The 140722-nt window shown below is 38.9% G+C and overlaps 13 protein-coding genes and 1 long non-coding RNA gene across 25 annotated transcripts; 5 read left to right on the plus strand and 9 right to left on the minus strand.

Annotated features, from left to right (window-relative positions):
* Positions 1–3146: 3146 nt before the first annotated feature.
* On the minus strand, positions 3147–7608 carry LOC146316247 (uncharacterized). Of its 7 annotated transcripts, none has more exons than XM_084735087.1 (4): positions 7160–7608; positions 6961–7016; positions 4860–5488; positions 3147–3947 (listed from the first exon to the last, which is right to left on the minus strand). In XM_084735087.1, exons 3-4 carry the CDS (start codon positions 5388–5390, stop codon positions 3348–3350), a joined length of 1131 nt encoding a protein of 376 aa, XP_084591213.1. In that variant the 5' UTR covers positions 5391–5488; positions 6961–7016; positions 7160–7608; the 3' UTR covers positions 3147–3347. The 7 variants fall into 7 exon arrangements, with proteins under 7 accessions (XP_084591213.1, XP_084591207.1, XP_084591210.1 ...); XM_084735081.1 differs by having other exon boundaries at positions 3147–3950; XM_084735084.1 differs by having other exon boundaries at positions 3147–3950; positions 6914–7016.
* A 698-nt stretch (positions 7609–8306) lies between these two features.
* LOC146316248 (E3 ubiquitin/ISG15 ligase TRIM25-like) lies at positions 8307–14110 on the minus strand. Its single transcript, XM_084734212.1, has 6 exons — positions 13129–14110; positions 12939–13034; positions 10738–10983; positions 10463–10616; positions 9818–9883; positions 8307–9737 (listed from the first exon to the last, which is right to left on the minus strand). The coding sequence occupies exons 1-6, from the start codon at positions 13708–13710 to the stop codon at positions 9211–9213; spliced, it is 1671 nt and encodes a 556-aa protein (XP_084590338.1). The 5' UTR covers positions 13711–14110; the 3' UTR covers positions 8307–9210.
* Positions 14111–14699: 589 nt separating this feature from the next.
* LOC146316249 (E3 ubiquitin/ISG15 ligase TRIM25-like) lies at positions 14700–19090 on the minus strand. The gene is made up of 7 exons (XM_084734374.1): positions 18393–19090; positions 18074–18169; positions 17062–17295; positions 16825–16981; positions 16641–16720; positions 16515–16531; positions 14700–15957 (listed from the first exon to the last, which is right to left on the minus strand). Exons 1-7 carry the CDS (start codon positions 18984–18986, stop codon positions 15498–15500), a joined length of 1638 nt encoding a protein of 545 aa, XP_084590500.1. The 5' UTR covers positions 18987–19090; the 3' UTR covers positions 14700–15497.
* A 927-nt stretch (positions 19091–20017) lies between these two features.
* tmem17 (transmembrane protein 17) lies at positions 20018–22543 on the plus strand. 2 transcript variants are annotated; one of them, XM_084734414.1, is made up of 5 exons: positions 20018–20249; positions 20430–20533; positions 21673–21786; positions 21900–22055; positions 22234–22543. In XM_084734414.1, the coding sequence occupies exons 1-5, from the start codon at positions 20135–20137 to the stop codon at positions 22309–22311; spliced, it is 567 nt and encodes a 188-aa protein (XP_084590540.1). In that variant the 5' UTR covers positions 20018–20134; the 3' UTR covers positions 22312–22543. The 2 variants fall into 2 exon arrangements, with proteins under 2 accessions (XP_084590540.1, XP_084590541.1); XM_084734415.1 differs by having other exon boundaries at positions 20021–20249; positions 21912–22055.
* Positions 22544–22550: 7 nt separating this feature from the next.
* Positions 22551–22857, minus strand: LOC146316251 (uncharacterized). Its single transcript, XR_014771763.1, has 2 exons — positions 22633–22857; positions 22551–22581 (listed from the first exon to the last, which is right to left on the minus strand). It is a non-coding gene; the product is annotated as an uncharacterized LOC146316251 (long non-coding RNA).
* Positions 22858–22890: 33 nt separating this feature from the next.
* agbl2 (AGBL carboxypeptidase 2) lies at positions 22891–35543 on the minus strand. Its single transcript, XM_084734369.1, has 22 exons — positions 35445–35543; positions 34581–34698; positions 34052–34225; positions 33130–33237; positions 32744–32891; positions 32373–32628; positions 30795–31196; positions 30495–30637; positions 28974–29133; positions 28571–28697; positions 28121–28221; positions 27755–27867; positions 27359–27437; positions 27099–27194; positions 26928–27008; positions 26749–26847; positions 25673–25781; positions 24815–24955; positions 24113–24143; positions 23813–24021; positions 23502–23637; positions 22891–23310 (listed from the first exon to the last, which is right to left on the minus strand). Exons 1-22 carry the CDS (start codon positions 35478–35480, stop codon positions 23091–23093), a joined length of 3087 nt encoding a protein of 1028 aa, XP_084590495.1. The 5' UTR covers positions 35481–35543; the 3' UTR covers positions 22891–23090.
* Positions 35544–36088: 545 nt separating this feature from the next.
* Positions 36089–44142, minus strand: fnbp4 (formin binding protein 4). 2 transcript variants are annotated; one of them, XM_084733486.1, is made up of 17 exons: positions 43948–44142; positions 43333–43410; positions 43100–43230; positions 42684–42858; positions 42118–42265; positions 41896–41998; positions 41457–41801; positions 41135–41327; positions 40854–40993; positions 40667–40771; positions 40216–40349; positions 39051–39220; positions 38011–38282; positions 37775–37892; positions 37036–37229; positions 36728–36885; positions 36089–36611 (listed from the first exon to the last, which is right to left on the minus strand). In XM_084733486.1, exons 1-17 carry the CDS (start codon positions 44069–44071, stop codon positions 36521–36523), a joined length of 2679 nt encoding a protein of 892 aa, XP_084589612.1. In that variant the 5' UTR covers positions 44072–44142; the 3' UTR covers positions 36089–36520. The 2 variants fall into 2 exon arrangements, with proteins under 2 accessions (XP_084589612.1, XP_084589611.1); XM_084733485.1 differs by having other exon boundaries at positions 38011–38315; positions 43948–44141.
* Positions 44143–44419: 277 nt separating this feature from the next.
* LOC146316254 (seipin-like) lies at positions 44420–46166 on the plus strand. Its single transcript, XM_084733487.1, has one exon. It carries the CDS (start codon positions 44744–44746, stop codon positions 46007–46009), a length of 1266 nt encoding a protein of 421 aa, XP_084589613.1. The 5' UTR covers positions 44420–44743; the 3' UTR covers positions 46010–46166.
* A 4851-nt stretch (positions 46167–51017) lies between these two features.
* Positions 51018–52651, minus strand: lrrc10 (leucine rich repeat containing 10). The gene is made up of 2 exons (XM_084734700.1): positions 52520–52651; positions 51018–52295 (listed from the first exon to the last, which is right to left on the minus strand). The coding sequence occupies exon 2, from the start codon at positions 52208–52210 to the stop codon at positions 51347–51349; it is 864 nt and encodes a 287-aa protein (XP_084590826.1). The 5' UTR covers positions 52211–52295; positions 52520–52651; the 3' UTR covers positions 51018–51346.
* A 3456-nt stretch (positions 52652–56107) lies between these two features.
* On the plus strand, positions 56108–64316 carry cnot2 (CCR4-NOT transcription complex, subunit 2). Of its 3 annotated transcripts, none has more exons than XM_084733325.1 (15): positions 56108–56260; positions 57711–57839; positions 57942–58014; positions 58246–58393; positions 58498–58680; positions 58847–58926; positions 59366–59491; positions 59726–59856; positions 59972–60089; positions 60450–60606; positions 61713–61774; positions 63128–63177; positions 63280–63380; positions 63521–63665; positions 63767–64316. In XM_084733325.1, the coding sequence occupies exons 2-15, from the start codon at positions 57723–57725 to the stop codon at positions 63851–63853; spliced, it is 1578 nt and encodes a 525-aa protein (XP_084589451.1). In that variant the 5' UTR covers positions 56108–56260; positions 57711–57722; the 3' UTR covers positions 63854–64316. The 3 variants fall into 3 exon arrangements, with proteins under 3 accessions (XP_084589451.1, XP_084589454.1, XP_084589453.1); XM_084733328.1 differs by having other exon boundaries at positions 59726–59850; XM_084733327.1 differs by lacking the exon at positions 56108–56260 and adding an exon at positions 56387–56548.
* Positions 64317–65723: 1407 nt separating this feature from the next.
* Positions 65724–83980, minus strand: washc4 (WASH complex subunit 4). 2 transcript variants are annotated; one of them, XM_084733329.1, is made up of 33 exons: positions 83818–83980; positions 82366–82505; positions 82201–82254; positions 82049–82114; positions 79967–80012; positions 79788–79855; positions 79625–79707; positions 79227–79269; positions 79024–79127; positions 78381–78501; positions 76518–76641; positions 76300–76427; positions 76031–76191; positions 75812–75938; positions 75238–75363; positions 75041–75148; positions 74403–74549; positions 74216–74295; positions 72935–73040; positions 72498–72614; positions 72108–72276; positions 71383–71537; positions 70793–70867; positions 70609–70713; positions 70346–70480; positions 69881–69989; positions 69707–69773; positions 69476–69562; positions 68193–68340; positions 67969–68065; positions 67643–67839; positions 66968–67064; positions 65724–66764 (listed from the first exon to the last, which is right to left on the minus strand). In XM_084733329.1, the coding sequence occupies exons 1-33, from the start codon at positions 83978–83980 to the stop codon at positions 66700–66702; spliced, it is 3618 nt and encodes a 1205-aa protein (XP_084589455.1). In that variant the 3' UTR covers positions 65724–66699. The 2 variants fall into 2 exon arrangements, with proteins under 2 accessions (XP_084589455.1, XP_084589456.1); XM_084733330.1 differs by having other exon boundaries at positions 65724–66761; positions 83818–83963.
* Positions 83981–85860: 1880 nt separating this feature from the next.
* Positions 85861–96961, plus strand: slc41a2a (solute carrier family 41 member 2a). Its single transcript, XM_084733804.1, has 11 exons — positions 85861–85992; positions 87262–87691; positions 87919–88026; positions 89673–89744; positions 89894–90038; positions 91004–91150; positions 91381–91528; positions 93326–93405; positions 94898–95029; positions 96415–96563; positions 96641–96961. The coding sequence occupies exons 2-11, from the start codon at positions 87350–87352 to the stop codon at positions 96815–96817; spliced, it is 1500 nt and encodes a 499-aa protein (XP_084589930.1). The 5' UTR covers positions 85861–85992; positions 87262–87349; the 3' UTR covers positions 96818–96961.
* Positions 96962–110004: 13043 nt separating this feature from the next.
* On the plus strand, positions 110005–116031 carry amn1 (antagonist of mitotic exit network 1 homolog (S. cerevisiae)). The gene is made up of 3 exons (XM_084734591.1): positions 110005–114093; positions 115390–115452; positions 115556–116031. Exons 1-3 carry the CDS (start codon positions 110034–110036, stop codon positions 115681–115683), a joined length of 4251 nt encoding a protein of 1416 aa, XP_084590717.1. The 5' UTR covers positions 110005–110033; the 3' UTR covers positions 115684–116031.
* A 13606-nt stretch (positions 116032–129637) lies between these two features.
* Positions 129638–131236, minus strand: etfbkmt (electron transfer flavoprotein subunit beta lysine methyltransferase). The gene is made up of 3 exons (XM_084734394.1): positions 130907–131236; positions 130685–130815; positions 129638–130206 (listed from the first exon to the last, which is right to left on the minus strand). The coding sequence occupies exons 1-3, from the start codon at positions 131188–131190 to the stop codon at positions 129857–129859; spliced, it is 765 nt and encodes a 254-aa protein (XP_084590520.1). The 5' UTR covers positions 131191–131236; the 3' UTR covers positions 129638–129856.
* Between the last annotated feature and the right edge of the window lie 9486 nt (positions 131237–140722).

The following is a 140722-nucleotide window of genomic DNA, read 5'->3' on the forward strand; positions in this document are numbered from 1 at the left end:
CCAAGCGAGGCCATATTGCTGGTTCGCATTACACATGATCTCTGATTAATGAGCTGTTAGGGACGTAACGATGTTTATGACACTTGTCAGAACACTTTTTGGTTTCATGCATTGGAAAAAAAACTTCAGAGTAAATTCCATTGATTTAGTCACAGAGTTAACAAGTTTAACAAAGCAAATAAAACCTCAGAAACAATCCCCTGGTGCTTACTTAAAACAATATTCCATTGGACAAAACCTCAATCGTTTTATTATGTGACAAAGTGGCAACAGATCAGACATTACATCTGTCTAAATGTCAGAGCTTGTATGTGTTGTTATTTCTTAGAAAGCAGGAGTTAAGCTCTGGGATGGAAATTATTCATATTCCTCTGTGAAACTTCAAAGCTGATGCCTACACATACAGCAGGGACTAAGTTTGTCTAACGTATTGATGCTTGATACTTTTTCAACAGCACTTGTTTAAAACAATACAATATTCATCAATTATAGTATCAAAAGTGCTCATTTAAGATATAATTTCTTAATTGTCCTGCCTGTAATTTAGCTCACAAAAGTCAACAGTGTTCAGGGACTTTTTCTGTGCCAGCATTGTGTGCAGGTTTTTTATTTAAAAAAGGGGACTTGTCCTGTGTGTGACTTCTTCGACGTATCAAGTATCCCTTTATATACTAGTACTGCATCAATTTTTGGTATTGTGACAACTTAAGCAGGGACAAATTTACACAAAAGCTCACAAATGACAATAAAAACAGAGTACAATTCTTTATGAACAATCTTGTAAAATATTCTACACTCAGTTTCATCATATCATCCAAATCTCACACATACATTTGCATACATCACATAATCACACATCTGCTAGTCATACAACACATAAGCACATGTCCTGGAGTGAATGGTGTTAAACTAGCACATTTGTAAAGGCAAGTTTATGTAAGACCTTCAGAAGATGGCCAAAGCTTTGAGAAGAGGGACCTCTACTGACTAGGAGAACAACTACAAAAACACTGATATCATTCGTCCATTGTCAGAAGCAAGCAGTCAAGGCTCTTGGCAAAAAGGGATGAAAATCACATACATGTGAAATACACAGAATCCGTGATCCACTCTTTCCACACAGAAAGCTGGATTTGGTCACTCACTTGCTGCAGTGATTTGAGCAACAATAATCCTCCATGACAGCAAAGGAAATGTGCAAAATGTTTCCAGATATCTTAAGTTGAGAAATTCCTTCATTTTAAGACAAGCAGATTAAATGTTTTGAAACCTCATGAAATCGTACATTTGCTCTTTCTCTGTTTTAGGAGAAAAACAAATGCTGGAAGAAAAACTTGATACACAGCAACAATAAAAGTGCAGAAGCCCACTTCCACCACTGCGATGAAGAAAAGGTCCTGCAAGTCAACATGAATGAGAAATAATGGCTCAGTTATTAAATCATTCATTCGAGAAACTTCTTATTACTCATTATTTTTAGATACTTTTAATATTTTGAGAAACCAGTAATGACTTATAGTTTTTCCCCCATCACACTGGTGGAAATGGGCTTTCATATAAAATAAACAAACAAAAAAAACACTCAAGAAAACAAAATGTTTGATGTAATCTGGTCCAGCATTGGAATGAACCCTCCTTTAGCTGTGCTGCATTCCTGACTGTCTGTGATTAGAGTTACACAGCTTCATACTGGCAGTCTGAATGTGCAAAGTATCTAGCAGCCAAGTCAAAGTGGCTACACAGAACCAGTTCAGGTTTTCAGTTCAATTGAAATGAGACTATCTAAAGGTCTTGGTCCTACTGGTCCTACCAGGGTCAGTATCCATCATTTCTGAGAACCTTTTTGGTCCTGTTCTATGTCTTTACTTGCAACAGAATTACTGTGTTACTAAAATTTATTTGGTTCAAATGCTACTCAGAATATAACATATTCTACGAGCATATGATTGTAAATTCAGTTTGAAATTTTTACTGCATGTGCACAAATGCACAGTAAAAAGGTTGAGAAAACTCATTTTAAAGACAATTTGGAAATAGAAATAAACTAAAAAAGGTTTCCCAACCTATAATCTTAAAACAGTGTATTGCAAAAAATGCTTAAATTCATTAAATTGGAAATTAATTATGGTTAATAATTAGATATATTATTTATATTCTAACCATTTTTATTTTTAAGCACCCAAATGATGACAAATTGGGTTCACAATTCACTGTGAACAATTTTTGAAAAGCAGATTTTTTGATTTTCTAAACTCAAAGATTCAATTTTATCTAAAGAAGAAAAGAAAATTATCTCAAAAGATTACAGGTCAGTAAAACTGAGTCTGAATGTGACTTAAAAAAAAAAGGGTGAAAGAAGTTGCCTTGAAATTCTGAGTTTTCTCAGGTTTCAACAGTGTGATCTTATCAGCCATTTCTGAAATTCTTCAGTCAAGGGTTTAGTTTCTCTACAGTCTTTCATAAAATAGAAACAGTAGATGACTGTTTTGGCAGATAAATACAACAACCAAAATATAGCAATACTTAAATTAACACTAAAGTACATGTCAGTTACTCACAACTTGAAAATCTGATGTAAGGATAAAGGCTAAATAGTTTGAGGGTAAAACTAATATTCGAGGTAAATTAATATTTTGTGAAAAAAGTTTTCTAAATTTTAAAACTGACTGCGGTGACTCATAATATTATGACTTTTTCTTGAAATTACAACATGTCTCTCATTGAATGAGTTATAGCTACAATTTCCTAAAAATATCTTTAGACCTTTTTTTTCTTGACATAACAGAGATTCTTCTCATTATTCTTTCTTCCCAAATTATTTTTTTCTTACAGCACTGCAACTTTTTTCTCACAGTGTTGCACAACTATGCTTTCAACATGTCAGAACTTTTTCATGAAAACATGAAAACATGACTTTTGTCTCCTCAGCAGTGGCTCTTGTGCTCGTCATAGTTTTCTCTTTAACAGGCAAAGTTTAAAAGGCGTTCTCCACTCTCCTCTCTGAGTAGCCATTACACTTTGTCATCTGGTCTAGTCCACCAGCCATGCACATTTGGCTCAGGTACAGTTACAGTTAAAGTTCATTTTTTCAGCACAGAGCTCTCGTGGAAATGGATTCAGGCCAGCACAACACAGTACAATCAGTATAAAGCACGTTTGCTCTTTGGAGATATTTATTTTATATAAAGTCTCAGTTTTTATCTGCAAATATGTGCAACTCTGAGTCTCTTAGTACAATCATTAAAATGTGGACAAAAATGGTGTGTGTAAAACCAATATATTGCTTTCGACCCACCAATTTCTATGGAAGGTTATGGAATTCACTTCCTTTAAAGTTGCACAGTTGGCTACCACAGCCAGCTGTCTAAATGCTGAACACAGTAACAGGACTGTTCCAATATGGCAGACAGCTCCCCATAGCTCTCCTCTCTCCACGTGGGGAGAAGCCTCTCATTGTTGAGGGCCTGAAGCTTCGGCGTCCCCTCCCTGAGGACGTGGTACAGGCATGGCCACCGGCTCTGGATCCTCAGCCTGGTCCTCCTGTCCAGAGTAATGCTGCGTACAGTCTTCTTGGCTTGAAGCTCCCGCAGGGCAGGAAGGTTCAGAGAGGAGAACACCAAGCCTCGGCTGGGCGACACGTCCAGGAACTCCAGAGACTGAGACTCCAGAGTGTACGAAATGCCCAGGTGCCTCATTGGCACCAGGATGTGTAAAGTCAGAGACTTCAGGTTAGGCAGGGATTTGGTGAGGGTCTGCAGAGTTGAGGGTGTTACTGCTTTGAAGACCCAGAAATATTTGAGCTCGAGGACTCTGAGCTGCTGGAACTGGGTGAGCAGCGACACGGAGACATCCGACCAGTCGAAGTTTAACCGCATCTTGGAGATACGCGGGCAGTTGTGGGTGAGTTTGGTCAGCAGCTCCTGGAAACTGGTCAACTGTGACAAACTCTGCTAAAAAAATCAAAGTGAAAAAGGTATTAAATTGCATTCTATGTGGTCTTAAAGCCTTCAATTGAACTTGGTGAACATATATAGTATGGAATGAAACGAATTTAAGTTACATGTCTCTTTTCTTAGGAATATCATAGATTTCATATTTATATGGGCTACTATATATCTATTGTGACATATTCTGAATCAACATAAATGTTAAAAATAAGGAGATTACAGATTTTAATATATTATAACTAAATCCTATAATAACATTTATGCCACAGAAATATTTGTGTGTATAATATGTGTGTCTATTTTTGATAGATCTTAAAATATATGACATAAATGTGTAGAAGGTACATCACATCTATATGCATATATGTGTAAGACATACATGACAGTATACGTTATACATGTTCACATGTTTTATCATACACTATGTCATAAAAGAGGAAACACACGTGCACAGGACTATGTATTGCCCTCATCACTGATGTCCTTGAAAACACATTTACAACTTTATCAGGCATAATCATCATTACAGCTGCAAATATCTTCATTAAACCTCTAAAAATATGAAGAGCAGCTTTCATAAAAACAATATATCAGTAACAATAACTACCACCTGAGTAATTATAAAATAGTAATGGTCACAATGTTAACATAATAAAAAACTTAACTGAATACACCATTGGTATTTTAATGCGAGCTGATAAACTAAAGCAACAGACATGCATTAGAACATGGTATAACTGTCAAAATAAAAAAAAAACACACTGGTTTCTGATCAGAGTGACTGCTGACTGAACAGATAAGGAACCAGGATTAATAAAGCCTGGCTGTTAGTCTGGTCTGGAGCAGGCTAGCTGCACAGACTAAAACTCTACTGTAACTTATGCACCACTGCACATCAAAGAAACAAGTTACCCGGTCCATCTTGGTGATGCTGTCCTGGTGTGAACTGGAGCTGGAGTGGATCCTGAGGTCCAGCGGCTCAAGAAGAGTAGATGTCCAGTTCAGGTCCAGGTTGCTGAGGTCTCTGCAGTGGACATTGTCCAGCAGGTGACTCAGAAGCTCGGCCCACTTGTTGCAGCGATCTCCAAGGTCAAAGCTGGCCCTCAGCGTGAGCAGGCTGGCTCTGCGGGAGATGAGGTGGTGGGTGTAATGGTGGACCCAGGATTTCCACCTCTCAAACTCACGGTTGGAAACAAACACCATTTCCTGTCCAAGGTGGAAGACACCGCGACGAGAATAGTCTGCCACCCGCCACAGCTTCCAGGAGCGGATAATACAGCTCCAGCTCAAGCACACCAAAGCACAGCTGCATTTATCCACGTCGTTCAGGTACGAAAAGATATGCAGCTGGCACTCCACCGGCAGCAACTTGAAAGGAAAGTAGTCATCCACTGTTTTCCGCCGGCTGCTTACAGGGACCAGGGGTCTTTTTTGTGATGGCATGATGGTAGACAAGGGAATAATATTGGTGGTCACTGGTGGAGGTCAGAATCTGGTCTTGTAGTCTGGCTCTGCCATAAATACCTTTGGTCTGTTGATGGCTGAAAGATAAATAAAGGAAACAGACAGAAAATAATTTTAGGGGTTGTCTGTTTTTGTCTCTTTTTTTGAAGCTGGTCAGGGTATCTAGCAGAAGAAAGTAACACCCACCAGGTCATCCGTTTTACAGAAGGCAATGCAATGTGCCTTAGGGCACTGAAGAAAAGAGTATATCATCAGAATTCACATTGAGTTTGGTCCACTTCTGGTTGAAGTGATAACCTGGATTATTTAAAGTCGGGTTGTATGAGGTATTTATCCATAGTCAGTGTATTGGCTACAGTAGACGCCGGTCAACAAGTACCCAGTAAGGGGATGCAGAGAGGAGTGCCAGCATGAAAATTAGGTAATATACTGCTGTGCACAGGGTCATCAACAAAACACACTTTAGCCACTTTAAGTAAACACAGTTCATATGTACACTAAATATGGAATATTTTCACAGCTTTACTTTGCCATCAGACAGTCTTTTCTGACAGGAAACCACCATTATATAAGCCAAATATCTCCAAACGAACCAGACTCTGTAGAAGAAATGACAATTTCACCTTGCAAAACATGTCAGTTTCTGGTATTCTGCTGCCTTCTGTTGGTTTATTTGGGCTGTTTTGTTTTAAAAGGACAGTTCAGCTTCAGTAACAACAATAAGAAATAAAGGCAGCAGTAGACCACCAACACCCGTGTTCTGTGAGGTAAAATGACTGATTTCACAGAGTTTGGTTGGTTGGAGAGATTTTTGGCTTATATAATGGCAGTTTCAAAACAAAAAATACTGACAGCAAAGTAAAGCAATGAAAATGTTCAAAATGTAGCATACGCTTCAAATCGATAATGATTTTTTTAGGTGTATCTTTTTTAAGTAGAAAAATATGTTATTGCAGACCCCATTCACAGCAGTTCACTGCATATCTGTGCTGGGACTCCTCTCTAGGGGGTGTCAACCAGCATCCATTGTAGGTAGAACACTGTGGATAACCATCTCATACAACCCAACATCAAATAATCTGAACTACCCCTTTAACGTTTGAGACTTTGGATCACAAAAACTGGAAAACCAAACAGCTAAAACAACGAGTTACTTGGCTGTATTTACAGTTCTTACATCATACTGAGAATTGAACTGTGGTTCAGATCGACCTCACAACTTTACTTCCGGTGTACAAATTGAACTTTGTGTTAAATGGTTCCTGTTCAAAGGTCTTCATCTCGGGTGCAAGATAACATACACTGAGTCTGGTGCTGTAGATGTAATATACTGCATGTGATCTCTTTAATTAGATTTCCCATTTAAATTCATGCACACATGACAGGGTGAGCGTCTTATTTGCTCTCTTGTTATTGATTATTAACATGAGGTTGACCGCCGAGCCAATTTAAACAGCGACTATAACACTGGTATTTAAAACATGTTGGGGGAAAAAGCTTACATGTAATGTGATACTGCTTGCACAGCCAGGAGTGGTGTCACTGTTACCTTTTGGTCGAACAGGCTGCCTTCTTTCCTCACTTTCAAAGCTAACTTGCTACATGCTAGCACAGAGGAGACAAAGGAGTGTAAAATTAAACATCATTACTGCGCACTGTTGAGTATTTCATGGAATTAACTTATTATCCGAAAGTATTAGTAACTGTGAGGCAGTTTATACAAATACAAAATTTAGAAAATAACCTACAATTTTCAGAAACTAGCCCGGGTAGTTAGCTGTCGAACAGCTGAGCTTTGTTGTTGTTTTTGTTGTGGCTCACTGGTGATGGCGTCATCAACGTGCGTTGGGCTGCACGTTTTGTAACGCGGCGTTGCACCGTCGGGCGGAGGTTAGTCTTTGTCAGGAGATGGTTGCGAAAAATAATTCTTCTTATCTTAATGCCTACAGAGGGCATTTAGCGAATTACGAAAAACATTACACCAAAAAGACGAAGACAACAGACATCAGCTGTGTGGGTGTTGGAGGATCTACAGCGGATGTGACGGAGTAAGAACAAGCCTCCACAAGAACAATTAAAAAAAAAAAGTTTTCGCTTATAACAGGTACTTTTGTGAATGAGAAATTAACTAGATTTATATTATAATGTTCGGTTTTATTTCCTCTGTCGTATTCCGTATCCTTTGCGCTGTACTTTACTTACATTTCATTTTTATACGGCGTGTAAGGGATGATCAATGAATTTCGGACATTAAGAAAAAAACTGTCAAGTTTTATTTTTCTTGACATGGTGACATTAAAATTCAACTATACTGAATACTGAATAAGTTCTGAAATTTAAATACAGTATGTTGAAATACAGTTTAACAGTAAATCAATCTAAAAGCGCAATCAATCATATGTGAGTAAATACTTTTGCTGCCCAATCGTTGTTTTTTTTGTTTTTTTTAACAAAATCACAATATGGTTCACAAATTCAAGCAGCATAAATCAAAACACTAAAGCAAAACAAAGTAAAATAATAACAAAAAATAATTATAGTAATAAAAAGTAAACAAATTAACTCCAAGGGGGATTCAATTAAAATATAATTTCAGTAACACATTTATGTATATAAAAATACCTAGAATACAAACATTATTACATAAAAATTCACATAATTAAGTCTGGAACACCAAACTTAACAATATCATCTTCAAAAACAGGTATAACATTCTTTGTAACAAACCACTTGTGTATTCTTTCAATAAATAAATATTACAATATTGTTGACTGGGAATTCATTTATTTTTCATAAATCATTATATAGTATGTCATTGTGAATATTGTCCAATATAGAAGCAATGTAAGGGCAAAATTATTTTAAATTATTAAAATAATTATACATTTTGATAAATTTGTACATCACAACTGCAAGTGTGTGTTCTTGTCATCCTCATGCTGTACATCTCTAATCTGGGAAACTGTGGGCTGAATTTTGTCCATGAAATATATGTAATCTTATTTTTACAATCATAATGTATTAACAGAATTTGTGCATATAACATATCGCTTAATGTGTGACCAAAACTCTGGACCACTATCTTAGGTGCAGGGGTTAAAAAATAAAACTGGGCACCAGCTGCATGCAGTGGGGCCGTACTTGCAAACCTTGAGACCTCAAAAATAGGGATGATTCCAAAACCAAAGTCGGGGGTGTATGGGGTTCCTCCTTCAGAAAACGCTGAGTTCACTGACTTTGTTTGCTGTATTCTGGTGGCATTTTAAGAATGGAAATAACTAAACAGTAAATATGAAGTTTGAAATGAGTGAATTATTTTGAGGAAGATTTGCAAGTCAAATTTAGAAAATAAAAATGTAAATAGTAGCGCATTAAATCAAATAAACAATAGACATTTCATTATAAAAGCATGGTCTTTTATTTTAGTCTGTTCTAGTCTGTCTCTGTTACAGCAAAGTCAGTCTGCTCGACTGATGATTTTGATATTTTATTTTATTTTTGAAAAGCTGAAAAAAGGTTTAAAAAGCAACATCTGAGGGGTGTAAAAAACAAAACATAACAAAAGAATTGTATTTCCCACTCTCTGATTCATGATCACAATCAATCAGTACAAAATAAACTCATACACGTTGCCTGTTAATTGCTGAATTGATCTATGCATACATTTCCCATCATTCACTTATACACACAAATGTGTGAAACTTTGCATATGTCAGTATTATTACTTGTGTGCTTTTTTAAATCCACAAATCATAAATGTCCCACAGCTAATATGTTTTAATGGAGTGTTTAAAGTGGCTTAGATGTTGCATATTTTCAGTGTTGAACCTAAATCAACAGAAAAACCAGGATAGAGAGGTTCAGTGAAGGTGGTCTGGATTTGGTGCAGCAGCGTAAATGTACCAGAAACATTATAGAAGCCCAGTGTTCCTTCTTCATAATCCAGGTGTATGCCTACTCTGCAGGAGTGAGGTGGGGGAATTCGGCCTTTGTGAAGACCGTTGTGCCAAAATGTGCAGCCGGACGGAGAGCAGGTTAATTTCCAGGACAGATTATTGTGACCAAAAGAACAATCTTTCCCTGAACCCTTTCTTTTAATGCCTTTGTACGACAGCGCCACATCAACAATGCCACCATCCCACTCCACCTCCCAGTAGTGGCTCTCCTTCAGGCCTGTTCGGCACAGAGCCTGGTGATAGTAGGTGAACCTTTCCGGGTGATCAGGGTGAGCCTGGTCCCTGCTGCCCCAGGATATCTCTTTGTTTCCATCAGACAAGCAAAGACATGCAGCTATTGTGTTGGGGTCCACCTCAACCACGTTGGAGTCTGCAGGGAAAGATGAAAGAAGTGTTTAAAGCTTCATATTTGTGCTGATATTTATGAAAAGTAAAATAACATTAGCTTACTCTTATATTTGGTCAAAAGGTATGTCCTTGAATTTTTTTCCGTATGAAGGCTTGGCATTTTTGACACTGTGATGAAAAGAAAAAAAAAATACAGCTCATTCAATCTGTACAGTAACAATGACAGGAAATATACTGACCAGACCAGAATAAGTACTATATAATAATTAATAATACGGTTTAGTATGGAAGCACATTCTGCCAATGTGATGAAATAAAGTAATTATAATGAGAAATAATAGAAGTAGTATTTGAAAATAATGAGTTATTATCAGAAAATAATGAGAAACTTTCTAAAAATATTGACGTTATCTCAAAACAATAAACCACTGTAAAAATAATTTAATTTAAATAATAATTAATAAAGAAATACTGTCAAAATACTGTCATGATAGAATATGTTAATATCTTAAAATAATGGAAGACTGTCAAAATAGTGAGTTGGAATCTCAAAATAATGAGAAATCTTCTCAAAATAAGGATTTAGTGTCTAAAAATATTGACTGAGAAAGTTTCCCATGTTTTTGACATATTAACTCATTGTTTTGAATAAATTTCTCATTATAAAGATTTACAGAATTCTTTTTTCGCATCATATTGGCAGAGATGGACTTTCACAGTTTAGAAATCCAAACTTGTCATACTTACACAAATTTTTTTCAGAATGACTCAATAATTCATTCTTTTCCTTGCTGCACATATTTTTCAGTTTATCTCTCTGTGCGGTGGAAAACTCTGTCAGCTCGTCAAAACTTTCACGTGAGCCTGTGAACACAGGGAGGTCACCCAGGGCCCGGAAACCCTGCATAACACAAACCAAACACGTTGCAGGACTAAAAACAAGCAAACGACATTTTAAATTTAGAGACAAAAATTTGATACATGATGGCGTACACTTTGAAAGACTCTGAACATGTCATCACCTGAACAAAATCAACAGGGTCATCTGTCAGTGAAAGCTGGTTGAGTCGATCCTCTCTCCTCTTCAGCTCAAGCACTTCACGCTGCAGAGGGCCGAGGCGACTGTTGGTCCAGTCCACTCCAGCTTTCTCTGCTTCTCCAACTCTCTCTCTCATCTCAGCGCGCTTCCTCTCCACAGAGCGGATGTATAAACGGATGTGTTCTGCACACAGTCGCTCGATGTCATCACATGCCTCCCATGCAGCATCCTTGTAGGAAACATGCAGATTTTGAGTTATAACATTTTTACAATACTAGTGGGCTGATTTACTGTTCCTTAAATTATTCTGCAACAGAACACTGATTTTTTTTTTAGAGGTTTATGTTCTGGCAATCATTACAACACGTGGAAAACACATGAAATTAAACTTTTTTTTAATACTCTGTAAGATCAGTGGTTCCAAACCTGATAAATCTGAGGGGTTGCAAGTTGATGAACAGTCTCAGGAATCAGAAATAATAAATATATTACAAAATTGGACAAAATTATATTCATTTTTTGACAGTATAAAAAACTTTTTTTCACATTCATGTTGATGTTACAACTGGCCACTCTAAGACCCGCCCCTTTTGCATCCCCAGTCAACTTTCTCCTGTCTTGTTTCCTGTCGGCTACTTAGATGTGCTATGTGCTCGATAAGAAAGACAAATTCTGAAGATGGTAACAAGATGGGCCACGCTGTCTGTTGTGGAATTTGCCTCACTTGCTCTGAGAATGTTCCCTGAGTCTCTTTTTCCCAAGGTCATAGCTTATCTGATGGATATGGTGAGTTAGAGCAAAGAGGTGCATAGATTCATGTTTTTCACTTATGTCCAATAGAATTTGTGCATGCATGTAGATAGACACATTAGATCCATACAAGGTAATGAGTGAGATTCCAGGGCATGTCAAGAGATAATTAAATACCTTCACATGAGAAGTAACCTTGAGAATTGGGTTGGCAGTCACAATATTCTCTGTGTATTGTTAATCTGAATTCTCCTCGATCGAGCTTCATTAAATACTACTGTGTATCATCAGTCATCTAGGACTCCCGAACTCTTCTTCAGTGTCTGAGTGAACCATTCTGCAGAATTTTCACTACACTGTCTATATGGTAAATATTCAGATGCTAAGTGTAGCTTAGCATTGAGGCTTAAAGGCCTTTACACTACAACAGTGATATTAACAGTGACATGTATAAATGGCATGAAACTGTAAATATTTTCCATATGCCTGACTACTCACAACAAGCATTGACATAATTTTGTGAATTAAGTATTGGTTGGTCAGAGGTGTGGCACAATTGTCACTCAGCAAAATTCTGTTGTTGATGTAAAAGCTTGCACTGAATACATACACGTCCAAAAATATTTATTAATGTGCAAATATAAAAAAAAAACAACAACACAAAAATAACAACCAAAACATTTTGTGAAAAGGCCTTTACCCAGGTGTCTCCATTGGTTGCTTTGCAACTTCACAGTGACATCTAAGCTTCAGGAAGTCAGTATGACCAATCAAAATGTGCCATTTTTACTCTTGGGTTTAAGAAGTTAGCTTTTAGAGGTTCAGGTAGGTGGATTTGTCTACCTTTGAACAGAACCAGCCTATCTGTTTCCCTCTGATCCTAGTTTTCATGCTAAGCTAAGCTAATGGGTTGCTGGTTGTAGCTTCATATTTAACAGAGGGACATGAGAGTGATATTAATCTTATTATCTAATGTTTGATAAGTGCATGAATAAGCAAACTTTCCAAAATGTCAGGCTATTTCTTTAAGGTTTGTTTTGTGGTTTAAGAGTTCACAAGATCTAAACATCTACAATTGTCCTGCTGGTGTCTGTATTCAGTCCGTATGTGCAAGCCTCACAAATTGCCTTGGCTAAATGCATAATAAACATGAAGCAGTCATTTACATTGTCACAGGTTCAGTGTGTCTGAGGCGCAGTGTTTGTTCAGCATTGTGCTGTCTGACTGCTTATAATCACTTTGTGCTAGAGGTGAAATTCCTCTGCCGAAAACAAGTGTTGCTCAACAGTTTATAAATGCACCCATTTCCAGGACATTTTTCTGTTCCTGGTAACTGCAGTTAGCCTAAACTAGACAATTTGATTCTCATTTAAAAAAAAATAAGTAATTGATTTATAGAAGGAAATAATACGTATGTTTGTGGATGACACTCACTCTTATAGAGTCTGCTTCCTGCCTCAGCCTCGCCATCTTCCTCTCTGAATTCACCACTCTGTCTGCTATTTCCACTTTAGTCTGCTCCAGTTGTCTCTGTTGAAACACAAATCCAGGAGCTTTTCAGAACCTCAGTGACACTGAAAAGGCAAGCAACAAAAGACTCCAGTGTAGGGCTGGACTGAAATACCTGCACTTCACACTTTTCTACTGAAGCCGCCACAGTGTTGTGGCCTTTGTGTTCATCCATCAAACACATCAGGCATATGAACTGTTGGTCAGTGCGGCAGTAAATCTCCAGGAGTTTGTCGTGACGGCCACAGATGCTTTCTCTGATCTTCGCAGAGGCCTGAATCAGTTGGTGTTTTTTCAGCGGCGGCACTTCAAAGTGAGGCTTCAGGTGAGTCTCACAGTAAGAGGCCAAACACACGAGACAGAACATGGAAGCTTTTCTTTTCTTCCCTGTGCATGCGTCACACTGCACATCACCAGGTGCAGCGCAGGTGTCGCCATCAGCAGCAGCGCCTTGACTGGTTTTCCTCTTGTGTTCCTCCAACAGATCAGCCAGAAGTGTGTTCCTCTTCAGAACAGGCCTGGGGTAGACGGTCTGCCTGCACTGAGGGCAGCTGTACGCTCTTCTGCCGTTATTATTTCTATCCCAGAAGGTGTTAATGCATTTCATACAGTAACTGTGCCCACAGGCGATTGTCACTGGATCCTCCAGTAACTGTAAACAGATCGAGCAGTCGAACAGGTTCTGACTGTAAGCCATTTTCTCCCTCTCAGAGTGAGCGATGGAGTTACTTTCAGTTTTTCTGAAGGAGGAGTGGCTTGTTGGCAGTTTTTTTCTCAGTGGCACAGATATTTGCTGCACTGTCTGTGTGAGTGAGTGTCAGAGATAACCCATCAACAGTGTTAAACATTAACTGTCACTGAAAATTTCAGATTCTACTTGAGTCAAAGTAAGTTCATGTAATCACACATTGGAATGCTTGCTTTAAATACTTGCAGCTCATTGTTTGTTTCAAACAGCCTTGTTCACACATTTGTCACTCTCACTTTGACATACAAGTCCTCATTTTAATATATTTATACAGGACTAGTAATAGTATTAGCACAGTTTTGTATTTAATTGACCCAATTCCACTTTTAAATTTCTTTCTTGTCTTATTTTATTTCTATTTGATTAGTGCTAGTATTTCAAGTAGTACTCTGCTGCTGTGGTGACCTGTTTTCTCATCCTACACATTTCACTGAACTGTTGAACCTGTGTTACATGACTAATAAAACCCAACTTGAACACTCCTCGCTCTTGTGGACTTGACCAGTTCTGGAAACCAATAAAGTTAACAACTACCAGCTGCTAAGGAGCCAGAAATTTCCCTCAGGTATTGGTAGAGACCCATATGGTGCGAACAGGAAAATGAATTTGTCATGTGGCCAGAAACATGAATTCAAATTAATTCTAATTTTGCTTTTTATCTGCTGGATGTGTAAATGGGCAATTGCTGCAAACACATTGACAATGTTAGTTACATGAAACAAGCAAACTAAAAGCTATTCCAGCCCAGAATAGAAATTCAAAAGGAGGTCATGGCGGCTGCAGTGTTCATGTCACAGAGGCCAGAATTTCAACTCAACATGTTTCCTTGATCTCTGATGACATATCAGGGTCATTTTATGATTAATTACAATAAATATTTACAGGTTTCTCCTTGAATATTTTCAATGTGGGCAATATAAGAACAAGATGAAACACACTGATATTTGAAGATTTTATTAACATCAGTAAACACATGACTAAGCTTGCAGAGTCTGACTTCTATTCGTTAACTAAGTCTATTTGTAACTTTGACAGTCAATGAATGAAAATGCTGGGTGTTGTGGGATTTGCCTCACTTGCTCTGAGGATGTTCCTTGAGTGTCTCTTTTTCCCAAGGTCATAGCTTATCTAGCAAAAAAAAAACTTTCTTCACACTTTATAGCAGGGCACAATATGTGAGCAAGGCTGATGGATATGGTGAGTTAGAGCAAAGAGGTGCATGGCTTGTTTTTCACTTACGTCCAATAGAATTTGTGCACGCATATAGATAGACACATATTAGGTCCATACAAGGTAATGAGCGAGATTCCAGGGCATGTCAAGAGATAATTAAATACCTTCACACGAGAAGTAACCTTGAGAATTGGGTTGGCAGTCACAATATTCTCTGTGTATTGTTAATCTGAATTCTCCTCGATCGAGCTTCATTAAATACTCCTGTGTAAGTCATCTGGGACTCCTGAACTCTCTCTTCAGTGTCTGAGTGAACCATTCTGCAGAATTTCCACTACACTGGGTTTACAGTAGAATTGATTCATTACAGGAAAACCACATCTTTGCCATCATTATCAGCCTTTTACTTGTGTACAATGAACATGTCAAAGAATATTAGTAGTAAGTGTTATGTGAAATGGTCAATAGACCTTATTTTTGGAGCGACCCTTGTGTTTAAGGCATACTCAAGAAAGAGAATAATACAGGTGGTTAATTCACGCCACCTTAACAGTGGATGCCGCTTACTTTGGTGACAGTATCCTAACCGAGGCCCCTCTGGAGACCATGAACCCAGGGTACAGAGCCTGGGAGAATGTGGTCTGAACTCTGTGAAGAAGCATCATTTGACCAGAATCAGACACGCTGTAGAAGGACAGGCTCCCTGCCTTGTGGTTCAGATACACTCCTATGGTAGAGGAGCTGGGTGTGGGTATTTTGGTTTTGATTCCATCATGCCAAAAGGTGCAACCAGAATTGGAAAGGGAAATGCACCAGGACTGGGGTGTGTATCCAAAGCCACTTTCTCCCAGCTCTGCCCCTTTATAGCACACAGCGACCTCAACCCTTGGCCCCTGCCATTCAACCTCCCAGTAACAAACTCCGGATAAACCTTCGGTACACAACACCTGATCATACTCCGTAAATCTCTCTGGGCGGTATGGATACTTCTGGGCTTTTTTAATCCAGGTTACTCTGCTGTTTCTCAGTTAGTATTATTCAATATGACAAGTGAAGTATGTTCACCATATTCACAAGTTATTAAGTTATTGTCCTTTCATGCTACACTCAGGGTGAGAGGTTTCAATGCTGTTAACAAAAGGTTAGTATTGTACTGCTGTGTAAGGTTGCAAGTTCTGAGACTGAAAAGACAATAGATAGGCTAGTTAAAATCCCGAGGGACATATTTCATTGTAAAAAAAAAACCCCTGAGCTAGACAACTGCTAACATTAGCATTCAACCACTTCTTGGATGGTGTTACATGATACAACAGGAAAGATATAAATTAATTATTCTATTGATACTTAAGAATTACTTAACACTTTTCCTATTGTATCATGTATTTCTACTAAATGGTTATGTTAGGGAGGAAATGGTGAAATGCTAACATTAGCGATTGTCTGACACTAACTAAAGGGTTATCAAAATATGTTGTTTTAACTTGAAACCTGGTCCCATGTCCCCCCTCAGTTGCTGATCAATCAGGAAGCAGTGACATGATAAATGATTTCAGATTTTGTATGTTAATATGACTTACAACCTGGAACTCAGCAGCAGCTTATGATATTATCCTTTTGATAACATTTGAGCTTCCCATGCTGAGTGTGATGTCAGGGGAGAATGGCCTTTGTGTGAATATTGTGAACTGGAAGACATGCACTGTGACTGATTCAAAGATATTAAAGTTAAATAATGACTCACAGAAAGAGAACTCCTGTCTTGACTTAGGATCAGGATCAGCTTGAACTAAAAACAGCAAACATGACAGAGAAAAGTTTGGCCACTTATACAATATCACACAATTACAGTGCATGGATATACAATATTTTAATAAAAAGATATTTTCTTACGCTCTTCAGATAATTCTGCAATGGCTTTGGTCATGTTTTCCATTTTGTCTCTCAAATTAGAAATGGCCTTTGTCACAAAATCAAAAGGTACGTGCAGATGGATGCTGACATCAGACGACACTTCAGGTTCTGGACAGTCAAAAATGGACCGGCAGCACTAGAAACATAAAAAGAGAAACACAGCATGAACTACAGCCCTATTCACTAAATCATCTTCGTATTTGTCTGCCTGTGTACCTGCAGGAAATGAATGTGATCCTCAGTGAGTGACAGCTGCTTCAGTTCATCCTCCCCTTTTCTCAGCTCAGAGATCTCCTTCTCCAGCTGATCTGTGAGGGCCTCAGCTCGGCCCACCGCAGCCTTCTGCTGAACTCTGATCAGCTCATTCACAGCACAACGCCTTTTATCCGCTATCAGGACAACTTCAGCATAGGCTTTTTCATTCTCATCAACTGCTGCATCCCCAGAACACTGATGGCAGACAAAGGGAAGGACCAAGAAAGGGATACTGGACACATTAAATGCATTTAAGACAGCTAAGAAAAAGAAGGGAAGGTAGTAACACTTGTTTAAGCATCGCCAACTCACTGATTGTTAGTGCCACATCTTTCTATTTTAGTACACAGTATGCACACTTGACTAATACAAATAAAAATCATTTAGATTTTTTGTACATTCATTATCCTAATTATCCTAATTGGTTCCAGCAATTTTCAAACGAAGAGACATCTGTAATTTGTTCAAGGCAATGGTACCTTTCTTGCTAGTTGCATCCAGCTTCAGGAAAAACACAGGATATGTCGCATATGTCAGAGAGAGAGGAAGAAGGAAGCACACAAGACTAAATCTAACGTGAATAAAATCAGAATATTATCTCAAGATTTATGCCTGAATCGTGTCACATTGTTTTAATGTGAGAAAAACCTCTAGTGGCAGAATTTACACACTAAATGTCAAAAATGTTGTGTGTCATGTAAACCCATTCAACCTACAATACAATAAACGCTAGTCAAAAACTAATTTTGATGAAAAAAAAAATCTCACTTTAAATCTTGGAAAAAAATTGTTTTGGTTGTAAAATCCACATCTGTCACAGAGACATGCCATTTCCATGTAAGCTTAAAGAAGGAAATAGGAGTGTATGATGTTGATGAAATCACCTCAGCTCTTTTCAGATTGGTTAAACCAACAGTGATAAAACTAACCCAGTGTTATCACACTCCCCGGTCTCCCCTACAAGACAACTTACCTGCAGTTCTTTCACTTTCTGTCTCAGCTGCCGCAGCTGCTTCTCCTTCTCTTGTATTCCCTGCTGGTATCTTTGCTTCCTCTTTCCAAATTGTTTCTGAAAATAAATCATATTGTTCACCTCTTTGTTCACTGTTGAACTGGGTGAAGATTGTAAAAAATAAGTGTCACAATTCTCTATATATGTATATTTACAGACAGTATAATGTATCTTCCTAAAGCTTGCTGTTTTTGGTAGCCTAAAAAATATAATCTTGAACTAATTCAAAATTTAATCCACAATGATTTTTGTAACTGTGGCCAAAAGTTAACATTCTTACTTGTTTTTCTTTTCTCTCTGCTGCAGCTGAGACAGTGTCATGGCCTTTGTGCTCATCCATCACACAAAGCAGGCAAATGCACTGACCATCATTGCGACAGTAGACTTCGAGCAGCTTGTCATGCTTGGAGCAGATCTTCTCTTGTATGGAGGCACAGACATCCACCAGCTTGTGCCTTTTGAAAGCAGCAGACTGGTAGTGGGGCTGCAAGTGAGTAGCACAGTAGTTAGCCAGACACCCCAGGCAAAACTTGACAGCTTTCAGCTTCCTCACAGTGCAGAAATCACACTCCACATCTCCAGGGTCGACTGCATCCTTCTCAGGAGCTCGGATGGCTTGTCCTGCTGCCCCTGACATTTTCCCTGCCAGGTCAGCCAGCACTGTGTTCTTGTTCAACACAGGTCTGGGGGTGAAAGTGTGTCTGCACTGGGGACAGCTGTAAAGACCTCTGCGATCCTCCTGGTCCCAGTAGCCATTTACACAGTCCATACAGTAGCTGTGGCCACAGTTAAGAGTCACAGGGCTCTTCAGTATATCCAAGCATATTGAGCAGGACAAAGAATCTGTTTCTTTCCAGCTCTGTGCCATCTTCATCACAGCACTCTAACTTTCATTTTCTATTAAACCGAAACTGGCTGCTAAATGGGAGGTGCTTAATCTCTTTCTGAGCTTTCTGTAATATTTAACCCAGAAAACTCTCTAAATGCAAGGTTAATGTTATTTCACAAGTAAATCTGAAAGAACTGCTAACAGGCTAATAGACCTTTGTAAAAAATGTTTTACATATTCTGTCTCTGGGAGCGCAACTCTCCCTTCCCCCATTTACCACTGTGGTATGACCCAAAAATAAAAGAAAGAAGTAAATAAAAAACATTGTGCCATATTCAACCACTTTAAGATGAGGAGACAACTTAGGAAATGAAGGAACCAACAGAGGAACCGATATATGAAAGCTATTAGGTTCCAAATAAGTTTTAAAAAGTGACTTTTAAAACGATTAATTGCTTTTATCCCTGGAACATTGATGTGGACTGCTCATTTTGACAGCTGATTCCGCAAGATTTATATAATTTATACTGGTTTTGTCCCCATTCTTCTATTTTTTGGCAAGAGTGACATCTTTTAATGACTTCTCAAACCCCATTTTTATTCACTTGTTTTTATGTGATGTTGTTTTTTTTAAATATATTTTTATAGTTCTAATTATTCGTGTTGAATTTCTTCCTTAAAAAATATTTTATTGTTCTTCTTTCACCAGTCTGTCTTCTCTTTGCTACGTTCTTGTGTCTTTTGCTTTGTTTAATTTGACCGTAATTTTGTTGTTTGCCTCCTTGGTATCGTATTACTGTTTTGTCCGTCAAAGCACATAGTAAGCTGTTTTCAAACTATATAAGTGACGTTACTATTTCCCAATATATTGATTGTGAATTTCCCTCTCCTATCAAAATGTATTGTAAGTATTTTTTATTACTCTTCTTCCAAACGCAAATCAATACTATATTATTAATTTTATTCTATTTCTTGCGAAACACCATATTCATAAACGTTCCTATCGTAAATAATATTTTTTTAAGAGCCCAAGAAGAAGAAACGTTCCAAACGCGATTTCAGCTTAACGCGAGATTTCTTTAGTATCCAAGGAAACGACGGCAGTGTACGGTCGGTCCCTGTGCAGTGAGGAAGAAGAGGCGATGTGTTTCTCTTCTGGTGATGTTCGTGTTTAGCAGAGAGCATTTTACACGATGGAGCTGCCGGAGACGATCAGAAAACGTCTAGAAGACTTTTCTCGGAATGTTTTATTTGACCAGAGTCGGACCCAGCCTTTCATGAAAGAGAATGACACGTTTTTGCCACACGGTAAACTCTGAATGCAACTAACATTATGGGCGAATTAGCAATGTTGTTAACTGAGCTAACGAGCAAGAGGAACTGTTGGATGGAGACATGTTTGTCTCAAGCATAGTTAAACGATAGCCGTCGCTGAAAATATGTTGTTTACCCAGCCATGTATGTTATGACGTTGTTTTTTCTCTTCAGACAAGCGGGTTCTGTCCAGTCTCCACCTCCAGATGTCTCTGTACTTTAACATGTGGTTCTTCCCCTTGTGGTGGATTAGTGAAACTGTCATGCTGCAGCTCAAGGTGAGACAACAAAGAAAAAGTGTGATAGGAGATGAGCAAGCTGGGCTAATGTGAAATGCTATAAATCATACACACTTAAAATATCAGTGTAAAACAGTGTATACCGTGGATTCCAGAAAGGAAACCAAATTCCCAAACTAAATTTAAGACAGATTTGTCCTTCAACAGATATTCTACAAAATTACTGCCACAAAAAACAACTTAATATGTTTAGCACTGAACATCCATCAGTATATAGATTATACAATGAGGAAGAAGAAGTCCTGATGTATTTGGTTTTCTTTTGTCCATATGTTTCTGGACCAACACCCAGAAGTCCACTTGACATTTGCTTTATATTTACACCTCTTAACATTAAATTGGAGGTTCTGGATAAAGACTGCTCCCAGATAATAAATACTATTGTTCAATTTGGTCAAATATTTATATATCAAGCTTAATCAAGAACTAATGTGAACGCTCTCTTTAAAAATATGTTGAGAAGGCAGTTTCTTTTGGAAAAATATTACCTACAAACCATTAGAAACTATAACAGCATAATATGAAATGAGAAAAATGTGTTGTAGCTGTCACATTTATATTTCAGTTTCTAACTGTACTGGAACTATAAATCAATTATTTTAATTACTGAGGTGATCCTCTAATTTTTGTTTATCATTTTCCCCCTTTATTTGTTTCTTGTTTTATATAATTGTTGGCATTTTTTGGAGCTATATCATAATGTCCTAATTGTCGTGAGTGCTATGTGTATTATTTGCCTGTATTCATTAAGCTTTTGTGAATCTGCTCTTTTATTTGAAGAAGAGTCATTTCACCATATTTTAAAATATGTATGACTTGAGGAGTAATCTTCACATGCAAAACATAGTACTAGCAGGGAGAAAAGTATCTGTGATATTTCTAATGTTTAAGTAAGCAGCAAGATGTTCAAATGATCCTGAAAGGCTGATATGTGTGATAAATTAGTCTGAACTATAGTTGGTCAGGTATTTATTTCTTAATGGCATTCTTTTTAATTGTCAGATTTAGACCTAGGAACAAGTCACAATATTCCATGCCATAAAAGCCCATTTGAATGAATCACTTTAATTTAAATTCAGCTCATTAAACTACTTTGTTGTAATTGTCATTTCCACCAGTATCCTGCTCTGCCAGACTACTACAAGTTCATCCTCGTCACTGTTCTCATCCTAATGACTCTGATCGAGGCCATTAGACTCTTTCTTGGCTATGCTGGGAACCTGCAAGAAAAGGTGGTAGATCACTCACGCAAATGGTATCACTCATGTGTCATGTCATCACTCGCACAATTTGCGTACACAAAAACATGAAGGCAGAAATTGTAATTCCTGTAATGTAATGTAAGTGTTTGTGGAAGGTCCCGGAGTTGGCTGGATTTTGGCTCCTGAGCATCCTGCTGCAGCTTCCTCTCATCCTGTTTCAGCTGTTCAATGAAGCTATTCTCATACAGCCCCTGGAGAGAGGTGTTCACATAGTCCTCGCCATATTCATACTTACACAGGTACAATTACATTTCTTTTAAATACTGACTGTTAGTGTTAGTTTTATCATTCCCAATCTGAGCACAGTATACTTAAATATATGTTACAATGTATATGTTCTCTAGATTTCATCATTTGGTGATTGTCATTGATTTAATTTAAATGTTTTTATTTACTGATCTCTCCTGAATGATCCAGGCCCTCTCTGGTTTTGTGGCGCTCCGGGACATGGTCAGACACACAGAAAGCCAATTTCATCTCCGACAGTTTGACTAAATTCTGAAGCTCTGAAGTCCCTACCGCATCTTGATACACCAGGATATTTTCTTACTTCATACCTCACAGACTCAACAAAAATTGTGTCACTTTTTCTATTTTATAGTGCATGGGATATTTCCTCCCCAGTTATTAAAGAGAAAAATGTTTTAACATATATATTTTTTGTATTTTATTCACATTATATTCCATGGGGTTGCATTGTTGTTTATGTATTGTTTCAATAAATAAAAAAAAAATTGTAACACTCAGCCTGTATTTTATTGACAGCTTTCAGCTTCCTCGCAGTGCAGAATTCACACTCCACATCTCCAGGACCGCCTACTATTATTTTATTATGCAGCTGATGTAACACGTCATAGACATTGTCTGTCTACTGTCTGTGTCTACTCTGAGACCCAAGCATAAAGATTTCTCATCAGTAAATCTTGCTAATTTCAACACTCTGTGGTAAATAGATAAGAAACATCATAAACATTATGCAAGATTAACTTTTTTAGAGTTTATAATAATTTTATCAAAATTTAAAGAGTACATACTGTATAATCAGGCATCAATGTTGTCATTTGTCATATTTCGTTTCCATACAACATAAGTTTGACCCACGTCATAATATCAGTGTGTATGAGGCAATATAAAGTCATTTAATCCGGCGTATCTGTTGTTGAAGTTCTAGAAAAAATCATGTTCCTCTTCTTTCTTTAGAAGAGGTTCATATCACTGGTCAGAGAAAGATGAAATAAAATCAATCTTTAATCCCCAGATTATAATCTTGTACTCTACAGTAGAGCAGACTGTGATGATCTTTTGACCATTGTCTCTCCTGGAGCCGGCATAATCTGGCTTTCTCCTCTAGAGTGATCGTGCTTGATATCCTTTGACTTAAGCCTAGCGAGGGTGTCGCTCTGTGGACGTGACGTCTTCATGAGTCCTGAAGGCTTTGACACAGCAGGCAGAACATCTATTTGTCCTTTGTCCCCAAAGGTGTCTTTGCACAGTCTGAAGAAAATGTCAATGGATAGAGAGCACAGAAGACCATAAAAACAAGGTAAAGTGTTTGTCTTATCACTATTGCTGAAATGTCAGTGCTTATGCCCTGATTTCAGAAGTGCAATTGCAACCTGAGCATTGAACAAAGGAAGAGAAAATAACAAAGATGGAATGTTCAAGAAGATTAAAAGGGAATTTACCGTTTCCCCCGCAGGTTTCTGCCCTTTGGCACAGGCACAAATAAACTGTGTGATTCAGTTTCTCTCAGGGCGATGTCAGGGGTGAGATCTCCCTGGTTCTGCTGTCCAACTTGCACGCATCTCAGTGACAAACCCGCTGAATAAATGACAAGATAAGGAAAGAAAGAAGAAGCTGAGGTTAAGTAATGGAGATGAAGAAATTGTACTTTTTTTTTCTATTTTGTCCAAAAAATAAATGTAACTTCATCACCACAAAAATAATTTCAAAATAAGAAATGTATATATCAGTATACTATGTCTGCATATGAAACCTTCTGAGGAATCTTCTTCCTGTTCCACAGTCTGTGGTTTGGTCTTGGTTGTGTGTGCGTCTAAGGTGGAGGAATCCTCAGGCACAAAGTAACCTTCTGAGACCCGTAAAGTGTTTCTGTCTCGAAAACTGTGCTGGCTGTTTAGCTTATCAGTGGGAAAATCTGACAGCGTATCTAGAAGCATCTTGATGTACATGGGTGGGAGAGACCTGCAAAACAACAATAACTGAATCTGAAAGTACCTGTAACGTACTTATTTACTGTCTATTGATAAGTGTTCAACATCTCTGGGAGGTTTACCTGCGAGGCCCTGTGAGGGGGGGTGGCAGCCCTGCAAGACAGAGACAAGACGAGCTTTTAACTTTTAAAATGAATTAAATTCCAAATAAAATAAATATTGAAAGGGAGTTTGATAATGTATTGATGTGATAAATGTAACACCTTTAAATATATATTAAAAACTTGAATGTGTTTCTGAAACATTTATTTCTGCATGGTTTCTGTTACTTTCTATTTTTATGGTGTTTCAGGGTAAAACTACATATTTTTTCCTTATAGGACTGTTTAAGTCCTTACTGTGTCTTTGTTATAGACAGTGTGTGTTATGTTCCCTAGCGGATCACTAAAATACAAGTAGGAGTGAAAACATACTCAGTAGAAAAGGGGATTTTTTTGATACGGTCATTGTATCTCATATTGTACAGAAACCTGAAGTGTATCAGGATTATAGAATAAAATGATCATTTCTATAATAATTAAATCATCAAAATTTTGTTTTTCTTAAAATCACGAATTACAAAACATTTTCACTCAGTGCACTTTAATCAGGGATTGCCTTTTTTTTTTTTTTTATGTCACTTCTCAATGTTTTTGAATATAGTGCAATGGCTCACTTTGTGTGGTGTCTTCTGGTTTAAATGTGCACTGTATGCAGTTTTATCTAGGTAAATATTACATTAAAATTTAAACAATGAATTCAGTTTCATAAACCACAACACAAACCTCTGTTGACTTTATATGACACAAAGGACCGTTGGGGGCAGTGATGCAGCTGTTGGTTGAAACTAATTAAATTTGGAGAAGGAGGGAGGAAAGCACTCAGGTGCAGCATCTGAGAGGAGCATCTCCACTGTCCTGGGTCACCTGTGAAATCCAGCCAAGCAGAATGTTCACTGTTACACAAGACATTTCCTAATGCATTGGTGATTCATAATACTCCTTTACCTGCAGGAGACTTATTTATATATATATTGGACAATGAAATACTGACAACAGCCTTTTCAGAGTGCTGTCTAGTAGGGTTAGAAAGTTATTTTTATACCTACATGTGCTTAAGAATTCATAGACATAAATAAGTCAAATTGAAAAGCATAATTTCATTGATCAAATCCGTTTGAATATCACGCCAATCACGGCGTGAATTGGGTAAAATATGTTTTGCTGTTTTGTGACACAAAATAAATCAGTTTTTGAAACAGAAAACTGATGTGGGAGCTTGAACCAATAAACGCTATAATACTTGTGGTGAGGATATTTCCATAATTATATCACTTACTTTTGTATTTTCACCTTTCTATTGCTTATTTTTGTACTATGACTCTAATTGCTAAGGCATTTCTTTGTTTTTCTTATTGTCAATTCTATTTTTATACTGTATACTGCTTATTTTTGTACTTTGTGCAACTTCTATCGCTAAAATCTTTCATTCCTTTCTATTTATTCTTTGTAAACATGTGTGAGTCTTAGATATGTAAATACATGTGAGTGCAAGCATTATTTAAGGATGACACAACTGCAACTTCATTGTGCCTGCACACTGACAACAATGATAATGATAACGATAATTTTTAAAGACTGAGCCTCCAAAATGAACATTACCTGTGTGAGGTGTCACAGCTGTGTGTGTGCTGTGATGCGGACATGCCCTGCGATGCAGGTATGTGGCTTTCATGTTTTCTAGAGGGTCGTCCTAAAACACAGAAAATATCCCAAAACCATGTCAAAATTATAGATTCTATTATGTTACTTTAAGTATCACAAACAGTTTGCAAATTCTCATTCAGTTTCTGCAAGTTTTAACGACTTAAATTCAAGACTTTTAAAGACCATTATAAATGTGATTTCAAGAGCTATTTTGTGTGAATGCAGAACAATTTTGGGTGGCTGCAAGTATTTGCTGGTGTTTTTCTGACTTCCCATGCGTCTAGTTTCTAATTTGAGCATTTTGTTGCATAAGGTGCACCGGGCTTCAATTTTTTTTTTCCAACCAAGGACTAAATGCACTGTTCTAGAGCCAGATCTGAACTTGCACTTACTTATTTGTTTTTGAGATGCTATTTTTTGATGAGGAGACACCACTTTAGCCCACACACCACATTACAAAACAGTAGCTGGATGTGTTCCAATACATTCTGACCATGCTGCCCAGTTTGCAGTTTGTCTTCATTGGTTCCATGCTGGTTTCATTTTGTAGTTGTTACAGCGTGATCAAGAGTGAGAGTGAGACTGAAAAATGTAAAAGTAACATTAACCTAAATATTCCAATCAAATTTTAAGATCTGTCAAAACTGTGTTTAAGACATGTTAAAGGCCTAAAAAAATTCAGATTATTGTATTTTAGACCTTTTAAGACGCCATAGACAAGTGGCCTGTTAGGTCAATTGGTAGCACGCTGACCCCATGTACTGAGGCTGTCCTCTACAGCGGCCGTGGTCTTGAACCCTGCTTTTATGTCCCTCCACTGCATGTCAATCCAGTCTCTCTTCCACTTTCCTGTCACATCTTCAACTGTCCTATAAATTAAAGGCATAAAAGCCCCCAAAAATATATTTCAAAAAAGACCTCATGGACCCCCTGTGATTGATAAAACTTGAAGTGAAGTGAGAATGAATGTCTGTCTGTCTGTCTGACTGTCTGTCTGTCTGTCTGATCTTTACCTTGATGGGCTTGCAGCCCTGATACAGAGTCACCCGACTGACCTCTCCAGGGTGAGTGGTGGGAGGAGGAATCACAGCTTTTCTTATCAGGCCATTTATCTTCACAAAGAAAGAAATGATATAGGAACATCTCAGCAAATATTCTAACTGAACGTATTTACACCATCCCAGCTTCATACCTGACATTTTTTCCTGTGTCTTCCAACAGGCCTCTCCTGGATGCTCTCTTTAACTGTGTCCTCACTGGGCAGGCTGGACTCCTGTAAAGTCCAATCACTGATCAGTCTTGTTGGGAGTCAGTAATACATTAAGCAGACAAGACAATATTTTTTGATGCTGCTTTGCAGGACCTTTGGCTGTGTGTTATTCTTCACTCTCTCTGATCGCAGCCTGTTCCTCTCTTTATGACTCTTCAAGCGTTTCTTTTTTATCTTTACCGGAGTTTGCTGTGGAGGAGAACCGGAGCATGTGGTAAAAGAGAAGACGCAATTCAAAGGTGATTTCATAAAGAAGCTGTAGGATTATTTGATGTGATATTAACCACACAAAGAAAAAAAAGCACTCATGTAAAAACACCATTCTGTGATTGAGTGGATGCATGTCAGTATACCTCTGGATGGGCAGTTTGTGGCTGGTTCAGTAAATGAACTGGGAGTCCGTTAGAATCTGAACTGTCTGAACCACTGGTGCTGTGAGTGTAAACAAGAAATATTCATAACCAAGCTGAATGACAGCACATTTTATATCTACTCCATGGCTGCAACAATTAGTCGATTAATCGCTCAAAACAAAATTGCCAACTATTTTGATAGCCAATCATTTCCCGGTTCCCGTTTCTTGGACTGTTGGTTGGATAAAAGAAGCAATTTGAAGACTCCTCTTTGGTGCTTTTCACAATATTGTGATATTTTGTAGAGTATGCGATTAATGGAATAATTGCTAACACGATTTGCAGTTGAATCACTAATGACAATAAGCAGCCCTAAATGATAAAATATTATATCACCTGGTCTCCAGGTTAGACACAGAGATGTTACAATCCGTGCCCAAATCTTTTCCGAGCCTCTCTCTGACTTGCTTTCTCAACAGCGCTCTCAGCTCTGTTAGACAGTATGTGGTCTGAAATAAAAAGCGCAGAAGACATCCAGGAGAGATACATACTGATATTGCCTGCACTGCCATGCTTATGTTTTAGTAGCAGTGCACAACGAACAATAGGACTCCACCAAAAGACAGTGTGTCGTTTGAATTCTGCACACATTCACACAATGCTCATATTTAAATACCAAAGTTACAGAATTCAAGCTTTAAAACACAGCTCCAGGTACTTTTTGATATAAATTGTAGAAAGAGATGCTGCTTCTTCTCTCACCTTTGTTGGATCAGGGTCACAGTAGTCCAGCAGGGTGTCACAAAAGTAGAAGCCAAGGGACTTGAGGTCTTGAGTAGTAAAATGTGTTCCTCTCCTGTCACCTAATATTCAGATAGAAGATAGATCCTCACAGATGACACATCAAACTTTATTAGACAACATGAATAAACAAGAAAGCAAAATCAGCACAGATACACTCATGCATACACAGACATAAGCTCTCTCAAGCCCACCAACTCCCACACCAAAGTATTCCCCTAAATATGTCAAAATGCACAGAGAAAATATACATATACTCATAGAAAGTATAATTAGAAGCAAGATGAGTAAAAAGAGATGCCTTGAAGAAATGGAAGGTGGTAATAAATCTAAATGAACTGGGCAGGTTGTTCCAATCGGCATGCATACAGTACAAGCATACACTCGCAAACACACATGTCAAACACTCACCCAGAGTGGAGCCTCCGAAGGTGGCCTCCATAGTGTAGCTGTTTTTGACGCCGAGTCTCCACATGGCAATTCGTCCCGTTCCCTCTTTGCTCTTCTGCACACGGAACTTACAACTCTTGAAGGAGAACTAAGGAAGAGAACGGTGTAGGTGCTGTAGTTAAAATATTAACTATACTCAAGTGAATATCAATAGATATACCATGCCGCTGAAATGTATTGAACATTAAGTGTTCTCTATGTTGCAAAGAATAGTGTCTGTTAAATACACTTGTTGTCCAGTACACTAAGGGGCTTTAAGCTAATTAAAAAGACCATAAAGAGCCAAATAATAACAAAAGTAGAACTTTTAACTCTACTTTTAACACGTAAGGAATAATGTTGAGAATCCTATGTTGCTTTTTACCTTATCACTGGCATTCTTGCTCATCATTAGTGGAAAGACTCTCTCCTGAAGATTCGGTGAAGCATCACTGCGGTTGTTACAGCCATACATAAAGATATTGTTTTTACGGTTGTGGCCATGAAAGTCACAGTAAAGAACTACGTCCCTCTCAGCCACCAGCCTGGAGAAATTATAGCACAGCAGAACCAGAGAATTTTGTTTTAGGGGTTTTGTTCCCATTCCAAATAGAAAAAAGTGAAATAGTCATATATATATATATATGTGTGTGTGTGTGTGTGTGTGTGTGTGTGTGTGTGTGTGTGTGTGTGTGTGTGTGTGTGTGTGTATGTATGCAAATATATTATGAGCCATGATTGAGAAGCTATTTTGAAAGTGCAGTTTTTCAAGACACAATTCAGTGGAACAAGTTAAAATTACCATCAACGGAAGTTTGTATGCATCTTCAAAGACTCAGGTTTGATCAGCAGCCAGAGACATTTGTTGCCTCATCTTTTCTTTCCATTTCTACTGACAACTAAAGATGAAATTGTATAAAAATATCAATATCACTATTATATTGACCAAATTATCACAATTATCAGTATTTAAACAATATAAAATTCTCTGCAAGAAGTAATAAATTGTGTCTGATATGTTTTTTTCCTCCTCTTCATTTCCTCAAAACAGACAGTGACAGAACTGACCACACCACACCACATCACACCACCAAATGTGGAATAAGTTTGGATTTTATAAGAAAGATGAGGAACACTGCTGCAAATCATTTATGCAAAATATGTCACACAGCAGCGGACAGAGGCATGAGTGTCCCGACCCACAGTGACGTCATGTCACTGGGAGAGCAGGTAACATGTAGCATCACTGTTCCTCCACATCCCACTTCAATCAAAACCACAGCACTGGACAGAGAACTGCATGTCATCTTACTGCATAAATGAAGCTCAGCGTAAGTTCATTACCACCACCAGTGTCTAGACCCCGAGGGGTTCTCTTCACTACAGCTTCATCACCCCCATTTATATATATATACATATTGTTTCACCTCAATGGGGTCTAACCGCCAAAGACTGTTCATGTTTCATATCTCATGCACGTGCCAATAAACCATTTCTCTTTTACTCTTAGTCTCTCCTAAGAGCAAACCCATGTTGCTGCTGTACCTGAGTCTGGGAGACGAGAGATGCTGGACATATTTATTGTGGGTTTTACAAGTGTGGTAATCAAGTTATTATTACTTATTACAGTTATTACAATAATTAAAAGTTGAAGCTAAATACTAATCAATAAAAGTGGATATGGCAATCTGTGTTCACTGTAAGAGGGCGTGGAGTGAGAGTTAATTTTGTGTGTTGTTTTTTCATTTTGTTCTCACAGGTTCAAAACTGTCATAGACTGTAGTCCTAGTCTAAACCCACAAATTGTTAACACAAACACAAATTGCTGAATTTCCACTGAACTGCAAAAAGTACAGTATGCAATGTGGGTCTTAATGTGTTTGTTCATGCATGTATCCTGTTTTACCTTTCCACCATCTTTCGGGTGTGCCACACAGTGGGAAAGCAATCCCTGAGCAATGTTTTGTAATTTCTGTTGAGGTCCCTGCCTGCCAGAGAGCAGCGGTAATTTCCCACTACCACACCATCCGGATTCAGCATTGGCACTACCTGCAACACCACAAATACAGCTGTTTGATGGCAGCATGCAGCATTACAACATAAACTGCAACACAACCTACTTTCTAAATTACTATGCAGACATATAACAAATTGGAACATGTTGAAGAAATTATCGTGACAGTAAGCTGAGCTTGAGGTCCCTCACCTTAAAAATAAAAGTGTCCCTAAGTAGCTGAGCATCCTCTGAGTCCCCGAGCAGGAAGTCTAGGAGTCCCTCCATCATCCAGGACGCGTTGGTCTCTCCGGGGTGCACTCTGGCTGTCACCACCACAACTTTCTTAATCCTGCTGTTCACCCTGTCGCCGCTCCGGGACGTTATTGTCAACACATACACGGCATTCCCAGCCAGGCTGTGGCACAGCACTCGCAGTGCACAGTATGACTTAATTACTGGGTCAGAGGAAATGCGTTTGAGGTAGCGCTGCAGGTGTGAATAGGTGTAGGGGTAGCAGTGGGCCAGGTAGCAGGTGTCTGAGTCATGAGGGAACTGGAGCGTCCAGGTGAGTGAGTACAGGGCGATTGTATCGCCATTGTTGTCCTTTGTGTTCTAAATAGAGACATAAAGGTTATTTAGAGAGATCCTGCTGCTACAATCATAATTTTAGTTTTGTACAGTCATGACGTTCTGCTGTGTTTTGTAATTCTGGCTACATGGTCTGTTCTGAACATGGTGGCCTGGAGAGTAACTTTCCCATAATACAGCTAAACACTACACCAAACTATGTTTCTCAAAACATTTTAGGTCAGAAACAGGCGAGCAGTAACAGAATTTTCCAACCATTGCCTTGGTTGACGGTTTGATCTGAGTATTTATTGTATTACAGCTATAGACTACACAACGACATGTTTCTGATAACATTTTAGGTGAGAAATAGACAACAAAGTAACATAATCTTGATCCATATTTAACCAGCAATGTCTAGTTTGATAGTTTAATATGAGTTTTGCGAGTAGTGTGTGTTCAGATGACACTCCCCCCCCCCAACTTTATTGAGTAAACAAAGGGTGAATCTGTTTATGTCTGATATGCTGGTCTATTGTGAGGAAATAAATGTCACATACAGCACCTTTAATTTACTTCATGCAGATCTTTCACTTAATTTTGCTGCCAACAATCTTCCAGAGCACACAGAAAGTTTTTGATTTATTTCAGTCCATGACAGTTTTCCAGCAGCTGTCTTTCTCAGTTTGTGTGAGTATAGAATGAAACTGAGTTGGCTGAAATTTTAAACTTGTTTTTGGTAATCCACAGAACATTGAATCATCTTTATGTCTTATCAGAAAGTTGTGTTTTCACTGCATTTGTGAATGTCTGGATGGAAAGTGGCTGCCAAAGTAAAATTTTATTCCATTTCTATTCCTTTTTTTTTTTTTTTTAATGATGCAGGGGCAGCAATACCTGCCTTTGCTCCTTTGCTGTTCCTCCCTTCCAGTTTAAGTCTTCTTCTCTTCATCTGTACATTTACAAAACTTCACTGTGGCCAAAAGCATAACACATTTTTTTTTATTATTATTATTTCAATTCAGGGACTTTTTGGATAGCAACATATTTTTATTACTAGTGTGGGTTCTTCCCCTTTGTTCCCCTGCTCATGGCCAGGACTCACTTTGTAGACCACCATGCAGTGAAAACACAACTTTTTGATGACATAATGATGATTAAATATTCTCTCTGATGAACAAACTGAAAATGACAGCTGTTTTCCCACTAAAGTTCACCTACCTGACTGCAGTTGCGGTAGTATTTGATGTTGGAGCCAGTGCGTTGCCATCCAACACCTTTCTCTCTGGCAGCCTTCTCAGAGTAGAGCAGTGGTCTCATGCCATGAGAATACAGGCAGCCGCTCTTCATCAAGTTGATAATAGTGAAGCGGTAGGTCACTCCAGCCTTCATGTTTCTGACCCTGAAGTAAAACCACTGCGTATACTTTTTGGTGTACAAGTCTGTGCGCAGGGTGAGCTCATACTCATAGATGCCCCTGACCAGCAGACACACAGAGAGAGCAACTTAACCTCGAGCCACAGGAAAAACGAACAGGGATGAAAATATAATGGTTGAAAAGCTAAAACAAGAGAAAAATAGCTAATACTCACACTTGAACAGCCTTCTGGAGGTTCCCACTCTCAAAGCGTGACTCAAACTTAAGAGTGAAGTCTGTCTGATTGATATCATAAGTGGCACTCTTAATGGGCTCCCTGCTTCCTCCGACATGAGAGCAGGTGAAATAGGGACGCTCAGTGGCTTCAAAGAGTAAGAACAACAGAAAGAAACAGGAATATCAAAAGCTAAATGTGTAAAGGCACAGCCAATCTATTGTATATAATTTGAATGTTGTTTTCAGGGGTGACAAAAGACAACTCTGTTGTAAATAAAGCAATCCTATAAAATAATCAGGTTTTACATATTAAATAATGTAATGTATAACCATGCCATATAACAAAAACCGCCTTTGCAAAATGCCTTTGATGTCAGAAAGTACCATGGTCAATGCAGTACACCACTTTCCCCCTCTCTTCTCCAGCAGGCATGGGTGTCCTTTCATGTCCTGTGGGCTGGTAGAAAGACTCCGGCTCTGGTGGATCCCACTCTACAACACACAAACTTTGTGTCATTACATGTTAAAATTAACAACAAAAGAATATCGCAAGTTTTAAACAGTATTCTTTCTCTCTTCACTCCATATTTAAAGCTACTACAAGGGACTTTAATTTTTTTTATTGATTTATCCAAATAAAAATCTCCTCCTATTTCTTTTTAACTGGCATACATACTACATACTACTCACTGTAACTTTGCCTGAGAAAATGTAAACACAGGCTCATTTTATCTGATGTCAAGGAGAATCCGACCCGGTGGCAGACATTAAGGACTGCTACACAGAAATAGTTGATCTTCTCATGGATGCTTTAATTTGCTAATGTACGTCATATGGAGGCATCAGGATTAAATTGAGACGGTTTCACTACCAGTTAAAAAACTCCTTGTAGTAACTTTAAGACTTGTGTATTAGTGTGAATATATATATATGGGTAAATGTATAGATAAATGTATATAATTAAATACATACTTCACGTATGTATTTAATTAACATGAGTGTGTTCAGTATTCAGCCTGTCTTTCATGTCTCCCCCTTTTCTTTTCTTCCTTTATTTTGCTCTTGTTGTTGTTCATGTTTACTTGTTAAACTTCAAAATTTGATAATAAATTTTCATTATTAAGAACTGGAAATCTGATAATAGCTTAACAGTTTTGGAATAAAAAAATAAAAATATAGGAAATTGTTTGCCAGGAATAGCTAAATTTGACTCATTTCTTACTGTTGATCACTTCCATTTACAAGCTTTTGTGCATAACAGAAACATACCCAGTGACATATTGCTTTAAATAAAATTTTGAATTACCTATGTGATGGATAATATCACTGATGACCTCACACTCTATGGGCCACAGGGGGCGGGGGATCGATGGGATTGTAACCAGGTCCGGCGGTTCCCTTAGCCTCAAAACAGGTCGACCAGCGTCGAAGTCTATTAGCAGCTGCCTGGTCCGCAGAGTCTGATTTAAGTTTTCAGACACTGAGTGGAGACATAAATCACACCTTCAGTAACTGATCTGTCAAGCTCCTGTTCTTCCAGTGGTGCAGTAATGATATACATTTTTTATCAAGTCTACCCCTTTACCTTACCTAGACCAAACAAGCTTGTCCATTAAAAAGGGATTATGTTGCACCTGATTGTTTTAATTATCTCAGTCACAAAAGAGCTTTTGTTCAATATATAATGATCCAGTATTGGGGGAAAGAGATGCCATATACACAAGTCTCTGTCCCAACAGGAAAACTCAGCTGTACACGACAGTCAACAGTAGGATTCCCAGATATGGTACAAATGCATATCTTATACAAAAGCAGCCTATGTAAGAACAGCTTACACAGCCTCCTCCTTGTCAATTCCTCCTCGTCTATCTCCGTGTTGGACTCATTTCTGTCTGATTTGTCCAAGATGTGGGTTTTCCTCCAGTTCCTGAGAGCAGAGACCATTTTATCTGTCTGAATGGAAAAATATAAGTTATCATTATTCCATCAATATTAGGGCTGAAGCTAATGATTATTTTCATCATTGACCACAAGTGGCATACCACTAACTAACGATCAAACAAACATTCTTTGGACTAATATCTTTTTAAAGCTGATGATCCCTTTATCCTAGAGCTACAGTGGTAAATTGATTATAATCAATTATGAAATGAATTACCATTTTGATAATCAATTAATCAGTTTGAGCAAGAAAAAAAGTCTATATTCTCTGATTGCAGCTTCTTAAATCTATTTTTTTCTGGTTTCTTTACTCCTCTATGAATGTTTAGATTTATTTAGATATTTAACAACTATTAATAATGACAGATTGACAGATTGTTAGTTGCAGCCTTACTTTATCTTTTTAACACATTTCTGATACCTTGAGATAGGGCTGGGTTATATATTGATATTATATTGATATTGTGATAAGAGACTAGGTATCGTCTTTGGTTTTGGATATTGTTATACTGTGAAATGGCATAATTGTAGTCTTTTCCTGGTGATGTGAACTTGCCAGACTGCTCTAGCTCTAGCTATTCTATAATTTGCCTTTACCCACTTTTTTATGGCCACATTACTGATGATTACTGATCAAAAGTCTGAATGATTTTGTCCATATTGCCCAGCTCTATCTTGATTTTAAAAAAAAAATCACTGTATTGTTGCTGTGGAGTGAAATTACAGAAGACAAAAAAGTAATCTTTGACCAAACTTACATGTGCAGTGCTGAGGGTGGAGTCTCTCACAGGCATTTTCAGCTGTCTTTATGCTAAAAGGAAAATGCCACTGAAAAGTCTTCCTTCTGTTGTACAGTATACTGTCTGATCTCGTACATTGTTTTAACAATATTTATCAATGTCTGACAGCAACTTACCCCGCTTATATTTTAATTACAATACTTGACATAAAAACTATTTTTAATCATTAAAAGCAACAAGTAATCTTTGCGTCTACTACGAGTCGAAAACTCTCACAACATACGCGATGCTGCCACACAGCCGATGGCGACAACACTGTGGTTGCCATGGAGATGCCGTCCAAAGGCGGTTATGTCCCGCCCTACTCTGATTCCGATTGGCTAGTAGTCATTGCTTTCGTTGGTATGGTTGGTTAGGGTTCGGGCAAGAACGTCATGGTAAGCCAATCATAGGCAAAGTAGGGCGGGTCATGCCCAATACGAGGTGTGTCTATTTATGTTATTGCTTGAAAATTACATTACATTAGAATTATTGAAACCAAGCTAGTCTTATCTCAAAAAAAAAACAAAAAAAAAACGGAAAAAACAAGAGTTATCTATCAAAAACATTTGTTTTAATGCATGATAAAAACAGAGCATATAAAAACAAAACAAATAAAGAAATGGCTTTGGAAAAACAGTTTAATAACTTTTTACAAAATGTACAGGTTCAGTGACGTTCCCGCCCCTTCCAAAAACATACATTTTATGTACACAGTTGTAAAAATGCTCAATAAAATAGACAATCCCTCCAAACAAATTGTGGTGGTCATCTAAGTGGGGTCTATACAAAATGGTGGTCAAGTATTTCTGATGAACTCAAGACATTTGGCACATTTACAATAGTGGCTACAAAAACAAGAAAAAAGACATTCAAACCCCTCTGGTGAATGGCCTGCCATGTAAGGGCCTCTAAATGTCTCCATCAAGAACAAGGAACTGGTAAAGAGTCCATAGATTGTTAAACAAAACTTAAGCTGGGGAAAGATGACTTTATGGTAATGGTTGGAGTGGATTAAAAAAAACAAACAACAAAACTTAGACACAGGCTCGATGTTACGTGGTATTCGTGAGCTTCCGTTTCTTCAGTCGCTCCCGCCAGTCTTCAGGAAGTGCCTCAAAGTTGGCATTCTTTGAAGCTTTTCCTCTGTAGAATTAAGAAACAGTTCATGAATGGTTTACAATATGTAAAAAGACCACAAGAAACAGAGAAATTGATGGAAAAGTGCAGTTATATCCTTATATCATTCAATTCAAACATACGTCATTAACTGCTGTTGCTTCCACTCCTCGATACTCTTCTTGTTCAGCTGATCTCTGTCCTCGTCACTGGAGCTGCTCTTCTCTTCCTCGTCCAACTCCTTCTGGATGCTCTGCCACTTCTTCACCAGTGAAGGCATTTTGATCTTACTTTTCTTTGACTACAGAGACACAGCAACACAAAATTACACTGCAGCTTCTTTTTTATGTTATATTTAAGCATTGGATTGGCTTGACTATGTAGATTTTTTTTGTAATTTATCTACTGCCCCCGCTTTGACACTTCGTGTAAAATGTTAATTTGTACTAACCTTATCCTTTTTCACTTTTTTGGTCTTCTCTGTGGGCGGAGCCTTGGCTCCAGGGGGTTCATAGGGCGGCTGGGATGGTGGCAGTGGTGGCTGAGGAGGTAGGGCTGGGACAGGTGGGGGAGGAGGTTCACAAGGGACGAGAGGGGCAGCGACAGCCGGCACACCCCAGTAGGCAGTTGCTGCCATTAGAGGAGCTGCAGACAAAGAGAAACCTTTATTGGGTAAACCATTCAATGCTTCAGTGCTTAAAATTAGGGTCAGACTATTATTGGATTTTTGAGGCTGTAGCAAATAACAATGTTAGGGAGGGAGGAATATTGATATATCAGCAGATATTCTTTATACAGAATATATACATACACACATTTTTGAAAGCTTTTTCATCTCTCAAATGTGGTTAACACCTGTGACAAAGATATGTAATGGAGGCAGGATATTTTACGGTCAACAATAAATGTTACTGTTGAACTTGTCATTTTAATGATGATAAACAGGTGTTACACTGGTGTGCCTTCACTCAGCATAAACATACTTCTAAAAAGTTCTGTCTAGTCTTGTTTTTATGACTGGATGCACCTGCACCTTCCTGCAATGTAAGGGTTAAGTGCTTAGTATAGGACGACTGGGCTCTAGTTTTAGAGGATGTGTAATTATGCTGTTTGTATAATCAGCCATTTTTGTTGTCAGTACGATAAATATATACTGTAACTGATGACGTTGAAGAGAGTTATAGCTTTACCTGCAGTGGCAGCAGGCTGGGTGTAGAGAATGGGACTGCTGCCAATAGTAATGGTTTTATTCACCTGACCAGCTTTACGTTTCTGACCCTTTCCCAAGGGGCCCGACGACTCCACAATCTGTGTGCGTGACAAGAAATATAGTAAAAGTTAGTGGCTGCTGAATATATTCTGAATTATCAGGTACATCAAAAACAGACATACTCTAATTAAAGACAAAATTTGATTATTCCCATACCTTCATGCTGGCAGTGCCTGGAGGTAAAGGAGGCCTACCACTGCGGTCTTCCTCTGTTCCAGGGGCTGGAGGCTCCCCGTCATTATCATCATCCATCTCCATCTCCACCTCCATGATCTCTCCATCGCTGTCAGGAGGGGGAGGAGGCGGAGGTGGTGAGCCTGGGGGTAAAGGTGGAGGCGGAGGGTAGTTGGAAGGTGGAGGAGGTGGGCTATCAGGAAGAGGAGGTTGTGATGGGGACCAGAAGGATGGTGCACTGGGCTGAGGAGGTGCTGGTGGGGCAACACAGGGGAAAGTAGAAGATCCTGTTTGAAACAAACAAGTTTATAACACAGGGTATTAAGTGAGGATAGCATTTTGTCACACAGTATGCATTTAAATGGATAATTTCGATTACTTAATTTGGGGTTGTATAAGGTAAATATTGCTAATAGTTTAATTTGTGTTACTGTGCGACTTCTGCATTTTAAAAGGTTAGTTCCGATTCACAGAAGGGACACAATAACACAAACTAACACATAATGACAGCAATACAACAGCGACTCCCAGCACTTTACTGATTTTGCCTATGGAGTTTGGTTGGTTTAAAGAGAGCGATATTTGGTTACGCATTATAAAAGGTTGTCTGACAGCAAAGTATAGCAGTGAAAATATTACAAATTGGTCCACCTAAAATATCAATATCAGCTTAAGTGTATACTATTTTTTTTTAAGTGGCTAAAATTCTTTTTGTTCTTGACCCCATCCACACACGTTCATTGCTTAGCCGCTGTGCTGGTGTCGCTTTTGGCATCTCCAAACTGAAGCCAAGCCGACCGGCCTCTACTGTAGGTGATAAACTAATCATTAATAAGTACCTCCTACAACCCCTATTCAAATAATCCCAATAAACTCTTTGCAGCAAAGCAATATTTACTGAGCATTATCCATGCATGTGTTCAGTAAAACACATACAAGAACACTCATACACTTTTTTAAGTCATGAAACAACACACTTCACATCCTGGTCTAAAGAGCAGCAATAGTAACAGTAGACTGACCTGTGATCCCACCAGCAGACGCAGATATCGTTTTGGTATCCCCTTGGCTGGACGTCTGTGACTGTGTACCTTGGTTGCCCTTCAGGTCCTCGCCTTTGTCCTCCTCTGTTGGGAAATCCCACTGGGAGGCACTGGTCCGGTCGTTCACATAGAAGTACCGCCTGTACTCTCTAAAAAGTGGGACAACAGAGATAGAAGGCAAGAGTCTCAACGGCCGGCCTGGCAACTGGCTGAGTGGCATGATACCCTGGGACAGTGGGGCAAGGGAGTGGACATAATGGCCACAGTAGGGGGCAAGGAGTGTTGGTATGGACAGCGGCTTTAGCCGTCCAAAAGAAGGGCCCAATTAGAATGTGGTTATGGATGTGGAACCCACCTTGCTCTCAAAAACAAAGAAAGCAAAACAAATGATCTCTAGGTCCTGAAAGTAGCATTCAGCAGCTCACACCATGGTTGTCATATTTGTTCCGTTTTAGACAACCATTCCCTCCCAGACACAGGAAGACGCCAGGGAGGAAGCATCATTATCATCATTGTCATAATCAACAACCACAGGCCAGAAAATATCAAGCACACAGTCAATTCATTTTACATCAGAAAGAAGAAAATAAAAAACAGGAAGGCATATGAAATAGAGTAGGTCTGACCTGCTGGGTTCCCGTCATTGCTCCATCTTCACCTTTTAATTGATGCGTGACACTCGTCGCTTCCAGGGCATCACTCTGTCTGCATTGCATTCTGGGGGTTGTAGTCCTGTAAAGTGCAAAGCTCTCCCACGCAACCAACCTTTCTACCATACACCCCCCTCCCAATTTTTCCACTGACTGGGCCCATAATCAGTCTACAAATGCCCTGATAACAGAGGGCTTAAGAGTCTGTGTTACAGGGACAGGGAGTCCTCTCTGTGGCAGGTATATTTAACAGGAAGCAGGCTGGCCCAGAGTGGATGCTCCCTTACCAGTACGTGCAAGGCAGAGTGCCAGGATTGCATCACAGAAACCTGAAGAGTCTGTTTCTGTAAGTATTTTGATCCTCTCGGACTGGTTAAGCTTCTCCCCAAGTCATGTTACAAAGTCTGCAACCTCGGCACTGAGGGGGCTGTAGTCACACGGTAATATTTTTGGGGACGAGGGAGTTTAGAGATGTGAAAGTAAGGAGCGCGTACCTGTCCCAGTGGCAGGACCAGCCTTTAGGGGTGGCGTTAAGTTCGTAATATTTTATGTGTTCGGCGGCTTCCTGCAGCCTGCGGCGAAGATAGACCCCGTTCAGAGCACCCTCCCTCCAGTCAGCAATCCGAGTCTGGCGAGGAGAAAAGGACAAAAGAGAAATGAGCCAAGAGTGAGATAAAAGCCCAGAAAGCAGAGGCAAAGACACAGATAGCAAAGACAGAAGAGCCACAAGACCAATGAGTAACATGGAAGACTAATTACAGTCAGTTTCCAGAATGGCACCTTGTGATGGATGATTATGAGAATTTTAATTATTAAGTACTACCACATGGCTGTGTGCAAAATGATATGAAACAAAATTAAGTGTTAAATATTTTACAAGTCCTACTGGGATACAGCTACATCTTGAAGCTAGGTTAATATTGCTTCGGTGCATTGTTCTCTCACCTCAGTTTGTAGCAGAAGCAACTGAAAGTTTGAGATCGCCTTTTTGTTTATCCCCAGGAACTCCATCTTGTTGGTTAACGTGTTTGCTAGTTGTCCAATCTGAAACTGTATGTTTTTATCATCAATAACATCATCAACAAAAGATGGCTAAAATTATTATGATTAGTCAAAGTAAAACCAGTGTTACCTTGAGTTCAGGCGTTTCCACTTTAAGCTCAGGCGTTTCCACCTCTTCTTTAACTGAAGGTTTTGAAACGGTTTTGTCCTCAGAACTATCCGTTTCCTTGTCCTCTCCTTCTGCAACACTCTCTAGGACTTTAGAAGGTGCTGAGAGACACAAGAGAGCAATTTATGTATGAAGGGATTTCTGACTAAGATCATTAAACAAATTGGGATTTTTAATCTGTTTTCAACTACTCCTGCCATGCAAGCACCCCTCCAGTAGAGCATGTGATTACTTGCACTCACCTGTCTCTGTGTTGTCCTGCAGTTCTGAGCCTCTGCTGTTAGAGTCGGGGCTGGGAGCACAGGGGAAGACAGTCTTCCACCGGTTTTTCTTCAGCAGAAGCCCACGAGAACCAGAGGTTTCTTGGCTCGTCTCAGAGCAAGGACTGGATCCCCCTGCACTCCCATCACCCTCCTCCAGTGCCCGTAGCTCAGCCTAAGAATCAAACAACAGGTTGGAGTTAGTCACACTAACAATAATATTGTCAAATAGCACTGCTGTACACTAAAAACAGCTTCAAGGTAATTCCTGACAGTAATAAAAGTTGCACACTGAAAAAAATACCTTTTTCCTTTCCAGAGCCAGTTCCAGCTCCATTGTGTCCTCCTCTGTCTCCTCTTCAGCATCAGAGTTGTCTCGCGACTGTTTCTTGGTGCAAAGATCTTTCTGGGTATTGGGGGCCGAATCAGGGTCCTGCAGAAGAGTGGAAGGGGATCCTGCAGGGCGAGCACCTTCTCCATCTGAATCCAAACTGTTCTCAGGCTCATCTAAACCTTTAAGCAGTCTTTTTCTCCATTTTTCTTCTGCTTCTTTCACTTCAGAGGGGATCAGAGGACCAAGCAGAGAGGCAGCCACCCCGCGGCGCTCCTCCTCTTCGCTGGTGAGGCCTACGACGCTCTCAATGACATCCTTTTAGACACAACATGAGGATGATATATTAAAACAGAATATGAATCCACAGAATTGAGTTGATTCACACAAGCTGGTTTTAAATCAAACTTGCCTTCGGTTTGGTCTCTTTAACTGTTGTCAGTGCTGCAGCAGATGCAGCGTTTTCCTCAGTGGGGTAACTGGCGTGCGCTGTGCCGTTTCCATTGATGCTAGAGCTAAAAAGAAAAACACATCATAGAAAGCTGAATTTCTGTACTGGAGCCAAAACAAGCAAAAGTTAAAAGATAAAGATGCGCTACTCACAAAGTGATTCAATTTTGTCAGTTCCTCTTACCTGTTAGTATACTGCCCCAAACTTTGCACCTGATCAGCTAGGTAGTGTGGCAGCTCCCAGGACACCTCGTTGGTCAGAGTGTTCCAGTAGTAGTAGCAGCCAGAATTCTCATCCCATACCTCCTGCCAATCACCCATCTCTACACCCACTGCAAAAAAGACCACAAATGAGATGCTTCAAAACAAATGATTGTATATTTTAGGTGATATATTACACACAATTTCTATTGTTATTGGTTTATTGTTAGTCTGTTAGTCTGTCTGTTGAGGATGATGGTGGTTTTGGGTTTTGATGTGTTGGCTGTTCAGCTGATTGTACTGATCTTGGTTATTTCATGTATTGTCTGATAGGTTATTTTTCTTATTACCATGGTTGTTGAACTGTATAGTTAAATGTGTATTTGGATTGTAATATCAACCTGCCACTCCTTATTCTCCCAAGCCAATAACGTTCAGCCCCCCCCCCCCCCAAGTGCCCTTTGGGGACAAATAAAGTTGAAAGTTGAAGTCTCTATAGTCAGTCAGTCATCATACACACTTGATATTACATACAGAACAGGCAGTTACCTCCTGCTAGTGAGTACTGAGTATTGTACTCAAACTCTGTGCTTTGTTGATTCTGTTCAGCACCGGCAGCTGGTTGCTGAGTATTAACCTGAGGTCTGGGAGGGGCAGCAGTTGGGACTGAAGAATGAGATGCTGCATCATCTGAAGATGGCTGCGTGGTGATTGCATCAATTTCCTGTGGTGGTATAAATGACAGCAGAAATGTATGTTTTTGATCAAAACATTCTGTCAGTCCTGAGAATTAGACACATTGCATCAGGTGTTGTGAACCATGCGTAAATACACAGCCTATAGCCTCAATAGTATAATCAACTTACTTATCTTGAAAGCATACACACTACAGGACACCACTGAACAATGGTTTTAAAATCAATGGCCAAAACAAAGGATTAAGATATACAACAAATTATACTCACAGCCATGAAATTGGCCAGTGTACTATCGATGTCAGCAGACTGGTTGTGTTGAGAATTTGCAGCTGGACGCAGAGTCTCTCCAGCTTCCTCCTCATCACTATCCTCGTAGGCTCCAAGCAAGGACAACCCCTCTACAAAAGTGAAAAACACAACCTCGATCAATCCAGTGGCAATCCTTTATTGTTTCCCATGGTCGGAAAATACAAAAAACTTCCAAACACACAGTTATTTACCTGTGGCCTTTACTGCTGGAGCTTTCATGTTTGTGCGTGTGTCTCTCACAAATCTGTGACCATCGGCCTCCTGTTCATCTGCAAGAATGCGAGCCAAGTGGTTAACAAACGAGCTTTAACGTTAACAGTTGCTACAGTAAGCTAGCTGTTGCGTTAGTGTTAGCCACAAGCACTCACAAACAATAGCAAACATTTAGAAGCTAAAGCTATTCGCTCACATAAGCGCCGTCCTCACGCTCTTAACTTGATGAAACAGGACAAATGTTACGATTTTTGAGCTCAATGGCTAAGTCTCTGTCATAAGCGTATTTTGGCAGGTTCACAAGAACTGCTAGCCTGCTAACAGCTAGCTTAGCGTGCTAACAGTTAGCTTCTGGTCGATCTGTTAAATGAAAAACACTGCTGTCGTTTCACGAGACACGGCTCTCATTTATTTGAGGTCGTTTTTGTGATGGGGTACATTTTCATCAAATGTTATCTAAAATAATTATGCAGCTAAATTTCGTTAAGAGAATCGATTTTGTTTTACCAGACGGGCCCATTCTTCACACCTCGAGTATTTAGCATTCAGCTAGCCTGTAGCTAACAAGCCACAGGTAACAGCTTTAAAAGTACCATCAGATCCTGAGGGTGCCTCTTCCCTATCTCCGGCATTCCCAGCGCGGAGCCCGGGAGGTGAAAGCTGTAAAATTGTTCTTCGACCGACCGCTCCTCCGATGAGGCGACTTTTCTTCCCCATCGTTGTCTCTCAATCTGACGGCCTGCTTCTGCTGCTACCGTCACTGACGTCGTTCTTGCGTCTCAACTCTGCCTTCGTGTCTAGAAGGGAACCGTGTATTTGTAAACTCCCGCGAGATTTGTATGCGTTTTTTTCAGTGTATGCGATGTACGAGTTAATTATTTTCTAATGTGACAAATCTGTGGTTAAGGTCTCCCCAGGGACAAAAAATATCCGTTTAGGAACATACAAAATGGAAAGAGTCAAAGCTAGGGAAAGCTGACATGGTTTAAAGCTATCACTCTCACGAGATCTGTCACGGCTATGGGGTTACCATCTAGACACGACTTCTGCTGTTTGCAGAAGAAGGTGTTATCTTCCGGTTCATAAGGTCATGTTTTGTATGTAGCAGTCACTGCTGTCTATCGTCAAGTTGCTAAAGAGCTTAGTAGAGACCCTCCGAGCAAATATTGAGAAAACATAAACGTTCGACCTCAAAAAAATTAGGATATTTTGATTCTTGTCGAGTAGCTTACCTAGCGTGTGGACCAAACTAGCGGCCATTAGGTTAACAAGATAAAACTTGGGTCTTAGCTAATTGTGCGTATGGTTAGCTTAGCTGAAGAGACTATAGACATGGGAGGGCGAAGATAAGCAATTAGTTATACAGTTTGGGAGGGGAGCCACCCACTGATGTATGAACATAAAGAGGATCCACCAGAGAGGCAGCAGTCAGCAGGGCTCGAAGGAGGATCAAGAGCCCAAACCAGGACCAGAGGAAGTTCGGCCGGATCAGACACGATGGGGGGTGCGATGGCACCGATTCTGCACTGGCTGCACGATGTGGCGGCTGTGACTCTCCTTAAAGCCCGGAGGACTTTATTTCAGGCTGCCATCCTGTTCTGTGTCCTGGTGCTGCTCCTTTGGGTGGCCATCTTTCTTTATGGGAGCTTCTATTACTCCTACATGCCCACTGTGAGCTTCTCCACCCCTGTGCACTTCTACTACACCTCTGATTGTGATGCCTCAGAGTCAGCACTTTGCTCATTCCCCACAGCCAACATCTCTTTCATGAAGAATGAGAGGGACCAGGTGATGGCATATGGTCAGCCTTACCGCATATCTTTGGAGTTGGAGATGCCAGAGTCTCCAGTGAATGAACAGCTGGGTATGTTCATGGTCAAGATGTCTTCTTACAGCAAAGGTGGGAAGACTGTCTCATCAGTGGGACGATCTACAATGCTGCACTACCGCTCCAGCCTTCTGCAGAGCATGAGTACTTTACTGTTCTCCCCTTTCCTTCTGACTGGGATGGCTGAGCAGAAGCAGCTCATAGAAGTTGAGCTCTTTTCAGACTACAAGACAAATGCTTATCAACCTACCATTGGTGCTGTCATTGAGATCCAGTCCAAGCGGGTGCAGATCTACTCATCTCAGCTCCGTATCCACGCTTACTTCACTGGTATAAGATATGTTCTGTACAACTTCCCCTTGACGTCTGCAGTGATCGGTGTGGCCACCAACTTTGCCTTCCTCAGTGTCATTGTGCTGTTCAGCTACCTGCAGTTCATATGGGGTGGGCTCTGGCCTCCAGACCAACTGAGAGTAAGGGTGATGATGGGAGACAACACCCGCATCCAGCAGAGGAGAGAGGAGGTGCGTAAGCGCATGGAGAAGGAGAACTCACAGAAAGAACTAACTGCTCCTAAAGTGATTGGATCTGTGGATGAGCCATCTGATATGCAGGAGAATGACAAAGCAGTGGAGAATTTGTCAAAGAAGCCTTCACTGGTCCCAGATGCCTCTGCAGCTGATATGCCAGATATCAAGGAGGAAGGGCCTCATGAGTCTCTGGTGCCCGAGGAGACAAACAGCTCTGATGTGCTGGATGGTGGTCAGCTGCCTCAGCCGGGGGAGACAACACTCCGCCAGAGACCTGGGCCGTGGATGAGCCTGTGAGCCGTGGCACTGCACACTATTAAAGTCCTATAACGTCTGCTGTAATGCCGCACATTGTCCCATCGCTCTTTTGCAGATATTGAATGTGATGTGAGAGATACTGACTGACTCAAACAAACCACAAACAGTTTTTGAGTTGGCCTAAATACAAATGCATGATAATATAATACCTGTGTTGTTTTACTTAACTAACTACAGCTTGTTGTCTTGTCTTGAGAACAGTTTACCTCATTAACTTTTACCTCTGCTCATTTCTTTCTGCTTATTGTCTGTTCAGTGGGATTTCTACAGTCTTATGTTTGTGCCATCTGAGTTTTTAATGATGCCCATAGCAGGAGTTAATACATTCCAGAGTTGGCTTGTCTAACAGTATTGCCCTCAAGAATATTGCATTACCATTAACAAATGAACACCCACTTTTAAAGTCAGTTGAACCACATTTTGCTTCTCCGATGTGCTGGAAGGCACCTTTTTCTCACATCATGACTGGTCTGTGGTAGCTGATACACCCTTATATTAGAACTGAAACAATTTATCAATTAGTTGTCAACCGTTAAAGACCGTTTGAGTAATTTTTTAAAGTAAAAGTCCATTTTTTTGCCTCCAGCTTCCTAAATGTGACTATTTTCTGTTTTTTTCACTCCATGGTGGCAATAAACTGAATATTTTTGGGTTGTGGACAACAGGGATTTGAGGACAGCATCTTAGGCTTTGGAAAACTGTGATCGACATTTTTCACCATCTTCTGCCATTTTAAAGACCAAACTGCTAATTGATTAATCAAGAAAATAATTAGCAGATTAATCAACAATGAAAATAGTCATTAGTTGCAGCTCTATTGACAATCCTGCCATAATAATTTAAGTAGATATAGGCTCTTCTGATTACCAGTTCAAGCATCAGTAGACTTGATTCTGTTTGTGAATGTAGCTGATCTCTACATGAAACTAAATTTTGAGCTGGTTTTCGGCAGTTGGAATATCCAAAAGTGTTTCCCACCCCATTTAGAGGATACGCATAAACAAGCCTCGTGATGCATTATCTCAGAGGTTCTCTCAGTGCAATTAGATCTGGAAGATGTGTCTAAAAAGTGTCTTTGTTTTTAATAAGTTCTTAGAATAAATGTGTAAAGGGTCCAGCCTGAGGGACATAAGGAATTTGTTGCTTCTTCATCGTGCAAATAGAGACCTTCTGTCTCAGTCTGACGGGGGATGTAACTGCGGTGGCACATTTGGTTAAATTAAATGCTTTCACAATGTTCATGTTCATTCCATCTGATCGTTGTCTTCAGTATCTGTTACAGTGTGTTTTCCACTCTTTGTGAAAATGGTATTTATTGTGTTTTCCTTTACAAAGCACCAATATATTTTAGATGGGTCTTTTAAGTGATGTAAGTTTGTTAATAAGTCTGTAAATTAGTATGTTTGTATTTAACATACAGAAACCTACAGTATAAGAAGGATCAGTCAAGTTACTATTTTGAAATTGGTGCTGTTGTGAAAGCTAATTAAATGAAGGTGATATGGCTCCATGTATTTAACACTTTAGGCAACATTATGTAAGGATTTGTGTAAGTTAAGTTGCTATATAATTTTGTACCAAAGATATTGCTAAACTCATAATATGTCATCTTGGACTCTGTCATGCAGAATAAAATGCCTCTTAAGTTATATGTGTTATTATTAGTGCTTTGAATAAATGAAATAAACATACCACAGTGCACTTCTTTCTTTGTTTTCTCTCCTAAAAGTTTGGGTGGCATGTCAGTCAAATAATAAAGAAACTCGAACTATCAACAGAATTTTTTTGCCCTGGCTTTGTATCATTTGAGATCTACTGCTGTCAGTATGCACACATTTTCTGTTGCTCACTTTGTAAAAAGCTGATTTTTGAAAATATGTTTTTTTTTTTTAAATCAGTCTTGATTATTAGATTTTGAACCTTTTAATATACACCTAATATACACATTATTTCTCTCTCATATGTTAAATTGACAAAATATAGCTCGTTTCAAATCAGAAAGCATCAAAAAACACAGTTAACAATTATATGATTTCCATTATTACATCTGACTGTATTATATGAAATTGTACTTTAACAGTGACCAATACAAGCCTTTTATATTACCTCAAAATTTTAATGGAAAATACAAGATATCAAACATTTCTTTTTTTAAACACTTGAGACAAAGTCATGACTGTTTTTACATGCTTGAATGTGATGTACCTTTAGTATACAAATGTTTATATTATTCTGATAAAATCCTCAAAAAATAATTGGCTAAAACAAAAAGATTTTTTGGACAAATCTTGTCAAAAAAGAATTTTTTAAAAAATCACAAGAATTAAAAAAAAGGTTACATTGATAAGAACAAAAAATATAGTTTTTGCATGTATAGTCGGCACCCTTTGATTCAGCTTATTGTAACAGTGACATTTAACTTGAAACCAGAGTCAGAGGACCAAAGACACATGATGAAATATAAAGTGATGAGAAAAATGCTCACTCATATTTTTGTACAATATGAAAATAAAATGCACTGTTAGATAAGTTCATGAAATAAATAGTTTGAAAATATTTGCAATAAAAGGTCTTGACACAGTTAAAGTTTGTATTCCACTTATGATCGGCTTTTGTATTAGTATGAGAAGGGACTTTATATGTACATGGTGCTTTCATGTTGTGTTTATGCTCTCTTTCAAGACATATCCATGTAAAAAGATAGATATAATAAATTCAGAAGAGCCTGATTTTGTTATTATACTAAATATAACCAATTTTCTCACATCTTAATTTTTTGGATTCAGGTGTGATGGAGGGCAGTACGACAGAATCAAGACATTTATCTCCATCATGCACTGTACAGTATTTGAATGATTAAACAGAAAGATGCCTTTAATGTTCAGTGAATCTCTAGTGTTACTTATATATGTACAATGACAGTTGTTGTAGCTGGAAATACAGTAGCTCATTGTGTTCATACTGTGTGAAATAATCACATTTCCAGTAAAAGGGATGGTTTATGGTCCGTTTTCAATCGGTTTTCCTTTTTCTTAGAAAGGATTCAGAATGTGCAAAATGATTCATTGTGGAGTGACATTTAATGTTGTTTACAGAACATTTTCCTGGTACATGGAGGAATTGGAAAGCTGCACTCAGAATCTGTTTCATATTAGAACGTTATGGTGATGATATTAGGGCCCATTAGTAGTCTTCATTCAAAGCCACAGCCCCAATCTATCAGATGAATTATGCATTGGTCTGGATAAGGAATGCACTAATTGACTTAAACCATCCATCAGTGGTATTAAAAACTTCACTGTATTTAGCCTCTGCAGGTACAGATATTATCTCAGACTCTGCTGGGATGAGAATTTGTGTGATGAAATCTTTTTTCCTCACTTCCTGCACTATAAAGAAAGACGTCTCACATGACCTTTTAGTTGCGTATGTGCTGTCATCTCATGCCTTTTGCTGATTTAAAGGGACAGTTCATTCCCAAATCAAAAATATATACTTTTCTTCTTACATTTATCCATGTAGTTTGTTTTGTTGTGAGTTTCGGAGATATTAGCTGTAGTGTCTGCCTTCTCTTGTATATATGGCAGCTTGAGGTGCTCAAAATGGCAAGAAATGTGTTGAAAAACAATGTCTCTCTCCAAAAATAATGACCCACACTATCCATTACCTTTAAAGTATCAATTTATTGATTTTTGGTACCCAGATCTGGAAAAAAAGACTATTTATATGGTTTTACTTGCAGCCAATCACTGCAAGCACTCTTCGTAAAGAAGAACCTTCAAAAGAGTTACCAAATGAAGTTCTCCATTGGTATTGGTATCACTTTAAGGGCACTGGTACTGATACTGGTACTTTCCAAATGATATCCAGCTGTACTTACCACAGACCTTGTTATGAACAGTTTCATGTAGGAACTACTATACCATAGAAAGAAAGTAGTTCCTACATTAAAGTGCTCACAACAATGTCTGTGGCTTAACTTGACTAACCAGGTCATGATTCCTGCAAAGAAATATTGCTTTTGAGTTTTTTAAACCTATTTTATTTTGGCACTTTGAGGACCACAAGTCAAGTGTCGTCTCCTTCCATTATATTAGAGAAAAGGCAGGCATCTCCATGGATGATATCTCTAAAACTCAGCAACTCGCTCTAAAACAAACTAGATGGATAAATAGCACTACAGGAGCCTGGCCCAGGAAGCAGGTTTAAAAAAATGTGCAGCTTGTCTCAAGAGTTGATCATAAAAACACACAGAGTGTAGTCCTAGGATAAAAACTTACTACCACTTTCTGAAATAGGGCCCAGGTAAGGGTAAGGTAATTAACTGAATAGTCAATTTACTAGAAAAGTGTAAATACAGCATAGTCCATCAAACACACCACAGATATTTATTAGGAATGCTTGCCTGCTAGAACGGTTGTGATTAAATGGTTATGTAAAAATCCTGATATATGTCCTGTACCATAAAATAAGACAGTCCAAAACTTTTTGGCTGATAGAAAATCTGGTGGTTGGTTGGTGAAAATTAATAGAAATTTACAATGCTATTATTGTTGTGGCAACTAGAACCCAACAGATTTACATTGATTGGCTTATGACTGGCCCAATAAATATTGGCCTACTGGCACATATGTTGTCTGATATGCATCAATATTAGTAATATGATTTTGAACAGGCAACAATGCAGACTATTTTCATCTGTTAGCTTTATGGGCAGCATTCTGTGTATTTGACCTTTTTTCTCGAGTTTAATACATATATTTTACTCTCTTTGAGCATGTGTGCTTTTTTAAATGCTTATATATAATGATTAAAAATAGTTTAAAGTTTCTGTGCCCTGATGACATTTTGGGCAAAAAAGTTTTTTGTTAAACTCTAAAATATGTTTGGTAGCCACGTTTGTGAGATCACTGCAAAAAGATGTGTTTATGTATATATTCTATATATTCCCATATATCAATATCAGAATTCCTTTACTCTAATATTGGCCCCAAATACTCATTATTGGTCAAGCTCTAGTTGCAGCTACCTGTTTGAAGACATATGCAATAAGTTTTACAAATTCAAATAAGACACAAACATTTCTTTCAGTGTAAGTAACCAAACATCTTAAACAGGTTTTTTATTTCCCATTTTGTGCAGGCCATGTTTTTGGACTACTTTGTGTCTTTTAAAGCTCATAGGATTGTCTTTACCATACATGGACCAGCCATCAGCCTGATGCACAACACACCACTCTGCTTTAAGTGTTCCACTTCAATGTCATCCAGTTCGGCCAGGCCCCGCCACAGCTGAAGGTCGCTTTGTTCCTTAACCCTAAATGTTGTGCTCCTCTTCAGGGTGTGCTTCTGTGACCTCTTCTGTCGTCTCGCTCACTGCTTTTGACCCATCTTCTTCCTGTTCATCATCCGAGCTGTCCGCCCAGCGCCCGACTCTCCTGACTCCCTCAGCCACTGCCGGGGCGTTAACGCAGGGGTTGTGGTCATAGATGACGAGTTTCAACCCCTGCATATGAGACAGACCTGGGAAGCGGCGGATTCTGTTCCGATCCACATCGATGACGGCTAAAAAGTGCATTTCCAGCAGCACCGGTGGGAACTCTGCCAGCTGGTTCCCTGCAAGCCAGACACTTCTCAGCTCCTCCAGCCTGCTGAGCTCTCTTGGTAGACTCTGTATCTGATTATAACCAAGGTGCAGGGTCTTCAGGTTAGTGAGCTCACAAACCACTTTAGGGAACTGAGTGAAGCAATTAGTCTCAAGCCACAGAGTACTAAGTTCCTTGAGGTCTCTCAGCTCTTTGGGGAGGCGGTAAAGTCTGTTGTTGCCCAGGTAAAGGATGCTGAGCTGGGGCAACCTGCACACAGCTGCAGGGAGCTCCTCAAAGCAGTTAAAGTCCAGGGCCAGCAGCTGCAGCTTCTTCAGGCCCTGCAGCTCAGTTGGTAAACTGCTCAGGTTGTTGTCACTCAGGTAGAGTTTCACCAGCTCATTGAAGACGCAGGCAGTGACAGGTAGACGCCGCAGCTGCCGGCTGCTCAGGTCCAGGGTCCGATCAAGTGGCATCTCCTTCATGTCCCCTACTAAGAAGCGTTGGCAGCGCTCTGAGGGGATGAAGGCGATCACACCTCGCATGGCATTACCCATCTTCCTCACTGTCTGTGAAACACAACTGGTCCTCCACATCAATTTAGTGCCAGATGAGGGTTGGCGTCTTCACGTTAATGGCATCCCAGTAATGCTCTTCCACCGCCCCTCTGGAGTTATTGATCTTGATAAAATGTGAAAACAAAGCAAGCTTGTCACAGTGCATTGCATTGTACTCAGCATAAAGCTGCATGTAGCAGCAATTACATTTCTATGATGCTAAATTACACCCTTTCATGTTGTAAAAGCCATGCTAATTGTGAGATTAAGTATCACCAGTGATCAACAAGAAAACAGAAAACACAACAAGCATAAGGATGATCACAATGACAATTGAAAAACACCTACTTTCCAATGTTTGCCTGCTGATGTCCATGACTCTCAGCATCTCCTACAGTAAGCCATTTGTTTATCCAAGTTAATGAGCTGAAAAGGCATTGTATTCTCTGGGCAGATATTCCCCAGTGCAGTCCTCCCACTATCTCTCAGAGCCTCTGAGCTTTGCCCTGACTTTCATGGTGATAGCAACCACTAGCTACTCTCTCCTCCCCATTTGAGCCTAATGACTTTCCCCCTTCTTCTCCGAGATGACAGAGGTGGGAGAGAGAGAGACGGGAAGGGGCAGGGTGCCATGGATAAGCATAAGAAGTGCTTTGTGATGAAAGAGCAGCGAAGGTCATTTACATTCTACTTTAATCGGCCCGTACGCAGTTCTGGGTCTGTGCCACTGGACCAGACAAGTGGGCCAAACAGGGAGTTTTGCTCTGACTTAGACTGTCATAAATCATTGGCTGTTTTGAAATGTTTCAGCGGTGGAAGGGAAATAAAGTTAAATGTAGTCCCAAGAAAACGAGAGCTCATGTTTTAGTTTTAAATGTGGGCGTATAGTTTAGAATTTCCTATTAATCTCTTGTGGGGGAGTCATAGGCCTGAGATACAGTATATTTGTTTTATTTGCTTTTATATTTTTTTATATTTGCTTTTGTTTGCATACACATGTCCTGTGTCCATTTGGGGGCAATGGTTGTGTATGTCCTCAGAAAATAACACTATGTGTAAGTACATAACACAAGCATATGGTTCAAAAGCAGGTACATCTCTGGCATCATGGTGCAGACACACTAAGTCTATGCTATGATGCTAAGCTATGATGGATCTTCATGCAACTGAACACCCCATGCTCTGACCAGTGCTTGGCTTCGGCTGAAATCTTTTCATCATGGCAGCTGGGTCACAAAGTTGTTAATTTTTCAGGTAAATGGTACACTAAAATATGTTTCTGAAAACATTTTAGGGAAAAAATAGGCAATGCAGTAACAAAATCTCATTTCATATTTGAACAAAAATGCCTAGTTTCACAGTTTAATCAGACTTTTGTGAGTCTGCTGCATTGTATTAGACAAGACCTGAAAGTGGAGCTCTAGCAGCGAACTGTCTGTCAGTTCACTGTACCCATCATGCATGGTGCAGCCAGATTCACTCCTTCCCAAAGAAAATTAATTGGATTTGTCAGTTTGACATATATCAGTGGCCTTGGTGTGTCTGCATCATTAGTCCTGGGGCCATATTTTAGGAACTTACTGACTTTCAGCATTTATTGCAAGTGTTTGGTAACTATGGTATTTAGAGCTGATTTAGGAAAAAAGACATTAAAGATGAGTTCCTGAGTGAATGTTCCTATCTTGACTTAAAAAAGGAAAAGTGTGCTATTACACCAGCATCCTAACTTCCCAAAATGTTAAATAAACTTTAGGAAAGCGGTAAAATTGTCCTCAGATTCAGTTTTCCTCCTGTAATAGTAACTAACTGACTAACTAGGCAACAGTACCAGTCTAGACCACATTTCTCAACAGATGTTATCAAATACCTCTAAATCATGTCTTTAAGTCAAGTTCCTGTCACTGTTTTTGCTTCATTTCTTTATATGTTTCAGTTATAAAAGAAAACAGCAGTTACAAAGTTGTTCAGTTCAGAGAGAGGAGAAAAGTAGCATTGATTGCAAGGTAACAGACATAGAAGTTAATAAGTAATGTTGGATTGAGTATTCAGGATTTCTTAAGATTCTTAAGATTCCTAAAGTTAGTTAGGATTTGGTTCCATAATACCACACTGGGAAAAGACTCAGTTTCTGTATTACATCCCCTGAACTGTAAGTGGCATGTCATCCCTACCTGCCTGAGGTGTGATTTGCACATGCTATCTTGCATGCCTTCATTAGAACTATTTTCCAACTAGATAAAACTGAGAAGGAATTTCATTTTCCCTATCACGAGTTTTGGCCCTTGTCTGTTTTCACTCACTGACAGACTGTTTTTAGCACTTGTCCTTGTCCTTATCCACTCACTGCCCGGGGGCCTCAAACAGGCAACAGCAATGACCCAGGCCAAGCACACAGAGAGCACCATGTGACTGCCACATCAGACCCTGTTCACAGCAGACAGTTTGATATGTCATAGCAGAAAACACAGGCGTTATTAATTGTTGCTTTTTACTGACAAGTTAAAATGTCTGCTGTTAAAAAGGTATAGAAAAGCTTCAAAAACTTCTAAATACAAGCATGAGTAACCTGATGTTACAAAGCTTTCAACCATGTCTCATGGTCTTCCATGTTGAAAAGTTTATTTTGTTAAGATCCTGTTTCCAAACTTTAGAATGAGCCTTTAGGTTCAACTGTAATACCGATAAGTAGCCTACGATATTTGAACCTGCAATTACACTGGAGTGCTAACTGGATGAGATGCTGTGATCACTCCGGTAAAAATGTGGTGATTCAAATTAACCTGCCGGGGGACCCACTGGGTTCCAGTGAACCCCCACTTTCTATGCTCTGCGCAGTTTCTGAGACTATCTGGCTCCAGATTTGCTGCATGGTTGTTTTATTAAACACAGATTAGGAATCAGGAATATGCAACATGTAAGCACACAACTCAAATAATGAAGGTCATAAAACTACATTCTGATACAGGGCCCCTCTTCAATACAGGTCCTTATAAAGCAGGGCTGTCATAAGGCCCTTATTATAATAGGTTAGATTTTGTTTTTGTGGTGCATACTAATAAACTATTTTTTAATTAATTTAGCACAAAACAACTGGGAACTTTTGGGGCCCTGGATTTCTGGGGTCACAAGGCAGGTACCTGCTTTGCCTGAGTAGTACTCCAACTTTAAAGGGACAGGTCATGTCTCAATCAAAAATGCATATTTGCATTATATTGTAATTTTTTAGCTCTTTTGTTATGAAAAGTAAAGACATTTTAATTCCATACAAACCTTACAGTGTGCCTTGGAGTCTTTTTTGAAGGAGATTTGCATTTTTGATTTTTTTACTGAGACTGTTTCATCCATGAAATGAGCCTTTCACTTGAAGAATATACATATTTGTGTTGTATGTTTTCTCTCACATATAATGGGAGTAGATGGCACTTGGATTGTGGTGCTCAAACCACCAAAAAGTACATTTTAAAAAAGTAATTGGTAGCTCCTACATGAAACTGTTCATAATAAAGTCTATGGATAATCTTTAGTAACTGGGTCATGATTTCTGCAAAGGGACATTGGTTTTGAGGTTTTTTTTTTTCTTCTTCTTTTGGCCTGAGCACATGACGATGAAATCTCTGCAACTCACACCAAAACTAGATGGATACATAGCAGTATAAGAGGAAAATAAATATTTATATTTATTTATTCCTGTGACACAAATTTCTGCTTTAGTTTCATATCACACTTGTCTGAGAAAATTTAACAAAAACAAACAAGGTATCTGTATTTGAATATTCTGACACTGGCACTGAAAACTACAGGCAGCATTTTCTTAATGCAAGACACCTTGTGATCACAGGAGGGAGGCAGAGGCTTGACATTTACATTCACTTTAAAATATAGACCTAGATCATTTTTCGTGGGTTTTTGTTTCTTGGTCTGTCCCTGATGGCTGTTGAGCAGCCTTATTCCTGATGGAGCACACTTGTTCAGTTTTGTGTACGGAAGTGGTCAGCAGGTTGTAAGGTCAGAGGGTAAAGGCTATCCCTCTTTCGATTCAGAATACACACAGCCATCTTGGATCTAACGAAGAGAAGGGAAATTGATGCGGTGAGGATATTTCACTTATTTTTCGTCATATTAAACAGGCACGGTATGTATATTTAAGCCATTGACAGGGGCTATGTATATCCCCGTTTCCCTCCGTGTCTACATGGAGTGAGTCGTTAGCCTTTAGCTTCAGCAGATTGTCGCTGCTGCTGCTGCAGACGGAGGAGCGGACACTGAGCTGAGCAAACGGACAGCTGACTGTGGATACATGGAGGATACATGGAGGAAGAGAGGGCCCAGATAGTTACTGATGCTTGGCAGCTAAGTCAAGGTTTTTGGAGTTGAAAGGTGTCTGTCGGTTGTGGTCATTAGCTCCTTGTCGGGGTAGTCCGCTTGTAAATTGACGTTAAACTAGCTAAGCTAACAGATTGATTTCAAGCACTTAGCGTGCTAACGTTAGCTTCCTTAGCATGTTAGCATTGGTGCTATTCATTTTCTCCAGTGTCAACTTAAGCGACTATTCGGCTCTCAAAACATACTAATTACCTCTACAAGTTTACCAGAGAGAAAATTAAAGGTTAATTTCGGAGTCGATGATTTGTTTAATACATGTTAATGATCAGAGAACTAGTTAATTTTGTTATAAAAGTTCAATATCTTCATCCCAAATGCGTGTACATCAGTACAGAGTAGACACAGTTCAAAACTTTATTTTAACAACTCAAAGATGCAAAATATGTCACAATGAAGAACAAAGAAATTTCTAATGAATGCCTGAACTTAAAGGTGCTCTTATAGAAAATATTGCACTGTGTTTTAAAAGTTTAATGGCGTAGAGTAAATGCAGTCACAGTTGGAACAGTTCAATGCGTAATTGATGATTGAATTAATCGGCTGACATTTCTATAATCCATTAATCGGTTTGAGTATTTTCTTTTTTTAAGTCAAAATTCTGAACACTGCAACACTGTGCAGCACTGAAAGTGTTTAAAGCGAAACTTTAGTAGGTAACCTTTTGGTGATATTTGCAACCTTTAGTTTAAAAAAGGAATCAGTGTCTTTAGAACAGAAATGTGAGGCTCACTATCAGAGCTGCAATGATCAGTCAATAAATTGATAAGTTGATTGTAAGAAAATTAGTTGCCAACTTTGCTTGTTCCATCTTCTGACCTGTCAGGTTTTACTATGTTTTCTTTGTCATTTATGGGAAGAGGCACTTTGAGCTTTAGGAGATTGTGTGTATTAATTGTGAGCACCGCCTACAGATCAGTTGATAATGAAGATAATTATTAGTTGGAGCCTTAAATGGAGTGCTGTCATTTATAGTAACATGGTTGTACCTTAATGGCATGGCAATAGTGAAAGTACATAAGGGGAAACTTTGGTATTTTAACAGAGATATTGCATTATTGGGCTGTGTTTCAAAGAGGAATCAGTGTATTTAAACTTTATTTGTGTTTGTGGCTTTTTCCCCTGTACATCCTCAACAGCTGTTCTGCTTTCCCTCCAGGTGACGAAAGGCATGTTTGGTGCTAGAAAGAAATTTGTAGAGTTCGTTGAGGTAGTCGATAACGACTTTACTGATGAAAGCATGTACTACAACCAGCCGTCGATGTTCCCACATCGGTCGGACAAAGATGTGAGTTCATTGCCAATATTTGCATGTTTATTTTAACTTAACACCAGAGGAGTTACTTTCAAGGCATCTTACTCTGTTCTGTCCTAAAATGTTTTCCTTCAGATGCTTTCTTCACCCTCACCATCATCATCAGGCCAGCTGTCGCAGCTTGGTGCAAGTTTGTACGGTCCACAAAGTAAGCCTTTTTTTAATTTCTTACAATCATTTTCTCATATGTAGCAGTTTTGGGGTCTAATGAAATCTTGCATTTAAATATTGTGAGAATGAATGCAGTTGAGCTCCGCAGGCATTTATGAAGACCTTCTACCAATAAAAAATGAAAGTTTGATTGTGGGACATTTTGCAGAAGAATCTTCTCTGACATGATTTCTTTTTCTTCCTGTTTTTCTTCGATGTCCTTCTGCAGGTGCACTCGGATTTTCAGTAAGAGGCATGGGGAACAATACGCCTCAGTTAAACCGAAATCTAACACAAGGCACGCAGCTACCAAGTCATATCACTCCCACAACGGGGGTCCCCACCATGTCCCTCCATACCCCTCCATCACCAAGCAGGTGTGTATGAAGGTGTTCACTTGTTTGTGAGTGTGCACAGTTTGTACACACAGAAATGTGAAAAATCTGGATCCACTAAATCAGAGCTGATGATTTTAAAACAGGGGGACATTGCCGATGAACTCGAGAAACATGCTGAACCACTCTCAGGTCGGTCAAGGCATCGGAATGAGCGGCAGGACCAATAGTATGGGCAGTTCGGGGTTGGGCAGCCCCAACCGCAGCTCGCCTAGTATCATCTGTATGCCCAAACAGCAACCAGCACGCCAGCCTTTCACCATCAACAGGTAGACAGATCCTGTATAACTCATTCATTGTGATGTGTCCTTTTGCATATCTAATTTTGTGTCTCCTGCAGTTTCCTTATAGATGTAATATTTTGTTTATTTTTTGTCATTTTAAGGAATGTTAACATTTGGAAACTTTTCTTGTGGTTTTCTTGTATCATTACAGCATGTCAGGTTTTGGTATGAACCGCAATCAGGCTTTTGGGATGAACAACTCATTATCGAGCAACATCTTCAATGGCACAGGTTAGTGGGTTGGACCCTGGTCAGTATATCAAGGGATCATTAGTTCGGAGTTTTATTTAAACATACACTCTTTGAATTTATCTCTGTTTCTGTAGAGTATTAAAAAAAGGTGGCACTGATTTTGAGACATTGATCATACAAACATTTTAATACACCTTGCTGCACTTGACATTCTTCATAAAAAATATTGTGTTGATTGGTTCATTCATTATTCTTTACTTCACTTTCTATTATCAAAAGTATTGGATCAGTTTATTCAACTGCTGAAACAGACGCAGTAGTATTGTGTGGTGAACATTTATCACTAATGGGGGGGCTATTTTTTTCATTCAGTTATGGTGTAATAAAATTAGATTATCAAGTTAATAATTGCCACATTATTGTACTTAAATTGTGTTGACGGTGACATTTCAAGTTCCTAACCTGTCTGTTGCTGTAGATGGGAGTGAAAATGTAACAGGACTGGATCTGTCAGACTTCCCTGCGTTAGCAGACAGGAGTCGGAGAGAAGGGACTGGAAACCCAACACCGGTGCTCAACCCACTGGCTGGACGGGCCCCTTATGGTAGGCCATTAGGCTTGAGAAAATGTCTTATTTTTACATGGGCAAACATCAGTAGCTTCCCAGAAGAGAAGAGAAGAATATCTGCCTCTTGGTTGGGTTCATAATTCAAGCTGAGGCTTTGTTTTTATACACAAGATCATGAATTGCTTATAATGTTCCTTTGCTTGGATTTGATTGATTGCTTATTTCACTTTGGGGAATTATAATCTCTACTTCACTGCGTTCATCATCAAGTTGGCATGGTGACGAAGCCATCGACTGAACAGACACAGGATTTCTCCATCCATAACGAGGACTTCCCTGCACTGCCTGGCCCAAACTATAAGGACCCCACGTTGAACAATGATGACAGCAAAACTGTGAGTGTAAGAGCTGTTTGTTTTTGTTTGCGTGTCAAGGTTACACATCGAAGAGAATTCTTTATGATGAATTTCCATGTTTTCGTTTTCTGTGTTTAAAACTGCTTTTCTTTGTTTGTAGAACTTGAGCTCGACAAGCAAGAGCACATCCAATGCAGATGGGCCCAAGTTCCCCGGAGACAAGACAGCCTCAGCACAGAACAACAACCAGAAGAAAGGGATCCAGGTGTTGCCCGATGGTGAGACCTCTCAGCCAATCGTATCGCTCCAATTCCACTGAGACATCCCTTCTTAATCGCACAACTGGGGTGAGGCAGTTGGGCTCTCTACCCTGCATTTGGTGTTAGATGATAACTGAATAGGCTACCATGAGGAAACCAAAAGATAGTATGTTCAGCATGATACAGACCATCATCATATGTCTATTAGTATGTCTGTGGCCAGCAGTTGTTAATAAATAATTGGTTTGCTCTCCTATGCGTGCACAGAGTGTGGTTTAGAAATATGGAGGTAATGTATTGACAGTAAGTATTAGCTGTAGATCACAGTCCAGTTTGGGCGTTTTTGTTGAACTGTTAATTGTCCTGCTACTGCTGCAGGTCGGGTGACGAACATTCCCTCAGGAATGGTGACAGACCAATTCGGCATGATCGGCCTGCTGACATTTATCCGAGCAGCAGAGACTGATCCGGGGATGGTCCATCTGGCACTAGGAAGTGACCTCACAACACTGGGACTCAACTTAAACTCACCAGAGTAAGACACATCTTGTATTCTAAATATAGTTGCTATTAGGGTTTCATGGGTTTTTTATTTTACCTCTAATTAACCAGTCAAGTCATTAAGAACAAAGTCTTATTTGCAAAAGACAAGAGCCTCTTGAGGAAAAGTTGGTAGGAACTGAAGGGGATTAAGTCTAAAACGCAGGCATCAGGCAATACAGCAACAAAAATGAGTAGTGATAGTCAGTACATTTGTGCAGTCAGTAACAAATGAAAAATGGATTAATAACTCAAAAGTCCAGTAATGAAAATCAGTAGCAAAGTTAAATGTTATATGACCTATAATACATATTGCAGGCACAGATGGCTACCATGGTTACAATGGCATTTGTCCAACTTTCCTTCTCACTGAATAAACCTGAGTTAAACTCTTCCCTTGGTCCATACCAGAACCAGCTCACCATCCTTTTTACTGACATACCATTTTTACAGATTTTTAAAGATTTTTATGTAGCTGAGACAGATTTAGCTCTCTGTACCATTTTGCTGTCAGAAGGTAAAAAAACAAAACAAAAGCCATATTAACTTGAGTCATCTTCAGCAGTAAATAACAATAAGTATTTTGAAGCCAAACAATCATACTAATCCAAAAATCCCATTAAGCGTGATTGGATATTGTAATTACAATGGTACACACTTAAAAGACAGATTATGTGGAAAATATTTTAGATGCCAAATATGCAACAACTTTTTGCCCACAAACTAGAATATCAGTTACAATATCAATGATTAGGGATGGGAATTGATGAGATTCTATTGATACCTGTGGCATTATTGATTCCACGTATCAGTCCGATTCCCTTACAGATTCCTGATTAGTTAGGCCACTGAAATTTTCAGGGCTCGTGATTTTGAAAGTACGCACATATACAGTGAGGGTTCTTTGTCTTACTCAGAAGAAAATCCGCGAGTGAAGCTTCCCTTCTGTTCACTGCCTTTTCAGTATATCCGTGCACGAGTTTGAATTCTTCTTATTTTGTTAGTTTGAACTTTTATTTTCTGTTTGATCTAAAATGAGTCCAAACAAGTGTTCTGTTTTGATGTTCATAGTGATAAGAAATGACTTTTCTGTCCTGACAGAAACTTGTACCCCAAGTTCGCCTCCCCTTGGGCTTCATCACCATGTCGACCTCAAGATATCGGTAAGACATCAATGTGAAGTATGTGGGGTTGGATGGCTTTTCAATCTTTTTTGCATTACCTTGTTTTAGTGATCATTTGGCAGTCCGGATTAGCTCTCTAAATTTGGCAGTGAGAGGAGCCAGTCTGAAGACATTTTTATGATGACAGATGAAGCTTGTGATTGGATGGTGACTGAATATTGAAGTTTTTTTTTTTTTAAAGGAAACTTCACAATTAGGTTTGTCTGGTACTCAGTATCAGTATGCTTTGTTAGTACAAAATAGCTGGCAGTTGACTCCAACATGGATGCATTCATTCAGTACTGAAAAGCAAAACGTTCACATATGACAACTCAATGACTAATGCTAATTCAATTTTAGGCCTGCACGATATGGTAAAAAATTAATATTGCGATCATTTTGACCATTATTGAGATTATAATATGATTCATGACTAGTGAGCCAAACAAACATGTTTTCTTGCATCTGGAGAACAAGTTTTGTAAGCAAGGGCACCTCTGCAGCGCTACAGTGCTTCATTATTTTTCTGTTTCATCCCACATTTTTCCTTTATCAAAAAATCTATTACACTTCCATTTTCTAATTTTGAAAAATTTTAAATTAATTGTGCAGCTCTGTTCAATTCAGTTCAAATTTTGGTGTTGTGATGTACAGTAATTGGCATCGTAGTTAATGTAGCCCACCACCATGTGAGTTTGCTTTTGCTGCAACTGGACAAAAACGTTTGGCAGCTGGGTGCTGACAAAAGTGTAACCAGTGATCAGATTTATACTCTAACAAGAATCTTTTGTGTGGTTGGTGACTAACAGAGGCTTTATTGTATAACCAGCTTCTTTTTGGTAAAAACATTTTAAGTTGTGGTTGGGGGTCGGTCGATAGTTCCTTAATGCTTCAATACTCACAAGTTCCTCATTTGCTATAGATTTCTTTTTTAAAAATATCCACAATAACATATAAATACAAACTGTGGATGGCTGCATGACATGCAAACCTTTTTATTATATTTTTTAAATGTTTGTGCCAATAAACAGCCCTGACAGTTAGCTGCTCCGTGTCACATGACTGTGGAAACCAATGACACATGAGAACCGAGCACACAAAGATGCTCAGCTGTTGTTTTCTTTGCTCTGTGGCCCAACATGTAAATTGGGTCTCCAACCTAACATTTTCATGTATTTTAGGTGAATGACTTGTGTACCCTTTGAAATAACTTCATCGAAAAAGAAAACATTCAACATGCTGCTGTTAAATTATGTTAGTGATGCAGGAGTTTTCTATGCAGAGGTTCTTGGAAACAAAAGTTGTGACTGGTTCTGTAATATTCCTTTAACGTACTTGTGCTTTCCTTTTCAGACTTTCATGTTCCCTCTGAATACTTAACCAATATCCACATAAGGGACAAGGTAATAATGAGCTTCAGAACTGTGCCACAAGAAATGGTTGCAGTCTTCAGGTACATGTAGACACTTGACCAATTCTCTTGTTCTTTTCTGTCCTGCCTCCAGTTGGCTGCAATTAAACTGGCTCGATATGGTGAAGACCTGTTGTTCTACCTGTACTACATGAATGGTGGAGACCTGCTACAGCTTCTGGCAGCAGTAGAGCTGTGAGTACTTGTACTGGAGAAATATTGTCTTATCTTAAGTTCACCCTGTCTTGGAGTTGATATTTCAGTAGTTGTAGGTCAGTCGCTGTGTTCTTCCCTTTTTCTAGGAAGTAAGTATTTTCTGTAATTTTACTGTCCAGCTTTAACCGGGACTGGAGGTACCACAAAGAGGAGCGGGTTTGGATAACAAGGGCGCCTGGAATGGAGCCAACACTGAAGACCAATGCCTACGAGAGGGGAACCTACTACTTTTTTGATTGTCTTAACTGGAGGAAAGTAGCCAAGGTAAGAATTTGTCTTTGATTATCTACTGAAATGGCATCTGTGATGAGCTTTGCTGACTTTATGTTGGGGATTAGAACTAAAACTGTGTCTGCATCTCAAAGGAGTTTCATCTGGAGTATGACAAGCTGGAAGAGAGGCCACACGTGCCAACAACATTCAACTACAACCCAGCCCAGCAGGCCTTCTAAGGCCCGACCAGTCCAAAGGCCGCAGCTGTTCCTGCACATGACACTGTTGTCCAGGAGGGGCACTTGGTTTTTATTCCTGGAGGATTTGGCTATTTGACTGCGGGGGCCGTCGCCACCATCCAAACTGCCCTGCCTTTCCAAAATTACATGCTGCCCAAAACAGCAACACTTGTTCTGTTTTTATTCTTTATGTTCCTCCTGTTTTTTTGTCTTGTTTTGAGCAGGGTCTGTGTTATGTTTACGTCTCTGAATCTGAAGCCTGTTTCTTGCAAAAAGGAGGACTGACCTTGTGGCACAGAAAAGTGACAGAACAAGGGTTTACGCCTCGTATTCACAACAAGTGTTAAGAACAGAAAAAAGTCGTGGAAAGCAAAGTTAACATCCTCAGATGCGAGTGAAAGGGTGAAAGAAATGCAATGTTTATTGTTGCACTATATTTAGTAATAAAAGAACACAAAATTTGTTTGTGATTTTTTTTTTATGTGAACACTCCCTGATAAAAGTTTTCCCTTTCCATTTTTTGTTATGGGTCAGGGGGTTCATGCAACTTTTCCACATGCATCCCTTTTCATCTCACCCTTTTTTTCCCCTCTTACGTTTACATTGATTCCAACCTCTGTGTTTGACCACCCATCTGTTTTCTGTCTCATACTCTGTTTCTCCGTCTGTCTGTCTGTCTCTCTGTGAGTTCTGTGCCAGTTGAACATGGACACAAATCTGGGAGACTACTTTGGTTTCCACAAATGTGGACAAATCCTCGCAGAGGCTAAACAGCTACACGATGTTGCTCTAGAGCAAACAAAACACTTTCCAGTCTTTGTTACGATTTTGTAAGAAATGTGTACATTTTTTGTTTCTTTGCATCACATAAATTAGTATATGTATGTACGAATGTGTATATATGATTGCTATATATATATATGTATGTATATATATATATATATGACATCTATTTTGGAAGAAATTTTGCCCTGCCTTGTACCTCGTTTTTATGAGGTGAGCATGGATGCAATATGTGGACATAACAGGACATTTCTGGATCTGCTGGACAGGGTGTCACATGGCACTGCGGGCACTTAAAAATAATAATACAAATTAAAATGTCATTTAAGGAAAGGCCTGATTCTCAGCTCAAACACACAAAAAAATAAAAAATAAACAAGGAGTTCATCCCCTACGTTTCGAATCCAAAGCAAAAGAAGGGATGTATTTCAATTCGAGCTGTTTGAACAGCAGTGAACAGCAGCATTTCATAGGAAACGGAAAAATGACAATTTGAGGAGAAAAAAAATCCAGACCAATCTTGTATTTTCTGAAGTTAAAAGCTTCTTTTCTTTGTATTAAAGCAGAAAAGGCTTTCCTGAACCATTGTGTGTGTGTTGTTTGTTCCTTTAAAAAAAAAAAATCAGGATCCCTCTTTAAGTTAGTCCTCTCCTGATGTCAGTTTTATTTTTTATAGAGGAATAAAAAGGAAACAGGAACAAAAATTTGTATATCTGTATGTGTGTATATATATATATATATATATATATATATATATATATATATATATATATATATATATATATATATATATATAGTACACAGGTTTAGTGTTCACACCAGTAAGACATCCATAACATTTAAAATATGTCCTCTTAAGACTATGGTTGTCACCATCCATATAAAAAATGATACTGAACTGAGGTCTTGTTACTTATTTTTTATAGCTTCAGTATTTTTTCAGTATATTTTTTTCAAATGTTTGTATTGTATTGTTTTAAACGTATTGAAAAAGTACTTTATCAATATTTTTGACAACCTTATCAAAGACATTTCGCAGTATCTAGAGTTTGAAGGCTTTCAGTACATGCTCATGATCAAGACTCAATCCTGTTAAAAGTGCAGGTTTATTAGTCTTCAAAGACTTAACAGAAATTTCTCTTCAAGCAAATCAATTCATGGAATGTAGTTTTGACCAAATTATGGCCTCATCTTTACATGTACCACATGTTGATAGATACAAAATTAGGAAATAAAAATGTAATGATATATCTCCAGTGCTGCAGAGAAATAATGAAACTTTTGTACAACGCAACACTCAATCCTTGTGTTTGAATGCATTATTTCTAAATTATTTAGGCTATCAAAACAATTATACACAGTTTAGAAAGGCATGTACACACCTTAATTCCTACAATGTATAAAATGGACAAAATAATTAGCAACAGACAAATATGGCACACAAACTTATGATTGTACACTGAAAACATTCTCAAGAGTCCTCATTACTGTGCTATAATCTACAGAGCTGTCGTTAAAGGCCATCATCAATCACAATTAGTACATTTGACACCATCAAAGATGTAGTGAAACAGAGATGCAAATTAGTCATTGATTGAACACATACAGCTGAGGCTTCTACTGTAGAAAAATAATGCAGTCCATCCAGACTGAATGTACAAGAATCAAAAGGCAGTGTGGAAAAGGAACGATTCACTTGTACCTCATTCTTGACCTCGACCTTTTCAAATAGCAGTCGCTTGCATAAATGCTACAAATTCAAGCTGAATTTATTATATGCTGCAAACACTTGAAAGCAGTGGGATGTTACTTCGATGTTTCTGTAGAATGGAAACAAAAAACAGACCTGCAGCAGCACTGCCAGCTCACATTCTTGCTCTGATGAAGACGATCACTTTGTCGTGGGACATAAAAATAATGCAGTTTCCAGTCACTTATCCCTGAACTACACATACATTTCAGTGCAGTCTCCTGCAGGAGCTCTTTTCTACATACTTCTTCTGACCAGGTGCACACGCCTCTCACCCTCCACTTCTCTTCAAGTTATGATCTCACAATGAAGGTCACTTTGAGGCAGGTTCAGTGGGGGTTGAGCCATCTGAAGCACCTCCGGCTTTGGCAGCTTCTTCTGGTGAGAGAATGTCATTTAAGTTATTTATAAAATCTAAAGAAAGATGAAGACACACAGACCTCAGCCTGCATTCATCAGAGTCCTAACTCTCTTTCCATCTTTCTATGAGAAATCATCTACAAAAAGCCTGTAAAAGAGGGTGTGCGCCAGTGGTTTTGCATAATTAAAAGGCTCCATCGATCATTACAACACCTCCTGACCTTTATCTTTCTTCTCCTGAGTCTCCTCGGCTGCAGTCTTGTCTGCTCTGAAGAAGATCCGGGCGCTGCTTAATGAGAAGTAAAGCAGCTCAAACTCCTGAAGTGAAAAAAAGAAACAAATAGTTCAGAGTTGACAATAATTTTATATCAGAGGTTTTCTGGCACAAAGGGAGAGGTGTGAGGCAAAGTTACTGCATGAGGTGAAAGGGACAGGTGTACACTGGTGATCTAAAATCAATGGGAGGTTGGTTATCATAGTTCAAGTGCCACTCTGCTACATGTGCCGATTATTATTCTTAAAAGTCACTCAGTCATTCAGCTATATGCACAGCATGCAGCAAACTTCAATATTGAATAGAAAAGTAATGCACTTCATTTTTATTCTTATTTCTGATATTTTATATTTCATATTATCATCATCTCTGATGTCCACTACGAATAAAACTCCACAAATCCACTTAGAAGACACTTAAAACCTGCCTGACAATCATCAAGTTTTCTGAATTTTAAAAGTAATCTAGTTATAGCTGTCTGTATATCCATGGATACCTTACAAACATGCTATTAGCATTGAGGAACGTCTTATCACCAATTCAGCATACATTTATTGCAGCCTATTTGTGACTACAGATCTCTTCTCACATATCTTCTCAGACAGTCCAACAGAGTCTGTACCTGAAGGTAGACGTCCAGCCTCTTCTGAGTGAGGTTCATCGTTTGCAGCAACTTTTCATCTTGGCTGGCAGACTGGACGTTCTGCTCCTTCACCACGGCGTTCATCTCTTTCTTGTACTTATCTCTGACAGCCTGGAACCAGTGCAGAGAGTCAAACTCCAGGTACTGGTCCAGCAGCTTAAGAATGTATGCCACACCTGAGAGAGTGAGGAGAGATACAGTAGTGAGAGAGGAGGCAAAAAGCTGTTAGTGTAGATAACTGAGCTGATATTGTGTAATACACAGTGCATTCAATTAAGTGTAATTTATCACTTAAGCCCACTCACCCATAGCAAAGCCATCGTCTGTGAAAGCAGCTCCAGTTTTGTTCTTCTTGTTGAGTTTCTCTTTGCAGCTGATGGAGTGTTCCACAAAGTTCACCGTCTATGGGTCAGAATTGGTGTGTAACATTTAGTGGAAGTGTTGCACGGGCTGATGATCAAGAACAGTCAAGAAAAATTAAAACACTTCAGAGAGAGTGAGTAAACGCAAACAAAGTCTTGGCACTGACCAGCGGGGGTACGATCATGTAGAAGTTCCTCAGGTGCATATTCTTGGCACTGCGAAACTCAGGTGCAAACACAGCCACCAGCATCTTGAAGTACTCTGTCCCCTCAGCAGAGTTGCTGGTCAGATCTCCCAACACTGAATCAAGGACACTGGAAATGACACACCATATTTAAAAACTGTGCAACAGATGGGTGATGTTTCAAGTAGATTTTTCAAGCTGGGCTGCCCTCTGCAGGTATAAAAATGGAAATACACTGAAAATATCAACATTTTTACCACCGGCAACTAGTCATTTAGAACCGAAGAAGCCCCTTGGTTGAGACTGAACGATTTTTTTGTCAGGTTAGTACCTGGCTGGCACCCCAAAAAAGTAAACTAACTAACAACTAAGAATAAAAATAAAGAATAAATAAAAATAAACAAATATAAAATAACAGTTGCACACAAAAGCTGTTGCAAGGCGAAACGTTTTCAAGAACCCAACCAAGTCCAGTTGCCTATGATAATCCTTTCTACAGCTTACCATTTGACAGTAACAATGGAAATCTACACTTAACACCTACAGTAGACACTAGACTTAAAATAACCCCATCCCATATCCACATAATCAATTCTTATGATAATCTACAGAAAAAACAGAAATAAGGTTGTATTAGACAAAGACTAACATGCAGTTACAGGGTTCACACATTTTCTCAAATTTCTAAACATCTCTGTAGCTTTTCAGACCACATTTGACATCTGAATGCAACTAGATGTTGATAATGTAATAATAACAATTATAATGATAATGATAATAATAGTTTTTTTAAGCACTTTTCTGAACGCAATACAAAGTGCTTTTAACAAGGCAGATCATAAAAACAATTTGATCATAAAAACAGTTCCAAATAAATAAATAATTACAAAAGATAGAACCAGCAAAAAGTACCACCAGTAATAAATCAAATATAATAAAGCCAGCAAAGGACAGTCTGTAAAAAAAAAGTCAAAACAAGTAAAAGATATAAAACCAGTAAGAGCCAGTCAATGGAAATAATCAAGAAAGGCTCTCTGATAAAAATACCATTTTAGCTGCACTGACTGCTTCCTCCAAATGTCATGAAAAACTCAATGTAGTTTTAGAAATTCTGATTTTTGTTTTTGGAAACAGAATTTCCTTTTTCCATCCTTATCCAGACAGGGTAATACCTAAAATCGTATTCCTTGTTTTTCCAGACTGCACAACATCCCTGAAGTTATAATTTAGAGACATTACAAGTGCAGGGTTTTCAAATGCCCTACCTGGCAGCTCTCTGGGTCTCCTCTGACAGTCCCTCCTCCTTCACCAGCTCCTCAAAGTTGACTATGTCCTCCAGGTCAGGGACAAACCTGAATATGACAGGCACAAAAACATCCTAGTGAGATCTAACTACTTCAGTGGATATGCATTTTAATCAGATTTTACTTTGTATTTACAAAAAACAACATTAATGCATCCAGTGAAGCACAAATGGGAGTGCAACTCTTTTTTACCTGATAGCACTGCTGCAACAGTGGAGGCCTCCAGAACGGATCATACGCACGTAGCCCATGGCGTTACCTGAAACAAAATGGGGTAAATTTGGTGTTTGTTCATGGTTCTTTGTCTGCACCTGCAGCTGAATATATGCCAAGAGCAGATCAACAACATTTAGGTGTGTTTCTCACCAATTTGGCTGATGAGCTGTCTGAACTGGTCCAGGTAGCTCTGGCCATCAGGAGTGATGCCAAGCTTCCTGATGCCACGGTTAAACTTCTCAGCACGCTCAAAGGGATACTAAAACAAAAACATGGACGCCTACAGCTGAGCAAGAGCTGGCAGGGAGCTGTATTACTCTGCCTGGTGATATGATAACACAGTGTTTTTTAAAAGAGCAACTTCAGGGCGTTTATTACAGCAGGATTAGGTGGCTAAACTGGTTCCAAGAACAGAAAATCTAGAAAAGCCTCTCTTACCAAGACTGGATTTACTAAAAATCTGTGTTTGTTGAGATTGGCAGGTTAATTTTAGCTTAAATACTGTTTTTTGGGGCTCAACTGTTGTTATAACCATCTGACTAAACTAAAACACAACACTGATGCAAAGGTGCAATATTCACCATCTGTCTATTTTGTTCTGTCTTTGTTTCTTACTTTCTGATCAGACTGGTCCTTTGTCTCTCTGAAGAAACGGATGTCTTTGATGAGTCTCGACTTGATGTGCTCGTCGTACATAAACTGGCTGAAGATGTAAAACTTCTTCCGCAGGAACTGGTAGGTGAAATTCACCTGATGAAAGAAGAGAGGCGATATGCAAGAGGTGAGGCAGAAAAACCCTTGATACACCCAGATCTGAGAAGAAAAATACAAATGGAGATAGACTAAGACACACACCGCTGCCTGTCCTGTAAACTCACCGTGGTGTTCATGATGCCTGTGCCATGGGTGCGGATGGAGTTTGCGATGTGACGGATGTTGATGGTGTTCAAGTGCTTGTTGTTGCTTGCCTTTTCTATGAAGATCTAATGGAAAGAACAAGGCATATATAATTCACATACAACTGTTTGGTTCAAAATAGGAAAGGTGAATATGAAGTCTTACCTGGTTGTTGAGGTTATAAAGGTAGCGTGAGACAAACACATGAATGTTCCTCATGATCTCCAGAACGTCCAAACCCTGAAGAAGAGAACAAACGGGGAATCAGCCACATATCACATTCAGGCTGGGTTGCACCAACAAGGATTCATTTTTAAACCTGATGATGTAGCTTTATATTATGTGAAACTTTTAAACTACCTTTAAGAAAGATTAAACTCCTCTCTTTAAATGTCAGTTTAGTTTTTACTTTATGTTGCACCAAACCAATATAAGATGTGATTCAGCATTAACTTTAAACTTAGAGAGTTCCTCAAACTGTGTTAAGAGACTGACTCAAACCAATTGAGATTTATGATCCATCTCTCTCTCGATCCAGCTGATCTGTTAAAACAGTCTGCTAGTTGCCAGTTGCTGCCAGACAAACTTGGATTTACTGAACTGAGACATTTTACATCTGGAGTTACTCATTTTAAATTTGGTTTTGCTTAGCTGTGAACTAATCTTATACTAAAGTGATCTTTGTTTGCACAGCACTATCTTACTTTAATTAAGAACTCCACCTTTGTCATGATGTGTAAGCTGTAACTACAGACCTGCTCCAGGGTCTGGCTGGGAAGGTGTGCCTCTGTCATCGTTAGTCCGTAGCGCTGCGTGGCGAGGTTTCTCATCTCGCTGTAGGTGGCCCAGTCGTGCAGAGCAACAGTGGTTAGGTTGTAGAAAGTTTTATCCAGGTAGTGGGTCACATAGGCTGCAAGGACACAGAAAATGTGACAAATAATTATGTCAGTTACTACAGCTTCAATACCATTTTACAGTTTTACCAGCAGGTGTCAGAACTGCACCAGATTTCAATTAGTTCTACCATACAAAGTTTATGGGGAGATGACACACAGATTGAACTGCAGTTGCACTTGAAACAGTCACAGCACTCAGGGGACTAGTCAAGTTTAGTCTGATAATTTGGTCAAATTTGTTCATTGAGACTGGGATGGCTACATGACTGAGTCAACTACCTCCACAAATGATTGTGTTTGTTTGTATAAAACCTGTTCTGAACGGCTTAAATCTTAGCTCTGACAAATACCCATACCCCAATATTATATAAAAAATAAAATAAAAAAACTAATACTGAAACTAAACATTTTTAAATAATAAAATAAACTGAAACAAGCAAACACTCTGAAAACCAAGTGACACTAAACTTAACTGAAAGCAAAAATTACAAATGAAATAAGTCTAAAAAACTAATGGAAAATACTAAACTATTATAACTCTGGTTTGTACACATATGGGGACAAAAAGAAAAGTTTTTCAGCACCTTTGATATGAATGAAGCGGTTGAAGAATCGGATGGGTTTAAGGGAGAAGAAGTGGGCCAAGTCCTTCATGCCGACTTTGAAAGGGTTCCTGTCGTCCAACTTCAGGTGGGTGTGAACAGAGAGACGCAGGTCCTTCTCAATCTCCTTACACAGCTTGTCCAGCAGGTGCTGCAAGAGTTCAACGCCAGAAAGAGTCAAGACGGTTCACAAACATACACCAGAAACATGTAGGTTAAGGAGATGACTGCAATTAATTTGATTTGTACAAAATGATCAAACTCAAACTTCCAGACAGTTGTACGCCATACGATACATTTCCTCTTTCTGCTTCTCCATCTGTCCTCTAACATATGCATTTCATTTGTCTACTTGACTTCATCTGTTCTCACCTCATTGAACACATCCATGATCTCCTTGTCGTAGCTCTCCAGTAGCTGGTCACATGATTCCATATGTTTGGCATACAGCATGGAGGGCACACTGTCCCTCAGTGCACTGAACATGTACTGCTCCGGCCAATCAGACCATCATCCAGGAGGGCAGAACACCGGTAGAGTCAAGACAAGAAGAAGAAGAGAACAAGTACCAGTTAAAACCAAATCATAAACAAATACGTTACATTAAAAATTTAAAAATATTCAGTCTCCTATCTGTGGTAAATCAGTAAATCTCAAAAAATTAACTCAACAGTGTAGGTTCTAAATTGTAAGTGTAATTAAAGTAGGTCCCCAGTTTAAACAGAAGCATGTACTATGTTTTAAAATGTCAGCTAAATCTAAGAACACAAAAAGAAGCACTTTGTGAAGCCTGTGGACAATCTGCTTACGTGTATTCGTGCTGCATCCACGGCGTTGTCGTATACATCATCAAGGTAGATGGGAAACACAGCTCGGTGCCAGTAAAGGAAACTACAGTCACACTGCAGCTTGACCCTTAGAAATAAAGAAGTATGCATAAAGATTCTTAAAGCAGGCAAAAGAAAACATCAAACTGTTTACGTGAACATGAATACAAAGATTTGTGCCAAACATTTAAACATAGTTCTGACAAAGTCAAACATTAGCATCAAACACATGCCAGATGTTTCCACACGTTTGTTTTTTTACTAAATAACTGATGACAGCCAATTGCCAAGGTAAAGAAATTTTAATGATTCATGAAATAGTTTGTGTTGGCCTGTTCTCAAAGCTCTCTGGGTATAAGTAAATGGCATCACAGCACAACACTGGCTTTTTAGTGCACAAGATGTTGAAAGCTGTCTGTCACTCTGGCTCCACACACAGCAGTAACATCTTAACTTCTGAAAGTTTTCTTCACTGTCTGGTGGGTTGATCACTTTGCCAGCTCCTGGCAAATGAAGGTAAAACTGATGTAGTGGTATGACTTACAAGGCCTTAAACCATTATGGCAAATAACTTTATTTTACTAAGAGGAAGCAGAGAATTTACACTCACTTCAGATTATCAGAAATAGTCAGCATTTACAATATGTAGCAGAATTTAACTTGTGTTAAATTCACCTGAAAGCACCACTCTTCAAAAAGGTAAAGATAGATAACTAGTTAATTAATTTAGTCTCTATCTGATGGTTGCTACGAGGTTCTTGATTTGTGTACAGTTACTGAAACACTACATTTCTTCACATACAGAAACAGATCCTGTTAGTTCAGGAGTTTATTGTTTATTGTCATGTCAGGTCAAAACTTTATCATTTTCTTTTATATAGTAAATGAAAAACATATTAATTAAAGTGCATTTGGCTCAGCACTGCAAAGTGAGTTTCATTTCTCCTTTGTTTATGGGTTCAAAGTGCCGTGTGCTGAGACCTTCCAGATCACAGGCTTGGAATGTAGGAGCACTGGCTTTTTTTTTAGAGGCCCATGAAGCTTGATGGTATGCAAGGAAGTCATGAATTAGCCAGCTGAAAAATAATGTTCAGGCAGGGCATTTTTAATGACCCAGATAAGGTGGGCATAAGTTTATTTGAAGTTCATGAGCGTACTGTGAAAGATTTAAAAAATTTCACCATCACCATGTTTAGCATGCAACAGTGACGCTAGAGACTTTGTTCAACGTGATGCAAAAAACAAACACAAAAAAACTCCCACCTCTCACTGAGCTCACTGATCAGATCCAGCTTCTTCAGCACAAGCTGCAGTGGAAGTAACTCCTCATCTTTGAAAGTTTTCTACAAGACAGGAAGAGGTTTCAAGTCAAAGTTGAGAGTCATATTGAAAAGAAAAGGAAACATGTATGCTGATGTATCCCAACAACCACTGTCTTCTCCCAACACACCAGCTGAGTGCCGACACACAGAGCCAGAGACACGACAAGGCGTCGCTCCTTTGTGCTGGGTCCATTCAGAGCATTTTCTGCCAGCACCAAAGATGACAACACGTCCAGCCGCTGCTCGCTGTATTTCTTGTCCGAAATCACTCTTTTCTTCAGGGAGAAAAACACATACAAAATTAAGTAAGGCATCTAATTAGAAAAATATAAAGATGCAACAACTCCTATACAACTTCTGCCTGTATCTTGTGCAACCAAGTCTCGGTGCAATTACCCATTTTACAAGCAAATACAGTATTACTTCAACTTTTTTTTTTCTCAGTAAAATGCTACACATAATGTGAATTAAAACATGTACAATTATTATCCACAATCATCTATATACAGTATCTGAAAAAGTGAATGGTGTACATAGGTATATAGTTTGTGTATATAATATTCTATTTTTTAGTTTACTCAATTATTTTATTAGTATTTCTATTTATAATTATCACTCATTATTTTTCTACCTATACTTTCAATCCTTGAGCTGTTGTAATGCTTGAATTTCCCTGGTGCGAGATTAAAGTTTATCTTATCAAACTCCTCCATAAACTTCTATAAACACCAACAATGTGATTTCTTATTTGTACATTTTTATTTACCTTGGCAGTGCCGATGGCATGAAGGGCCTGTGACTGCAGCTGCTGAGTGATGTGAGAAACTGAGTCTGCTACAACCATTGACCGCCTGTGAAATGTGTGCTCCACCGCCTGTAGGGAGACCCACATCACATGACTTGATCTTGCACTGTTGAAAAGCATGGAAATTCTTCAAAAAGTGCAAAGACACACACACACACCTTGAGCAACTCAACCAGTCGACACAGAGCTTTGACCGAGGTCTTGGTCATGGGCCGCTGCATTGACATGTACATGTTCATGGTCGTTTTGATGATGGTGCTGATGCTGTATGCATACAGGATGCCCTGTGAGGAAAAGAAAACACAGAGGGAAGTGTAATCTTATATGTAAAAGGCACTGTTTACATAATTTTATATGGCCACTTTATCATGAAATTTGACTGTTTCTTAAGATAATCAAAGCATTTTTATATATATTTTTACAGTGTAAAAAAAAAAAATTACTAATAAAACTGGAATGACACAGATATATAATAAAATAATACCAAAAATTTAAATATACATTAATAGATAACAGTATGATAAATTAAAAAAATAAGCATTTTAAAATATTTTTATTATCTGTGTATAAAGTTCTTTTTTAAATTAAAGTATATTATCTAAAACAGACAAAACAACAAAAACTAGATAAATCCTTAATTTGCAACTTACACCTGGATTTAAAGAGCTGGTCTTTGTAGTTTCATGCTCTGACGTGTAGTCCTTGCTCAGGGCTAACACTGTCAGTCCTTACCTGTACAAACACATTACACCTGCTGTTCAGGTCTTCTGCCAACTTGTCACTTTTATGCTCCTTGGACAGGATGGACTCCATCTTCATCATCCAGGAGGTTACAAACACATAGTAGGACTGAACATCCCTGAAGAGAAGAGATAACAGGACCAATCAGATTCTGATACTAAACACCTGATTTAAACAAAATAAATGTGACAGATTTTTGGCCCTGCTGACTTTGTTAGTGTCTGAGCTCTTTGCTGCAGGTAGGTGTCTCTCTGCGCTCTGATAGCCTGCAGGCTCTTTTTATCCATCAATTTCGCTGCAGCTGGGACCTTAGCGATGAGGAAAGTGTCAGGAAACCAGATGATGTTTGCAGTCAGAGTGACAGCTGGAACCTAGAGGAAAGAGCAGACACAAACACACATGAGCAAGATGTTCACACTAAAGACAAAGCAGGGCTGTCATGGATAAAGAGGACAGACAGGCTGAGAACACAGAACTACCTTTTTACAAACATCGAGCAGTGCTTTGTAGAATTTTTTGTCGACACTCCTGAAGATGTGAAAGTGAAGCACAAAGAGACCACAGACGCCGGCGTATTTATCTCTCTGGTCGATCTCAGAAGGTTCACCTGAAAAAAAAAGAAGACATGAATCATTTTAAAGTTTCAGGAAAGAGTTGTCACAAGTGAAACCACTCTATCATGAGAAGAGCAACTGACCAATTTTGGACTCAATATTGGTGAAGATGGTGCGAATGTTGAAGGCGAACTCCTCCGCAAAGGCACTGTTTTTGGCAACAGCCACTCCTTCCCCAGGATCATCGAATCTCTGCTCCACACAAGCCTGTCACACAGTTGAGGTTAATGATGCTCAGAGGACAACTCTTGAAATGATGACCCATGCTTACAGTTGGTAACACTGATCCATTTGCATATTAGCTAAAAACTAAAAACACTGACTTTTCAGCAAATTAGAGAAACCATGAGAGGCAACTGAGAAAAAAAAATCCAGTGATCATTTCCAAGTTGAATTAAAACTCTCTCTCTTCTCTTATGACTTAAGAACAGGTGAAAAAAAGGTTTTGCCAGGATTATTTTTGTAAGTTAAGGTTAGTTAATTTTTTTTTAACAGGGTCTTTACTGAAATGTTTGTTGTTGTAATACTCATTTCGGCAACAAGAGGCTGAAGTGCACCACTGTCCCATGTTCTAAATGGAACTATTGTAGCGGTATATATTTTCACTACTCTGTCCACATTTCACTCCCTGGTCAAAAACATACAGGAGGCCAATTACCAAGGAGCATCTCCCTCTCTTGGATGAAGTTCAAGGCCAGAACACAGAGATAAAGAGAACACCTGGTGGATGGTCAAAGGCACACAAGAAGCCAAACGTCAAATGTACTTATCCCATATAAGTACTTAATGGACTGTTCTAAAGGGTATTATTAAAAAAAAACTGACTTGACTAAGCCACACAAATCTAAGGGTAGTAGTAGATAAGTTTGTACCATGGCTATGGAATAGAACTAAGGGATAAGGAAAGGCAATACACAGGTATGTCTGAGTGTGGATCAAAATGTTAAAGAAAGGAGGAGACTCCTCAGAAATAGTATAAAGAGGTGTATTAGGTTTTGTTCTTCAGTCTGATCCAGTGTCAAGTTATGCAACATTACTGTCATGTCTTGCTTTTGGTGAGAAATGTATTTTAATCTACACTCAATGTTTTTAGTCCTATTTAGAACATAGAATAGTGGTGCACTTCAGCCTGTTGTGGCAGAAATGAGTACTACAACAACAAGACTTTTCATTTTTTTCACCTGGCAAAACTCCTCCCCCCCACTTGTTTCCAGGGCTGGGTGCCGGACTTTGATACTTTTATGGTACCGATCAAACTGCTTCAATACCGATATCGATTATGGAAAAATGCCTTGTTAATCGATACCTAAGGAATTTTTACAGTTTTTTTTAAATATTATTTTTTATTTTTTATACAGTCCAATCCCACAGATATTCCATCATATTCATTTTAGTCCTAAGAGTAAAATAATTACTATAGCTACTCCCACGGCCTTTGAACAGCTTCTTCCTTTAAAGTAAGTAAGTGCACCATGTAATGTGTAATGTTATTCTTGTTGTTAAAATGGGTTTAGTGAAATTGCTATTGAATAAAGTATTGTTCAGGAGCCAATTAAGGTATTGGTACCGGCATCAAAATTTTTAAAACAATACCTAGTGTCGGTTTTGGAAAAATGTCCAGACTTGGACCAGGAAAAAGTTTGGATTTCTTCCAAACAGTCAAAAACACATCGAAAAGTTTTTGCTGGAGTCTCAAGGTACTTGGAGGAAAGTAGTCAAGTCAAGCAGAGTTAAAGCATTTACTGTACAAGCAGCAACAGATAAAGCCTGATTTAGCATCCAGACCAACTCATTTCAGCTCCCCAAAGCTCTTTCTTGTATACCCTGTGGTTTTGGCCATTTTTTTCGCTTCCTAATTTGCTTCTCAGGGCTTCTGTAGCTCCCACTTGAATGACAGAAAGTAAATTCTACAACATAGTAAAGGCCTAAAATAAAAATGAAGTTACCTGCAGTATCATACCATCCAGCAGCTGTCCTTCAAGCTTAAGCAGGAGTTTCTCGAATGGTTTCAGCTTCTCTTCAGGAATGGAAAATTTCCCAGGGTTATGGTGTACAGATTTCAACAACCTAGAACCAGAAGATGCAATTATAAAAGACTCTAGTATAGTCTAGTATTTAATATATACTCTAGTCCACATTAAAGCAATATTAAAATCATAAAAACAATATTAAAACAAGTAAAAACAAGTATGTAGAAATAGAGGATAAACTATTATATAGCTTGAAGAGATGAAATTAGCTATAAATGCAGAAAATTTAGGAAATATATCCTTCCCGATCAAATTAATGTACATGTATTTTAGTTAAGATGAAAAACACAATTTTGCAAGATATCACATCATACTCAATTAAAACATCTGCTAATAATTGGCATGCATATTGTATCTTATTATCAATGTCTTGGTTTGTCTGCTGTTGCTATCCATTTGACATTTTTGACTGTTTTTCCTTGGCTGGATGAGTGGTTTGAATTCATATTTATTAACAACTGAGAGCTGTCCTTCATGCTCATCCAGGTAGATTAAGTCTTCAACAGATTTGTGTTTTCTTTAGTACCTCTGAATTCAACTTTTCTGTGTTTCTGTTTACCTTTTATACATCTTCCAGTGATCTTTTAGCGTGCCATGATTTTCCATAATCTCATCAAGTGTGAGCAGAACCACCAACAATTCCCCGAGGTGTTCGTACACTATCTGCAGACAGAACGCAAAACAGAAAGAGTCAGAAATATTTTGAGTTTTGGAGAATGCAGACTGAAAACATGAAGAAAATAATCAAATCTTAAAACCCACCTGGAAATGGACACCAGACGACTCAATGATTTTTGTTGCAGCCCTGTGACATGAGAAGAGAGATGCTTTTGTACATTTGGTTTTATATTGTAACAGAGCAAAACATGCAATCAGCACTTAAATCAGAAATGCAGTCTGTAAGTTGTTGCTGCATGTTAACTGGGTGGCTGCTGACATGTAGTGTATAGCACTTTGAGTGGTTGGAAGATGTGGTACATCAGTACAGTTCACCACAGTTCAATTACAGTTGAACTTCAGTTCAACTTCCACAAAGACTAGAAAAGTGCTTATGAATGCAGCCAATTTACCATGAAGGCTGTTTTGACAATGTGGGTATTTAAGCCAATGCAACAAGAACAGTACTTTCATCGTGGCTTGCTTCAGTTGATGGACCTTACTTGTTGCTGTTGTAGAGAGCAGCCAGCTGATGAACAATGTTGACCACCACTTCATAACATCTTGACACAAAACAGGACAGTTCCTATCAAAGGAAAAAGACAGAAACTATCAGTGGTTTATGAATTTCATTTCATTTCATCATTAAAATTATTCAATACTTACCTGAAGGAATGAGATGAATCTGCCCATCTGAATCTGAGACTCTCCTTCAACAACACTGGTGTCAGACACTGTAACACAAATTCACACACTGATTTTATTTTTATCAATTGATTAAGAATTACTGTGTACCACTGAGGACAACCCTGTGATAAAAAAAATAGTAATAGCTGACAGATTACCTCCTTCTCCGTAGTACAACAAGCCATTGTAGAACTTGGTTTCTGCCTGCAAGAAAACATAAATTCATGGGGCAGAATTAGAATTTACAGCTTACAAAAAACACACACAGGAGATTTTAACAACTGTTTGGAGACATGCTGCTTTAAGGTTCCCTCTGGAATTTTAGACCTTTAGTAGGGCTGAGGAGATTTTTTTTTCGCGGGTCACTGTTCTGTTTTCTTGTACATGTGCGCACACAGTTATGCTAAGGGCAAATACAAACTAGAAATTTGACACTGGCCACAACAACCCTCACAGCATGTAAAAAAAATGTACTGACTGACAACAAGACTACCAATCTGCTTGTCACAGCAATGCCAGAATCCAGTCGTTGTTGGAGTTCTATCACTCCATGCTTTGACTGATGGATATAACACTGTATGTGCTTGTCCCTGCAATGTCACTGCTTCCATTCACAACACAGCGGTACTGACATTTTCCCTGACATGTTATGATGTCTTGAGGTGGTAAACTGGCAGTAAAGGCTTCCCTGAAGATCCCTGCTTCAATTCACACGTGATCCCGTGCGGGAAATGTTCATGAATAATTCAGGGGCTTCCACACCTTCACCCTAAACAAATGAACCTCACAGGCCTGTGTGCTAAGCCCAGTGCTGTTCAGTCCTCACTCATGACTGCACCCCTAACCACACCTCCAACTCCATAATAAAATTCATAGACGACTCGACTACAGACTGGATGATTTCAGACGATGAGGAGACGTCCAACAGGCTTGAGTGGATAACGATCTTGTACTTAACACTTCAAAGACAAAGGAAATGACTGATGACTTCGGGAGAACAATAGAGAGTGTCTACTTTCCCCTCTAAATACAAGGGAAAGTGTGAAAAAAAACTCTGTGTGAAGGTCCTTGGAGTCAGTGTATCAAAACAGCTTACATGTGCCTCATCTCATGTGACATCTCTCACCTGGTTAAAAAGGCTCAACAAATAACCCTTTAACACAGCCTGTTCAAAGCATGAATGCTGTACCATTATTCCACCCTACTGCTCTGTATAAAATGCATGAACAAATGCTGAACATGCACAACATCGTCTTAATGCCTCGGATACGTCTGGGGAGGTGACCTACAGAGCAGAATGAATGTGTTTGACAAAAGGGTGAAATGGCAGTACGGGACATGAGACTGTTGTGTTCACTGATGTTTGTTTTTCAGATTACACACTTTGAGGAGCAGAGTTGCTGGTTGACCACACACACACACTAGCCTCTCTTGCTTCTGTCATGCAGGACTAGTGCCTAATATTACACACTGGGGAAGCATTATGCCAGTGTTGTTTAGTTCAGAGCAAAAAAGCAAAGGTGGTAATGATGGGCATATGTTACTTAAGTACTGCACAATCTCTGTGTACAAAGGGCAAAAGACTACTTCCTACGAAACAGGCCCAGTTCCTACAGAAGCCGTTTTTCAATTTCTACAGGAGCAACACCAAGAACATCCTGACAAACTGTGCTACAGTGAGCTGCAGAGCTAACCAAAAGGACCTGCATGAGGGGCATGTCATATTGTATGGTTCACAATAAATCTTTGTAATTTTTTTCAGGATAAAAAAACAAACAAACAAAAAACACAAAAAAACAAATCATATGGTGATAACAGCAACATTATGGTGGAAAAGTTGGTCTCAAAAGAGGAAGTGACTTCAATATGGCAGAAATAGTTGGTTACTAAATATCAGATGTACATTAAAGAGACACAAAGAGACAGATTACAGGAGACTTTTTCCACACACAGTTACCAGTAAATTACTGGAATAACCTTTAAGGCACTGCCAGTGACCTTCATGACTCACACAGCCAGCTCCATTCAGGGACATTTCCGTCCTGAGCCTTCTTAGATATTCCATGACAATGTTGGAAAACGGTCAAAGGTCAAAGGACACCTTAAAATGCCATTTTGTGCGATGCAGAGCCTTCAGGCATAACCAGTGAAACGCTCTTTCATTATAAGGACATGATGAAAAACAAACTAAACCAACCTCACAGTGGTGCAATAAAGTTCACTGTTTTGACCATGCTTACCTCATACTTCAGCTTCTTTACTTCACTACAGAGAGCAGCATAAACTGTGATGACTTTATTCAGAACCTGCACAACACAAAATATTAGTCATAATCAAACAAAGAAAAACAAAAAATAAATAGATAAATAGCCAACTGTTTGTCTTTATTTACCTTGTTGTCTGTTTTAATTAACTCCAATAAGGATGATTGCTCATATGGGAGAAGCTGAAGAGAGAGTAGAAAGTATTAGGAAGGAAACTGTGCAAGTTCTAATAGTGTAAAAACAATATCAGCCTTTTCAGGTTGATGTTCAGTCACTAGTTTTTGGTGTTTCACCTTCAGGGCAATGGGGTCCAGAGTGAAGTCCCACACATCTCCGATGGAGTCATCCAGAGCCTCCTCAATACCCTTCAGCTGGGAGGTGTACTCCTCCAGAAACTTGCTGTAGTTCTTCAGTTGAACCTCTGTGTGTATTTCTGTAGGGTGGAGGGTTTGATAAAAAAAACACTTCAGCAAATCAGACTGATACTGATATAAGCATTAATGCTATTACAGATAGTTAGCAGTTAACAGTGAAAAACCTTCTCTCTCTCTTCGAAAAACATCAAAATAAATAGTTTCACTCCATATTAAATTAAATTAGTTTGTAATAGATTTGTTTTTTCTATTGACTTAAACTTCTAATGCTTTCCTCTTTAATAAAATTAAGGTAACCAGCCATGACTTAAGTATTTGCAAAAACTAACACTGTTTTTTAGCAATGAATACTTGAATTGTGTGTGTGTACAACTGCAAAACAACAACAATGCAGCAGTCAGTAGCAGTGATTTTATTAAAATAAATAAATAAATAAATAAATAAAAATAAATTACATTAAACAATTAACTATGTAATTTCACAGTGGATATGGTCACAGTCCGGTAATAAGTTTTTATTGTGATATATCAAAACTTGATATACTGTTACATCCCTGATTGATATTCATATTTAATAATAATTTTTCATTACATATTTTTCATTTAAAAAATTGAAAGAAACAGTTAAATTCAACAACTTTATTTTGTATTTAACCACCTTAATCTAAATTGAACCACTTTGTGTATCAAGGCACACAGGTAATACTTTAAAATGCATTTGACGCATTAAACATTTTATTGAACAACTTTCTTATTGCTATTGATGACAAATCACTACTGTTTTTATTTTCCAGGCCTAACCAAACCCATTACTGTTGCTAAAATGTTTTAAGTACAGAGAATATCATTTTAATCTATCCATTTTATGGCCCACATATGATCTATTTTTATCAGGAGCACTAAATAGAAACTACAGGACAAACATTTGACACACACTAAAAACGAGGGTAACATAATAGTGTCATTCTTTGTGTGCTTTATTCGAGATAAGTTGGTATTACAGTCCTACTTACATTGCTTTTACGCTGAACTACTGTCAAAACTGGACAAGTGTCGTTAAACTGTCAAACTGATCAGCTGTGTGTGGCGGTGATTAACGTTAGCTAACTTTGCTGTCACTTAGCTTCTCGTTAGCTACATTACAGCTGCACTGGGCACGCTGGACGTGCACAGTTCATATTGTAATGTAGATTTTATGCAGAATAATTGTAAAGGTGTGCATTTGACGAGCATTTGTTGATGTTCCACGCCAGCAAATAGACGGTTCCAAGTGGCAAAGCATCCTGCTAGCATTGGCAGCTAACACTGAAGGCTACGATAACGTTAGCGGTTAGATAAGTTTAGAAGGTCAGGACTGGACGCTGTCACTCACTCTGTGATCCGTCGTCAAAACGGTCAAACTCCCAGTCATGAGCGATGGTTTCTACCGCCATACTGCCAGCGCAAGAGACCAAAAACACCGCTGTTAAAAAGTGGGGGAACACAACAATCCCATGATGGGTCTCATGATTTTGTGAATGGTCGCTAGTGCTCATGGGAAATGGAGTCCAGAGGAGATGTCACTAGCAAAGACTGGACTGTAGATTTTCATTCCTAGTTCCTGGTCTGGAAACAGAGAGTAATAAATAATACTGATACTAATACTAATACTGATATTACTAATAATGATACTACTACTACTACTACTACTATTACTACTACTACCACTATAACAATAATAATAATAATAATGATGATAAGAAGAAGAAGAAGAAGAAGAATTTTAATAAAAGTAAGTGAGAGTAAGTTACACGTGCAAGTGACAAGTCTCAGAATCATGGAAGTCAAATCAAGTCATTGCTCAGGTCAAGCAAATTATAAGTCATATAAAATTCTTATGGTCCTCTACAGTCTCCACAGTTAGACAATAGTACAATACAATTAATACAATTATAATACAATTAATCCAGGAATCATTTATTAATTGACTATTAAATAAATTGGCAACTAGATCAATAAATCAGTCATTTTGTAATAAAAAAAGGTAAAAATTACTCTGAATTCCTTTGAGATGTGGGCAAAACAAGACATTGAGGCTTTGGGAAACACATTTCTCAACACTTTTCACAGTTTTCGGACATTTCATGGACCGAATAACTAATCAATTATTCTAGAAAATAAACAACAGAATGAAAATAGCCAACAGTTTCAACCCTAAAGGACTGTGGTCATGAAAAACTAAGTTTTAATTTCAACTATTGCAGTCTGCTTACACCATATAAATATTACCAATGTTTGACATTTGTGGCAGTTAATCTAAATGTTTGTAGTTTTGGACTAGACCCCTCCATGATAGCTGTCTTGAGCATTGGTCTCTGCTGGTCAGTTTAGAAAACAGAAAATATTTAATGAAAAAGTCCTTTAAAATCATCTGTCTGAAGTCTAAGTCAAATCTAAAATCGTGAATACCAAGTCAAAGTCAAGTCAAGTCTTTAATCAAGCTGTTGTTGTTTCTTGAGTAGTGATGATGTGAAGATGATGAAGAAAACATCCGCTGACACCGACTTGATTATATAATAAAAAGTTTATTACAGAAAAGTTCAGCATCGACCAGACACCATGGTTTGCCTGTGAGAGGACTCGAGGCCAATATGAATCTCTCTGCCCACAAGACATGTAACGTGACTTATATACATTTGGGTGTCCTTTGTTCCACAAACAACCTCACACATATGGTATCCCTCAGGGGAGCCTCCCGCATAAGTTATGACATAGAGAAGACTGCACTTTCTCAATACGTATAGAGGGCCTCACACAAAAGCCAAAAGATACGACACTCTTAACATTCCATTGGGAGTTGAATTAAAGGTCTCTTCCCCTTACCAAAACAAATCATATATAGTAGAACTTGAGACACCACACTGTCAAGCACATTTCAAGTTCTCAAATTTGGGACTTGAGTCTGAACTTAAATCAATTCATGTGATTCAATACATACTCACGAGAACAACATCAGCAACGACAATGACAAGATTTCACAACATTAAGACACCACAGCAACAACAAACAACAACAACAAAAACAGACAAGATTTAACATCAAAGATCAAGTGTTTGAGTTTATGCATGACGGATACATGATTGGGCTGATTTTAGCTGTGATTTCATCTTGAATTCAAAAACTGTAAAAGTGTGGCACTCTCTTACATACTTAGTGCAGTTACCTCTAAATTCATTCCTATATATGTGCCCCCATAAAAAAACACTTCATGTAAAGCTACATCAACAATAACAACAAGACTATAATACAGTCACAGGCCAGCATTGGACTGCTCTTAACACTGAACTGTCAAATATGTGTGTATCCTGCTGTCTGTCTGTGTTATACAGCCAACGTACATAGGCTGTCACTGTATTTGAATGCTCTGGTTGTGTGTTTAAGGGGACAGACTAGGGTTATGTCACAGTGGAGACTAAGCACACCATTCAGAGGACGACAGAAGCCATGAGGAAGAGTCACGGTTAGCAGTGGAGTATGCCTTGTCTTGTCTTATGGTTTCATATTGAGGGTAAGGCACTTTTTTCTAACTGTAGAACAAATGCTGCTTAGATGGTCAAATTATATACATAGCCCACACATATATACAGAAAATGACACATTGATTGTATCTGTATTTGTGTGAGCAGAGACGTTAGAGAGACCTAGACACTCCAAGAGGAACTAAACATTGCAAATTAATTTGATACGAGAATTAAAAGTTGCTCTAGATGTCTTATTTCATCTTTCAATCATGGTTTGAAGTGCCTAAATGTAGAAGTTCTCTCTTTATACAGTGTTTGTTTGACATACCATGCTTTCCTTTTGATACGCATCTATTGATCTATTTCTTTTAGGATTACTTATAGATAACACTAAACACGTAGCCTAGAATGATTGAACAAATTTTTGAGTCACAACCGTGTGGTGTTTGTAATTTTTCTGACCATTTTCAAGGTTAACTGATTAAATGCTTTGTAGGTATTTAAAATAATAAAATTATATCTGTGAAGATTCTCAGTCATCCAGGTCATGGTATTCTCTAGGAGCTGTATGAAGGCAACCTCAACTGCAAGCAAGTTCAGTTACCTTCATACAGCTACTAGATAATAAATGGTGTACATTTCCACCAGAGTTTAAGTTTTTTAACTGTCAAAGTGTAGTTGAAACTACAGTTTGTATGAACGTTAAAATTAATATTTTTAAAGCTTTTTCATCAGGATAAAACAGATAATTGAGACTTTCTTTAGGGATTCGTTTTTATAGACCGTTGGACAAGTATATTTGTTGACAGTCAGTGACCTCAGCTGTTTATTAGGCTACTAGTCATCTCTGAGGAATTTCAAATGAAGTGCATTGTCTCTGTTAGACAACGCAGCCTCAGTGCTGCTGATGAGAATCAGGCATGAAGAATGATAATGCAGGGTAGCATCAGATGACTCTGAAACAGCTAAGCTGTCCACATGCCTAAGATGCACACTTGATTTTTCATGGGAGTGGAAGAAGTATAAATACCACAGTATTTATCTGCATGATACAAGACTTCAAAACTAAGTGCTGAGGTTGCTGAGCTTTTGACTTTACTTTTACAGATATTAGTATAGTTATACTGCTGTCCATCCACCAATTCTTTTCTTTTATTTTATTTCCTCCATTGTGAAGTTGATGCTGTCTTTGCTGTCACATGAAGACAGAAAACAGAATCCAGATGGGGAAATTGTTTATGTTCATTTATAACCACTCAATTATGTCTCATTATCAAACTTGGGAATACATTTTAAGTGTGTCATTTTCTTATTAGGCTGTTTGTGACCAGTGTGGGTGCCACTGCATCTTAGGAGCTGGAGCGCCAGGGATAATAACATCCTGCCGGAACCAAACTTTACACCATGTTTGTCCCAGAGTCACAAGATGAGGAACTGTCCCCAACTGGCTCTGTGGGCAGAGGGACCAGCCAACAGAACAGATCCGATCCGTCCTCATCTCAGTGCCCTGGAAGTGGGAAAATTTCACCAGTCAACACCAGTATCCACTATGAGCCACAGGAATACACTGAAACAGACTATTTGCTCCCGAATAAACTTTACGGTACGTCAAGGAGAGAGAAGGATGTAGATGGCCCTGATGTGCCTGCTGAGACAATCTGCTCCATGGTGCTTCAGATCCTGGTGCCATTTCTACTGGCCGGGCTTGGGACAGTCTCTGCGGGAATGCTGCTCGATGTGGTTCAGGTGAGGAAACAAAAGAAAAACAGGAGGGCAAAGAAGTGGTTTAGAGTTTAGGTGCGCTCCCAGAAGCAAAGGAGCGAAGAAACATGGGAATTGTAAAACAAACCAAAACTAATCTACTAAAAAATTTACTGGAAAAAAAACAATTCACTGTGTGTTTCTGGTGTCGACTGCAGTTTACCTTCTATATTAAGTTTATGACTACTGTGCACTGTGTGTTTTCATGGCAGAACTGGGACGTGTTCCAGGAAATCACAGAGATCTTCATCCTGGTCCCTGCAGTGTTAGGCATGAAGGGGAACCTGGAAATGACTCTGGCCTCTAGACTTTCGACTGCCGTGAGTGTGTGCATGTCAACACACATGCAGACGTGCACACAAGCCAACAGTTTAATCCAGTCAGACACCTGCCATGTTGCACACAAAAAGTGGCCTCCTACAACAAACTACTGCAAGGCTTAAATGAGCTGCGGTTAGCTGGGGCGGAGGGTGGTTGAACATATTTATATATATATGTATATATATATATATATATATATATATACATAAATAAATGAAGCTATCACTTGCCTCCCTTACCCCCCACCCTGACTGCACTGGGCCCTAGTGCAACCGCAATTCCTGCACTGTCTATAATTACATCCCTGCCACCACCTCAACAGTTTCACTATCAATGCAGATGCAGTTGCGAGTGAAAATGTGGGCTACGCTGTGTGCTGGAAGTGTTAATGAACAGTTCATTTGTTTTAGTTACATTCAGTTGCAGTTATCTGTTTATGCACCATTGTGTGAAAATGGAGATGGAGTCCTGATGGCCTTAAACAGACTTATTGTCATTAAGAAGTGCAAGTATGGTAGAGTCATTGGGGTGTTTGTATGTGATGGTATGTGGTGATAAGGTAACTACAACATCTTTCTCAGAATTATATTTTTGCCTTCTTACATCATGAGTTTTCTGTCTTCGTGTGAAACTCCTCACAGACCTGTGAGGACTGTAGCAGCACATCAACTTGCAGCACAATATCCTGCAGGACAAATGAACAGCAATAACAATGGTACAACAATAGTGCAACAATTCATATAATCTGAAATAGTGTTTTCCTTTGACAGAATATAATAATCATATATGATCAGAATTACTGTTCATTAACGTGCCGAAGCCTGATATAGCTTCATTCACAACTATTAAAAACACATCAGTGAGTCACACTGTTGCACTGGGTATTACACCCTCCAATGAGAATGGGCACTGTAGTTTATTTTCAGTTAATATTGTTCTGCTGTTAATAGTCCTAGGGCTTAAAGTTTGGATAAATCTGCGGCTGAAAATAGTCCAAACAAATGCACTATTTACTCTTATTTAAATTACACTTGCTGAAAACTACAGTTGTTTTAGAAAATTGTTTAGCCTTTTCTCAAAATTAACTGTGTATTCATGATCAGTTTGTAAAGATTTACATCATTCATGATTTTGGAAACATCAGCTGACAGAACACTCACCTCAAGATCCGTTTAGTAATGTTTTTTTTTCCTTTCTTTTTTTTTTTTTTTTTTTAAAAAATTGCTGATGAGGCACAAACTTAAGTGTGGCAAATATTGCCAACTATGACACATTTGGGAAATTCCTAAAGTACCAGAAAATCATACATGGGTATATTTGGATGTGGATTGAAATGCTAAATGAAGGAGGAGATTCTTCAGTCTGATCCCAGGATCGACTCAAGTTTGTTGGTGTTGCTGCGCTTAAGAACACTTTTTGTCTTTATTGTGATAGTGACAGCTGAAGTTATGAGAGGAAAGGGGGTATAGAGAGAGAGAGAGAGAGAGAGAGAGAGGATTTTCAAGGTTTTCTTAATCACAACACAACCTCAACCAGATGTCTACAATCATACAAAGGAATCGAACCCCTGACCACATTCTCAAAACTCTGAACCATGCATGCAAAAATAATTTTCCACCTTTTTATATATATTTGGTGTTATCAGGTGAATGGAGGAAAAATGGAACCTGCCAGAGAAAAGTGGATGTTGATCGCTGGGAACCTGGCACTCAAGCAGGTACACTATTTTCATTTGAGAAAAGATACTTTGTGACAAATTACGTGGATTTTATCGTCCAATTAACCAATTCTGTAACCTGTAAAACATAATTGTTTTGCAATCAACGCAGAACTGAGATATTTCTTACTACCACCCTCATTTTACAGCTACAAGCCACAGTGCTTGGCCTGTTAGCCTCTTTGATGGCAACTGTGTTGGGCTGGATGGCAGAAGGAAAGATGCCCTTTAATCATGTCGTGCTCCTGTGTTCAACCAGTGTGTCTACTGCCTTTGTGGCGTCACTGCTGCAAGGTAACAACACAACCTGCTGTCACCTTGAACCACTGTCCTTGACTCTCCATTGAGTGTAAGACGATCAGACAGGTTCATCACACACCTACACACATCACCATTACATCTGTTGAGACCTTTTTGATGTCTTAATTTCTCCTTCTCTGTTTCACTCATGGCCCCAGGAATCCTAATTAACTTTAATTGCATGCACTATACACATGCATTATACATTTACAGGTGCTGACCCGTGTTTCTGTTATGAGACAATGTCATACATCCTATCATTCTTCACTGCTGTTTCTGCATAAGGATACTAACAATAAATTCTTTAATAAATTAAAGTTTTTTAAGCCCCCTAAAAATATATATTTTTTTTACTTTTTCTGGCCTGACTTTTGAATACGTGGAAAGAATTTACTTTCTCAGAAATGTTTCTCATTAAGTTAGCTGCTCTAAATGATAGAACTTATTAAGTATGAACAGAGGGACCATGGTAAGGTGCAATGAGGACATTTAAATCAATTGCGCATGGGGTTCAGTCATGGAATTTCATAATTTTAGGGGCAAGGCAGGGTGCAGAATATGTAATGATTTAGTATATTAAAAGAATGAGAAACTTTCTCAAAATAGTTATTAGATAATATTGGCAAAATTTCTCATTATTATGAACTAATTCATTATTGACTGATTCAGCAGCACAATGAAAAGGAGACAAGTGTAAGTAACACAGATCTGGCTGTTTTTCACTGTTAACAGAGACATCAGTCTGCAGTGTATACCATTATATTGTAGAGTAACATCAGGGTTCATAGTCAAATTAAACTGATTTATTTTCTGCATAAACAAAACTGAGGGTCAACTATTCTTAAATGAAAAGTTATGTGCCATTCTAGGTTGAAGAAGTACACTTAAGTTTTAAGTTCTTTCCAACAGAATGCCCTCAGGATTGAAGCCCATGTCACCTTCTGCTTAACCCTCTCTAGGTGTTATTATGGTGGGAGTGATCATTGGCTCCAAGCGGTTGGGAATCAACCCTGACAATGTGGCCACACCCATGGCAGCCAGCTTTGGGGATCTCATCACGCTTGCCTTCCTGGCCTGCTTTAGTCAGTGGTTCTACTCCTTCATAGGTAAGGAGAGATAAAGACTACAAGACTGTGTGGTAGGCTAATTTGAATTTGCACACCAGAACAGTGAAGAATAATACCTGTACATTGGTTGTTCTAAGACTCAGCAGTCATGCAATTCTCACTTTTCACCAAAACAGGATACTGACACATCCATATAGATCATAAACCTAACATACTGTAGCTTCCTGGTTAAACATAAAAGAATAAATAATTATTTTTTCTCTTCACAGATTTGTATCCCTATGTGTTGTACCTGGTGGATCTGTTATTTTTGTGCCTGATCCCTCTTTGGGTGGTTATCGCCTCCAAACATCCAGCCAGTCACATACTGCTCCGCACAGGCTGGGAACCAATCATTACAGCAATGGTCATCAGCAGGTATTCACCTTAGTCTTGAAACGGACTTTTTCAAAAGCTTGCACATACATTCAGGTTGTTTAAATTTCATAGATGATAATAAAAATATGTTTGATCCCAAAAGAAGAATACTTATACCACTGGTTTTGAATTTTTTTTCCAGGACAGAAAAGTATAAGCGATCCAGGATTATTATTGTGCCACATTGTGCAATTGGGCTCTAAATATTTTGGTTTGAGGAGGTTAGATTAAAGTGATTTAAACTGTCCCAAACCTGAAGAGCAGGGAGCCGCTCCCCTATATTCCTCCCCCAGAGTTCGACTGTGTAGGTGGGATGGTCGTTGTGGCAGGGACGTTGAGGAGGAGAAGGTAATGGAATCACTGAACTGGTGGAGAAAGGGACAGGTGGAATGATGAGTGGATCAGAGCTGAGTTGGCTGCATGGCTTAATTGCCCAAGTAACAGCCTGTTAAAACAGCCAGAAAACAGAGCTTGTTAATCATTGAGACGCTTAGCTGACTGAATGTGCACCAGGTTCTTATGGTCAGTTCAGACCAAAAAGGGTAGCTCAAATCTTTCCAGCCAATGCCTCAACTCCTCCAACATGTCCTGCAAGATGCCATTTACTAATCACAGGGTTCTGCAAACCCTTCAATCAAAAAAAAACACCTACTTATAAAATGGACCTTCTATAACCTAAAATATGAGACACCACATAAAAACAGAGCAGTTGTCTCAGACATATGACTGTACTGAATCAAGGTGTGTAAAGTAATTCCAAACTTCTGAACAATAGTGTGTTGTGACAGAAAGCTTTGAAAATGGGCCAAAATAGTCTGGGCGTGATGCCACAGCACTTACCAAAAACCTCTGAAACAAGTCTGTCAAGAACGATGACAAACGAAATCTTACTGAAGAACAGATTCTGCTGCAATGGAGTTTATTAGATTTTCCAAGTCAGCAAACCAACAAACTTGAGACTGAAGAAAGAGACTCAGTACACCTTCTTTTATACTGCTTTTATACCTCCTTCTTTTAACATTTCACTTCACATTCAAACATACCTGTGTATAATGTTCTGGTGTTCCAGGTACTTTCCACACTCATCATATTTGGCAATTTCTGTCTCCCTTAAGTTTTTTACAAAAACCTCTCATATGCACATGCTTCTACCTGCATTTCGGTACCTGACCGTATTTGGCCAATGTCCGGCTGTGTCAGCATTCCCCTTTGCATAACTGTGTCCAGGCTTCCTGCCGCCCACATGTGCAGCTGAGCTACTTGGCAGTAGTTCAAAGTAAATTGATAGTTTAATATCCTGGATACAGAAGATCCAATACATTAGGTCATACTGAGCCGCTGGAAGATGTTTTAACAAACACACAGAGATGGCAGGGAGCATGCTAGCACTTATAGAAAATAAAGTAGGCATAAAAAACATTTCTCATCAAGTGTATTTCATGCAGTTAACCCTATATTTTAAAAGTGCAATAAATGCCATCAAGCTAAGACATAATAGAGAAGGTAAGATGTTCAGCAAACAAAAGCTAGTACAGCAAGAGCACAAACAAAGCAAACGGGCTGAATAGTTATCCAAACTGTGGTGCATTCATTCTAATAAAAGATTTTAACTAAAACAGGAAGTAAAAAAAATTCTGACTTTGATCTCTAGGTGTCTCTTTTCATTTAGACTTTCTGTCATACTTCTTTCAAAATGTTCTCCTGCACAGACTGTTTTGTTGAGCCTGTCTATGTATTATAGTACCATCAGAATAAGTAGAGCTTCTGAAAACATGTTCTTGGTTGTCTTTCATTTAGTCTTGGAGGACTTATTCTGGATAAGACCGTATCAGATCCGAACCTGGCAGGAATCATAATTTATGCCCCAGTCATAAATGGTGAGTTGTCCCCTTTTGAAAATACATCTAAGGCACATGCTTTGTGAAGTTACATGTGAGTATTTTGTCCATTCTCTAGCATGTATTGACAGACAAAGCGCCATCCTTTCAACTCCCACTTGACATTCCTATTGACATCATAACAACCCCACACATTTGAACAGTTCAAGAAGGGGAAATATATGAGGAAATTGTGCCACAATCTCAGTTGTTAATGAAAATGCTGTTTACACTTCGTGACCTCACTGCCTGTTAACAGAAATGCCAGCACGCGACTTCAAGATACTTGCCAACCTAAAACACTAAAACCACTTTCAAAAAGTTAGTGTTGACAAAGGGAAACCAATGTTGCTTGTTCCTTTAACAGATCCTCTTGAAAACACAGCAAACACTGCAGTTTTTGATTGCAAACATGCATATTCATTCTGCATCTGCATGACATCTGCTCAGCTCGCGTACTAAGGTACAAAAGATTTAAGTCTCACAATACAAGACGATTGGAGATCTTGCCACCTATTGTCTGGGATTCTTACATGCAAAATAATTCCTTGAACAGTGAAGAGAAAGGCTGCTAACAGACCTAAGTCCTTTACAGTTTTGTTCTCCCCCCTCAGTGGTAGATAGACGACATGCATTTCACCATTCCAAAATTTGGGGTTGGTTCTGCTGTGCAGTTTTTTTTTCAAAATATTCTGATTGTTTCCACCCAGTTTTCACAATGAAAGCTGGGTGATTGTCAAGTCTCTACTGAGCAATGGGATGATGACATTTTATATCCAAAAGGTCAAAAGTCTAGTACACTGTGACATCTTAATATTCAGCTCTCTATCAGTCCCCTCTCTCTGTGAAGGCAGCATGTTTCTATGAGTCTGGACAGACATGGTTGTAATCTGTAGTTTGACTAATTGGTGGAGTCATCCAACTGTGAGGTAGTAATTCTATTATTTGACAGCACTGTTTTATACAACTATTGACAGCTGACTTCTGACTCTTCTTAACTGGTCACAAGTGATCAACAACTGCTTCAGTTTGAAATCTTGTTTCAGCTAGGGACAACGTGTATAAAATCTCCGCTGGTTGCGTCTGGTAGCTGTGGTGGCGTTACAGTAGATGTTTCACCGTCTGTTGCCTTGCAGGGATCTGCAGTTTAACAGGTGCACTCTTGTAGTTTGGACTGTGTTTACTTTCTCACCCTAGAAGTTATAGTCATAGTGACATGTTATGTTTAGCTTGTATTTCTGGGAAATCCAATTGGTGCAATTAACCCAACTGATGGCGACTGATGGCGACTGGCAACTGGAGGTGAGGTCACAACGCCACATATAATATGTTTTATCCAAACCAAGGTTGTCAGTATTTAATTATAATAGTTTTCTTTTAATTTATATGCTACCTTCTTTGTTTATGCCACATGTCAAACAGAGGGCTAAATCACACATGACAAACAAATATGACCTCACTCTTGACTCTGAATCCTTTCTTTCCTTTTCAGGTATTGGGGGAAACCTTGTCTCCATACAGTCGAGTCGTATTTCTACCAATTTGCATTTGAATTACCCACCTGGAGAGATTCCTGAAGAGCGTAGAAGCTGCTACAACCCTTGTCGCACTTTCATTGGTTCAGGTAAATATGAAAGAGCCTGTTCAGATCTGGTATTAACATGTGACATGGGTGATCAGATGACAAGTGTTTAGCTCTGAGTACATGAATTCACACCTGGTGTTACAATGAATCTCTAGGTGTGTCTTGAGTGGCCACTTGTGGTTGGATCTCACCTTCCCCCTCTATATGCAAATAAATACTAGGGCTGTCTGCCCATTTGGCAATTTATTCATCCACACTAAACTACTATATCAGCCCATGATGAGTGCTGTATCCTCGTATTTTACCTGTGCTGTCAGTAACCCGGCAGGGGAGCTCTGTGGTGTGTGATGATAAGGATGATGCACACTTTTACTTTTTCTGACTGTCTAAATCTGATTTTCACATCACAGATTCTGAGGAAAAGCATTAATAACAGAATCTCCCTGCTGTTCTCAGCAACAAAATGTTTTTTACAGGGAAAGAAATAACTTAATGTATTGCATTTGATCTTTTAATGCCAGAGGCACGGATGATTAAGAATTTGTCATGGTGGTTGTGCTCCTTCTGCCTTGTATGCAAATAGACAAAACACAGCTCACTGGGACAAAGGGACACATTTGGCTTCATGCATGGATGTTGAAGGACAGCAAAAAAAAAAAAAAAAAAAAAGAAGTGAAAAAAAGAAACTGTTCTAAAAGACATAGAGGACCAGACTGGAGTGTCATTGAGGGTTTCTCTGTTGGCGTGTAACAAGTGCTGTAAGGTCATGCATGTACTTTCTAATAACATTCTGTGTTTCCATAAAGTAAATTATATTTTCTTCATCATAAATTATATGTTACAGCACACTGCGTGAGTTGGCTTTCGTATGTATTGGATTATGAGTGATCTGGGACATTTAAATTTTGGTTTTAACTAAGAAAAACATGAAACATGAAATTATTGATGAATGTCTGTTTGTAGGGAACAATCCATGCATGTGGCCCAATTATTTATCCATAAAGAAGGAAATGACTTGATGTATAACATTTATAAGAAGCCTAAATAATTAAGAATTTGTTGTAGACAGACAAAGTTTAGAAAGTTTCATCTCACTCGACAGCTCACAAAATACTGATTTTTAAAGGAGTCTGGGGGTTCTAGTGTTCATAAACATGTAAGAAAGGGAAGACAGTCCCTTTGTCATTTACATTACTATTTAACAAATAATATCCTTACAGAATCTCGCCTAGCAGTGAGCCTGCTGATTACAAACACCTTGTCTCACCCTTCCAAGTGTATAGAACCTATGGTGCTCATTCTAAATTAACAAAATCTTATGCATAAATACACACACACACACACACACACACACACACACACACACACACACACACACACACACACACACACACACAATCTAATGTTTAGCTTTGTCATGGCAGGTGCAAACCATCGATCTGCACAGATTCTTCTTCTTTTGGTCATCCCTGGCCAGCTCGTCTTCTTACACACTATTCACCTGATGAAAGGTGGCCACACTCTGCCCAGTCCTCTCTTGATTGTTGTCTTCTTGTCTGCTTCCCTGATTCAGGTGAGTCGAACATGTGGTCATTGTTCCTCTGCATACTTCATCACTACTTTACACTATCCGCTCTGTGTGTCTCTTAGGTCTTCTCCCTGCTTTGTATCGCTGACTGTATGGTCCACTGTTTATGGCGGAGGGGTAAAGATCCTGACAGCTATTCAATACCCTACCTGACAGCCCTCGGGGACCTACTTGGGACTGCTCTCCTCTCTCTGGCCTTTCTCATGCTGTGGTACATTGGTGACTCAGGCAGTGTATAGTTTAAAACCAAGATAAGATTTGAGGAAGAAAAAATGCAACAAAACATCACTTATTATAGTAAAATTATAGAAACAAGGACAAAGAAATTGAATATTTTTCATCAAAAGCAGTCATCCAATTATTCTTCACATTCTGTTTCACCTTTGACAACTGCAAAACCTAAGGCTCATACAGTTAAGTGTCCTTAATTGAAGCACTCTTCTTGTGTGCAGGACCAAAGCTTTGTCACTTTTTGCTGATTACATTCGTCATTTTTAGAACTTTTTGGACGCTAAACAGATGGAAATGAAAGTAGCATTATATGTCCCTAACTTAAAATGTAATCTGGGGTTATTAATATTGTGAATTTGTTTTGTCATGGACATACAGAAAATCCTACTATAGGTATGTGCTGGTGCATCTAGCATATATAACTCAGTATGCCAATTGATGCTTCCTAAGTCCCACCCCCTATCACTCTGTGCTCCAATGACACTTGAGCAAACTTAGTTCCTTACTTACCTCAGTGAACTTTCTCCCTTCCTGTTTTGTGTACTTAGATATCCTATGTGCTAGGCTTGTCTATGTTTAAAACAAACAAACAAACAAACAAACAATCAGATTTTGTGGAGGGTTAAGAGACATTGCAGGGGGACCTGTTAAAATGACCCATCTTAAGTTAGCAAAACTCTTTATAACTAGTTAGCTCCTCTACATCAATCATTAGCTAGCTAATTAATTAGTGTTTAGAAAACTTATGATGTGGCCCTACATGTTGAGGTAACATGTTTGCTCAACTGTTATTGGAGTGGAGAGCCAAAAGGGGTGGAACTTAGAAAGGGTTGATTGCCAATTCATAGAGCACTTGTTGTTAATTATTAATTGGTGAGATCTTGACATAAGAGAAAAATTGTATTTCTTGTAGTTTATTCTTTGCAAAGAGATCAAACAGTCAAACAGAGTGCAAACAGAAGTGTGACAAGGACAGGATGCAATACAGTTTCTTTTATAGAAGAAGAAGCGAGACCACTGTTGTAAGTTCCTGTTGTAAGAAACTAAGGCTGCGTCAAGCTGGGTCAAACCAGCCTTGCAGTTAAGTATAGCTAGACAGTCAAAAGGTTATATATGGGTTAGAGTACCAGACTGCACACTGCGTGAACCTATACAGCCAAAGGTTAGACTAACAGATTTTCCATTACACCGGTCAACCCTTACGTTTTTCAGGGGATTATCACGTACTTTACCATATGTATGTATATATATATATATATATATATATATATATATATATATATATATATATATATATATATATATATATATATATATATATAAAATAATTTGTAAGATGTCTGATCTTGTGTGTAATGTGATTATAATGTAGCTTTACAAGACAATAATTTATGTGGCGCTTACATGAAAAGTGTTCCATGTACCATCAATTAAAACAAATGCAAAATGTGTTGTTCATTCTTCCTCTTGTAAAAAATATTTAGTAGTTCTAAGCTGGGGTCTTTTCTTGTTTTTTTTTAATATATGGTGTGTCCATTATTAATTTTTATTTTTTATACATTGACTTTGGTCAGTGAACAGATCATTTCACAGGACCAAGAGTTGAACACAATCAGACCAACAAGTCGACTCCGAGGAGTCTCCTCCTTTCTTTATCATTTTGATCCACACTCAAACATATCTGCGTATTGCCTTTCTCTGTCCCTTAGCTCTATTCCATAGCCATGATACAAACCTGTCTACTACCACTGTGGCTCAGTCAACTGTTTTTTTTTTAAATGATGTAAATTAGAACAATCCAGTAAGTAGTTTCATGGAATAAATACATTTGGCAGTTGGCTTAAATCATCCAATACATGTTTTTCATAAAATTGATATTTTTTCTGGCAGTTGGTTTCCTGTGTGCTTCTGTCTTCCAGTGTGTCCTTGACCGAAAACCACCCAATAAATGTTTTCTTGGCATTAGCTCTTTGCTTGTCTTTGACCATATCCCAGATGTTCTCTTAGCTCTATGTTCTGGCCTTGAACTTCATCTAAGAAGGGAAAATGATCCTCGGTACTTGATCTCCTGTGTGTCTTTAACCAGGGAATGAAATGTGGACAGAGTAGTGAAAAATATACCACTACATAAGATTGAATAGTGTTAAAATAGAGTTTTTTCATATCCATATTTGATCTCAGGTCAAACAAACATGGCTGTCCGGTGTACAGAGCTAATGTACTGTCTCCTGACAAGCAATGATTTACATATGACAGGCCAGACATATCCAGTGTTTTCCTGCTTGACTGAATTTCAGACTGAGATGACCAGTTCAGTAGTTTGTCTTGATATCTTAGCTGGGCAGGATAACTTGTCCACAACTTTACCCATGACAGCTTCCCGTACACCCCATTCCTTATAAGTTTCTCCCTCTGCGGCTGCACTCATCCCACAGTGGTCATTTTACATTTTACATGTCTGGTTTTATGAAAGGGTACAAGTTGATTGAAATATTGCATGCTTATGTGAGAAACTGCACTTCAGCCACCAGACACGTGCATTCGATTATTCTTACATTCCCTCCTACCAGACCTGCATGTATTACATTATTAGTCCAAACAGTATAGTGACAGATTGATATTCAGTTCAACCTCCAATACATTTCATTTCAACTTCCACATAATCTTTTGAATCCTTCTTTAACAGCTCCATTCCTGATTATTGTTAATGATTGATAAAAATTGTGCACACACACTCCAGTTAAAAGATTGCCTTCAGTAGTAGTGGTGCTGATAAAACTTACTTAAAGCAACAAAGTTGATTAAACTAAAACAGTGGGTTAAAATGAAGAGAAAACGTGAAAACAACTCAGATGATTTTCAGTAGGCAGACGTGGAGACCATCTTGTGTAAGCATGCTCAAGATTGTGGAAAAGTTTTGAAAAAAATTTTGAACTAAACCATATTACATCAAGTGCTTCGGATGTGGGAGGTGACGTATGCTAATTTACTACATTTCCATTTGACATATGAATAAATTATGATAATTAGACGTCACACAAGTATCCATAACTCTTAGTTACCCCACAATCAGATTTCACATTGGAGGATGGTGCCAGGATGAATGACACTAGGGTCCTCCACAGATATGAAGATCAAGAAGAAGAGGAAGAATGAACAACACATTTTGCATTTGTTTTAACTGATGATATACGGAACACTTTTCATGTAAGCTCCATATAAAATTATTCTCTTGTAAAGCTCCATTATAATCACATTACACACAAGATCAGACATCTTATAAATTTCAAAATATATGTATTCATATCCAAAAGCCTAATTGAATACAAATTCAGGACACCAAGTAGGGAGGCTATATACCTGTAAACATTGGGATTTGAAAATAAGAAAAACATTCCTCCCATCCTGTGCTGTCCCACCTCCCTTTCTGCTGTCCACATACCCATTTTTACAGGTTTGAAGGACTATGCTCGACTGTTAAGACCACTCACACATCTCACAGACAAATATCTCAAAGTTTGGACTTTTTAACTTATAATTCCAACTTTTTTTAATCACATAATTGCTTTACCAGTTTTTGTTTTACCACTGTTTCAAAAATATGTTAATATAGGGGGTGATTTACTACGGTCCCATGGAAGGGTGACATATGCATAAATTATGATAGAATGACCTCTTGACCTGTCAAACTTAGTTTTAACAAAAGGGTGTCACATATTCTCTCTTACAAGCATACGAAGGAACCATTGACTGTATATAAACAAGAAGAATATTTTAAAAAGGGAATGTGAACAATAGGAAATATTAACAAATAGCAGTAATTGTTGGAAACCAGAAATCCAGGCTGGGACAGATTGTTGTGTAAAAAACAACAACTCTGATCTTGTGCCAAAATGATAGGCACAAGGCCAAATACACTCCAACAGACTTTGCTGAAAACTCTTATGTCAACATAATCCAAAAATCAGCCAGCAACAAAGGAAATTTAGATCACTGGAGAAGAAGCAAGCTCTGATATGTTGTCTCTGCGACTGGTGAAGAATGAAATAGAGACTTCTGCCGGCCAACAAGGTTTTTTATTTTCTTTGCACACGAGCAGTCAGAATGAAGAAAGATAACGAACATGGGGAGACCTAAACTTTTATACTTGAGGAATGCCCCCTAAGGCCCCCTTTTGTCTGTTTTGTATTCATGTGGGTGGTTAAGAGGTTTAGACATCACAATTTAAAACACAAAAGGACCTGGTATCTTGGTGAAGAAGCGGGAGGTGGGGAATCTCAAGCAGTTCAACACCAAGAAATAAGAAACTGAAATTACAATTACATGTACAAGGAGTTTTATTGATCTCTCTGGTGCAGGAGAAATCAACCAAACTCGAGCCTATCTAGGATTAGACTAAAGAACAATGCAAAATTCCCCTCAATTTATACTGTTTTGGGGCTCCAAAGAGTCCCCTCCCCCTTTTAACATTTTAACTTGCATCCAAACATACTTGTGTATAACTTTCTGGGGTTCTAAGTGTTTTACCACACACGTTCTGTTGAGTACTTTCTGCCACCCTTAGGTTTGAATCATCTGGTCAATTGTTTTTTAAAAAACATTACGTAAGCCCTATCTAGTCTGGTTAAACCAACAGGCAGAATTACATACACCTCTTCTCTCATGACACTTACCTTCCTGTATGCTTGTTTCACCAGTTGCTGCTTAATGATCTTCCTTCTGCCAGGCAGATCAGTTCCTGTGAGCTCTTATGATGCCTAGGCACACAGAAGCAGGTTCTTTCCATCTAACAGTAATAATTCTAAAGAAATGAAAAGATGCATATAAATACCCACCTGAGTTTTGGCCATGTCAGAGAGTATTGTCAAACTCGATTTTGACAGATCTATGTCACCAAATTAGCATAATTTATGGATATGTGGCCCTACTGTGGGAAAGCATGAAATTGGTATATATTGTGTGTCCTGGTTTGACCTTGGCATTTTGGAGTATTTTGAAGCATTTTGGAGTATTGTGAAGAAATAATATAGTTGAGTGAAATAAACTTTGTTAAAAAGGTGATTTTCTGCAGCAAGTTATGCTTGTTGATAGAGAAAAAAGTAATTTAGAAGCATATGGTTATATTACTTATTTTCTGTGATTATGCAGCAAAGTGAAACCTGATAAAAATATGAAACCATGTAGCAGAGTTTTATATATTTTAAGCACCATACAAAAACAACAACAAAAAAACAACAAAACAAAACAAACAAACAAACAAACAAAACAAAAACAAAACAAAACAAAAAAAACCCTACGCATCTTTAAAGGTATTTCTTGACTGCAGACAAAACCTTGAACTTGATGGCTTTCAGCATCTAAAGTCTGAAGCTGAACAAATGAATGAATGAATGATGTTGTATGTTTTATTATGCACTGAAAAGACGCGCGCACATCCCCCACGCACACCTTTTATTCTCTGAGAGTGAGAACTTCTTTTTGTATTGTTTTTTTTGTAGAAAAGGGTTTTGTTTGCAAAGGATATAAAAATGCTAGAGTCTCATTTATATTCATCTTTAAACGATATTTACCGGACCACTTCTGCTGTAAAAGACCGGCCAATCATGACGAAGAGAGGTAATCTCTGTTTAATTTATTTTAAGGAAAAGAAAAAAAGTTTTAATGTTTTAAAATACCCCGATTATTTATTATGCAAATAGCGGTTCATGCAGAACTCTGGTACTTTAACTCAAGTAAAATTTTGACTGAGCCACTTTCACTTGTAGTTGAGTAATATTTGACCAGGAGTATCTATACTACTCAAGTACTGAGACTGAGTACTTTGTCCACCACTGCCTGTAACCAGGACAACCAAAACCATTTCACCTCGCACAATGCAACCCAAAACGGCGGAAAACCGCCCAACCTGGCAACCCTGACAGGCAACGCGTGCAGCTGTGGGAAAGCCCGTCTCCTCCAGAGGACGCCACACATAAAAGGAGCAGAGTGAAGCGATCAACTGTGGACTCTTAAATCGCAAAGTTGTTTTCAGCAGGCGGGTTATTTCTCTTCGCCCGCTGGCGGTGACGCATGGAGTTATAACAGTCTGGATGGAAGAAAATGAAACGACTTCAAGAGGAGCTGCATTTGCTTTCTGTGCACACTCCGGATGTTACGACCGATATGGTTGAAGTTTGACCTCGTATTTGAAAGTAAGTTAACTTAAGTTATCCCGCCCTATGCATGCGTTGGATTCTCAGTTTAACATCTAAATTTGCCATTTGCGCTTGACTTTAGTTTTACCGTTTTAGTATGAGCAACTCATACGCTGTGGGAAAATCCCAGCCTATTATTTAACTTTAACATCACGCTTGTTGGTCAGTCACAATCTGAATCATTTCACAACTTAAAATCTTACAATATTACAGTGATCTTGCCAGTTTACATTAAGATAGTCAGGAGGCATTTTCTTAGTTTCCTTCCTCTCTCCCCAGTTCGTTTCCTTCCCAGTTTCCGTCCTGTCTGTGTTCAAACTGCGGAAAACGTACAGCCACAAAATGGGGACATTTTTTCGTTTATGAAAAGGTTAGCAGTCAGCAGAAGACAGCAGAAGTAGCAAAGGAGAATCAAGTGGGGTCCCTCTGTCACGTGTCTGTTAGGTGAGTCAAAAACTTTTCTTCCTTTTCTTTCCAGTAACTAACTTAACACGTCTCACTCTGTCATGCCTGAAGATTTGACTTTCTCCTCTGAAGTACTGGCACACATCATATCTTCCACAGAGTGAAATAATAGACAATGTGTTGTTGTGTCCGAACACAGGATTAGAGGATATAATTATGCAAAACATCTGCCATCATGACAAGTTTTGCATATATCCACGTTCCTCCCATCATGAAAGGACCAACATGTAAGATCCTGAGGTTGTGCAGTCAAGCTGCCCAAGTCAGATTTGTGTACTCTTAAACACTTAATTACTTAATGCCGATTAATCACACACAGCAAATTGTGTTTCTTGGAATAAACTCCCTGTGAGTCAAAAACAACTCGATTTGAGTGTACATGTACCATCGCATAGACTCCAGAGCTGAGTAAAAATAACAGTTTTTTTCTGAGTTAAAATTTTACTCCTCAGGTGTTAAAGTTCTAATCTGATATAGAGTATATGTAACACTAAAACAGTTTAAATATTAACTCATCACCAGTGTTAGGAGGAACACTTAAAATATATTTAATTCAACCCTTTTTTAGAGTTAACAATTCTATATTATTCATATATTTAATGAAAAAATGACTACTGCGCAATGTACTGTTTACAACAGATTTTTTAGAACAACCTATCATTTGCATTTAAACCACCTTCAAGGTCATAACAGTGCAGCTTAGGTTGTATAAAACAGTCTATGATATATACACCGCATTAGATTTAGTCATCAGAATAATAAAAACATAACAGCAGTGTCTGTTTAGTGCAACATTGTGTAACATGAGGTAAACAGTTGAATTTACTCCTGTTGAAGTACATAAACACAGGGAAGAAGAACTTCATATGGATCCCATTAAGACAAATCAGATAATACAATTTTCTGATACAACATAAAATTGGGAATCACATCCATATGACATTTGGGCATCAAAACACTTGAAATGTTTTAACTGCTCCCTTTCTATAACCAATATCTTCCTAGGTATATGTTCACTCACTTGGAAAGCATGGAAGTGGTCATGAAAAAAAGTATCACGCTCAATCATAACAAAACGAGGAAGTTAACATTTTGGCTGAATATACAAGTTACTGCTTGTTCAACAGCCTTCTTCTCAGCTCTTTGGCTCTTGGAGTTTCTTCAGTTCTACCTATGTCAATATTGTACACAGTTGTCTGCAAAAATGTGTACAGGCCGGACAGAGAATCATCATACTTCACACTGAAGACAAAATGAGACTTAAATAGCTCATCAAAAACCCCCAGTGATGTACATGACTGACATGGTACAAGCTTTTTGTCCAAGACAACGAAAAAGGTGAAAACTTGTGCTTTTGAAGTCCCTGTGGCAAGAAGATCCGGCTGAGAGCCTCCTTCAGTGGTCATCAGATGATCCTCAAGGCTTTGACATGACTGAAACACAACGAAAACATCACCTTAGAAACAATTTGCTTAAAATATGTTAAATTCACTGCAGTATTTTGAATGAAATAGTGTTATTCACAAACCTTTTGAAATTTCACCAGATGATCTCCTGCCTCTTCAATGCTGATTTTCTTGGGCCATTTTCTTCCAATCAGTTGTGGTGTGAGAAGATGCAGAACAAGAAGAGATGATATATCACTGTCCCACTCTGGAAATAGAGGAAACAACCCTAGTTATTTTAAAATAGCCTATTTTGTGCATCTCTATATTCCGTCATACGTTGTATTTGTTTCATGAGAATCTTTTAAAATAAGAAAGTAAAAGTGTGCTAGTTATAACAAATGTTTGTTAGAGACCAGAACATTATTTAAGTTAAATAATGCAAACAGATTTCAGTTATTTAACAAACAAATCCTTCTGCATCCTGGAGGTTTTATTTGACTTTGATGATGTACCTGGATCTTCAGTGGTGTCAGATCTTTCATTCAGAGGAGATGTCAGATGTCGTTTTAGAAGCGAGGTCTCCTTCAGGTTCTTGGCCTCCTGGATGACTTTGCCTTTAAAACTGGTGGTAACTATGGTGGTTCTTGAGGATGTGGGACCTCCTTTAAGCACCACTTTCTTCAGGGATTGAGAGGCTGTTCTGGACTGATGTTGCAGTCTTTACACGCCACTCAAGAAAGCCTTTGTTGCTCTGACTGTCGTAAAAGTGTTTCTAGGGTAAAAGGAAAAAAAATCACTTTGTACTGGAAACAATTTTATGCAAGTTTATAATGCTTTTAGTGCTTATACACAAAAAAAGGGAATCGGCAGCTGTCATTATTTTACACATGGACCGCAGTGCAAACTTACATATCCCTTGTTTGAGTATGGGCCCTTCAAAGCTGGAAACCGTGACACAATCCCAAGGGCATGGAACTCCTTTGTTGCTTTACTAACATGATTCCTGCAAAACGAAAAACATCATTCCTAAGGAATGTTGAGTTCTTTAAAAAATTAGAAAGTCAAGTCTCATTCAGTGTTCTTACCCTTCTTTTTCACGCGTGTGTGCTACAATGATGTTCACCATTAACCGCCTGGGAAAATCTTTCAAACTCCCAGTTTCTTCATACTCCTTAATTACAGTCATTCCTGCTGGCTTTGAGGTCAGAATTTGCTCCACAGTCTAAAAGAAAATCAATTATGAAGAGAAAAAATTACAACTAGAATATAACATTTTCATATTAATAACTATGAGCATTATTATTTTCAAAAAGCATTTGTTTTCCAGGAATCATGCAAACATTTTATGTATGTACTGCAAGTTATAATTACATTTCTTGCATGGTTACTGTCCAAAGGTTGACTCCTTTTACATCCTGAATCACTTGTGTCACTGCTAAGACTGCTCGAGACAGACACAGTATCTGTCAGACTTGGACATGATGGTACTTCACCACATTGTTGCAGAACAGACAGATCTGAAGATCACAAAACAGAGTAATGCTTACAAAGGCAAAGATCAGATACCACAAAACTACCATGATTGCAGTCCCGGGTTTAAGACAAAACATGAACGTCACCTCATACTACATTACTTACCAAGAGTCACATATTCTGTGTTGTCTGAGCAGTCACCAAAGTTCCTGGAGGATTCAGCCAATAGGACTTCTGAAATGCAAACCATACTTTATTAATGAGGAAAAAATGCTATATTTGTTAAGATTCTTGTTATCTGCTAGCACATGTGGATACATTGTCTCTGAATTAAGATGCAAATCCCATAATTTTTCTCTGCAAACATAAATGATTTAATGCCCAACCATAATCAGTGTAAATGACAAAACAGATTTCTTTTGGCCTTTACAGCAGAGCGAGCAAAAAGCTGAAGACCAAATGCAGCATACTCTAAATAATACAGGAAATACAGAGCTGGATACGTTCAGTACCAAATTCCAAATTAGCATACAGAGCTTAGTGTACCAACTTCAACAAAAAAACTGTGTAAGCTGTACCGACTGAACATTTTCTAATAGTTAAGTTAAAGGAAAAAGCAAAAAAACAGACTCAATCTTATTTCAGTACTAAGTCCAGTTTCAGCTTGCTGTACGCGGTGGTGGAGTCATGGAGCAGCGGTTAAAAACAAACTCCAGGAGAGGGGTTAAATTACGCTCCTGAACACCCACTGAATGAACTCCGAAATATTACTCTGATAATTAGTATTCCTCAACACCGGCCAAAGTTGGAGTTAAAGAATAAACTCCAACTTTCACACTTTTTTGTCTAACTACCAGATTTTTCACTCCAGAAATTTGCTGTGTAAACTGTGTGACACTAATAGAAATTACCCTGCTGCCTTAACAGAAAAACAGGAATATTGCACACCATTTAGTCGTTATATGGGCTGAGCTGAATGTAGGATTTTTCCCCTCAGAGGACAGTCTTTTATTAAAGAAATTAACTATTTTTAACAGTAATAATACTAAAGAAATGAAAAGATGCATATAAATAGCGACCTCACTTTTGGCCATGTTTAACTTAACTCATTTCATGGCACATTAATTTTTTTGTTTATACAAGAAATTAGAGACAATGCAACAGTTTCAGCACTGGTATTTTTCCTCATTTGATGGAAATCCATAAAAAAAGATGCAAGGCAACTGTTATTCAAGTTCTGACAGCATTTTTATTTTATGTTTTTAAGCACTCAGTGTTTACATTTTGACTGAAGGTTTGTTTGGATCGCTGCTGTAAAATTTAAGGTCAGTTTTATTAGTGACAATATTGTGCAGGCTCCTGAGCAGTTACAAGGTTAAGTTACTGCCATCATCAGTAGCTCGCTGGAAAAGCAGGACAGAACATGACGCTAAATGCTGCTGCCTGCAAGCTGCAATCACCAATACAACATATACATTCAGTATATTTTTCTATATCATTATTGCAGAATTCCTTGAAATACTGTGATATAATTTTAGGCTATATCACCCACCTGTAGTATTGATTATTTTTAATCAAATAACAAATGTATGAATGATAACATATTGATCCATAATCAATCAATCAGTCATATGTATTGTGAGGGTGAGGTATATTTCCAGTAAGATGGTTGACTTTATGTGTAGTATGGGTCTACAGATCATACAATCTCTAACCTTCTCTAACAATTCAGCATTTCTTTGTTCTCTGTGGCCTGAGAGTTATATATTTCTATTTTGGGGGATCATTAGTAACAGATCCTTGCATCGATCCATGTTGGGGGATGTGCGGAGACTTCAGCAGGCATAATCTAATCTAATCTAATCTAATCTAATCTAATCTAATCTAATCTAATCTGTTTTCTCTTTAAACGTTCAAAATGTATACATTGAAGAAGGACATGGGATGAGCTCATGTCTCACATAGTCTTTACACTATGTTCAGTTTACTGGATAATGATGCGGTTGGGAACGGCCTATGGTCACAAATGCTTTAAAAACCGTAGACAGATTTCCAGGGCTTGGGGATCTTCATGACTTCAGCAAGACTTTTTATCCAGGGGTTCCTCTTCATAGCTGTGGTCATCATTGGATTGAAGATTCCCCACTGTACTGCAGACAGTTGTTTTTGATGCCTGTTCAATAAATTGATTGAAAGAGCATCAGCGGTGTGTTTGACTTTTCCTCTCAACCCAATATTCAACATGTGGAATTGAGGAGTGTTTACTCTTATTTTAAAATCACACAAATCGTCCGTGTCCCTCTGTTGCTTTTCCTAAGTTCTCCATAGGGCAGCCACTGCTTTGTTTTCAGAGTTTGGCTCTGCCTGTTGATAAAGTCCAGATGTCTGCTGTTGTGTTGGGGGAGGGTTGTGGCTCATTGTGGAGGAGGAGGCTGTTGCTGTAGGCGGGCTCCAAATCTGTGATTGATAATCATCCTGTCTCTTTAAGTCACAATCTCTCATCCAATGACCTGGTCTCAGGCACTAGTGGGATACATTTGATGTAATAGTTCTGAATCCATGATTTCTCCTATTTCTCCTAAACCTAACCTTGATGCAGGGACCCCATTTTGGCCCTCGACTCTGGATCCTCTAGCTTCTGAAAAGCAGAGAAGTTATCAGTCATTTCAGGAGCCAGTTGTAAAGCTTGTGTTTTATTCTTCGCTGTTGCAAATAATCCAACCGCATCTAACTCCCTTATTGTCTTTAACAAAGCTAGGCTTAGAGAATAAATGCCTAGAGCTGAAATCCTTAAAGTATATGAAGTGTTTGGATCCAAACCGTTTAAAAACATCAATATGAAGAATGGATCTTCATTCTCTGAGTCTTCCAATTTAGCTCGCTCCTTCTAACATTTTTGAAATCTCGATGCATATTCAAACATTGGTTCATCTGGCTTACATTTACAATTCAAGCAAACATCCAGTCGCTAAGATAATAAAAATCCGATCTTCATTTGCATCCACTGATTTAATCTTAATTTCTTTCAAATGAGGATTTGTTCTTAATATTTCTTTCATAGTTTTTCTTTCCTTTTTTTTTTTGTAAATCTTGTTCTGTTTTGTATTTAATATCTATTCCTTTATCTCTTGCTACTTTACAGGATTGTGACCCCATGATTATTGTTTAATACAATATAAATATAGCAATATACATACAAGAGTTTGAACGAAGCTTCTCTCTGTCTCCTCCTTTTTTGTTTTCGTTTTGTGAACTATACTAAAAGTAGCTGCTTTATCTCAATGCCCCCCTGACTGATATGCAATTAATAATTCTTTTACACAAAATCAAAATCAACACATTAAAACAGCTCCTACTTATCACAACCCATGGCTATCTCAACGGTCATCTTCATAGGATAAACAAGTAACACAAACGCAATAAACAATAAACCACAAATCTTTTAAAGTTGTTTAGTCATGTGTCAGCAGAAGGAACAGGTTAACATGATGTATTTACAAGCTACAGTCAGGACATTTCAGCTGAAATTTGGAGGACATGGGAAAGAAGCAGAAGTCAGGTTTTAGTGTGTGCTCAAGAGACTAACAAATTGTTTTTTAATGTGAATATGTGTACTATACTTTTTTGACTAAATATTTTTTAATTCTTTCAGGGAAGTTACCACTTCAACTTCAACCTACTCCAAGGCCTCACGTGGTGCAAAAATGGATTCTTGTGCATGGATGAATGGACAGTACCGACAGCTTGAACCACCCTCACAGTCCTCGCAAGCTCCTACTCAGCTTAAACATGATTTGATGTGGAATCAGCAGGCTAGGTCAGCAAATAACTCATATCAGCATAACATGATATTGAATACAGGGGTCCGACCACCACAAAGGGCTCATTTCACCTTTTGCAATGGAGCTTACTCTAACAAACAGATGTCAAACTGCCAGACCTCAGCAGCTCCTCATCAGGCAGTTTCTTCTCAGCAGCCAGCTGGAGGAGCGACTAACAGTTCTTATGTGAAAGCCTTACATGGCAATCTGCAAAACTCATTTAGAAATATACAAAGTGGAAACCCTCTGAACTCTGGATTCATCAATTCACTGAGCCACAGTCCACGCAACATGATGAAAGCAAAGAATTCATACCCTCAGCAAGACGTGTCAGCACACTGGAACCGACAGGGTACAGTTGAGTGGAAATCATCAATAAGGACACAGCGTAAGGCTGATTTGTGTGTTAATCTGAAAACGTTGCTTGAAAATGGAAATGAATCGACCAGACCTGTTTCAGCATATGCTACAACAGCTACCTCGCTTCCACATGAAAATGGGGCTTGCAGCAACACATTAGTGTCTACCAGCGCCCACAACAGACAGGCTGGGCATAACCACAATCACAGACAAAATGGGACTCAACATGGATTCTCTCCTTCCATCCCCCCACCAAGTTATAGTACGACTGTCTCTCATGTTTCCATCATGACTCCGAAAACACAGCAATACCCAGTTCATCTCAACTTAACAAATAAGAGGGGAGAGGCCTCTAGCCGTTTCTTGTCAGAAACAACTGAGCTTCATTTAAATTCTGCTGCTGATACAGAAGAGCAAAGGGTCTCCAGGAAAATTATCGCTAGAATTGCAGAGGATCTACAGAATTCATTCACTGCAAAGTCAGATGGTCATCCTCCAGTGTACACCAGTTCAACTTGCAGAGGGAACTCAAATGCCCCTCAGTCTTTGCCAAAAGCCACCCATGGTGTTATGTCAAGAACACAGCACAGTGTGGATGTGCCACCTCAGCCAAGGTCCGCACTACATGCCTTCTATGTCTCAGCAACAGGAGATGGAAGTGGGAATGTATTTTTTCCTGAAAGTAACAGTGTCTCAAAAGGGAATACTGCCGAATCATTAAGTGATGCATCTCAATTGACAAAACTGCCTGAGAGCATTTCAGCACAGATAAATAAGCCTGTATCATCTGTAGCAAACAATAGTGAAATACCTGAAGTATTTGAAAAGCTCCCAACAATCAAGGCAAATGACAGGACCATTCACACATCTCCTGGTCGCACAGGCACGAGAGCTGTTGCTGTTGTCCAACCATTGTCCCAGGATTGCTATCAGGTTGCCAGCAAGCGAACATCTTTTAACACAGTCGGTCAGTCAGCTGAAAGCATTACACCAGATGAGCATTTAAGTCACCCTGAGAAATTACTTATTTCGCCAGCTGTGGAAAAAACCAAAAAGGATCTGAATTTGAGCGAAGAATCTAATCTTTACCCTGAAAACCCAATTCAAAGGATGTCCAACAAATGTGTTGTCAGCAACTCAGCAGCACCCAACTCTGGTACATTCTTGGATTCAGCTGGACATCAGGGATTGTCACAAAAACAGTTTTGCGCGGATGACACAGGGTCTGAACTCGCTGTTAACATGCAAGTAGACCAACATGTCAGCCCAACTGCTCAACAAGCAGTAACTTCTGAAGTGCCAGCAAGCCAAAGTGGTGATGAGGACAAAAGTGAGAATCCAGCTGAGCTTTCAGCAGTTCCAACAATCCCATGGACAGCTGCCACATTAAATGCCACCTTAATTAATATCCTACAGGAAATTGAAAAAGATGATGTGAAGCTCCAAGGAAATCTAACAACGTGTGACTTCTCAAGACAAATGTTAAGCCTGTTTTGGGACAGTGATTTAAAAAGCTTATTAAGTAAGCTCAGGGTGGGCTGGTACAAGGACTTAATCAGTAATGTTACAGAATTCCTCAAGGAACATGTAACATCAGACACTGTCATACTATCAGAAGTAAAGGATGCAAAGCAACTCAGAAACTACTGTGTCCTCAAAGATGTTTATTCAGGGGTACCGTACAGATCCTCATGGTTGAATGTCAATGAGCAGCTGGATGACATTGACAAAGATTTTGGCTTCCCATGGACTTTGAAGCATCGTCTTCACATACATGAGAGTCACAGTCAGCCAGAGCAGGTGGGGACTGTTAACAGCATTCCTGCACAAAATGTAAGTGAGGCACTGAACAGTTCTTTGTCACAAACAGAGAATGGACATGTTGAATCAGACGGAGAAAAACAAGCCTCTACTGTTGAAGTCATTTCAACACAAGCTGCCTCTCCTAATGAACCAGAAAGTGCTGACCCCAGTGACCCATATTACTCATTTGAAATCAAAGTTTTCACCCCAGAGGAGGCAAAACTTATCTTTGAGCAAGTACAAAGCAAGATGCCACAAAGTACGGACACGGACAGTCTGCCAGGGGAAGTCATGAATAACTTTGTGGAAGGTGAGCCTCCTGAGGCTACAGATGTCACATCGAATGACTCAGAATTGGAGAGTGAGTCTGTCTGCCCAATAACACAGATTTGCTGTATTACACGGTGGAAGGAAATAATTTTTGGGTCAAAAACACCTTTGAGTGAATGCCAGTGCAGGAATGAGCAAAGTCTTCAAGACTGTACAGACAAGACCCTCGATAAGGACAAGATGGCAGTAGATCAAGAGCTGTGTAGTAAACTCGGTCAAACCACTGCCTCAACTGGAAATGACCACAAATCTCAGTCTCATTCTGACAACAAAACAGAGAACATTTCCAAGATTAGCAGAAATAGCAGCCCACCATGCATTATACTCATAAGTGAAGATGAAGATCTCTCCAGCAGTGGCACTAAAATTCAATCAGACCCTGAAGAGGACTGTATACAAGGTCACTTTAAATCTACTGGAAGCATGCAGTCATGTACTTCACTCAGTAGTGACAAAGAAAGAGAAAATCTCCTGACCAGTGAAAGTGAAGTTGTCAGCCAAATATCAGCCCTTGAAGAGTCCCGTGGACAGTCTCAGTTGACATCTACAGATGTGGCAAAGTCCTCATCAGAAACTGAAGAAGAGCAAACCCAAATTAATGCGACAACCGCCCTCCAGGCAACGTTTAGCCTCTGTAGTAAACAAGAACGTGTTGAAAAAAAGCGGAAGAGAGAATGCAGCAATCAGAGATTTTTTCCCCTCTTTAAGAAAGCAAACAAATGCAGTCCTCCTGTTAATGTAGACTCACAGCCATCAACATGTACGAGGCTTTTAAGTGATGCAGCTGATAGTAAACCTTCAGCCACAAATGCTAGAGCTGTACAGCTTGTTCTGTTTGGCTCAGCACCACAAGACAAGCGTGTTTTTAGTGGCAACAGAAAGAGCCATATGTCATTTCCAGGGGCTGTGTCTGGTATAACAAGGCCTCCAGTAGTTCTGTCTGTGAAACTTAGCCCCTTAAAGAGAAGGTCTAGCGAAACTGTCCCAACAAAGGAACGTTCAGTCAAACAACTGATTCACGAAAGATGGAGGAGAAGCTTTCCACCAACTAAAATTAGGGATAGAAGTAAACCAAGAACACAGAAGCATACGTTTGCCTCCTTATCTGAGGCGGGTTTCAAGAAAGCTGAAATAGCTGACCCCACCAACAACAATAAGCTGGCAGTTTCTAACAAAAAGAGGATGTGGAATCAAAATACTACGCACTGCCTGAGGCTGAAGAGAAGGAGGGCCCTCTTTGACAGACTCAGACATGGAGAGGTGAGGAAAGATGCGGTCACACTCCAACGGCCTGCTGATGAAGAGAGAAGTACTGCTGAAAATGGAAGCCACACTGCCATGCCTCTCCAGAACAACAATGTCCTGAGGTTCAGTGTGTTACCCAATACCTTCACTTTGATGGATCGAGATGGATCCAACGAGAGAAAGGAAATGGGAGGCCCTGTTCCAGGTAAGTCATGACATTGAGATTTAAGAGGTAGTCACTTTAACATTGCACTTCCAAAAAGTCGGGGGACCCCAGAGAGCTGGATTAAAAGGAAAAGGTAAAATCAACAAAGCAAGGCGTGGAGGTTCCTGCTTAAGACTTCCTATCCTAGTCTAAGTTGAGATAAACCAATGACATCACTTTGACAGAATCACCGCCCCACCCAAACTTCAGAGAGGAGTGTCTTCTACAGCTCTGGGTAACTGTAATACTTGTCTTTGTAAGTGCACTAAACTTGATTGTCTGTATGACATATATAACTGAACCAAGACCATCAGCAAAAAGATGGGCTATTTCTCTATAGTTTTTCTAAATGTCTGCCACCTGTTGTGGAATTTGCCTCATTTGCTCTAAGAATATCTCCTGGGTCTCTCTTTACATGGGAGACATGCCATAGTTATGACGGGTTCAGTCATAGGTCATCTGACCTGAAGAGGCACACTAGCGGTTAATCACTCTACACGGCCGCAGCCTACAGCTGCACTAATGGGAGAGTAGTGCATCCCCCAGATCCTAGCAGACAAACTGTGTCCACACTCTATAGCAGGACACAATACGTGAGCAAGGCCCACGGATACAGTGATTTAGAGCAAAGACGTGCATAGCTTCTTGTTTTTTCCCTTATGTCCAATAGAATTTGTGTACACTTATAGACAGACACATTAGATTCATACAAGGTAATGAGCGGGATTCCAGGGCATGTCAAGAGATAGTTAAATACCTTCACACCAGAAGTAACCTTCAGAATTGGGTTGGCAGTCACAATATCTCCTGTGTATTGCTAATCTGAATTCTCCTTGATCGAGCTTCATTAAATACTCCTGTGTATCATCAGTCATCTGGCACTCCCAAACTCTCCTTCAGTGTCTGAGTGAACCATTCATCAGAATTTCCACTACCCCACCTGTTTACATTTTCTCAGGCACTTAAAATGAAGCAGGGGGAGATTTTTCTACTTCTTTTGACATTGTATTTTGTGCTTGTGGCGATGGAAACACTAACTCTTTTGCCCACTTTTGGATGTCCAAAATCAGCACAGTATGAAATTTCTTTTTATGGTCAAGACAATATGTTTGAAAGCTACTCTACTACTACTACTCTACCCAAGAGTCTGGCAGTTTTAAAATATAACAGAGGGGCTCTCTTCTATAATTCAAGGGATTATCTATTCTGTAGTGTTTTTACTTTCAAGAAAGTTGTCCCCATTGTTCTTTTTTGGCTAAGTCTGAATTTTATTTATTCATTTATTTTTGTTTTCAGGTAAGCCTGCCCTTGTTGAAGAAAAGGATGAGAGCTCCAACAAAACAATCACCAAGGAAATGGGTAACAAACACAACTAAGAGATAAAATCATATTCTTGTATTTCTGTTATTTAAGCAGTGGCAACAGTTTTTCCTAATTGGTGGATGAATGAACTGCACCATAGGTACCTGGTATCCAAATCCTGAGAAGCACTGTCCTCTACGTTCACCTCCCATCTTCAAGACCTCCAGCATCTTCCATGAGTTTCAGAAGAAATACATGGAGAAGACGCAGTCATCCATGGATGAATGAAGTTTCACTGGCAAAGAAGACTGATTTTGAATCAGATATGGTCTTCTCTCTCATTTGGGAAAATTCCCTTCTCCTTCCTATGTCTGTTTTTATACTGTATATGTAAGAATTCAGTTGAATTTGTGCTAGTTTTGTATATATTTGCTTTTAACAATCAGTCATGTTACCACACTACAGTACGAGTATTACCTCTCCTCATCAGTTTGTACAGAAAATTCAGTTGTTTACACGGTTGTTAAAGCTTTCCAAGTAATTTACTTTATGGATAATTGTATATTTCAGCTACATAGTTATAATTTCATATTTTTTTACATTTTCTACATTAAAGATTCTCTTAAAATCACAAAAGTCCTCTTTAAATTGTCATCCAGTAACTGAGTGGGTTAATGTGAGTTGTCTCATATGTATGGGAGTAAGGGAGGTGGTTGGAAAGGTCCTGGCCCTTATCTCTATGTATGTTAACATGAAACAAATGCTGAACTGAAACAGGAGAAGGAAGTCATCATTCTTGTTTAATTTTACTCTCTGCAAAAGTTTATTTTATTGATGTCTATATAAATTAAACGGGTCTGTTATATGGTGGGGTTGATAGAAGATCACAGGAATGGGTTACAAGACAGTCTTAACTGCAGTGTTTACTATTTTTAGAATTTTTGAGCCATTATTTTCCTCCCTTCAACAAACCCGATTCCATTGAATTTGGGATGTTATTTAAAATGTAAACAAATATGGAATGCAATGATTTACTAAAAACTTTGACCTATTTTTAATTGATTTTCAACAGTCCAGTGTCTTGATTGTATTTTGTGCTTCATAATACACTACACATTTACAATGGGAGACAGGTCTGGACCTCAGGCAGGCCAGTCTAGTCCCTGAACTCTTTTACTATGAAGCCGTGCTGTCTAACAAATGGACATTGCACCTTGCCATTGTCTTGCTGTAATAAGCAGGGACATCTCTTAAAAAGACATTGTCTAAATGGCAGCATATGTTGCTCCAAAACTCGTATCTGCCTGTGGAAGAGGGCCCCACTTCCTCAGAACAGGAAGAGGACCTCTCAAAACCGAGAGGTACCAAATGCTTGACAGTTCCTTGAGATTTGAACTAGAGGCTTTTTCCCTTACCAAAGAAGAATAATAGGAAATGGAACTTCAGACACCACACATGAAATGGATTCTGTCAAGGTTGTGTGTATGAGAAGGAATATGTTGATTAATCATCTGTTTTTGATTTACTGATTTCTGATATATTTGCTTTATATTTGTTTTGCTCAAATAATGCAGAATCGTAGACAACAGAAAAGATATTTATATTGGTATTGCTGTGTCGCAGGAGAGACTTTTCACCAAAAATAAGAGCTTGTGGTTAGAACTTCCTGTGTATGTAGAGCGAGCAGCTCATGTTTCATGGACGTGTGGTTGGTTGACCATGTTGAACTCTTGAACTTTTGAACTAACTAACTTGTATTGTCAAAGTTCAAACCATCGAAGAAAAAGAAGAATCAGACAAAGTCTGGAAAAATCACTATAGGAGCAACAAGTTCTGCCACACAAAGTTTATTGATCTCTCTAGGTAGAAATATCAACAAGCATGAGTCAAACCCGGGGTTAGACTGAAGAAAGAGGTTCAAAACACCCTGTTATATACTATTTTGGAGGCTCTAGGAGCCTCCTCCCACTTTAAACATTATGGCTTGTGTATTAAATTTTGTCTTATTGGGCCTTAATGTCATTCATATTCTAGGAAATTGCTGCTTCCCTTAGATTGCATGATTTAATCTTATATTTTAATTGAAATAAATAAAAAAAATAATTGAATGACAGAAGAAATCATCACTTCAATGAAAAATCAGCTGGTCTGACAATTGGTTTGAGTGATGAGCACCAGCTGCTGGGAAAGTACCAACAAGCACCAGGGTGATGATTGATATTGTGGTTAGGCCATTTCATTACAGCTATCCTTGGAAAGTACCTAAGAACATTCTACAGCAGGATTGAGTAAATCTCATGCTGGATGAACATCGTGTTAAAAAATATACCACTGCAGTATGGGGGTGTGTCAGTGCCAATAGCAGGGCTAACTGTTAAGGTATTATTCATGCTGAAAGGTGCATACAATTTTTGGAGCAATATGTTTTTTAGAGACATTCCTGCTAACTGTAGCATTTTCAACTCTCTTGAACTTGTTTGACTTATTTGAGTGCAGTATCTAAGTTCATTTTGAAGTGGTTGAACAGTGTGGTGAAGAACCTAAAGACACCTGGCCCAGCTGACTTTTATTTGCCGCAAAGAACTCTGTAATACTGTAGATTGTGTAAGCGAATATGAGTTGAAAAATTCCTTGTAAGCTGGAGTGTATGTGTGTGCCTGTGTGCTGCCCAGGCCCTATGCCAAATCAGATATCAGACCGCAATGCAGTTGTGCAATAACACAAAGCTCTACCCTCATTACACTTCAGTGGAAATCCAAATTGATGTACTTAGAGCTGGTAAAGGAGAAATCTGTATGTTTCCTTCAATTTATCATAAAATAACTATGATATGCCATTAGAGATTAAGGCAATGTACTAAATTGAACATATTGCACCTTAAGGTGCTAAGGACACAAAGCCTTGGAGTCCTGATGGTTCACTTCACAAACATTCATATATAGTGGACATGATCTTGAGCACTATACAAAGGAATATAAAAAGTATTTATAAAACCATATAGAAAATATTAAGTATAATATGGAATGATTATAATCCAAAATACAGAACATTATCTGTGAATATTTCAGGTCAGCATACAAAAAACACCTATCAATGAATAGATACTTCAATAAGAAGTACACATATAATGTGCTTCATTAATCAATACAATAAATACACAACCACGGTCATCAGTATGATGAATTTGAACTTATACACTGGTAATGGACGTTTCACAGGAAGACTCACAGTTGACAGGTACAGGGGTTATGTTTGTGTGTATACCTGGAAGCTTTCCAGTGCAAACACAGTCTGATTTGTTTGCCATCTGTCAACAGCTCCACTGGAGCAGATGGGGGTTGGAGGGTTTGCCCAAAGGCATCTCAGTGGTGGTAGAGTGCAGCTATATCACTCCCTGTGGCTTTGCCATCACAAGTCTGCTTCCCTTATGTTGCTCTTTCACATAACTAAGTAGATGTGTAAAACAAGACTACATCAATTTATTTCAAGGGACATAGATGAGGTTGTAAATTGTTATATCAAATATCATTAAATATTGAGAACCTCAGCTTTAATGTATTATAAAGACAGTAAACTTGTGTATATAAAAAATATTTGCAAACTTTTAGAACAGATTACCCATTACATACATACAGTGATTATTTTTCTTCTTTGAGTAACTATAAAGCAGTTCAGTTCAATACCAAGTAGTTCATTTTTCAGATTGCAGATACTACAGTGCAAATCTGGAATACAAAGTGTTTGGATTCAGAATGCAAGGCAACAACAATTTTCCTGGCATCATCTTTTAATCCTCACTGTCCCTTAGGCTCCTCCTAAGGGGTAGGGATGCTCTTGATTGGTTGATAATCAAATGCAAAGCTCTCTGATTGGTATGATATTAGAGACATCCAAACTTGCGTCATTAATATGTTTGCCAAAAGAAACATTTGCCTGCCTGCAGCTTTCTCACATCCTTAGATAAGAATGGTCTTTATACGAGAAATTTCTTAAATTGTTCTCACAGGAACACTTTCTTTGTTGAAAAAACAACCAAAGTTCATGGGCGTTACTTTCTGAAATACAGACGTGGATCATGTGCCATTACAACTGATGGTAAGCGACACAGTTGTTGGCCTGAACTTTATTCTAGACTCCTGCTGGTCAGGAAAAGTCTTTCACTGTCTCTTCCCAGCTCTTGACAACAATAATGTTCATGTGTTGCTTTCTGATCATAATGTAGAAGGAGAATTTCTATACCTTCCATGTACATTAGACATCTTTTGTGTGTTCTGGAAGTGTCAGCCTTCTCTTTGCATTCTCTCTCTCTCTGTGTGTGTGTGTGTGTGTTTGTGTGTGTGTGTGTGTGTGTGTGTAAAAGCCTCCAACAGTTCAGCGTGATAAAGCAAATAGTGTCTAGTCTTTCTGTGTTTGGCCAGTTAACAACTATCGCCTTACCTTGAAGTACTACCATGCGAACTACTATCTTGCTTTAAACTACTGCCAAGCAGCCCAGCTGCAGCGACAGGCCAGGTCACGGGTTATGCACGTGACAGCTGAATGGTTGGGTGCTGGGATGAAGTCATCTAAGAGTGTGCAAGTGCATGTACATGTGACTCTTTTTTTTTTTTTTTTTAAATATCTGCTGACACAGCACAAACCTAAGTGTGGCAGATTTTGCCAAATATGACGAGTGTGGAACGTACCTTGAACACCAGAAAATCATTTACGGGTATGTTCAGTAGCCAGTAAAAATGTTTAAAAAAGGAGACTCATCAGAGGCTCCAAAATAGTATGAATGAAGGTGAATCAGTTTCTTCAGTCTGATTCTGGGATTGACTCAAGTTTGTTGGTTTACCACTTCCTGGTTGCTAAATAAATTCTCTGCCAGCTTTGTTTCTTCTTCAGTGATCTTTCTTTTTGTCATTGTTGTGACAAAAAAGCTCAGAAAAATAGGCCAGTAAGGTCTGGGCTTAGAGCCACAACACCCTAAAAACCTTAATAAAAAAAACCACTGTTATCACTTGTATATTTTCAAAGTTCAAAACCATCAAAAAGAAGAATCAGGCAAAGTCTGGAAAAATCACTGGAAGAGCAACAAAGTTCTGCCACACAAAGTTTATTGATCTCTCTAGGTAGAAAAATCAACAAGCTTGAGTCAAACCCAGGTTTAGACTGAAGAAAGAGGTGCAAAACACCTTGTTATATACTATTTAGGAGGCTCTAAGAGCCTCCTCCCACTTTGAACATTTTGGCTCACAATCAAACATAATTGTGTATTAAATTTTACCTTATGGGATCATAATGTCATTCATTTTCTAGCAAATTGCTGCTTCCCTTAGGTTCGCATGCATTAATCTTATATTTTTTAAAAATAGTTAAATGACAATACAGGTTAATGCATTACATGAAAAGAACAGCTGGTCTGGCTTTTACTGACTTTTAATCCGTGTGGTAAACACCAGGTGTGGGAAAGTACCTACAAGGTCCTTTGCCTCATCATCCTTCTGGATGGGCATCATGATCTACCTTAGAATGGAATGTTGCTTTGGATGGAGTGAACTTGATGATAGAAAATTATACCACTACATCATCATTCCTCACTCAACAAGATCTTCAAACATAGAGTTTTTCTTAGCTCTGATAAGTGCTGTAGCATCAAGTTCTAGGCTATTTTGGCATATTATTATGTTTTTGCCATAACAACAATACAATATTGATTTCTTTGATTAAAATGAACACATCAATGTTATGTAAATAACAATGTTTCCTTCAACATTCTCAATTACTGTGCATTTGTTGAGGAAAACGGATGTTGCTTTGCTTAACCGAGCAGACACCAGCATAGTGCAGGTAGATAGCGTCAGAATCCAGGAAGTCCAGTGTCCTACAGCATGACATCATGGCAGCGGCAGAGTGAGGAGCTCTGCGTACTCTTTGGGCTCGGGCATGTGAGACAGAAGTGAGTTTGCTGCTGCTGTTGTGCACCCCCACTGCCACTGTTTGTCTGCTTCACAGGGTGGAAATGTCTGTCTTTAAATCAACCAATCAATCAATAAATTGCACACAACAAAGGAAGGAACTGAAACTAATAAACCTCACAACAAACATAAAACACTTAGAGCTGCAACGATTAATCTATTATTAATGGACTATGACATTAATTTGCATCTATTTTGATAATCAGTTAATCATTTTGAGTCATTTATGTTTTGAAAAAAGTCACATTTATCTGATGTCAGTTTCATAATTGTGAATATTTTCTGGCTTCTTTACTGCACCCTGACAGTGAACTGAATATTTTTGAGTTGTGGACCAAACAAGACATTTGGACTTTGGGAAACACTGATCAACATTTTTCATAATTTTCTGACATTTTATGGACCAAATAACTAACTGCTTAATGGAGAAAATGGTATACAGAATAATGAATTATGAAAATAATCGTTAGCTGAAACAATTTTACCATATTTTATATTGAGGTAATCCAAACATAATCAAGTTACATTACTTTAACACTGATACTTGGATTACATTACTGACTACACTTTTTTTTTAACAGGTAGTAACTAGTAGTTAGTAACTATATCGGAATACATTTTTGAAGTAACCCTCCCATCCCTGTGCATCATAATGGAAATTCTGTTTGTCTGACTCTTGTGTTACCTTTTGACTGTTCATCTATGTCTGACCATTTTTGCATGTCACCCTGACCTGAAGGTAGCCTTTTGTCTGTTTATCCATGTCTAACCATTCATGCAAAGTGCAGTCTGGCACCCTAACCTGGATTAAATCATTAGACTGAATATAAAACCAGAACTGGTTTGAACAGGTTTGACATGGCTGTAGTTCCCCTTTCTAGAGGAAGAGCCTACAACGATAGCTCACAAGCTTGATCACGTTCTGTCATTGTCACATTTCTGCAGACTGCTTGTACTCTGTATATCTGTCAACCTTCTTGCAAGAATAAACTACAGATAAACAATCGTTTTCACGTCACCAATTAAAATTTCCGTGACAGCATTCTCACCTGTAAAAGTACAAGAACCCCCCAAAATAATTTAGTCACACTAAGTCTCACCATTTTACAAAAACATTATGATGTCCTGATTGCCAGTTAAATATTTGATCATGGTTTTTATCCCATTGTCTGACATGCTTTTAGTGCTGAGAGCCATCTTCACCAAAACAAATCAAACTGGAGTCCAAGTGTAGTGGTAAAGATTTCCCCAAGCTGTATCGCCCTTAAGAGAACTGTAACTGGCATATACGTTCCCCCTTAGGAGGAGTTCATTGAGAGTTCAACTTCACACAACATTTAATGGTGAGCCAAGCATTCAGGAGTAAGAAATCGAGATAATCTGATACCAAGATTGATTATCAGGAGCCTGGCATGGGAAGGACCTCCTGCACCTCACTACAACCAGTGGCCACAAAAAATAAAGGTAAGCAGAAACCTTATTCTAAATTCTGTGTTTTGGGGTGCAGGATTTCCGCCCAGGTCCCAGGTATCTCACTACTTTCCTGCAAAAGAACCTAGTTAAAGTATAACCACCACTATTCACTGAAATTTGAAGATAACATCACTGGAGTGACAGGATCTGTTGCAAGTGTCTGTCTTGTGTGTGTTATGTGTTCTATGTGGACCATGGTGCGGAAAAAATGGAAAAATGTTTGCTGAATGTGATAATAGCCCTTTGGATTGTAACCTCATTGGTAATGTTGGGAGCAATCATATGGAGGTTTATTACATACAGCCAGATAGAACCTAAAGAAGTATAGGAAAAAGGGGATTGTGTCCAAAACATATTAAATAAGTGTTGTAGATTGTTTGAACAATAAGGAGATAATTAAAAGGCCTGTGAGAAAAAAAAAGAAACTTAAGGACAGAATAAGAGATGTCAGAGCGGTGGCGGATACCGCCTTTCATTGCTGAACTGCTTCAGCTAAGTTCTGGAGTGTTTCAGCGAAGAAAGGGACTGCACGGGTCATGTGCTCCAGAAAACAAAAGAGGTTGCAGGAAGTGTGGTAGCAAAGGCTCTGCTTCCCTCCATAGACAGCAGTGTTGGGGAAGTGCATCTGTTGACGCCTACATCTTTTAATGTCGGGGAAGTGTATTTAAAGGAACTCTGGTTGTTGAGGTTCCAACCAGAGGTAGGTAGGAGTGAAAAAAGGAATAAAAGCAACCCACGGATACCGCCGACTTTTGCTGAACCGCCTCAGCTGGGCACTGGGACACTTCAGCGAAGGGAGGGACTGCACGGGTCGTGAGCTAACTGCCTAAGGAAGGCAAAACGTGTCTAGTGATCACAGTGTAAATGAGCTGTAAATATTGCAATATACATATATAGTCGAATCACAAAGGGAAAAGTGAACAAACAAAATTAGGGATGCATCTGTATGTTTTGCGTTGAAAGTGTAATAACTGTCGAAAGTCGGTGTTAAATGTGATAGTTGTAGAGACAGTGCGGAGCACACTAGAAATGATATCCATCTAAAGATAACAAATCACACACAGGGACTAGGAAACCTAAGACCTTGAGTGCGTAAAACAGGGACAGCTATGACAGGCTGAGAGAGAGGGTAATAGGAGACGATAGAAAGTTAAAACTAAAAGTGAAAACAAAATAAGATGGTGTAACAAGAATAATAAACAGTTTATGGCTCAGGAGAGTATTAGTGACGACAAAGAAGTGACATCTGACTATTATATAGAAGAAGGAGATATAGAGACTCAAGGTATAAGAACACACTTTTGGAGAGAAAAGACATACATTGATAGAAACAGAGTGGAGAGATGGCAGAGTGAACATCTGATTAATTTAAAATTATGGCAAATCACTACATTTTGTAATCTGAGAGGAAAAGAGAAAGAATTTCCACGCGTGCATTGGGAAACACTATTACGGCGATTGTGGGGACCAATAGTGGGAGAGCAGTTGCTACCATTACTGAAAGACCCCAGGTCACAGATAGCCCTTCGGCTGCCTTGGAGCCTGAGATTAACGGGAGAGAACGGGGAGGAATTAATACCAAGACTGTGTTACCGGACTCACAGCATTTGTTTGCATTCACTTATCAAGGTGAACAATACACGTACACCCGCCTGCCTCAAGGATTCTCTGAAAGTCCGTCACTATTCAATAGGGCACTGACACAAGATCTGTAGGGACTAGATGTCCCAAGCACTGTACTACAGTATGCTGTAGTTCCTCCAAAGAACAATGTGAGCGAGACTCCATCACTGTCCTGACAGCCCTAGCAAATGGAGGACACAAAGTCAGCAAAGAGAAAATGCAATTTTACCAGCAGAAAGTTGAGTATTTAGGTAGACAACTCTGTGGGGACAAGAGGCTCATAGCCCCCTCACAGTTGGAGGCTGTCATAAAGGCCCCAAAACCGCAAACGGTGGGCCAGATGTTGTCCTTCCTGGGAATGACAGGATACAGCAGACCTTGGATATGTGACTATGCCCTGAAAACGGCTCCATTGAGAGCCCTAATCAAAGCAGCAGGGCAGACAAATAATAGAGCTCAGTTATCTTGGACAGAGACAGCAGAAGGAGCTTTTGCAGCACTCAAAAGTGACATGCAGTCAGCTCCTGCTTTGGGGAATCCAGACTATTCTAATCCTTACCATCTCTATGTTGCAGAAAAGGCTGGCTATGCTTGTGCCGTACTGATGCAGGATACACCCACAGGAAAACAGCCTCTAGCATACTACAGCACTAAGCTAGACAACATCGAGGCTGGGCTGCCACCCTGCTACCAGGGACTGGCTGCTGCTGTTTTTGCATTCCAAAAAGCATCATCCCTGACAATGGGGCATCCAGTGAACTTGTATACATCCCATCAACTACATGCGCTACTCACAAGCCCACGATTTGTTCTAACCCAGGCCAGACACACGGGGTATGAGGTAATGTTGGCAGCCCCAGAGTTAAACATCCAGCGCTGTAACGCCATAGACCCAGCCACAAAGATGTTATTGCCAGAAGATGGGGCGCCACATGACTGCATACAGGAAACTGATAAGTTTATGCGTGCGCGGGAGGATCTCCACAATCAGCCAATACCCGCAGATCTCACGTTGTTCGTTGATGGTTCCTGCTTCCGCGATGACACAGGCCTCCACGCAGGATTGGCATTGTACAACTAAACACAGACGACAACACTTTTACAACGATCCAATCTCAGAAACTTGATCAGCTGTGCTCTGCCCAATTAGCAGAAATAAAAGCCCTGACAGCTGCATGTAAAAAGGCCGCAGGATAACGTCTCAATGTTTATACAGACTCATCTTATGCCTATGGTGTCTGTCATGTGCATGCTAACATTTGGAAGCAAAGAGGTTTTCTTAGAGCTGATGGTACACCTGTAGCTCATGGGAAGGCGCTCTCATGCTTATTAGAGGCCCTCTGTCTTCCCACTGCTGTAGCAGTCATAAAGTGTGCATCCCATCAGCGAACTGATAATCTGATAGCTAAGGGTAACAACCTCGCCAATGAGGCAGCAAAACAAGCTGCAGTAGGCACTGTGATAGCACCCATCTTAGTTGAAGAAGACATGACACTCATCACCACTCTAGAATCTCTGGTATTAGCCCAGGACAGGGTTTCAGGGCAAGAAAAACAATTGTGGGCAAAAAGAGGAGCAATTAGAACCACAACCCATTGTCCAGCAAATGGACTATGGAGAAGCTCACATGGTCATTTTGTACTACCCATTTCTCTGCTGCCCCATGCCATTGTATCCACTCACGGAGTTGATCATTGTTCTAGGGGAGAGGTCCTCAGAAAACTCCAACAAGTATGGTGGTCTCCATATATGGCAGCAACGGTAGATAGAGTCTTGAGTGAATGCGAGGTGTGTGCACAGTACAATGTCAGAAAAGTTTTCACAGCTCCGTTAGCTCACATCCCTATACCTGATGGTCCATTTAGACACCTCATTATGGATTTTGCGGATATGGGTATTGAAAACTGTGTTGGAAGGTTCAGATACCTTTTCGTTGTTGTTTGCAGATTCAGTAGATGGGTAGAAGCAAGCCCCACAGCAAAACAAGATCACAAAACAGTGGTAAACGTCCTATGCAGAGAAGTTTTTCCTAGATTTGGAATGCCTGACACAATCTCATCAGACAATGGGCCAAGCTTTGTTTCTAAAGTAGTCCAGGAAACTATTAAACAGTTAGGAATTAAACAGAAATTTGGATGTGTGTATCACCCTCAGTCTCAGGGTACTGTGGAACACATGAATGGGATTGTTAAAGCAAAGGTAATTAAAATTGTCAAAGACAGCAATGGCAGACTGACATGGGTCGATGCTTTGCCTCTGGCACTAATGGCTTTGCGCTCACCAACTAACAGAACCACACATCTAACACCGTATGAAATGCTTACTGGCAGACCCATGCCACTGCCTTATCTCAGGGGCCCAACTGAAGGCCCCCCACTTGCTCAACTTGACAAAGAAATATCTGACTATCTGAGACATTTGTCAAATATCCACCGTGTCATTTTTCAACAGGTCAAAGGTGCCACAGAGAACCGCACGGGGGAAATAACACCTGAAGGCCAGCGTGTATGCCCAAGCGATCTGGTCTATGTTAAAGTTTTTAACAGAAGGTGGGATCAGCCAAGACGAGAGGGACCCTTTAGAGTAATCCTAGCTACCCCAACCGCCGTCAAAGTCGACGGTAAGAACATTTGGTTTCACCTAAACCACTGCTGTAGGGCGTACGACCCAGTGAGACCTCGCAGTTCTGCGGCTCCCCCTGGGCCGACAGGGGAAGGCCCGGCCTCCCCACCCCTACCACGACCACAAAGGGCTGGTACATCCACCGCCCTACAACCACGAGGAGAGAGGCGATCTGCAAGATTAGTTGCGAGACGACGAACAGGAGACTGATGCTGACGACTCTGACTCTGACAGTAGTGGGTCCTTAGGGGACATCGATATCGATTCACCTAGCGGTGCTCCTAGTCCCATAGATCCCAGTACTCCACAACAGCCAGAAGCTGTAGAGCTAGAACAGCAACCAGAAAAGCAGGAAGAACAGTCAGCAACCGAAACTAAAACCCAAAGCCCACATAGGGGGGAGGAAGGTCCTACGGAAGACTAGCAAAATGTCTTCCCTAATGCTTTTAATCCTCGTACTCCCCACTTTGATTAGCTCTCAGAAAATCATGGGTACAAATGAACGACCAGGGAAGCAAAAAGAACAACTAATTGACTGCGCGTTAGCCATGGGGGCCATAGCTGCTAAACAGGGGAAACTATCGCTCCGAACACCTACAGACCTAAGCTATGCTAAAACTGCGAGTAGTAATCACACAAAAGTGTGGGAGCCAAATGGAGGAAGAATAGTGGGACTTGCTACCAGTGTGTGATGTAGCTTTGAAGGGATGGTAACGGTTAAAGTACAATGCGATTACAGGGGATGCAGAGATGTAAAAACTCAAAGGAAACTAGTTTTAGTTTTAGTTTTGCCTTAACTTTCTGCTTCTTATAGAAAATGAGAACATGCTTACTCATGTACTAATTTCATCTGTTGCTGTATTCATGGCTTCATTCATTCAATCTTTTATTATTTGTTCACCACTGTATTCAGTGTCATCTGATAGCTGGAAGTGAGTGTAAATCCTCCACTTCCTCTTACCAAAATAAAGTCCTTTATCAAAATCATTTGAATGCTTTCAACCAATGTATCGCTACACATTTGATCATTTATAACAAATAATGTTTTAATTTAACTTTCCCTGGAAGGTGTTTGATGATCTTTGTTCTCAGATTGTTTCTAGCTGAGAAGCACCTTTATTCTGTTTACACTGGCTCCACCAGAATGTGTTTTTCAATATGTATCACATAATCATTAGATTAGATTGTGGTTCTCTGTGTTTTTCTTTGAGATGTACTAAAACCAGACTACCTGTCCCTTAAGATTTTTTTCTTTTTTGGAGATAAATAACAACATCAGTGGACCAGGAGTGACTAACAGCTCTGGTTATAGAAAGTAATGAAAAAGTAATGACATTTTATATTGCTGCCACAGTGGGAACACAACCATAATGATTTTCAGAAAATGCTACTTATTTTGTTTATAACTGTGTTTTCTCTTAAGATGGCTACTTGCTGCAGATTTCCCACTGAGCTATTTGTCACTACATTATTGCTTTCTCCTGAAGAGGACTCCACAGGCCCAGAGGTCCCAGCTCCACTTACAGATGAGACAGCTACTGTCTCAGGGCTCTGAGTTCAAATCTTGCATAATAAAGAACAGCACAGCTCATTTATTGTGGAACAAGGGTTAAGATTTAAATAATTAACAGCAAGAAGCAACATTTTTGAGAGTGTCCTACAAAAATACCAAGCCCCAGAGTCAATATTAAACAGAATTTCATTATGTGGTTCTTTGTTTCATAATTACATATTTATGCATTTAATATTTAACCTCTCAATATTGGCTACTAATATAGTTTTATAGTTAGTTTATTGTAAGTTAGAGATGTGTGGCTTAATGGACTCAATGATTTTTCCCTGAATTATCTGAATGTAAAAATATTGTTGACTTTGGAAACAAGTTAAATAAAGACAGAAAAATGTTTAAAGGTTAAATATGTAAGACCTTGACATTTGAAAATGAGAACTGCAGTTCAAATAGTGAGTTGGAGCCACAGACTGTATATTAAATAGGTAAACTCACTATTTAAATACAATCTATGTTTTAAGTGAGTTGTTTCTTCCTGACCCGTCCTCTCCAGACTCGGAGGTCAGGCAGGTCGCCTGCAGGCTGCAGCGACACTGAATCTACAGGAGCACAAGATGAATGCAACATATTAAGCAACAACAAAAAATCCTAAACTCTTAACTGATCAGCTGTTTCTAACTGTAAATTGTCTGTCAATGTAAAGCTGAACCTGTTATCCTGAAAACAAAATCCACTGCTCTGAAAATACACACTCTGGAGTTCAATGACTGCCTGCCAGACTCCACTGATATATTGCTCAGTTCAACTGATAAAACAGTGTACTCCCTCTAAAAGATGATTAATGATTTTTTTCCTTTTCTTTTTACTCATTCATCAAATATTCAGCATTAATTTCAACTCTAATAAGTGTAAAACTGGCAAACAAAAGCAGATGTTCCAGACCGGAATGGAAATTTTAATGGAGAAAATGCTGGCTGGTTTTCTTAATCTCAATGACACATCAGGGTCAGTCATAACAGTCAGTTATCATTTATTACAGTAAAATTATTCCAGATTTCTCCTTTAATTCTGTGAAATGTTTAATTCTTTATGTAAATTCTAAGGAGCAGAACAGGAAATTAAACATCCACATATAAATAATTTGTCATATTGTCTATGTGTAAAGTGGGTATTAAAAAAATATTCTGAGGTCGCTGATGGCACCTCCTTTACAGATGAGTTTATCTGATATTTACATTCAAACAAAAAAAGCACAGAGGGTCCTCTCGGGTCCTCAGAGTTCAGGGCGGTAGCACCAAACACCGCTGCAGGTCAGACCATAGTTCTCCTCTCTGACCGACTCAGGCAGCTCGAACTGAGCGAGCTGACGCAGGAGTCGTCGGATGCTGTGTCCCTCAAACTGGGCTCTACCGGGGTCTCCGATCAGGACTTCGGTGCCGTGGGTTTTGATGCAGCGGTCCAACCAGCTGTGAAGGCTGGTGGCGAGGGCCTCATCATAGAACATGTCACCCAGGAGGATCAGGTCAAAGTCCACGGCTTGTGAACCAATCATGTTGTTCGTGAGACAAACAGGTGGCTCCAGGCCGTTCAGCTCGCAGTTCATGTGAGTCGCAACAGCTGCAACTGCAACACAAACATGCATATTTAGAACTTAACCTTCTTTTTACACTACATAGTCTTTGATATGACAGAAAGAATCCCACTCATTCTGGCTGTGCACCCAAAACATAACATCATAGTGCAAACAGGGACCAATAACATTACATTGATGTTGTAGCCTATATACGAAAAAGTAAAAAAAAAAAAAACCTGATTAGCCAATAATAACATAACAACACTAACAGCAATCAGAAGTATTGAAACTGATCTACTGATCTAATCTATAAGAGACTCAGTTTTATGAATCCTGCAGTGCTTATTGATGGCCCTGTCAGAGTTAAGAGATTTGAGGCTTAGAGATTTGAACATGATCAAAACTTGTTTGTTACTGTTGCAGTGGTGATGCTACTTAGATTCCCTTGATTTACACTAATGGACACTAATTGAACTCATTACAGGTTTTGCTGTGAAATCTGCAAAATACTCTTAAAAAACAGCCCACCACTGTCGATGTCATTAGCGACTACATGAGCAGCACCACTCATTTTTGAAGCGATGGCTGAGGCTCCACAGCCGCTCCCCAGGTCCAGGACTGTCCTCCCCCGACACACTGCAGGGTTGTCCAGGAGGTACCTGCAGACACATGGCCCTACATGAGGCTAAACAGCGATATCCAACACACAGAAATCAGTGTCACTTGGTTCGTTTGAGGTTTAAGACTTACCTCGAGAGTGCCTGTCCTCCTGGCCAATATATGGCCCAGTACGGGTCATCAAAAGGCCACAGCTCTGGTCTCTCTCGCCAAAATCTGCAGTTTGGGGTGAAGAGTCTGAGTTTGACCTCCGGAGTCAGGCTCTGCTCTCCAGCTACCTCTGTGTTCTCTGAAATAAATCTCCTGATAAACTCATCAGACTGACAGCTGGCTGACAAACATCTATAGCCGTGTGTCTGTTTAAATCCTCTGATAAGTACTGTAACATGACGAGTATATCTGTGAGGCGATAACATTTTCACAAAGTTATCGGATAACTGTACTGATTAGACACATAGCTGCTGTTTGGAGTTTCGTTTAACGTTTCTCGCTGCAGTTAGTGATAAATGTGACAATGTCAGTTAACATCACAATACTGACAGATACGATCAGAGACTAGTTAAATCCCCATACAGTTCCAACCGGGACGTTGTTTTCCACACGGACGCAAAATAGTGGCGGACCAGAGCTCCGTCAACCTCTTAAAGACGGGGAACACAATCTAAGTTCCGCTGGAAAAGGTTCCTACACAGTTTGTGTTGAATATCGACTGTTTTCTAATATTATGAGTGTTTTTTTTTTTTTGTATATTTGCAATATAGAGAGTAACAAAACTTGAATATATCGTCTGTTCACTATCATGTTTTTCTTTTTCAGCTCTTCTTATAAAATTAACATTATTACACATAAGATAAGATAAACTAAAAGTAAACTAAAATAGAAACAGTAGTAGGTCTATTTGCAATGACAATGAAAGTAATAGTAAAGTAGTAATATTGCACCTGATATTGAGTTTAATATTATATGTGACAATAAAAATGGAAAGTAATGAAAAGTGATTAAAAATCTTACATTTGATATTGAAGACTAATATAAATTTCAAACATAGGCATAATATTGCCATATTACTGTAATGTACATTTTAGACTTATGATAAAGAAAATAAACAATTCTTTTTCCAATAACAGTAAACATCAATACCAAATGAAATTTATTTGACGTCACACTCTTTATCAGCACAGTGTGACCTGTCAATCTATTTCAGACAATTATAATTCTGATTTCAATTTGTTTTGATCTAATTCTGTCATTCACTGAGCTACATTTTGTCAAAATATTCAAAAAACAAAAAAGAGCAACTAAAAAAGACACAAATTCAAGACAATTCAGTAGGACCTGAGCATGTAAAGTGTTGTGGAAATTCTGAAATAAAGATTCTCAAAAGAGAATTTTTCTTTATAATTTCTTATTGTAACACTTGCAATCAGAGTATCTGAAACAGAACAGTCTACCAGTCAAATGAATAAAAGGGAGGATGAGCAATCAATTTTATACTCACAAATAACCTCACAGACTTAAAAACCAGCAACAATGCCCTACAGCGATTAATTAGAATATAACATGAGGAAAAAGGAGAAGCGCTCAAAGAAGAAAATACAAATCATGATATGAAAACTTATATTTAAGGTCATTATCTGAATGATAGAAGATTAAAATGTTCCATTAGAAAAGACCAAAAATACACCTATTATAATGCATATAAACAAACAACGATGTGCATCAAACTGAAGGATAATAGTGAGAGAGGTTTTTTATCACACTTTATTTTACAGCATACTAAAAAGATGTAACAAACGTACTTTGCATTAAATTAGAGAAAAACTAGGAACTAACGTGTATTATTTTATTTATTTATTATTTATATTTTATTAGACTTTATCAGAAGGTAATGTGTTTGAGCAGATGATTCACAGAGTCATACAATACACTCTCTTTATAACGTGGCCGTGGGGACCAGGGCCTTAGGGCGTCATTATAGCACCCCTTTTGTTTTCATTGTGTGTAAAGGTATTCCCTGGGGGCCAGGGTCACAGGGGTCATAGCACATATATGGTGGCTGTCAATCAGGTCTGGTGGGCATAGTGATTTTGATTTTGAAGATGAAGGAGGTCAGATATACACAGACCTCTGTCCTCCATTATCTACTGTGTGATTCAGGAATCTTTATGTAGCATCACACATTCCACAGGCCTGAAATTTAACACTTCAAAAGCGATTCAAAGTTCCAGGCTGGTGAGACAAGAAAATAACTATTTTCAGAGATTCAAGGACATGAAAGTCATGATCAATTCTACATGACTGCTCTCTGCAACATACTCAATGGATAAGAAATCAAAGGAGCAACATGTAAGACCCTAGCATTCAAAACTGCAGTCCAAAAAGTGAATTGGAGCTGTTGTGGGATATTTTCCATACCCTGTCTGTTTTCCATTCCCTGTCTATTTTCCTCAACGTTTTCTGGAGATGTCAGCATCAGCAGAGACACACAAGATGCCAGCTGTTATGAAAATGTATCTGTAGTGGAAATTCTGATGAATGGTTCACTCAGACAGAAGGAGAATTCAAGATTAGCAATACACATGAGGTATTGTGCTCTAAATCACAGTATCCATCACCCTTGCTCACATACTGTGTTCTGTTGTGGTGTGTGGAGATGGTTTGTCTGCTAAATAAGCTGTGACCTTTGGGCCAGAGTTAGAGGATCTGGGGGATGTGCTGCTCTCTTATTTGTGCAGTTGTAGGCTGTGGCCAGGCAGGGAGAAGGGGAAATACAAGTGCCTGATTACTTGCTAGAATGCCTGTTCAGGTCAATGACCCATGACCGGGCCTGACTAGATAGTGTGGGGACTATTTGCTTTTATACAGAGATTATTTACTCTATTTTTCTACTGAATCCTATAGCAAAATATATTTTATTCCAACTGCAGCACATGCAGAGTTAAAGCTTGCATATTAAAGCATTGTCTTACTAAGAACAGGAAGTTCGCTGCGATTCTAAGAATGTCAAACTGCTAGACACATTGTCACACGCACATGCACACACACACACACACACACACACACACACACACACACACACACACACACACACACACACACACACACACGTCATAAGGACCTACACCAGACACAGTGACATACAAACACAGACAGGAACTATATATCAGACACAGAGACAAACAAAAATAAGTTCATATAAAGGTCACTAGGTTATCATGTGCTGCATACTAGGAAGTGTTGGGTTCTTCCCTCCCATTCAAGTCGCTGACAGCTCAGGATTGGAGGAATCGTGTGCCAAGAGAGTGGGACCAGTCTGTGCACCAATGAAGGGAGGGTTCATTCTAAACCACGATTCCTCTCCAACAGTTTTTTGATCAATCAGATAGATGCACATTTTCATATGAAAACTCTGTGTAATGTTAAGTCAGACACTCTTTTCTGGGAAGTTGGCTGCAGATAACTGCTTGCAGGCTGCGGTTTTCTGAACAGAAAAGATCCATGTACATGCTTAGTTTGATTCGCTAATGCTGAATAAGTTTCTCAACTGAGGAATATTCTATCTCCTAGTCTTCAATTCTGCAAATAAACGAACACGCCCACAAATTTGGTGACCCCGACGAGATTTGCAGAAAACTGGAAGGCTTGACTTGGTTCGCGACTGAAGATTTTCAGCGGGACCAGGCCAGGGCTCCGGACCCCTCATCACTCATGAACGCGCTGTCAACAAAAATTTATGATAGTGTAAAAGTAATTTTATTATTGTTGAAAGTTACATTAGCGAATCAAACATCATAAAAGGGGAGAATAAAAGAGATTAAGAAGAGAATAAAGAAGTGAATAAGAATAAAAGAGATTAAGAAGACAGTAAATAGGAATATAAGAGGCTGCAGTCTCGTGGCAGTAGGTCACGGGGATAGTGAACAAGGAACAACAGGAAGTTCGAGACTTTTGACTCGAGACTTAAGATCTCGATAAGTCTGCGTACACTGACTGCATAAAAAGAGTCCCGTGAATGCCAGACAGAGCTTTTGATCGATAAAGGCGAGTAATTCAACTACAATTGAAATCGTAGGGGAAAGCATTTTGTAGTTGTTGGAAAGTAGATCATTAAATGCTCAAGCTGTTTAAGGGTGAGGGCTTGATATGCAAGTGAGACAAGTAGAATAGGATGTGATTGAAATTGAAAGGGAAAGTATTTCCTTTTTTTTTTGAAAGAGAACCCTCTAGAAAATTAAGTGACAAATTTTAATTTTGTATGGGTGAACCCAATAGATAAGTCTTATGAGTGAATAGTGTAGCTGACTCAGAAAATGTGTATCTCAAGAGATTTGAATGTTTTTGTTTTCTTTTTGTCTTGAGATTGTATTGTAAATAGTTTTTTGATGGTGAACCTTGTTTATGAGGCAGTGGCGACATCTATTGGCCAAACCATTGTATTGTACAGAGTAGGCAGCATGCTCTATTCACATGCTCAGCAGTTTATAAGAGAGTGGCATGGTGTGTTCTGCTGGTAGAGGCCACATGCAGGAAGATTTTACAGAAGAATAGCTGTGCATGAAGATTTTGATTGACTCCTAAATTTTTGGACGGAAGGCGCACACGGTATGTGTTTGTGTTTTATTTTGCCTCATAATATTTTTATTTGTGCATTATTTGTGTGCTAATAGATGCTGCTGTGTGTGATAATTTATTTCAGTTTTTCACGGTGTTTGCTGAGTGAAAAAGAAGATAATAAACACACGTCAAACATCAGTTGGAGCGTGGCTTCTCTGTCCAAGAAGAAGACTTTAGGAGCAGTTATAAATAGTATGTGAAGCAAAGGGTTGACATACATACTGCAGTGAATTTAGGAAATGTGTCTGGATCCATGAATGTCATTGTGTAAACGTTGCTGTGGAAATATTGCTGTGTTGGGAAATTGAGTGTGGGTTGGTAGTTATCAGCAGTGTCACAGTGAAATAAGATATCAGAGGGAAAGGTCCACTTATTGCACTGTCTGGGTCAGTTGCTCGGGTGAACTCCATACAAACTGACTGGCCGCTAGGAGTATTGATAAAAAGGAGGTGTGTAAAATTGGGTGTGTTGCGGTTACATGGATGTTATTAATAAGGAGGGAGATAGCACATAAATTACCTTTCCTCAGAAGACAGTTGGAAAGGGAGTGTAGAGTGTAACTAGAAAATTCTGCAAATAAATGAACACGCCCACAATAGGGCAAACCTAAGGGTGGTAGATATTTTTGGCTGTGACTCATGAAAATGGTGTATAAGACGAGAAAAAGCCATACACAGCTTTGTTTGAGTGTGGATCAAAATGTTCAAGGGGGGAGGAGACTCTCCAGAGTCTCCAAGTTGTATAAAGGAAGGTGTGTTAGGTCTCTTTTCTTAAGTCTGATCCTGGGAATGGCTCGAGTTTGTTACTTTTGCTGTACCAGAAAGACTAATAAACTCTATATAACAGAAGTTGCTTTATCTATATATAATATTTTTAATGATTGACTTTTCCAACAAATTTAACAAAGTGTTGTGGTGTTAAGCCCAGATATCACTGGCCTATTTTCTGAGACTTTTTGTCACAACAGAGCCATAGACGATATATTAAATTTGATAAACAATCAATGGGTGAAGCTTTTAGTCCCACTGTCAATGTTAAGATAAGCCTGTTATCTCCAAAACAAAAACCCACTGCTTTGAAAATACACTTTCTTGAGTTGGAGTTCAGTGACTGTCTGCCAGACTCCATTAACATATTGCTCAGTTTAACCGTTATGAACATCTACTCTTTCCTAAACATTATTAATTATATATACATAACATTATTAATGTTTTCTTATGACTCATTAACAGACACTTTGACTATAATCAACCTGAAACATGCAAACAACAACAGACGTTCTGGACCAGAATGAAAATTTCAAGAGCACATCCTGCTATTGGAGAAGCCAGTATTTGAACTTAGCATGTTTCCTTAATCTCTGAATGGTCATTTTATGACTTAGTAGAGTAAATATATTACAGACTTCTCATTCAAGAATTAAGAAAATATATTTCGCTCTATATAACACAGACATATCTTATGTAGTCGTACAGAATCTGATGTGATCATTTTAAGAAAATGTCAGTAGATCATTCTTTACCAGCATAAAGATGCAAAAAGAATAAAACCAGCACAGAGGAAATAAAAGCCATGTACAATGGTGTTGTAGCTTATATATGAAAAAATAAAAACAAAAACAAACAAACCCTGATTAGCCAATAAATTCTACTAAAGATGATGAGCGTGAAGTAAGTAAGTACAATAATAACTCTTCCACATGTTCACATTATTTACTTATTTATGTTCTATACGGCTACTTAATATGGTAATATTATAGCGATATGATACTACAATGTTAGATGTTTTATAAATGTGGTCTTTTCCTGCTTTTAAAGGCATCCTTACAGTAAAGTGATTTCATTTTCTGAACCTACCAAACTGTACTAGCTGTTCTTACCCACTTGGTGATTACAGTATATCCACATTACTGACTGTTATTTGTCAAAAATCTCATTACTTCAACATGTTGTGAAAGCAACAATAGTTGTCTCCACAGTACTGTTGTAATATCAATGTTGATTTGGTGAAAAATATTGAGATATTTGATTTTTTCCATATTGCCCAGCCCTAATGCCCTATTACTAGAAATACATTTCTGTAAATATAACATTTATAAAAGACACAATGATCACTTACATTCAGATTTTTTTTTAAATTTTCAGCCCTGTTTCTACCACAAAAGTTTGTATTTATTCAAGACATTAGACAATAGATTTTACATTTGCACTAATGTTTTGTAATCGTCAGGACAAACAATACAGAATACTTAAAAAAAAACTATATGAGAGCTATACAATACCAAGTGCAATGATGCAGTACACACACACACACACACACACACACACGCACACACACACACACTCTGCTATCTTTGCTTGTAATGGCAGGCTCTTAGGATTTGAATGTCAGGAGACAAATAACTGACAAATAACTGATTTCCTCACAACGGCATGCTTGTAGTCATGTTTTAGTTTGACTGGATGCTCCTACAATGATGGCTTTATAATACAATGTCACTCCTTCCAACACATGATGCTTATACAAACACAGGCCTGTCTGCTAAATGGACCTATAATGCAGTTTGAATCGATCCAAACAAGAGCGGCTCCTTATAAAACCGACTCACTCATAACTGCACCGGCTTTACTCTATGGGACCTTGGTTAGTGTGCAGTGGTGTTAGGTAGTGTTCTGTAGGGTTCTTCACATATTGGAGACACAGAGACATTTCCCCAATTTCATATTGCTTTTTATTTTCGATGGCTGATACATACAAGCAAGACATCTCATCCTGTCATCGGTGCATGATGTCACCGTTTGTGTGGTCCCTGATTACTTTAGCAAGCTGAATGTGACTGGAGACAGGATCAGTCTTGCTCCTTGGCAATTGTAATCTCCACTTGAAATTCTCCAGAGTCTCTTTAGTCATGTCTCCAAATATACTATATATCTCTATATATAGTGAGAGTGAGAGAGAGAAAGAGAGAGAGAGAGAGAGACTAGAGACATTGCTGGGTTGGAGTTTTCGCTTGGTTGGAGTAGTGTTGTTTTTGGCGGCCTGTTTTGATTGTAGTTTTAGTCTAGTCTTTGTGTTAAACTGTCATTTTGGTTTTTATTAGTTTTAGTTACCTCCATACTCTTTTTTTGTCTAGTCAAGGTTTAGTCGACTAAAAGTCTGAGCATTTTAGTCTTATCTTAGTCAGAATAACACATGACTATTTTTGTCTAGTTTTAGTCGACGAAAACTGATGACATTTTAGTCTAGTTTTAGTCAATGCAAATTGTATTTTATTCTCTGTTTAGTAATGTAATTCTATCAATATATCAATATAGTATAATGTTCTAGTATAGGATAGACCAGGGGTATTCAACTAAAATTCAAAGAGGTCCAGTTAGAGAAAAGTTCCTAAAGCAAAGGTCCGGAACATCATAACGTCTAACTAAGAGTGATATATTTCTATTACATTACTTTTGATTTATTTAACCCTCATATTGTCTTCTCATTTACTACACACCTTTTATCCTCCCAGGTCTGGTTGGACTGCTTATAAAGCATGTAGTATAAAACGATCATCTAATTCTGTTGCACCTTTTTAGGTAACTTGTTTCCAACACATCAACATATATTTTACACTTATTTTTGTAATATATGGTATAATGGACGTAATTTATATAAAATTATGCTCAATGTTTGAGTGAAAAAAAGCATAAGTATTGAACTATTTTGAATATAGTTATGATCTGAGGTACATAAGTTGATGTATTATCAAAGACTGGTACATGTCAAAGGTTAGTCAGGATACTGTTTTGAAATGCACACACACGCGCACGCACACGCACACACACACACACACACACACACACACACACACACACACACAGTTTCCGTGTTTATATGACTTTCAAAATAGTTTTGGAAATAAATGTTATACTTTGTAAATCACATTTGTTTGTTATTTGTATCAGTCCGTTTGGACCTGGGAATATCCTGGCTAATGTTTGACATATACCAGTGAGTACTTTTTTTTTTTACTTGTAAACATGGAATAATTTCATGTACAAGAGGTATATTGTCCATAAATTAAAAGTCTAGTAAAAGTAAGATTAAGAAGGGGCTGAATGAGCCCAGGAGTAAAAAGTGGGCATGCATCATGAAGAAATTTGTTACCTGACGAGTTGTTTTTTTCTAATAATAAAAGTACAAAGTAAGAGAGTTAAAATTAGGAATAAGTTGACTTTAAATTTCAGGGTTCAGCACTGTTTGTGTTTTTTGGGGATGATGTTAGTTGGTTTTGTGTTTTTGTCTGTTGGACGTCCTGTCTCTGTCTCTGTCCCTGTCTCTGTCCCTGTCTCTGTGTGTGTGTGTGTGTGTGTGTGTGTGTGTGTGTGTGTGTGCGCATGTGTGTGGTGTTTCAGCTGTGTACAGAAGCTTGTGGGATATTTTTGTCTATGTGTGATTGATACATATAAAATAGCTTTCATATTAAATACGCATATATATATATATATATATATATATATATATATATATATATATATATATATATGTATATACACATACATATATATGTATATGCGGCGCTTGGAACACCTGGCTCTTATGCACACACCTTACTTTGTGATGTTTTGGAACTGGTGCAGGACAAACGGTATGGGTTCCACAAACATGCCAGCGTGAGAAGTAGTATTGCAAACTACGTGTTCAGGCAACTCAGTGGTAGTGGAACTCTGGGAGAGGCACGTGGTTACGACTCTGGATTCCCAATGGCAGAACTTGAGCTCTTGGATCGCAAGCATGCAGGGTAATGACCTGGACGACCTACTCACCTTTACCATCAACAAGGTTTTCCTGGGGGTGATGGGTTCTCTTAGAGACATGTGCATGTTAGACAAGAGACCCCCCAGACAATTATATACTGGGACAGCACACCGAGAACCTAAACTCGCCTCAGCGTTCTTTGTCCACCAGGAAACCGGGGAGGTTCTATCCTTGTTACCGTTCCTCTCCTTGCCGAGGATGTATAGGTCTTCCAATCTCACCAAGGATGAGGAAAATTTTCGTCTGGCGTGTGCTGATTTGGCCCTGTATGTGTTTAATGTGCACGTCGACAACGATGTCTTCTTCTTCTATAAATGGCACAGTCTGAACAGCTGGTGGACAACAGGGTCGTTCAACAATCTCGTGTTTGAGGCCTCTGCTATCAAGAACTGCGGGTGGAGGGACAGAGCCTCCATCTTCAGCGAGATGTGTAGGTTTTGCAGGACCGGTTTTGTTGATGATAATATATGGTCTAAACTACCGAAGGAAGCCGGCGTGAGGGACATGAACAAGGTTGAAATAATATAAAATAAC

Source organism: Lutjanus erythropterus, chromosome 13 (assembly GCF_056507025.1).
Source record: "Lutjanus erythropterus isolate fLutEry1 chromosome 13, fLutEry1.hap2, whole genome shotgun sequence".
Taxonomy (NCBI): Eukaryota; Metazoa; Chordata; class Actinopteri; order Lutjaniformes; family Lutjanidae; genus Lutjanus; species Lutjanus erythropterus.

Excerpts from the sequence above, each read along its gene's own strand:
- LOC146316247 (XM_084735085.1), bottom strand. The coding sequence starts at position 5,390 with ATGCCATCACAAAAAAGACCCCTGGTCCCTGTAAGCAGCCGGCGGAAA. Across the intron at positions 3,951-4,859 it reads GCATCACCAAGATGGACCGG|CAGAGTTTGTCACAGTTGAC; the intron begins GTAACTTGTTTC and ends TGATTTTTTTAG.
- LOC146316248 (XM_084734212.1), bottom strand. The coding sequence starts at position 13,710 with ATGGCTTACAGTCAGAACCTGTTCGACTGCTCGATCTGTTTACAGTTA. Across the intron at positions 10,617-10,737 it reads ACCCTGTTGATTTTGTTCAG|GGTTTCCGGGCCCTGGGTGA; the intron begins GTGATGACATGT and ends TGTGTTATGCAG. Across the intron at positions 9,884-10,462 it reads TCATTCTGAAAAAAATTTGT|TGTCAAAAATGCCAAGCCTT; the intron begins GTAAGTATGACA and ends TTTTCATCACAG.
- LOC146316249 (XM_084734374.1), bottom strand. The coding sequence starts at position 18,986 with ATGAAGATGGCACAGAGCTGGAAAGAAACAGATTCTTTGTCCTGCTCA. Across the intron at positions 17,296-18,073 it reads AGAAAGTGAAAGAACTGCAG|TGTTCTGGGGATGCAGCAGT; the intron begins GTAAGTTGTCTT and ends GTCTGCCATCAG. Across the intron at positions 16,721-16,824 it reads TGCAGAATTATCTGAAGAGC|TTCAAGCTGATCCTGATCCT; the intron begins GTAAGAAAATAT and ends TGCTGTTTTTAG.
- tmem17 (XM_084734414.1), top strand. The coding sequence starts at position 20,135 with ATGGAGCTGCCGGAGACGATCAGAAAACGTCTAGAAGACTTTTCTCGG. Across the intron at positions 20,250-20,429 it reads TGACACGTTTTTGCCACACG|ACAAGCGGGTTCTGTCCAGT; the intron begins GTAAACTCTGAA and ends TTTTCTCTTCAG. Across the intron at positions 21,787-21,899 it reads CTGGGAACCTGCAAGAAAAG|TGTTTGTGGAAGGTCCCGGA; the intron begins GTGGTAGATCAC and ends ATGTAATGTAAG.
- agbl2 (XM_084734369.1), bottom strand. The coding sequence starts at position 35,480 with ATGCCTGTGAGAGACTCCACCCTCAGCACTGCACAT. Across the intron at positions 27,195-27,358 it reads CACAAACTGCCCATCCAGAG|CAAACTCCGGTAAAGATAAA; the intron begins GTATACTGACAT and ends TCTCCTCCACAG. Across the intron at positions 24,956-25,672 it reads AGGTAATGTTCATTTTGGAG|GTGACCCAGGACAGTGGAGA; the intron begins GCTCAGTCTTTA and ends TGGATTTCACAG.
- fnbp4 (XM_084733485.1), bottom strand. The coding sequence starts at position 44,071 with ATGGGGAAGAAAAGTCGCCTCATCGGAGGAGCGGTCGGTCGAAGAACA. Across the intron at positions 40,994-41,134 it reads GCAGGACAACACAGAGACAG|CACCTTCTAAAGTCCTAGAG; the intron begins GTGAGTGCAAGT and ends TGTGTCTCTCAG. Across the intron at positions 36,612-36,727 it reads AAGCAACAGCAGTTAATGAC|AGGAAAAGCTTCAAAGAATG; the intron begins GTATGTTTGAAT and ends TTAATTCTACAG.
- LOC146316254 (XM_084733487.1), top strand. The coding sequence starts at position 44,744 with ATGTATGAACATAAAGAGGATCCACCAGAGAGGCAGCAGTCAGCAGGG.
- lrrc10 (XM_084734700.1), bottom strand. The coding sequence starts at position 52,210 with ATGTGGAGGACCAGTTGTGTTTCACAGACAGTGAGGAAGATGGGTAAT.
- cnot2 (XM_084733325.1), top strand. The coding sequence starts at position 57,723 with ATGTTTGGTGCTAGAAAGAAATTTGTAGAGTTCGTTGAGGTAGTCGAT. Across the intron at positions 57,840-57,941 it reads CACATCGGTCGGACAAAGAT|ATGCTTTCTTCACCCTCACC; the intron begins GTGAGTTCATTG and ends GTTTTCCTTCAG. Across the intron at positions 63,666-63,766 it reads ACTGGAGGAAAGTAGCCAAG|GAGTTTCATCTGGAGTATGA; the intron begins GTAAGAATTTGT and ends TGCATCTCAAAG.
- washc4 (XM_084733329.1), bottom strand. The coding sequence starts at position 83,980 with ATGAGCACTAGCGACCATTCACAAAATCATGAGACCCATCATGGGATT. Across the intron at positions 74,550-75,040 it reads ATGCCATCGGCACTGCCAAG|AAAAGAGTGATTTCGGACAA; the intron begins GTAAATAAAAAT and ends TTCTCCCTGAAG. Across the intron at positions 67,065-67,642 it reads GGCTGGACGTCTACCTTCAG|GAGTTTGAGCTGCTTTACTT; the intron begins GTACAGACTCTG and ends TTTTCACTTCAG.
- slc41a2a (XM_084733804.1), top strand. The coding sequence starts at position 87,350 with ATGTTTGTCCCAGAGTCACAAGATGAGGAACTGTCCCCAACTGGCTCT. Across the intron at positions 88,027-89,672 it reads CCTCTAGACTTTCGACTGCC|GTGAATGGAGGAAAAATGGA; the intron begins GTGAGTGTGTGC and ends TGGTGTTATCAG. Across the intron at positions 89,745-89,893 it reads GGAACCTGGCACTCAAGCAG|CTACAAGCCACAGTGCTTGG; the intron begins GTACACTATTTT and ends CTCATTTTACAG.
- amn1 (XM_084734591.1), top strand. The coding sequence starts at position 110,034 with ATGGATTCTTGTGCATGGATGAATGGACAGTACCGACAGCTTGAACCA. Across the intron at positions 114,094-115,389 it reads AATGGGAGGCCCTGTTCCAG|GTAAGCCTGCCCTTGTTGAA; the intron begins GTAAGTCATGAC and ends TTTTGTTTTCAG. Across the intron at positions 115,453-115,555 it reads AACAATCACCAAGGAAATGG|GTACCTGGTATCCAAATCCT; the intron begins GTAACAAACACA and ends ACTGCACCATAG.
- etfbkmt (XM_084734394.1), bottom strand. The coding sequence starts at position 131,190 with ATGTTATCGCCTCACAGATATACTCGTCATGTTACAGTACTTATCAGA. Across the intron at positions 130,816-130,906 it reads GGAGGACAGGCACTCTCGAG|GTACCTCCTGGACAACCCTG; the intron begins GTAAGTCTTAAA and ends ATGTGTCTGCAG. Across the intron at positions 130,207-130,684 it reads CGCTAATGACATCGACAGTG|TTGCAGCTGTTGCGACTCAC; the intron begins GTGGGCTGTTTT and ends TTTGTGTTGCAG.